The sequence below is a fragment of the Silene latifolia genome, chromosome 3, assembly GCF_048544455.1.
Source record: "Silene latifolia isolate original U9 population chromosome 3, ASM4854445v1, whole genome shotgun sequence".
NCBI classification, from domain to species: domain Eukaryota; kingdom Viridiplantae; phylum Streptophyta; class Magnoliopsida; order Caryophyllales; family Caryophyllaceae; genus Silene; species Silene latifolia.
The window spans coordinates 152,829,224-152,973,402 of NC_133528.1; the positions used below are offsets into that span (position 1 = coordinate 152,829,224).

At 37.1% G+C, this 144,179-nt stretch overlaps 11 protein-coding genes and 1 long non-coding RNA gene across 22 annotated transcripts; 6 read left to right on the plus strand and 6 right to left on the minus strand.

Annotated features, from left to right (window-relative positions):
- Positions 1-10,439: 10,439 nt before the first annotated feature.
- Positions 10,440-11,759, plus strand: LOC141649993 (putative jasmonic acid carboxyl methyltransferase 1). Its single transcript, XM_074458656.1, has 3 exons — positions 10,440-10,893; positions 11,050-11,310; positions 11,415-11,759. The coding sequence occupies exons 1-3, from the start codon at positions 10,570-10,572 to the stop codon at positions 11,757-11,759; spliced, it is 930 nt and encodes a 309-aa protein (XP_074314757.1). The 5' UTR covers positions 10,440-10,569.
- On the minus strand, positions 10,932-19,941 carry LOC141648553 (putative bifunctional dihydrofolate reductase-thymidylate synthase). Of its 3 annotated transcripts, none has more exons than XM_074457279.1 (13): positions 19,738-19,941; positions 18,215-18,727; positions 17,704-18,088; positions 17,570-17,614; positions 17,244-17,309; positions 16,697-16,758; positions 16,533-16,607; positions 15,997-16,162; positions 15,790-15,913; positions 15,158-15,264; positions 13,279-15,050; positions 11,724-11,819; positions 10,932-11,646 (listed from the first exon to the last, which is right to left on the minus strand). In XM_074457279.1, the coding sequence occupies exons 2-11, from the start codon at positions 18,637-18,639 to the stop codon at positions 14,940-14,942; spliced, it is 1,566 nt and encodes a 521-aa protein (XP_074313380.1). In that variant the 5' UTR covers positions 18,640-18,727; positions 19,738-19,941; the 3' UTR covers positions 10,932-11,646; positions 11,724-11,819; positions 13,279-14,939. The 3 variants fall into 3 exon arrangements, with proteins under 3 accessions (XP_074313380.1, XP_074313381.1, XP_074313379.1); XM_074457280.1 differs by having other exon boundaries at positions 11,086-11,819; positions 13,279-13,429; positions 13,518-15,050; XM_074457278.1 differs by having other exon boundaries at positions 11,086-11,819.
- LOC141648554 (putative jasmonic acid carboxyl methyltransferase 2) lies at positions 11,844-15,516 on the plus strand. 2 transcript variants are annotated; one of them, XM_074457282.1, is made up of 4 exons: positions 11,844-12,644; positions 13,217-13,621; positions 13,908-14,168; positions 15,160-15,516. In XM_074457282.1, exons 1-4 carry the CDS (start codon positions 12,570-12,572, stop codon positions 15,169-15,171), a joined length of 753 nt encoding a protein of 250 aa, XP_074313383.1. In that variant the 5' UTR covers positions 11,844-12,569; the 3' UTR covers positions 15,172-15,516. The 2 variants fall into 2 exon arrangements, with proteins under 2 accessions (XP_074313383.1, XP_074313382.1); XM_074457281.1 differs by lacking the exon at positions 15,160-15,516 and adding an exon at positions 14,275-14,847.
- A 24,078-nt stretch (positions 19,942-44,019) lies between the features above and the next one.
- On the plus strand, positions 44,020-47,616 carry LOC141648555 (small ribosomal subunit protein eS25-like). The gene is made up of 4 exons (XM_074457283.1): positions 44,020-44,287; positions 44,486-44,560; positions 45,550-45,684; positions 47,302-47,616. Exons 1-4 carry the CDS (start codon positions 44,285-44,287, stop codon positions 47,431-47,433), a joined length of 345 nt encoding a protein of 114 aa, XP_074313384.1. The 5' UTR covers positions 44,020-44,284; the 3' UTR covers positions 47,434-47,616.
- A 621-nt stretch (positions 47,617-48,237) lies between these two features.
- On the plus strand, positions 48,238-51,034 carry LOC141646489 (SNF1-related protein kinase regulatory subunit gamma-1-like). 2 transcript variants are annotated; one of them, XM_074454364.1, is made up of 7 exons: positions 48,238-48,453; positions 48,789-48,979; positions 49,090-49,197; positions 49,283-49,444; positions 49,517-49,617; positions 49,709-49,900; positions 50,546-51,034. In XM_074454364.1, the coding sequence occupies exons 1-7, from the start codon at positions 48,315-48,317 to the stop codon at positions 50,910-50,912; spliced, it is 1,260 nt and encodes a 419-aa protein (XP_074310465.1). In that variant the 5' UTR covers positions 48,238-48,314; the 3' UTR covers positions 50,913-51,034. The 2 variants fall into 2 exon arrangements, with proteins under 2 accessions (XP_074310465.1, XP_074310466.1); XM_074454365.1 differs by having other exon boundaries at positions 49,517-49,599.
- A 2,018-nt stretch (positions 51,035-53,052) lies between these two features.
- On the plus strand, positions 53,053-69,599 carry LOC141646492 (F-box protein CPR1-like). 3 transcript variants are annotated; one of them, XM_074454366.1, is made up of 3 exons: positions 53,053-53,337; positions 67,305-67,380; positions 68,126-69,599. In XM_074454366.1, the coding sequence occupies exons 2-3, from the start codon at positions 67,310-67,312 to the stop codon at positions 69,483-69,485; spliced, it is 1,431 nt and encodes a 476-aa protein (XP_074310467.1). In that variant the 5' UTR covers positions 53,053-53,337; positions 67,305-67,309; the 3' UTR covers positions 69,486-69,599. The 3 variants fall into 3 exon arrangements, 2 of the variants coding, with proteins under 2 accessions (XP_074310467.1, XP_074310468.1); XR_012545572.1 differs by lacking the exons at positions 67,305-67,380; positions 68,126-69,599 and adding an exon at positions 62,218-63,188 and having other exon boundaries at positions 53,057-53,337; XM_074454367.1 differs by lacking the exon at positions 67,305-67,380 and having other exon boundaries at positions 53,064-53,337.
- On the minus strand, positions 57,771-58,514 carry LOC141649994 (protein synthesis inhibitor PD-S2-like). The gene has a single exon (XM_074458657.1). It carries the CDS (start codon positions 58,512-58,514, stop codon positions 57,771-57,773), a length of 744 nt encoding a protein of 247 aa, XP_074314758.1.
- Positions 69,600-70,211: 612 nt separating the features above from the next.
- Positions 70,212-71,336, minus strand: LOC141646493 (pre-mRNA-splicing factor 38-like). The gene has a single exon (XM_074454369.1). The coding sequence runs from the start codon at positions 71,240-71,242 to the stop codon at positions 70,259-70,261; it is 984 nt and encodes a 327-aa protein (XP_074310470.1). The 5' UTR covers positions 71,243-71,336; the 3' UTR covers positions 70,212-70,258.
- Positions 71,337-73,172: 1,836 nt separating this feature from the next.
- On the minus strand, positions 73,173-76,030 carry LOC141648556 (uncharacterized). Of its 5 annotated transcripts, none has more exons than XR_012546046.1 (7): positions 75,765-76,030; positions 75,439-75,591; positions 74,822-74,878; positions 74,157-74,454; positions 73,785-73,914; positions 73,550-73,618; positions 73,173-73,436 (listed from the first exon to the last, which is right to left on the minus strand). It is a non-coding gene; the product is annotated as an uncharacterized LOC141648556 (long non-coding RNA). The 5 variants fall into 5 exon arrangements; XR_012546044.1 differs by having other exon boundaries at positions 73,785-73,937; positions 75,765-76,012; XR_012546045.1 differs by having other exon boundaries at positions 73,785-73,937; positions 74,822-74,875; positions 75,765-75,975.
- Positions 76,031-96,894: 20,864 nt separating this feature from the next.
- LOC141646494 (F-box protein CPR1-like) lies at positions 96,895-99,433 on the plus strand. Its single transcript, XM_074454370.1, has 3 exons — positions 96,895-97,033; positions 97,494-97,569; positions 97,786-99,433. The coding sequence occupies exons 2-3, from the start codon at positions 97,499-97,501 to the stop codon at positions 99,140-99,142; spliced, it is 1,428 nt and encodes a 475-aa protein (XP_074310471.1). The 5' UTR covers positions 96,895-97,033; positions 97,494-97,498; the 3' UTR covers positions 99,143-99,433.
- Positions 99,434-100,573: 1,140 nt separating this feature from the next.
- LOC141649995 (protein synthesis inhibitor PD-S2-like) lies at positions 100,574-101,675 on the minus strand. Its single transcript, XM_074458658.1, has 2 exons — positions 100,802-101,675; positions 100,574-100,689 (listed from the first exon to the last, which is right to left on the minus strand). The coding sequence occupies exons 1-2, from the start codon at positions 101,673-101,675 to the stop codon at positions 100,574-100,576; spliced, it is 990 nt and encodes a 329-aa protein (XP_074314759.1).
- A 3,494-nt stretch (positions 101,676-105,169) lies between these two features.
- Positions 105,170-107,781, minus strand: LOC141648557 (F-box/kelch-repeat protein At3g23880-like). The gene is made up of 3 exons (XM_074457284.1): positions 107,344-107,781; positions 107,056-107,131; positions 105,170-106,861 (listed from the first exon to the last, which is right to left on the minus strand). Exons 2-3 carry the CDS (start codon positions 107,124-107,126, stop codon positions 105,508-105,510), a joined length of 1,425 nt encoding a protein of 474 aa, XP_074313385.1. The 5' UTR covers positions 107,127-107,131; positions 107,344-107,781; the 3' UTR covers positions 105,170-105,507.
- Between the last annotated feature and the right edge of the window lie 36,398 nt (positions 107,782-144,179).

The following is a 144,179-nucleotide window of genomic DNA, read 5'->3' on the forward strand; positions in this document are numbered from 1 at the left end:
GTCCCTCTCCTACCACCACTGGAACCACCTGCCCCTACCCTCAACCCCACTCAGCCGCTCGCCCCAACCCCTATCTCCCCTGCCTCGACGCCCCCTGATTCGCCACTCCCTGCCTCGCCGACCCCTGCCTCATCTCCATCGCCTGCACCTCCTCCACCTCCACCACCCATTCATCGAACCCGCCTCTCTAACAACATTATCATGCCCAATCCCAAATATTTTAAAACCAATAAACATGCCCAAACTGCCACTCTCTCCCTTACCCACACCACACCCAATACGACCAAACAAGCTCTCCTTAACCCTCAATGGCGTCAAGCCATGACTGATGAATTTGACGCCCTCACCCGAAATCAAACCTGGACTCTCGTCCCACCTCACCAAGCTCCTAATGTTGTTGGTTGCAAATGGGTCTATCGCCTTAAATATAACCCCGATGGTAGTCTCAAGCAACACAAGGCTCGTCTTGTTGCTAAAGGCTTTCATCAACGCCCCGGGATTGACTACTCGGAAACGTTTAGTCCTGTTATCAAACCGACTACGATTCGATTAATTCTCACCCTTGCTGTCACGAAAAAGTGGCATTTACACCAAATTGATATCAATAATGCCTTCTTGCAGGGTCGACTCACTGAATCTGTTTTTATGAGTCAACCGGCTGGCTTCATTGATTCTACTAATCCTTCTTACGTTTGCAGACTTAACAAGGCCATTTACGGCCTCAAACAAGCACCACGCGCATGGTACACCGAGTTAAAGACCTACCTGCTTGCTTCAGGTTTTCGAAATTCTCTATCCGACCCCTCACTGTTTATTCTCAACACCATTTCCACAACCTTATTTGTTTTAATCTACGTTGACGATATAATAGTGACTGGACCAAATAAAACTCACATCACCAATTTTATTACTCAAATTTCACATAAATTCTCCCTCAAAGACTTAGGTCCTCTATCATATTTTTTAGGCATAGAGGTCACCCCAACCAAAACCGGATTGCATTTAAATCAAACCAAATATTTATATGATCTTCTTGTCAAATTTAAAATGGAAAATTCCAAACCCGCGTCAACCCCTATGCTTACCCACCCACCTTTACTTAAAGACACCACCGCCCCAGTCGAAAATGAGTCAGACTATCGCTCCATTGTTGGTAGTTTGCAATACCTTTCTCTCACCCGACCCGATATTGCCTTCTCGGTTAATAAATTAGCTCAATTTTTAACTCATCCCACCGTGACTCATTGGGCCGCTCTAAAGCGACTCCTTCGTTATCTCAATGGAACACTCCATCTTGGCATTCAATTAACCGCCTCGACACCGCTGTGCCTCCATGCGTTTTGCGATGCGGATTGGGGAGGTGATCCTCATGATTATCTTTCTACCACCGGTTACATCATCTACCTAGGTAGTAATCCTATTTCATGGTCCGCTAAGAAACAAAAGGCCGTTTCGTGCTCCTCCACCGAAGCTGAGTTTAGAGCCGTTGCAAGCACATCTGCCGAGCTTATATGGCTCCAAAACCTTCTGCTCGAACTCGGCATTTCAACTACTAATCCGCCGATGATATATTGTGACAATCTAAGCACTACTACCTATTCGGCTAACCCAGTTTTTCACTCACGAATGAAACATGTTGCACTTGCTTTTCATTTTGTCAAAGAACAGATTCGCAACGGTCATATTCGGGTTCAACATATTAACGGGTCTGATCAGCTAGCGGATACTCTCACTAAACCGCTCCATAAGCCACGATTCCTATTGCTTTCTTCCAAGATTGGCCTTCGCTATCGCCCGTCCATCTTGAGCGGGAATGTTAAAGATACAAATCAACCAAGTCCACTATCAAGATTGGAAGCTCTCAATCATACGTAAAATATTAGCTTATTGTTAGCACTGCCACATGTTAGCCAACTAATTATCCACCTTCAAATGTTAGCCAACTAATGATCCACCTTCAATTGTTAGACAACTAATGATCCACCTTCAATTGTTAGACAACTAATTATACACCGTCCATTGTAGTTATGCTTTTCTTGTACTATAAATACCGATGTAATTCCTCTTGTAAATTACAACTTAATCAATACAAATTATTATTATTATTCACATATATTTTATAAGTTCCTCTTTATTCAAATCCTTAATCGAATTCTCAAGAGCCCAAAACCAGTTTTCATCACTTAAAATATTTTGCCATCAAATGATCAAATAATCGCCATGTTAGGCGCACTAAACATGTTAATCGTATGCATTGAATTGAAGTATGTAGAATTTCCATATAAAAATTGATCCATACCATATTATGCCTAAAAGCTTTAAAAGGTGTTGACCAATTCCATATTTTTGAAACCAACAACACGTACTAATCATCATTTATTTTTTTTATTTTTTATTTTATTTTTTTATTTTTTTGACAGCAGTAAAGAAAATGTTCTTACAAAGTAACTACCCGACTCTCGGAGTTGGATCAATTTCCACATTATTAGGAAAAGCAAATAAATTACAGATGGGGTTGACAATCAATATAGGCTTCTTAGCGGGACGATCAGAGCTGGCCAATTGCGCGAACATTTCTTTTCTCTTCTTTAACAACGGAGCCTCAGAAGAGTACCTCCAACAAAACACACTTACGCCACGAGGACGTAGAAATTTATGGGAGAGAGATCTACTTTTTGAGAAACTTTTTGAGAAAGTAGATAAATTGTGTCTTGGAGGTTCATCTCCTTTGCTTTGATTCCTCTTGAACGTGGTGATTCTCCGTCTCTCTTGCACATGATGAGTAGAGGGGTACCTGCAAAACAGAGGAGTAACAGGGGCGCCTGATGGCTTCTCAAATGAGAGAATCTTACACTTCTTAAGACGAGCTGAAAAAACGAAAGGCTGATGGTCATTAGAATCATCCTGAGCTTGGGGGACATGAGTACCGGAAGGAGAAAAATTGTCACAAACTGAAGATGCGCAAGACGTCCCGGCCCCAGTAGAGGACGAGCTCAAACTTACGCTAGGACTATCAGGTTCAACCTTGATAATATCGGAGGGGGTAATGTTTTCCTTCATTGCCCCCATCATCTTAGACTTCCCCTTTTTGGGACCGCTCCTCTTTTTCTTCTTCCTCTTCTTCTTCTGGTGACATCTATAAAATATAATTAAAAGGCTACCATAAAATGACAAATAAACGCCACCTAGACAAAGCCACATAGGATTCAAAAAGCCACCTAGATTAGAATTTAATGTGACATGTCATATTTAAATGTGATGTTGCATATTTTTAATGTGACATGTCGAATTAATGTGACGTGGATTATCAATTATTTATTACATGACATTAATTTAAATCATTTATGTATAAATTAATTTAATTCACTTATATCTATAATATGAAAGGATATTATCATTATTCTTAAATTAATTTTGTATATTAAATATATTGTCTTCCAAAATTTATATAACCCTTACAAATTTACATCAAATTTCATAATTTAAAATTAATATTGACATTTTAATTGAAATTTTTGTAATAAAATATGTTTATAAATTTCATAATTTATAATTAAAATTGAAATTTTAATTGAAATTTTTATAATAAAACATGTTAAGGAATTAATTAAACCACTTCATATTACTAAACACTCACCATTATTAACATTTTCCTATTTAATTCATTGTTTTTAAAATTTTTGTAATTAACCTGTTAATAAATTAATTAAACCTCTTCATATTACTGAACACCCACCATTATTAACATTTTCCTATTTAATTTTTTTTAATTAAACATGGTAATAAATTGATTAAAACTGTTCATAATACTTAACACACACCAAATTAATTAAAAGTTTTTCCTATTTAATTAATTTTTGTAATATAATATGTTAATAATTTTATTAAAAAAACTCCTTATATTACTCAACAGTCAATACTCATAATTTTCATTAACATTTTGTCCTATATAATTCATCTCTTGAGGTTCTCGGCAATCAATTATCTAATTTAATAATATCACAAAATAAATTAAAAATTAAATTAAAATATGAGAATTTAGGGTTGTGTAATGACTATAAAACCTACAATACCTATAATAGTTTCTATTCACTTTATTTATTTAAAATATGCCCATTTGTCATGAGTTTCTAAGTTGTGGATTGTATATTATGGTTTCATTTATTTATTTGATTATATTGAGTATATTGAGTATTATTGTTGTTGTTGTTGTTGTTGTTGTTGTTGTTGTTGTTGTTGTTGTTGTTGTTGTTGTTGTTGTGTCTAGTAAAGTATATTTTAATTTGTTATGTTGTTGGTTTTATGAATCGTTTGCTTTATATTTGAATTCATGTTTTCCAGTTGGTTTAATTTAAGTGACTTACATGTGACAATGTTTTGATTCGTTTGTCAAGTTTTTGTCAGGTTGATGTTTTATCTTTTGGTTAATGTATTTTTTATATAACCTCAAAGTACCATGAAACGTATGTGAATGTAGATAAGGCAAACCATCACGTGGGTAATCTGAAAAGGGAAGAAATACAAAAGGCACGAAACTGAGGTAAAATTAAAGGTAAAAAAACGTAAGGTAGAAACTGATAAGTAATGGATGATTGTTGATCTCAAAATAAAAATCTTATAATATTTCTATTAATTTGTTACTAAACGTATATTGTGGTGTAATTTTACTATTATACTTTCCTGATCAACTTATTTGAATTTGTATTTTTGTATTCACGAGTATAATCATCTCTAACATATATTTTTCTTTTTTATTTTATATGAACTATTATCAAGGCATGTCATAAAAGGAAGCGAAAGTGAACCTTCCGGTAAATATTAAATAGTATGATTTCTAAATTCTACTTCGTATGTTTTTAAGTTTATTGTTTTTTTTTTCAAAACAGGAATAATACATAAAATTTACTCTCATAATTTCCTAAAAAAGAAAAAAAAAACTTACTCTCATAATTAATGGTAAATAAATAAGTAAAAATAATTGAATGAAAAATCTTTAAAATTTCACAATTTACTTTTTACACCATCATGACAATAATTAATCATTTTAATTATGTCATTTCCTCTTCCAATTTAAGTTTTCTCCAACTCCCACCTTTTGATTGTTTTTCTATAAAATTTACTTTACTTTTTTAAGTGGTTTATGCTTTTTTAACCATTATAAGATGATCGTTGATCTCAAAATGAAGATTATAATATTTCTTTAAATTTGTTATTAAGCGTATATTGTTGTGTAATTTTACTATTGTACTTTCCCGATCAACCTATTTGAATTTGTATTTTTGTATTCATGAGTATAATGATCTCTAACATATATTTTTCTTTTTCATTTCATATGAACTATTATCAAGGCATGTAGTAAAAGGAAACGTACTAAAAGGAAGCAAAAGTGAACCTTCAGATAAATATTAAATAGTATGGTTTCTAAATTCTAATCCGTATATTTTTAATTTTATGTGTTTTTTTTTTCAAAACTGGAATAAATTATTTTATAGTCTTTAATACTATTTTTATTTTTATATAGGATCGTGGACATAAATATAACAAGAGATGGATAAAATTCTTAAAATAGTCATAAGGAACTTAAAAAATTTTATGAACCTTTTGGAATTCGAATTTAGGGAATATAGTTTTTTAGATTATTGAGCAATTGAAATGAAAATTTAATTCGTAATACATGGGAGTAGATACCGACCATACCGTTGAATCGTATCTAATATTTTTCTATCGATATAATAAATGTTTTTCGGATTTAAATAATATTTGAAGCATGCACGTGGTGATAAGACTTCAAAAATATTTTTATGGAAGAGTTGATGGAGAGGTCTGGAAATAATTTAGAGATGATTATACTGAGGTATTGAGTTTACATCCTTATAAGGCGTCATTGAAGATTTTTCCATACGGAATTTATTATATACGGATGGTTTCAACTTTTAATATTTTAAAAACTCACTTAATTATATTGCAGAGTAAAACACACGTATATATAATGTGTCGTCTTTGTCATTGCTCCGTTGTCAAGTTTCTCAAAATTAGTTGCTACCACATTGTCACTTGCAGAATTCGATTTTAAAAAATAAACCAAAGTTGTCAAAAAAAAGGTATTAACTAACTAATTTCTATGTATTTCAAGACTGTATATTTTTAAATAGATCAACAACTAATTGCTCGAACAAATATTAACAATATGATAAAAATATCAAAACTAAAACAGATAAAACCGTGAATTTCACGGGTCAGAAACCTAGTTGTTCTTTTATAAAGTCTATCTCCTTATTAGTCTCACCCTTCAGGATTCGAATTGTTAAAGTTGACAAATCACGTTTACGGTAAAAGCTCACCGTTCTCCCTTCCAGCAACTTTTTATAAGCATTTGTTGGGATCCTTAAAGTAGAACTACCACCTCCCTTTTTGGAGAACTCAATAACTGACTTATTAGCACCAATACTTTGAACCTCCGTCTCTTCCATATTCACACTCTGAGTATCCCTTATACTCACCTCACTTTGTTCATCCATCACCCTCGTAACCATGCTTTCACCCCGTCATTTATACTCACATCGATGCCAAAACATGAACAGACTTCTTGTTGTTCTCCTCCACGCAATCTTCATTAGCAACTTCCAGCACTCTTTTTCCATTTCCCTTTATGAGAAGATGACCTTTTACCACCTCTAATTCCCTTAACACATCCTTATTACTTGGTTCCACCATTAAAGCATTAACCAGATCCAATTTAGCTTTCGAAAATCTTTTCAACTTTATATAAGCAACCGCCCTACGAAAAAGTGCCTTAACATTACGAGGGAATGTGTTCAAAATCATGGAGCATAAACCCGAGGCAGCTCTGTATTCCTCAAGTTTCAGGGCACATGCAGCCATATTAGACATAAGAGAAACAGCAAGGTCAGATACCGATTGAATATCTTTACTTCCAATATCTCCCAAACTCAAACTAAGTAATTTACAAGCTTCATCGTAACACTCCGCGGCACTATCAAAATCATTTTGCCTAAAAAGACCGTTCCCCTTATCTTTAAGCTCTTTTACCTCCGCTAAAAATTAACGGAGCTGACCCCTGCAAATTCATAAAGTAGCCTAACATCCTATCCCCATTATTCTCCATAAACCCATCGCTGACATGGGCACTAGCAAAAGTTTCAAGAAACTTTTGATAAATATTAGCGGAAGACATAGCTACACAAATCGGAAGAAGGGATACAACAAACCACAACACCGAAACGACTCAGAAAAACTGAAAAAACGGGAGCAGACTAGTACACCACAGCATCGAACCTACTCAAAAACCGGAAAAGGGAGAAGCCCCTTGACCAAGAACAAAGCCCAGCAAACAGACTAAAAGCAAAGACCCAGAAAAAACAAGGACGAAATAATCAGTCACGAAAAAAACCCCGACTAAATGCAAAAACCCAGACAACGAAACAAACACCAGGACGACGATCGGAGGAGATGGCGTCCCCGGTGACCAAAACAGTCACGAAATAATCAACAATAGCGAGTAAACAGGCGATTACACGAAGGCGAAAACAGAAATAAACCCGAACCCTAAAATGACAAACGCGATTGATTGAAGAAAAAGAACACAAATGATCAGCTAATACGAACAACTCACCGGATGACAGTGAGGGAAGAGAAACAAACGTTAGAAGGAGTCTCGCCGGCGACTCAAAGAGGCGACCGGAGAAGCCGCCGGCGAGGGGGAGGTCGAAGTTTGGAGTTTTTTTAATTTGGGTTTTTTTTTGGGTTTTCTCTCTCTCTTCAATATCCGGTACGTTTACTAATCATCATTATACTATCAATCAACCTTAATAATAATATCAACAAATCAATTCTTAATCCACATGTATTATCATGCATACGGACAAGTGCAGAGAAGCATGGGACATGATATTGGCAAATTAAAAATACAAGGATCTAATTAAAATCCAAAGGTAATACCGTATGATTTCAATTCCCAAATAATTTAATATGAAGGTGACTCTGATACCACTTGTTAGAATTAATTCGAATTGAGACCATAAACTTCATACTAAATTACTCGGTATAAACTATAGAGCGGAAGCGTACCTGATTACATAACAAAAGGTAGGGATGAACCGCCTGAAGGGACGGTCTTCGGGATTAGGTCTTCTAGTAGACACACATACCAATAGGTATCTCTCTACTGATGGGATGCGGGGAGATTAGGTTATTGTGTGCTACCAGGGACCATAACCCAGGTGACTTATATATAGTCTCCTTAATCTAATGCGTCCATCATGCATTAGTAACATAATGGGTATCTACACAATTAAGATATCCGGCCCATACTTTATAAGACGTAATTAATATGCCCGTATTATATTATCCAGATGGATCACTATATTGGGCTAAACTTAAACGATAGCAAACAAATACAATCTGTATAATAGTGTGTCCACATAAATAGTATTGGACCCAATATTCTTACACTATTGTCATTCATAAAAATAATGTTGAGGAATATCAACCAAGTGGTGTTAGTCCAGTGGTAGCTGGGTTAAACCTTGAAGCTTACAGAAATGTAGGAGTTGAGAGGTCCCAGGTTCGACTACCAGCTGGGGCGATGATCACTTGGTCACTGCAGCCCCCGAAGGGGGTGGCTTACATGGTCCATGTGGTGGTGCGGGAATGCATGGGTCCGGGGGGACTCAACCCCCTCGTCATCAAAAAAAAAAATGTTGAGGAATATCGGTATACTAGAATATAACTGAGAGAATTGCATAAGGGAATTGTGTCATTGATCGAGTTGTGATTTCTTATATAAAATAAGTCACAATATTCTAAACCCTAGACGGTAGTTATATCTCGTAACCTAACCCTAATTCCTCTAACAAATATGCATGAAAAAACAAAGAGAAATTGGATATGAACATTACGTAATACACCGTAAATTTAACCAATGTTCTTTTTATAAAATTTATTCCTAATTTGCTAAATTCATATTCTACGTTTAGGTATAATTTGGAAGACATATCACTCGAAATCTTTAAAAAAAGTATTAATCTCCATTCCTTCCTAGCTAAACAATCAAGTACGGTCCTACAGGGCACGATATAATTTAAATGAAATCAATAATTCAATACAAACAAGAAGAAAAACATAATGTAGGGTCTTTTTCTTTGAAAAAAATCTGTAATGTTTTGCTGCATGTTTAAAGAATTTGCAAGGAATAGTAAAGATTGCTCCTATATAATTGAGTCGTTCTTTCTTTGCATTTGGCGTTAATTTCCCAAAATATTAATGAAACTAACGTTGTTATCTTGTACTTTTTCGTTGCAAACATAGGAGAAATGATCGAAAGATACTAAAGAAATGGAAGTTGAAAAGGTTTTTCACATGAAAAAAGGCGTTGGCCATACCAGCTACGCAAGGAACTCTCTATTGCAGGTTTGCCCATCCTCCGACTCCTTTATTATATAACTAGTGTAGATCCCGCCCAAATATGCGCGGTAAATATAGGCCTTTTAATTTTTAGTGTATTAGTTATAGATTTTAGATTTATATCTCATAATTTTTTATAAAAAATAATTAATATTAAAATTAATCAAAAGAATTGAATAATTTCATGAATTATGTTTTTTATGAAAATATTTTAATTACATCAAATTATTTAAAAAAAAAAAAATTTTGTCACGAAGTTAATAATAGGAGATACAGTTTTTATGTATAGATTTTTTTTAAATGGAAAATTAGTTTAATAAATGAAAATCTAATTTATTTATATACATAAGTTTGAGCACTTTGGAAGGAAATTTTTAAAGAATTTGTATTATCTTAGTATATAGGAGTATTTATATACTTTTTAAATTTGCACCTCATTAATATTTATCTGTTCACTTAATTGTATTTTGATATGAAACAAAAAAAAATATAATGGAAAACTAATAAAAAAAAAATTATTTAAGTTGTGAATTTTTTTTAGTGAAAGTTTTTTGTCACGAAGCTAATAGTAAGCATGTGTCAAGTTATTCTCTACAGTAATAATTATTGCATTACTGAAAAATTTAGCAACTTATACTTTATAGTTTAATATCAATTTTATTTTATTTTAATGAAAAAATCATAATTATGAACTTATTTAAAAAATTAGAGTTTATTTATAAGAATATATTTATTGAAAAGATAATAATATAGTGAAAGAAAATTTTATTTATTACATTATTTAGCTAGATGCTTTTTTGAGGGAAAACTAAAAGAATTTGTATTCTCTTAGTAGTAGGGGATGTCTAATTTCATAAAATATTAAGTTCAACGGTTTTACATTGAAATAGTTCGAGAAGGCTGGCGATTTATTTATTTAGAGGTCTATATATTAACAGGAAACATGACAAAGATGCAAGTTTCTTCAACTAGCTATAGTTTTAGCTAACCTTAAACAATGAACAAACATCGTCTCTTTATCAATCGTTTTTCGCTCTAAAATCTCGAGCTTTTGCTTTGTAACAGAGAGCAGTAACAATACAGGCAGGACCAGTAATAGAAGAAGGCATAAGGGAAGTTTATTTAACTTTAAGGCCTAAATGCCTTATGATGGCCGACATGGGTTGTTCTTCAGGGCCAAATGCTTTCCTACTAGTCTCGAAAATCATAGACGTAACTGACGAGGCTAGCCGGAGTATAAACCGCCAATGCCCTCAATTTGGAGTGTTCTTAAACGATCTACCCGGGAATGATTTCAATACCCTGTTTAACTTGATCCCGAATTTCAACCAAGACTTACAAGAAGCTAAAGGAAGCCATTTCGGACCTTGTTTTGTGTCGGGAATTCCTAAATCATTTTATGGACGAGTTTTCCCTGACAATTTTCTTCATTTTGTTCACTCCTCCTATAGTATTCATTGGCTTTCTCAGGTAAACAAATGCCATTTTAATTTGAAGTCACCAATGTATATTAAAGTTCTTTATATTTGGTGTCCATTCTCGAATGATCCAAAAGGTACATAATACATGGGTCGTAATCATTACGCTAAGATTTCTTCGGTGAAGTGTTGACATTTGAGATGACAGGTACCAAGAGAATTGGTGAGCGAAAATGGAGAAGCATTGAACAAGGGAAACATATACATAACAAAAACAAGCCCTCCAGAGATACACAAGGCATATTATGCACAATTTGAAAGGGATTTCACGTTGTTTTTAAGCTCGCGTTCAAGGGAAATGGTCTCTGGTGGTGGCATGGTAATGGTACTCATCGGTAGCATCAATAGTGATGAACCTGACACGATGCTGGAGTTGCTTGGCTCTACCCTCCAGGACATGGTTCTAGAGGTAATTATTAATTAACTTGCATCTACTATTGTAGAAGAATTCTTGATATTCGGAAATCACAATTATTGTTAAATGTCGAAATTTAACCCGCGAGTTGTCAGCAGGATGTGATTGAGCAGGAAAAACTGGACAAGTTCAACATGCCGTTCTATGCTCCAACAGTTGAGGAGGTAAGAAAATTAGTCGAGGCTGAAGGATCGTTTGCTCTTAACAAACTTGAAACGTTTACAATTGACTGGAGCATAGATACCTCTCAAAACCTCGAAACCAGAGCCAAGTTTGTAGCCAAGACCATAAGAGCAGTGACAGAACCTTCGCTTGAGACTACATTTAGCCCTGCAGTCATGGATGATTTGTTTCTATTGTTCGAAATACGTGTTAAAGAACGAATTGCTCGAAAAAAAGGTGAATACCTTAACATTGTGCTATCAGTCACCAAGAAAGAGTGAAACTTCTTTCTTTTAAAGTCGAGGCAAAAGCAGCATCTTATATTCTGTTTGTAATGTAATCTGCACAAGAGATTGTTCAAGTACACATATCATATTCTGTTTCAACATACAGTAGTTATTCATACAAAACAATTATCCAATAAGATTGAAATCAGGTACAGAAGAATCTATGTTCTTCAGAGAGTTGATCTTCAAAATCTTTTTGGAAACAAATGTGATTCAATAGAACTTTCGAACTCCATACAGACGAGACATGGATCTTAAAATGTCGAACTCCGTATCCATTATGTTTTTGCCCAACATTATATCTAGGTTCAATCTCACAGATTTGGATCTTTATCCAACATGATCCAAAAATATCGGGTATGATGTACCAGCAGACACAGATATGAGGTTCAATCTCACAGATTTGGATCTTTATCCAACACGATCCAGAAATATCGGGTCTGATGTACCAGCAGACGCAGATATGAGTCGCAGGCACCCTTTTACATTGTTTCTTACGCTCGTTTTCTCTATTATCGTGCGTACATTTACAATCGTCAATTTAACGAATTATTTTCAAAATATTTCTGCGCAATTTGTGCAGGATAACATTAATTAATGAAACCAGTTCAGATCTACTGCACCTAATGGAAGCCCATGCCATATTGCCCCATCCTGGTCCATGCAAATCATTGGCAGACCAATAATTCCTCATCTCCCCTCCTTTTATATTCCTCAATCCCTCTCCTGATTCGCTATACCGTCTTCATAACCAACGCAACCAAATCGGCGCTAACTTAGGAGAAAGGGAGATACTAAAAAAAAATGTTAGTTGAAAAGGTTCTTTACATGAAAAAAGGCAATGGTCACACCAGCTACGCAACAAACTCGCTGCTTCAGGTCTATACCCTCCTCCCTCTACCTTATCGTGTTTCTCCGACTTTTCATAATCATATTACGGTGTCTAATTGTAGAAAAAGCTCGTCCCTAACCTTGTAGCGGCCATGTACTGATGTACATACCAGGGGTGTCTAAGGCCACGGGCAACCATGGGCGTGGGAACCGGGCCTCCGCTTTTGGTCACCGTATTACAAGCTTTATTAATGAAATTCAATACGAACCTCGAAGTATAATATATGTGTGCATTTATATTTGGGGCCTCATTTTTCCTTGTGGCACTGGGCCTCCAATTATTGTAAGACGCCCCTGGTACATACAATTTACCCCCAGTAAACCTGACACCTAAAAAGTACCTTGAACACCATAATGCTAAACATTTTTATTTTCGACCCAATATGATAAATAATTTTGCTTCTAACAGCATTTATTAAAAAGAAATGAAAAATATCATACAAAATGTGCGAGAATTTTAGAACCATCGTCCTGCATCGAAATTAGGTTCAATTTTTTTTTTTTTGCCAAGTCTCATTTTACAATGAAGCCAGCAATCTCAAGCTTCTGCTTGGAAACAGAGAACAGTAACAGCAAAGGCAGGACCCGTAATAGAAGAAAGCACAAGGGAAGTCTACATTACCTTAAAGCCAGAATGCCTTATGATGGCGGACATGGGTTGTTCTTCAGGGCAAAATGCTTTGCAAGTAGTCTCTAGAATCATTGACGTAGTTGACAAGGCCAGCCGGAATTTGAACAGGCAATGTCCACAATTCGGAGTGTTCTTGAATGATCTACCAGGGAACGATTTCAATACCTTGTTTAACTTGCTCCCGAGTTTCAACCAGGAATTAGAAGAAGCTAAAGGAAGCAGTTTCGGACCTTGTTTTGTGCCAGGAACTCCCAAATCGTTTTATGGACGAGTCTTCCCTGACAAATTTCTTCATTTTGTTCACTCCACATACTGTCTTCATTGGCTTTCTCAGGTAACTCCGCAATGTTCATAATAATATGCCCAATCCAGATTCACATTGGTGAGTTGTGGTCTTCTTTTACAGTACAACGTAACCATACTTCCATACAAAACTTAATACTTCATCGCTCTTTCAAACTTCATCGATTTAGACAACTTTTGAAAGTCATATTCTACCTAAGCATATTAAGAAATTACTTAAACCTTAAATTAAATCACCAAAATGATGGATTAGTCAGATATAGCCATACAGGCTATAGAAGATGCATATGTTAAAGCTATGTTAACGGAGATGGCAGGTACCAAGCGGATTGGTGAACGAAAATGGCGAACCATTGAACAAGGGAAACATATGCGTAGCAAAAACAAGCCCTCTAGGAGTATACAAGGCATACAATGCACAATTTAAGAGGGACTTCACACTGTTTCTAAGGTCACGTTCGAGGGAAATGGTCTTCGGTGGTCACATGGTCTTGATATTCCTGGGCAGTTTCAATAGTGATGACCCAGACTCGTTAGTGGAATTGCTCGGCTCTACCCTTCACGACATGGTTTTAAAGGTAATCAATGGTTAATAACAATGAAACATCTTAGTGAAATGGCGGAAGTATTTATATTGTCGGTTGAATTTTGTTAGTCGAAAAATAACTCCGTAGTTATCACCAGGGTGTGATTGAACAGGAAAACCTAGACAAGTTCAACATTCCTTTCTATAATCCCACAGTTGAAGAGGTAAGACAATTAGTCAAGGCTGAAACATCATTTGCTATCAACAAACTCGAAACATTTGCAATTGATTGGAGCGTCGATAGCTCTCAAGACCTAGAAACCCAAGCCAAATTTGCAGCGAAGAGCTTAAGAGTAGTGACAGAATCTTTACTTGAAACGACATTTACCCATGCAGTCATGGATGATTTGTTTCTATTGTTTGAAACACGTATTAAGGAACGAATAGCTGTGAAAAAAGGCGAGTACCTTAACATTGTGCTATCAGTGACCAAGAAAGAGTAGAACTTTCTTTGAAAAGTCTCGACAGAATCAGCACCCTGTAAAGAGAACATTAAATCGGAATGTAACAGAATTTATATTATTAGCTAAGTAGCTAACAGTGGTAAATCTATGCTCAAATACAATGTCAATGTTGATGCTGATGGAATACCATTATATAATGAAAATAGTCTGTTTCAACATAATTTTTCACACAAGATAATTACTCAATGTAAATGATGGCTTGCAACCTGTTCAGTAGTTGTAATAACCTATCTGACACACGTCTCAACTGATGTAATTCTCAAATAGTTACACCCAAATAACTTGCTAAAGCACAGGCTTCATACTGCCATCTTCATCTCAATCTGCTTGTGTGGATGATATCCGATAAGATTGAAATCAGCTGGTACAAAAGAATCGATGCTCTTCTTCTGAGAATTGATCTTCAAAACCTATGTACAACAAATATGATATATAATCTAACAATTTGAACTGGAAAAAAGAATATTGTGAAATTTCTGATTTTCAATGAACATATCAAGTTATAGAAAATGATTACAGGAAAAGGCTTAGGCATATTCCTTAGCTGCTCTTGAAAAGGCTCAAAATGATTGTGGTCGACATGAGCAACTCCAATGTCATGAATGAGGTCCCCAGGAAGAAGATCTGCCAGAAAGCACGTATATCAGGAACCATGCAGCAACATTATAACTCAACAAACAGGATTTCTTAGGAACCATGCAGTAAAATATAGTGTCGCTGACCCACCGGATACTATGCACATCATTAATTTTAAAAGGGCGAATTGTGTTGAGGCGAGAAGGTGCAAGGTGAAGCACGCCTCATGAAATTAGGCGCACAGCGCACTGTTTTGAAAAACAAATTTGTATTTTCAAATAAAATGTATATTGGGGCAAAGGAGATGGAATAATAAATGAAGTAGAAAATAGTATGCAACTTTTGCCTAGTGGAGCCTTATGCTCAAGCGCAACCGAGAGAGTTTTTTTTGTTTTTTTTTTTTCAGAAATGAGTACACCAATTCAGCAATTAAACCCACTAAACAATCCAAAAAAAGAATTCATAATTGCATAAATAGCCTTAACGATTCTCCCATGACGAATTAGTATGATGTTTATAAATATGGCCAACAAAAGAAAAACATGGCCTCAAGAAAATACATTACAAACTAACCGCAAACATGAGCAATCAAGCATGTCAAGAGAGCATAAGAAGCAATGTCAAAGGGCACTCCGAGGCCCATATCTGCTGACGGTTGGTACATGAGACAGGATAGCTCCCCGTTTGCCACATAAAACTGGCACATTAAGAACCAAATGAGAATAAGTCCTGTTATGGAAGACATAGTAGACACAAGGTCCGTCACACATAGTGCCTAACCTGAGCAAACATGTGGCTTGGAGGAAGTGCCGTCTTTGTAAGGTCTGACGGATTCCAAGATGAAAGGATGATACGCCTGTCATCTGGGCTATTCTTAATCTTGTGAATAACATCTAACAACTGATCAATTCCTTGGCCGGTGTAGTCTGCATGCATACCTATGTATCTGAAGACGTAGAACAGTGAACATCAGAATCCACATTCTCTTCTTTATGCAGTGAAAATGCATGTTAACTACTTCCTCTTTTCCTCTAAAATTGCCCTCTTATTCTCTGAATTGCCTCAACTTCTTTTAATGGCAAGTTCAACGAAATCATCCTGTTTCTAAATTTTGTATATAAAATGTATTTTACCCTAATTTGAACAAAAACTATACTACATCTTATGGTTTACGGAGTATCTAATTAACCCTCGACATTTTTATTCTACTCTTTTTATTATTATTATGCATCTCAATTACTCTCCTTAATACGTATGCCATACACAATAGGGTGATGGCACAGAATAGAAGGAAATATCTTAAATCAAGAGTAGACCTGGCTCCAAAGTGCCGCCACTGGAACCCATGAACAGGTCCTAAGTCACCCTCTTCACGATCTGTCAAGCCAATGCTGCAACAGGAAGTATGTACATCAGATGCATTTATGCTGAATTCTGGTTCACCAGTAGATAAGGCCAGAATGAAACCTTGACGTTGTACCTATCAATATGATTTCTGGATGTAAATCCATCCCATATGTCCATGCCTTTCTCTTGTAGGACCTGAGATTTGGAAATACCCTTTTACATTCCAAATGCAATTGACAGAGGGGAAAGGGATGAACTGAAAATATTCCAGAAACTACCCAGAATATGGAATAATTGCAGACGATAAGTAGAAGCGTGTGTTCCAATCAGAATTTGGTGGTTAAAACATCAGTCAAGGAATTTCTAGACATTCCCAAAGAATACATGTGTACAGCATTATACTCGGATATGGTGAGATTTGAGTCCTCAGCTGTAAACCTTCTTTTGAAGTGCACAGATGTGAGCAAACTCCAAATTATTGACTCTAACACGATATAGGCTAATAATAGAAAGAATTATGTAGATAAAATTTTTCACATTTCGAGTTACATTTAGACCAAAGTCGTTATTCCAAATCGCAGGGATGAATAGATGATATCATCAAAAATCACAAAGATACTTCAGTTCTGGCAGGCGAATCAACAAAAATGCATGATCACATAGGAATAAATTATTCATACCTTAGCATCAGTTGAACCACTGATGAACCACAATAATTCCTCTACGACGCCTTGCCAAAATAATCTCTGTGATGCAAGATTACAAAGATACATATCAGTCAACATAAAAAGCAGCAAATATAGGATGTGAATCTCCAATTCCATGAGTTAAATAGTCAAGTATTAGGAGTATAACAAACTACTAGCAACTGCATTTATATGGATGGTTAGTCAATCTGTAAATTTGATGGACTCGTAAAATCTAAAATCCTCAGACAATCACTTCCAGAAGAAACAAACGGCCTAAGCAACTAAAATCGACAACTGGTTAGTTTGGCATCACATACCTTTGTTGTAAGAAGTGGGAAAGTCTTGCGCAAATTGAATCTCATCTGTAGAGAAAATAATCAACTAAAATGACAAACCAGGATAAGAAAATTAAGGAATCGCCTTCTCAAAACTAATAGTTCGTCAAGATTACCTGGCAACCGAATTTTGACAAGGTGCCAATCCTTGTTCTGTAATTAAAATTGTCACTCGAGAATATATCTTGAACTAGCCCCAGGTACGTGTACTCTTCATGCCTATCACGTATCATTTGAGGCAAGAAGGAGAAGTTCTGTACCTCAAATATACCAGAACATGACTTGCAGCTGTTGTTCGGAGTACCATTTTCAGCTGCATTACTCCTCACACGAACATAAGTAACAAAAGAGTAACGGATATTGTTCTCGATCAAAGGGAATGATGAATACCAAGGATGAAACAAAGACATGTCAATGGATGGAATGAATGCGTCACATTCTATACTGGTCTCCATCTCTGTAATATGGATCGCATCACAAGCAGGAGCATTGAGCGTGTCCCTGGTTAAAAAGAACGACGATAGTTTTCACTTATGAAACGTAAAAGAAAACCAGTTGATGATGCATGAAATTTCACAAATGAAGAATAAAAAATTATACAGGATGCAGCCAAATTCCAAAACCAACCTCAATAAAATGCCACCACCAATGTTAAACACGGTCTCAATCAAGTCATCATAAGGGGGTGAAGCCAAAATTTCCAATGCAGAATCCAAGCTTCCACACACCAAAACATTCTCCAAACCCCCAATATCGAAATTTGGAGAACGAGTCACAATGACATTGAGCCTACCGCAATGAGGGCGTTCCTCAGGAGGGACACTATACCACGACTTCCTGCCCATTATAACAGCATTCATTTTCTCAGGATTTGATGTTTTAGTAGTAACATCGTGAAAGAATTTTGTGTCAGTTGGTATGTCCCATGCCATTCTCCCGTCTATACCAAGTCCCCCTTCTCTTGTTGCAGCAACAACTACTTGATAAGTCCTTCTACTGACAGTTTTCTCACTCGAACATCCATTTGAAACAGTTGGAATCTCGGAACCCATTGAAATACTCCCCTTGTCTTTGAGAATGGCAGAAAAAATCGTACAGGTAACAGTTCAAAGACTGAGACTTCCGTGGTTGTATTTCAGCCTGAAATCAAAATATACCTAATCACATACGCAGTTTTTTTTTCAAATGCACGCTAATAAATTATGAAAGTAAACAGCCTAGAGCTGAAAAGCGCAGTTGCGCACAGATGTCCAATCCTTTATGAAAAATTCTAAGCTACAAAGAGTGTACATGATTATTTACACCCCAACAAATGAGAAGCCGTAATTTTTTATTCTACTAAGATTCTTCATTACTATCTACAGAGAGTATAGTCAATTCTAATATTCTCATTGGTATGGTGTACGATGACATGGTACGCCTAATTTTTCATCATCTAAACCAGTTGCTCGAATAATTTCAGATTATAATTAGACTCAACAAACGACTGAAAACTACAATCGCGCAATAGAAACCATAAAGGCAACTCACTATGGATCCAGCTTGGAGCAAGGATGAGATTGAGACAATGGCACTATGGCAGTCTCGAGAGCGAGGGAAACTGTTTTCTAAGTTACTCTATTGTTACTAATTTGACCTAAAATTTCCGATAAGTGTTTAACCTCCCTAATTTCAAATCCAGACTCCGCCACAGATGAAGGAGGTCAGAAATGTAAGTAATGTCGTACTCTCGCCTCGTCTCTACTAAAATGCAGTATTACTGTATTAGTAGATGGCAAATTCCAAATAATCATAAAAGTACTAATTAATAATTACATCAATCAAGTACTCCGTCTGCCCTAATCATTTATTTACATTCCTCACAAATACGGAGTAATAAAAAAACAAATGATTGAGACGGAGGGTGTATTTCCAACGCTAAAATTTCACTATTCGATTAACGATTACAATGAACTAAATCCGAACAATGCAAACGCACTCGAACTACTACAACTCTACCATTGCTGAATATGATCAATAAATCATGCAAAATTACAATAATTACATCAATTAATCAGCAAAATAGCCTAATTAATCAGCAAAATAGGATTAATTATACAAAAATAGATAAATTAACTGCAAAAATTGAAATGAAATAAGAGTTGACTTACAGATCGGAAAAAGAGGGAAATTATGGAGGTAGTATTTGAAAATCGAGTCATTTTTTAAACTATTAAAGATTGAAATTGTGTGATTGCAATTTACAATTAAAAAAATTAGGTCCGCGATGAAGCATTCAATGCCCAGGATTTTTAATTGTTGAATAGTTGAAGGAAGGAAGCACACAGCGGGAAACTCCCGCGAAACTGTATTTCTGTTTTCTTAGAGAACATGTTCTTAACAACCAAAAAAAAAAAAAAAAAAGAGAAAAGCAACATTGTCTACGTGCTATCCCCGTATTTTTCCGAATTCTAGCATATATCCTCGATTTTGAAAAAACATCTCATATACCCCTAAACTCTCATATTAATTCCTATTATACCCCAAGTATTTAAGGGGTCGTTTAGTTCAAAGTACCGGAATGGATTGGAATGGATTGTGATATCATAGAGGTATGGAATTATAACTCATATTTGCTCACAAGTGTTTGGTTTGATCTTGGAATGGACTGAGTATAGCAATAGGGTAGATTCCAATGGGTTGGAATGGAGTTATAATTCCAAAACCTTACAACCAAAATCTAGAATGGATTGAACTCATTCCAATTCATTCCAAAACCTCCAACCAAACACCCCCTAAATTCCTGTTTTAAAATGGTTATATATTGTCACAAAAATTGTAAATTGATGACTAAATAAGGTTTATATTGATTGTTCTACGTATTCTAGATGATTAATCAACTAAAACCGCCCAAATATAATATTTAAAATTGCAAAATTTAGCATTTTGGGTATTTGTAGAACTATTTACTGAGTTTAGGGGTATTTTGTGTGATTTTGAAAAGGGGAGGGTATAGGATAGAATCCGGAAAAACACAAGGGTACATCGTAGAAAAAACCAAAAAAAAAATACCTCTCGGATGGGTCATTTGTTTACATTTTTTTTTTTAGGGTGTTTTTCATTTTTTTTTTATCTTTCTATATCTAGAGTGTTTTTAATGTATGATTTGGTTATCCATACCCATCATGATCACAGGGGTATAATATGGGGGCGATGCTTTAATAATTGTGCTAAGATCAAAGGTAGGCAAATGATCGGGATGGAGGAAGTATTGAATATCTCACCGCCAACGGCAATGTCTTTTTAGGGTATAATACGAGGGCGAACCCAAAAATAAATAACTACGAGTAATTAGCTACAATGCGTGGAAATGCAACCTTTATAATAAGGTCTTCTCTTAAGATGACTCGGGGATCAGAAGGTGGAGCTTCCAAGATAACATAAGCCGTTGCAAGTCAATCGTTAGCTCGATTTGCACGTCGCTTCGTAAGAGAGCGAAGCCTATTGCTAAATGAGTTGGTCCTCCAGAATTTACTGTTATCATTACTTATCAATTAATGTTCAAAGAGGTAAATGGTTAATTACGAAGTCGTTCGATTTTTATAGATATTGATCAAACCTTTACCAAAAGAACGGAGTTTATTTTGGCAGTACACATTTTACTAACTGCAATACTTTTTGTGTGATATTTTCCATTTGCATACCCTTGGTTAAAAATTAAAAAAACTTTAATCTCAATTCTCTCGATTTCTACCCACACAACCTCTTAAATCAACCAAAATTTGATGTAAAATATATTTGCAATTTGCTAATACCATGCTTATGAATCAAATTTACACTATTTAATTTGTTTTTTTCAATTTAGGTTTGTATTTGTTGAAAAAATTTCTATATATAAAAGCTGAGTTTTTAAAACTCTTCTGATTGGCTCCTTAAAACAAAGAAAAATACATTAATTTTACCCCCTACCCCACCACTAAAAAAACTCCATCAATTTCTCATTTTATTTTAGAAAGTTCACAATATCAATCTCTTATTATATGACTTAAAATTTACATTATGTATATTTTATATATAACCAATTTTATATTTTCGAAAGTTTACAAAACTCATTTGTAATTAATAATAATTAATACTTCTAATATAGCTAATTTCATATGTAAACACATAATATAGATTTTAATAATAATCTGTTTATTTTTATTTATCGTTTTATAATTAACTGAATTTAAATAGTAAACCCGTGCATTTTTTTTTTGCACGGATATAAAACTAGTTGTTGTTATAGGGTGGTTGTCTAGTTGGTTGTTGACAGGGAAATAGCAGTGTAAGGCGTGGTGCGCGGAAAGTTTATCGGGGTTCACTTGTTTTTATTTGATTTTGGCTAAAAAAGCAGGTCTTTTGCCCAAATAGCCATTTAACTCAAACTATTTTCCTCCAAAGTTTTTGTGATTTTCCAAAATGACTATTTCATAAATCTAATTACCTAAGTGACCATTTTATAAATCTAATTACCAAAATGACCATGTAAATTAATAAAGTTGCCATAAAAAGCTAAACTATAAGGTTTTTCAATTTTATTATATTCCCCCAAAATAGTAAAAACATACAAAAACTATGAAAAAAATTCAACAAAATTAAAAAATAGTAATATTTCAATAATATTTTCATAAAATTAAGAAAAATATTTAATCTATTGGCCTATGGATCTATTTTTAACTTTTGAGTGAAGTGATTTTTGTTTAAGTTGCAAATGAACATGTAGATTTATAAATACTTTCATAAAATATTGTGTGGAAAAAAAAGAAAGAACATACAGTTTTTAAAAAATAAAAGAACATGCAATTTTCTTTATCATTGTCAATGCCCTATCAACAATGAAAGCGCATTTTTATTTTTATAGCTTTTAATGAAAATTTTATAGATATTTTGAAATTGTAAAAAGATTATAATCGTTTCCTCCATTTTTCTAACTTAAATTATTCTTATATCATGATAAACTTAAATAATTTTTAAAATTAAGTTTAGATAGTCATTTACAATGTTGTATGGCTATTTTGGGAAATATAATGGACATATGATCATTATGGTAAATAGTTTCGGCCAAATGGTTATTTTGGCAAAAGACCCCAAAAATCATTAGAAAGAGGCCAATTTCTAAAATAGAAAGAGGCCATGGTCATTAGATGATAAATTGACCAACTTGAGTGTAGAGGATCCAATTGCTCATCAAATACATTTTTAAAATAGAAATGCAAACAATTGACTAATACATACCAAAATGGAATAGACAAACAAATGACCGAATCGGGAAGAGTAAATTAGACCAATAGCATATCAACAGATATTTAACTTCATTTCAAATGAAAAGATACTCGGTATAAAATTTGATAGACAATGAGATCGCAAAAATATACGGGAATAAAAATATTTGAGCATAAGACGACTTATTTAATGGCATTGTACTGTGTAAGAATATTTTAGTATTTTAATTTTTAATTTTTAATTTTTTTATATGCTATCCTATGAATATCCCCATCTTAAACGATACGTCACATTATTTTAGGGTTAAATGTCTATTGGTAGACATATTGTCTAAGACTGACCCATTCAAATGTACAATTCTTTATTAACTGATGGACTTCAACTCTTCCATTCAACTATGCAAGGTAAAGTCTTCCATTTGTTTATCCTCCCAGCAATTGAAGATTTAATAAAATTTTCACACTCTCATACTTTATTAGTACTCTATTATCAGACTATTTTTTATATCCCGTCAATTATTTGTTTATCTTTCTATAAATGAATTTAATTTGATTAATATGTTGGGTTACAAATGAGCTTAATTTGATAGAGTGAAAATTTATGAGTGGGGATCCTCTGTCCCATTTGGTGTCCCAATGTATGTACCACTTCAATCATCTTCTAACACATCAACAAATTAACATAATTATTGCAATATTTTATTTTGCAACAAGTAATGTATCAAAAGGTGAGTGGAGTGGCACACACAATGGGATACAAAAGTGGGACAGAGGATCCTTACTGAAAATTTATACAACTCTAAAGCTCACATTCTGCATATAAATATTCTTTTTCATTATAATATACATTTCATGAAATTACTTAATTTTCTTGATTATTTTGTAAATTTATTTTTTTCTTTTCAAAATCAAAATGACCGAATGAGAAATGTAAAACTAATAAGTTGTTAAATTAAAATCTATAAACAATACTCTATAAAAAGTAATAAAACTCTATATACATTTTGCATTCTTTGCACGAGGTCTATATAACACCGTTAGACTCAAAATACGATAACTATTGGTAGGAGTCGAGATACTTCTGACCAACACCAAAAAAATTATACCCCTTTGAGATGGCCGACTTATTCAAATTCAACTCTCTCATGTATTATGTATATACTCCCGGTTATTTGTTTGCCTATTCCATTTTATGGTATTTCAGTCATTTGTTTGTCTTTCTATTTAGGAATGTCTTTAATGGGCAATTGAATCCCCACACTTAATTTGGTTCACTTGTCATATAATAATTGCTCTCATCCTCTTTCTTTGGTCTTTATACAAAAATTAAAGGCAAATAAATGACTCGAATGAAAGGAGTATGTAAGAAAGATGGCAGGTGGCAACATAACAGATTAACAATACCTTATGGTACCAAAATAACCTTGGTATCTATCTATAAATACCGGCATTTGTAACTGTGAGCTCCACAGTAACTTATAACCATCAGATCATTATTACTATTACTATAATTACTACTCCCTCCGTCCCGGTCATTTGTTGTCCTTTTCTATTTTAAGATTGAATTTGATGATTAATTTGATCATTCACACCCAATTTATTCCACTTGTCATTTAGTCATTGGCCCCCTCCCCTTTCCTTGATCTTTGTGCCAAAACCAAAGGACAACAAATGACCGGGACGGAGGGAGTATATAATTGTATTTACAACTTACAAGCTAATAATAAGAGAAGAAAAATATGGCTAAATCTGGCTTCGGCATTCCAAGCGCTTTCATTGTTTTTTTGCTGTCTTTTCTTCTCCTAAGTACCGTACTAGGTAAAGTCATACACTCATACGTTTGCGTGCATGCATGCAGCATGCATGCCGGGACGACGTTCAAATTTTAGCTACCTAGGACCGTAATATCAATCTTATATTTCTAATCGTAGAATTATTGTAAATACTTTTCCAAATTAACGTTTGCATGAGTCATGGTCTGATTGGTCTGTGCTTAGCTTAATCCCTCATGCATATTACTCCGTAGTAAATAACTTTAGATAAGTTGTGTTGATTTTGAAAAATTACAAAATTTATGAATAAATTTATGACCTAAGAGAGTTTACATGATTACAAATTACATTACAAATTATAATATAAATACGGTATTACACAGTGAAACATCCACTTTTGTAAAAATGTTGTTCATTTACTGCTAATAAATGGATCAATTTTTTACAATAAGATGTAGAATTCTAAACAAATGGGAAAACATAAAGTTATTTTAATGAAATAAACTCAAATAGATACTGTATCCAAAAGATCGAGACAAAGGAAGTTTATACATATATAAGAGTATTTCCAATGGTTACCTAAAAGGACTTGCTTGCAAATAAAAAAGATTTCAAGCTACTTGCTTAACCATTGGAGCACTCTACATAAACTAGCTTAAATTGAGCTAGTAGCTCCATGGAGCTAGTAGCTCAAATGGTCCTACAAGAAGAATGTAACCAGTAGAAAAATAGAGGGTGTGTTAAGTGGGTTCAATTAAGCTACTAGTAAATTAGCTTAACCATTGGAGCAAATTATAGTTTGAAATTGTTGTGGCTTTAAAAAGTTGATGTGGCAAAGGTAAGCTAGTAGCAACTAGCTTACCATTGTAGATGCTCTAAGTAGCATAGATTGACCCCGACTTAATCCTTAATTATTTTTAACATTAGACAAAGTAATTTAATTTAATTAATTAATTAATTATGTTTACAGAAAAACCAATAGCAGAAGGAAAATTATGCCAGCAGTATAGCCAAACATGGACTGGATTTTGTGACAATTCCGCAGATTGTAATACGAAATGCGTTGACGATGAAGGTGCAGCTGAGGGTGCTTGCCACTTTGACTTCCCTGGATTTGCTTGTTTCTGCTATTTCGACTGTTAATTAAGAGAGAAAAAAAAAAGAGTTTAAATATTAATAATTGTATTTTACTCCAATTTTCGCGTCTCGTGAATAAATATTATAGTAATATATTTGTTCATGAGGTGTAAAAACAAGAGCGAATACAATGTATTGATATTTCGACTCGTACTACTTCTTAATTTTTATATATTAAATATGAAAATGAAAGGTAATTGTTTTTACGTTTGTAATAAGGTCCGTTTGTATGCCTTATCTAGGTTGCACGGACACTTCTCTTAATCAGCCGTCCCGTGTCCGACACAGTGTCGGACACCGACACTCATCGGACACACGCCTAAACGTGTCGGACACCTATAAAGCCGTGTCTAACTTCCTACTTTTATTTGGGCATGTGTCCGACGCGTGTCCATGGTATTTGGGCACGTGTCCGACGCGTGTCCTTGTTATTTTGACATTATTTGAGGTGAATGATGTTGTTTAGAAGAAAAATGAGATGTCGAAAGAGATTGATTAGAATATAGGTTTGGTTAGAAATGAAAATGAGTTATATAATCAATGCCAAATTTTACCTTAAATATTTAAATTTAATATCAAATTGTTCCGGGTGTAATTCCAGAGCAGTTATTTGTTTCCACCCGTGCTTGTAGAATGACGTCTTTGGTTGGCTTCTCCTTTCGGTCTCCTGAAACAGTGAACAAACTGAGGGCTCGGCTTTGGACCGAGCGAACTCACTCCGACGCTCAAGTCAGTAACTTAGAGAGGTAAATTGTTGTTACTTGGCGAAGTATATATTGTAGAGAGATAAGGAAGATATTACCAGATGAATAGTGATTCTTAGGTTAAATTGTGGATCCTTTCCTCAATGAGGGTTGGGGAGTATTTATAGACTTTCACCTTTTGTCACGTAGTGGCCAAGTGGCTAGCAGGTGGAAAGACTGAGCTACCCTCGGCCGAGGGACCTATGGCAGGCCGGCGGACCCTGTTGACTCGCCGCCGAGGGGTCTTGGATATGAGTTCGCGGATATGTGCCCCGGCTGGCTAGTTGCCCCAGCCGAGGCACAAGAGACAGGCCGACAGGCTGCGTCGGTTTAGGCTGTCTAAGTCGTTGACTTGCTGTGGATATCTTTGACCTCGCTCAATATGTTGACTCGGTCAGAGGGTGCAGAATATGCCCCATCAATTTGCCCCCAGCGTAGTCTATGCCGTGGTATGGGCTCCGATGTATGTTGAGCGTATATTCTGCGTAAGACAAAATTTTTTCCTGCCCCGGCTTCTTCTACCTCGGCGTGGCTCTGATTAGGCCGTACCATATCCCCCCTCCACATGGATGTGTAATGGACATCAGATGTGGAAAAGAAAGTGGTGCTGGCCGAGACCGAGGTTGTGAGCGCCGTGTGCTTTTGATTGCTTCCAGCCGGTGTTGACAAGCTTGGTTGATCATGTGGCCGGCGGAGAACAGATACTTAGGAATTTGTTGAGGAAGATGAATAGGCAGAGAGATTTGAAGGGGCGTGTTGAAGACGTTTGGTCACTGTTGCATTGATTGACGTTCAACTGTTGCAACGATTGACATTCCGTGGTTGCATGTCTGACACGTGTCTGTTCGCTGATTGGCTGACGTTTCATGGGCTGCGCCCTGATTGGTCCTTCTTCATGGGCTTTCCCTTATAAATAGGGCAGTTAGTCCCTGAAATTGGCCACCAATTTCATTTTCTCTAAAATTTTCTTCTTTCTAGCCCTTTTTGACGAAACTTCTCTCTAGCTTTCAGAATTGTTTCTCCGGCGTAGCACTTTTCTTCGAGGTAAACAAACCAATTTTCCAACTTTTTAACTTTTTAAGTTTTGTTGTAAACATGTCTTCCGCTGATGCCAGTCCTAGTAACCGTGCGCCGGGGGGTTCCCCGTCGCGTCTTGATGAAGAGGAGGCACTGGCCGCCGTCCCGCTAAGGTCCGGGGGTCCTAGGTCTCCTTCTCCCGAAGTTGACCCGAAAGCTTTGGAGGGTTGGGAGGATAACGCCGAAACTGATGAGGACTTTGATGATGTCGGCGAGGGTGTTGGAAGGACTCGTCCCAATGAGGGGAGGCAGTTCATCATGGATCATGGTGACACCTGTAAGGTCGGTCCTGACCGTGCTTGGACCCACAAATTCGCCAGTTGTTCCGGCGAAACATTCTTCGAAGGCCATTTCTACTTCGGCAGGGGATACAAAATTGTTGTCCCTGAGGAGGGTCAGGCCGTCTGTTGCCCTCCACCGGGTTGCATCGGCGTTTACATCCGGCACTTGGAGTACGGGCTCCGGTTTCCGCTGAACGAATATGTTATGGCCATCATTAGGGCCATGAACGTCGCTGTGGCCCAACTGCACCCCTTGGCTATTAGGACCATAGTCGGCTTTGTCTGGCTCTGTCTCTTCAAGGGGGAGGTGCCGACGATTAATTTATTCCGTCGGCTTCACCACCTTCGGCCGTCGTTTCCTGGTCGCGTCGGATGGTACAGCGTGCAAATGGAGCCGGGTTACGTCTCCGTTGATAAACTTACTTCCTGCAAAGACTAGAAAGACCGGTGGGTGTACGTTGAGGTGCCGGATGACTATCCCACGCCTTGGTCCTTTCAAAGACCAAGTTAATTTGCGGTGCGAGACCAAGGCGGAGCATGACAAATGGGTCACCCGGAATAAGCTTAAGATGGACGCCAAAGAAGGTCCCTCTTAATGCGGATGAGAGGTGGCGATGAGGCTTTTGAGGCGGACAAGAGTGGGGTGCCGAAGAGATGGATTCCCCCAACGCAGATCATTCTTCGGGATGAGCCGTCTTCGCCATGTCGGCCTCATACCGGCCCTAGCACGGGGTGAGTGGGGTCGGTGTGAGGCCCATCTCTGCTCTCAATGTTTTGTTTCTTTGAATTTTGATTTAGTTCGTATACTTAACTCTTCTTTGTGTTTCCTTTGCGAGACCACTTTGGACCGGACTGCTCGAGGATATCCTCCGGAGAATGGGGCCGCACAAGGATAAGATCAATGTCGATTTGCACCCTAAGGCTCTGGCCCGTGATCGCAGGACGTCGCTGAATGATCTCATGGATCAGCAGCTGAAAAGCCTGAATGTGGAGGCGGCCCAGGCAAAGGTTGCTAGTAACATGCCGCGCCGAACGCGGAAAACAAAGTCTTCGGCGGCGACGGCGTCGACATCAGTTCCACCTCCCATCCCTTCAGTCCAGAAGGAGACGGTGGTGATCGTTGATATCAGCAATGGGAGGGACTCCGATGCGGAGGGATCTCCCCTTGTCCTTAAGAGGAAAAAGTCTACCCCTGCTGCTGCTGCTGCTACCGAGGGCGGCAAGGAAATGGGCCCTCCGACCAAGAAGTCCAAGCCTGGTATTACTGATCTATCCTATGACTCAGACTTAGCCGGTTCATTGGGCGTTCCTGATGACAGGCTCTCTGGTTTGTCCATGAATGTTGACATGGATGATTTGATTGAATTTTTTGTAGATCAACCGCTGCCGTCCACCGGACACAATGTTGAACGGCGTGCCGAGGGGAAAGCTGCGCAAGCAAGTGGTCAAGATGCCACCGTTGTCACCTCCTTCCCGAAGCCTACCCCCCTCCAGATTAAGTCGGAGGGCCTAAGTTTGATCAGGTTACTAGCGAAGTGGGCTGATACGGCCGGTGCTCTTATTATGGAGCAAGAGAAGACCATGGCTGAAGCTGCCCCACAGCTCGAGCGGCTAAGGCTTGAACTCGACGCGGCCAACAAGGAGGCTAAGAGGGCCAAGGCTGAGGCCGAGGAGGCAGTCCGTGCCGAGAGAAAACTCAGGGAGGACGCTGAAAAGGAGGTCCTTGCTGAGAGAGCCAAGACCGAGGCTGCGGCGGCTGAAATTGCTAAGCTGCTGGAGGGGCGTGACCTCGTTCAGAAGCACGCCGACCTTTACCGTACGCAGAGGGACGAATTTAAGGGCATGTTTCAGGCCCAGGGGAAGGTGGTCCGGAACAAAGATGCTATCATCGCCCAAAGGGAGGAGGACATTGAGACGCTCCAAACCGTTCTCCTCCCTAACATGTGCGCCCAATACCGGGACCTGGCCGAAGAAGCTGCCAGGGAAGTGATTGGGGAGCTCTTCCCCCTTGATGGTTCCTTTCCGTGGGACAAATTTGACGAGCTATTTGAGGACAAGCTCGAAGCTAAAAAAAAAGCCGCGGAGGAGAAAGCCAAGGAGGAGGTAAGGGTGAAGAAGGAGGAGGAGGTGGCCGCGGAGAAGGCAGCTCTTGCTGAGAAGACTAGGGCGGCCAAGGAGGAAGCCGAGAGGCAAGGGGCACCGAGGTCGCCGAGGCCGAGGCCGCCAAGAAAGCCGAGGCCGAGGGCCGCCGAGAAAGCCGAGACCGCCAAGACAGTTTCGGGTCGCCCATTAAGGACGATCGCTAACGCCGCCGATGGCAAGCAAAGAACAGGCATAGGGAGACGGGCGGTCGTCACCAGGCTCACCCGGCGTCTCGGATAGCTTCAGCTGTTCGGGGGCCAATTATTAAGCCTTCCTCCCTGCCATCTTTTGGCGCTTAAATGATATGTTTGTAACCTTTTGCTTTTCTTTTCCTTGTATTTTGTACAACTTTGGTAGGTTGTGTCTTGGCTTATCCTTATGGGGACAACCGTCGTCTGTATTTTCCTTACTTGTAACCTGTTATCATTTTTATTAAGAGTTTGCTTATTTTGCCTCTGGCTTGGCCGAGGTCTTTTCTTGTCTTCGTCTGAGTTGTCTTCTTACGTTATTAATTGAGCGCTTCTTTTTGTTTCCGCCTCGGCTTGGCCGAGGCAGTCTAGAGTGCGTATCTCAACTGTGTTTAACGTTTCTAAGGCATGTTGATCGCTTTCGTGAGTATCAACAGCTCTGGTAGTGACTGCCGCGACGCCTGCTTCCTTATAGTGACTGCCGTGGCGTCTACCTCTTGGAGTGACTGCTGCGGCGTCTACCTCTTGGGGTGACTGCCGTAGCGTCTACTTCTTGGGGTGACTGCCGTGGCGCCTATTTCTTGATGGTGACTGCCGTGGCGTCTACCTCTTGGAGTGACTGCTACGGTGTCTACCTCTTGGGGTGACTGCCGTAGCGTCTACTTCTTGGGGTGACTGCCTTGGCGCCTATTTCTTGATGGTGACTGCCGTGGCGTCTACCTCTTGGAGTGACTGCTGCGGCGTCTACCTCTTGGGGTGACTGCCGTAGCGTCTACTTCTTGGGGTGACTGCCGTGTCGTCTGCTTCTTGATAGTGACTATGGGGGGAAATGAACACTTTGATGGAAACTTGGATGATTCTTCATTAGATACAAACATGCGTCGGGGTGCCCACAGTTGTCTCGGGCACCTCCGCCGCTATACAAAATTTTTCCCGAGATTGTCCGTCCCAATGGCTTATCAAAGGCGCACCCTCCATGTCTGTCAGCCGGTGTGTCTTGAGAGAGCGTCGGACCTGGGAATGTACTGTATCTGGAAAAATTTCAATTTGGCGGTGTCGGCTTTTATCCTTTCCAGGTATCTTACCATCCCGTCGTCTCGAGCCTCATACTCTCCCCTGATTCGGTTGGCCACCAATAGTGAGCATGTTTTTACCACGACGTGCTCCGCCCCGGCAGCCCTAGCTAACTCGACTCCCTTTATCACCGCCTCGTATTCGGATCCGTTGTTTGAGGCCGAGAAGGTAAATTTCAAGGCGTGCTTAAACACGTCCCCGTTTGGGCTGGTGATAAGGATGCCGGCTCCTGAGCTGTTCGCCGTAGGGGACCCGTCAGTAGTTATTTCCCATATGCCGGGATGCGGTTCTTCTTGGTCGGTCAGGGTTCCTTCAACCATGCCGACGTTGGTATTCATCGGATCGCCCTCCTGCTGCAAGGATGGGCTCTTCCCCTTCTCTGACTTCTTTGCAACTTTGAGGGATTGCATGTTGCACCCTCTGGCGGATATCTGGGTGTTGACCACCTCGTCCTTCTCGTCCTTGGAGACGAGCTTACGCGCTTCCCCCCGGTCCGAGACATACATCAGTGTCAGGGCCCAGATGGACATCACTACGTCGGCCTCGCTCAGAGTGACTCGGCCTATGAGAACGTTGTAGGCGGACGAGCCGTCGATGACCACGAATTCAGCTAGGATATTCTTAGCCGCATCCCCCTCGCCGAACATCACTGGCAATCTGATCAACCCCAGGGGTACCAGGCCGGCCCCGGAAAAACTGTACAACGGATTGGTGTAGGGGCTCAAGTATTCAACCTTCAGACCGAGGTTGAGAAAGCACTCCCTGAACATGATGTTCGTGTAGACGCCTGTGTCAATCAGGCACCTCTTGACCAGGTGGTTGGATATGTCCAAGTGGACTACAAGTGGGTCGCTGTGAGGGGCGATGACTCCCTCGTAGTCCTTCTTCCCAATAGTCATGTCGGGGACGTTGGAAGCGGGGACCGCTGTTTTGGGCACAAAGTTGATGGCCCGATATGCTCGTTCAGTGCCGTTTGTGCCCATGAGCGGACTCCACCGTTCTCGTTGCCCCCGATGACAACATGGATCACTCCTATCCGTTCGAAGACGGATTTCATATTTGAGCCGCCGGCATCAGTCTTTTGGCCTTTGGCAACATACTTGCCGAGGCTCCCCTTCCGGATCAGCTCTTCAATGGCATTCTTCAGATGACGGCAGTTGTCAGTAAGGTGACCGGTGTGGCCGTGGTACTCACAAGATCGGCTCGTGTCACCGTCTCCCTTCGGCTTGGGGGCCTTTCCCACTTCTGGCCCTCGCCCTTGCTCAGGGCGAAGACCTCGGGCAGACAGATACAACCGGGGGGTGTGATCATTGTACCGCCTTTGGTGGTACGTTCCCGAACTCCCCCGGCGCCCGCCGAGCTCGCGCTCCGCGGCAGATCGTCGGACCGTGACCTATTATTGTCACGGCGTCTTTCATCCGGGTTGTCCTCCCGACGGCTTTTTCTTTTCGAGTGCTCGGCCTCGGCTGGGCCTACCAGGTTTTGTGGTAGTCCTCCACTTTTATGGCTTGATCGGCCATCTTCCTGGCGGACTCCAGGTTCAGGCCGCCGCACTTGATGAGCTCATTCTTTAGGTCCCCCCTTGGGAGGCCTTTCATCAGCGCGAAGGCCGCCAGTTCATTGTTCACTCACGAATCTGCCGAACCTTGGCGTCGAACCTCTTCACATAACTCCGGAGAGACTCGCCTCCCTCTGTCGATAGTCGGGAGGTCCGAGGTCTCCACGACCCTCCTCTTGTTGCAAGAATATTGGGCTAGGAATGTGTCCTTTAGGTCGGCGAATAAAGATATCCGACCCGTCGGGTAGCCCCTTGTACCAACTTTGTGCCATCCCATGCAGTGTCGTTGGGAAGACTCGGCACCAAACCTCATCGGGTTGCTCCCATACCGACATGTGAGACTCGTAAGCCTCAACGTGGTCGGTTGGGTCGCCTTCTCCTTTGTATGTTATGGGTGGCAACTTTAGCTTAGTCGGCACCGGGGTCTCTAAGACGTAGGTGCTGAGGGGCTGTCTGACCACGTGTCGAACGACACGCGGCGATCGACTCCTCGCACCCCTAGTCCGGCTCCTCTCCCCGTGGCGGGAAGGGCTTCTTCTCCAACTCTGGTGAGTCGGGCTTCTTCCCCGACTCTGGTAAGTCGGACTTCTTTCACTCCTCTGGGGGGTGCCTCGTCGGCGCTGCGGCGACGCTGTCCTCCCGCGAGTGCGGGAAGGACTAAGGTTTACCACTAGCGCTCTGGGCTCCCCCGGCGTCTTGACAGGGCCAGCTTCCTCCAGTGCTCCGTTCAAGTCTCTTGGAGTCATATTCTGGGCCCTGGTCTCCTAGACGGGTTCCGCCGCTCTTGTCGGTGTGACAGTGTGAGCCGGCGTACTACCAATTATATCCAGGAGTAGCTTCAGTTTCGCTGCATCAACCACATGTCCCATGATGGTGACCTGGTTGGCAGGCAGCGGCGTATCTGGTATTATTGGCATCCCGTACTCGGGCTGAGTTACCCGGCCGGTGGAGGGCTGCGCAACCCCAGAATTGTGGACGGTATCATCTTGGCAGAATTCGGTTTCGTCAGTTACGAATACCTCTTGTTGTTTCGACATTTTCTTAGCTTTTTGGGTGGGTTTTTGTTTGGGAATGAATGTGACTAGCTTCTAGTATCTTTTTTCCCACAGACGGCGCCAATTGTTCCGGGTGTAATTCCAGAGCAGTTATTTGTTTCCACCCGTGCTTGTAGAATGACGTCTTTGGTTGGCTTCTCCTTTCGGTCTCCTGAAACAGTGAACAAACTGAGGGCTCGGCTTTGGACCGAGCGAACTCACTCCGACGCTCAAGTCAGTAACTTAGAGAGGTAAATTGTTGTTACTTGGCGAAGTATGTATTGTAGAGAGATAAGGAAGATATTATCAGATGAATAGTGATTCTTAGGTTAAATTGTGGATCCTTTCCTCAATGAGGGTTGAGGAGTATTTATAGACTTTCACCTTTTGTCACGTAGTGGCCAAGTGGCCAAGTGGCTAGCAGGTGGAAAGACTGAACTACCCTCGGCCGAGGGACCTATGGCAGGCCGGCGGACCCTGTTGACTCGCCGCCGAGGGGTCTTGGATATGAGTTCGCGGATATGTGCCCCGGCTGGCTAGTTGCCCCAGCCGAGGCACAAGAGACAGGCCGACAGGCTGCGTCGGTTTAGGCTGTCTAAGTCGTTGACTTGCTGTGGATATCTTTGACCTCGCTCAATATGTTGACTCGGTCAGAGGGTGCAGAATATGCCCCATCACATTTATTTTACAAAAATAAAATCAAACGCTTATAACTAAAAAATATATATTTTATTAAATTTAAATAACGTGTCCCGTGTCCTAAATTTCATGGGATGCCGTGTCACGTGTCCGTGTCGTGTCCGTATCCGTGTCCGTGTCCGTTTTGGTGCTACCTAGTGCCTTATTGCCTTGTGTATTCCTTGTATACGTGTGTTGGTAAAATAATAATGTTATGGAGTATTGTATTATTTGGAAATGATGTTAATTGTACGTGTGCTTGGATTTAATTTGTATATGCATGCTAAATATATATTGAAATCGAAATGCCGTGAATTAATGTTATGGTAAAATATATAGCTCCATCCTCTGAGCATTTCACATATTCTTAAATGACTAAAAGCTCAGAAGGATGACCTATTTAGAATGAGGTAGTCTAATGTAAAATCGTTTTAAATTTACAAAAGATTTGATACCGTGAATAAAAATGTTTGAGTGTAGGAATTGAAATGGTTAAAATTCATCGGTTTGGATTCTCTCCATTACTCTCTTTCTTCCATTACCTTTCAACGGTTCAGATTTTATTCGAAGCGATCAAACAGTCAAGTATTTTGATGAGGTGAATAGATTATAATAATTTTATAATAGTATATTATGAGTAATTGACCATCAATTATTTTTAAGGTAATGGAGATGATTCTTACTCAAAATACGTAACGTTAAAGATAGGCTAACAATTAACATTAATCACAACTAAGATATGGAAAATCCTTATTCCACGAGTTCCGATGTACCACGTGTTTATGCGAGGTACTGAGGTACATGTGCAATAGGGTCGGAGAGTAGAGACTACCCCGATATATATAGATTAAGGGTTTTTTGTCAAACACAACCTTTAAATTTTTTTTTTCCACACACCACCTTTAAAAAAAAGTTTGTAAAACACAACCTTTAATAATTTTTTTTTGGTGATACACGACATTTTGGCCAAAGTTTAACCACTTGCAATAGGGTGACTTTAAGTTGATATTTGAGATAGCAAACGAGGTCGATTTGAGATGTTCTTAGACTCTTTGGAAAGCTGGGAGTACAAACTTTTTAGGGGTTACCAATATAGTGGTGATAGGTGGCCTTATATGGAGTCTATTGTTGTGTAAAGTAAGTCTAGTCAAGGAGTGAATTAGAGGAAAAAACAAATCAGAAAAACACCAATTCACTCCTTAACCAACCTAACTTTACACACTAATAGACCCCACATAAGTCCACCTATCACCACCATATAATCCGAATATATGGATATCATTTAAATTGGATATCTGAAATATTTTTTCCGAATAAACTAGATCGGATGTGGATTGTGATTTTCTTAAAACCGGATATCAGAATCTGATCCGAATTTCAAAAAGTTATACTCCGTATAAAAAGAGGGAAAACTTTATGTTTAGTTTATGCGGTGTTAGACTAGTTTTGAAATTTGTAATAAAGACTTATAATTTATGCAATTAAGACTTGTAATTTATACGATCAAGACTTGTAATTTATGGGATCAAGACTTGTAATTTATGTGATCGAAGACGTTACATTTTTTAGTGGGTCTCAAAATGCGAAATGGACCGAAATTGCCAGTATACCAATAGCACGATACCACCGGCCTCGGTGGGATTTTCTGTACATTTAAATCCGGATCAAATCGGGTTTTCGAAATCTGGATTTCCGAAATTTCGTATTCCAGATTTTTGGATATCCGAATTATTCGGATCAGATGTGGATCAAGAAAAATGATAACTTTAAATTCGGATACCCGACCCGGTTTTAAAATCCGGATCGGATATCCGGTTTTACTCAGCCGTAGTTATAAGTAGTCAAGTTCGATTCTTGACTCTTGCGAATGAAAAAGTCAAATTTGGGAGGGGTCAATCCATTAAATTGCTTTCAATACCTGAAAGAGATCAGATTGCTCCAGCTATCAATAAAGGATATTTCTAATCAACACCAAAACAAAACGAAAAAACAAAAAAAATACCCCTCGGTCCGGTCATTTGTTTACATTTTTTATTCTAGGGTGTTTTACATTTTTTATCTTTCTATATCTAGAGTGTTTTTAATGTATGATTTGATTATCCATATCCATCATGATCATAGAGGTATAATATAAGGGCGATGCTTTAATAATTGTGCTAAGATTAAAGGTAGACAAATAACCGAGATGGAGGAAGTATTGAATATCTCAATGCCAATGGCAATGTTTTTTAGGGTATAATACAGGGTCGGACCGAAGAACGAACCCGAAGCTACAATGCGTGGAAATGCAACCTTAAGTCCTTAATAAGGTCTTCTCTTAAGATGACTCGGAGATCAGAAGGCGGAGCTTCCAAGATAACATAAGTCGTGTATACTAATACCTTGATTTGCAAGTTAATCGCTAGCTCGATTTGCTTCCCTCTAGACATGTCCATGATCTATTCTAAGTTCTAACAACCCATCCCTCTTCTTGGGGAGAAGCCCATTGCTAATGAGTTAGTCCTCCTGAATTAACTAACATCGACAATGTTCAAAGAGGTAAATGGCCGGTTAGCTTCGAAATTTGTTCGATTTTTATGGATATTGATCAAAGCTTGACCAAAAAAACGAGTTTATTTTCGCAGTACACATTTTACTCACTACAATACTTTATGTGTGATATTTTTCATTTGCATACTCTTAATTAAAAATTAAAATAACTTTAATCTAATTCTCTCGATTTCTACCCACACAACCTCTTAAATCAACCAAGTTTGGATGTAAAATATATTTTCAATTTGCTATACCATGCTTATGAATCAAATTTTCGCTATTTAATTTTTTTTTTCAATTTAGGGTTTGTATTTGCTGAAAAATTATTGTTATAGGCTGGTTGTCTAGTTGGTTGTTGACAAGGGAATAACAGTGTAGGGCGTGGTCCGCGGAAAGTTTATCGGATTCACTTGTTTTTATTTGATTTTGGCTCAAAAATCAATGTAATAGAAAGAGGCCAATTATGAGATGATAAATTGACCAACTTGAATGGAGAGGATTAAATTGCTCATCAAATACATTTCTAAAATAAAAATGCAAATGCAAATAATTGACTAATACACACCAAAATGAAATAGGCAAACAAATAATTGGATCAAATAGAGTAAATTAGACCAATAGCATATCAACAGATATTTGACTTCATTTCAAATGAAAAGATACTCCATATAAAATTTGATAGACAATGAGATCGCAAAAATAACAGAAATAAAAATATTTGAGCGATAAGACGGCTTATTTAATGTCATTGTACTGTATAAGAATATTCTAGTATTTTAATTATAATTTTTTACTTCATGTTAACCTATGAATATCCCATCTTAAACGATGCATCACATTATTTTAGGGTTAAAAGTAGTTAAAAAGTCTCTTGGTAGACAAATTGTCTAAGACTGACCCATTCAAATGTATAATTCTTTATCCACAAATTCTTAATGAAGACGGACATTATCTATCACAAGCTAAAGACAGACAATATCTCTCTCACAAAATGCAAATGAATAGTACAAGTGGGGAGAAATGGATAACGTCACTTACCCACCCACTTGCATTGTACTCTCTTGCTTTATTAGTACTCCATTATTAGACTATTTTTTATGTCTCATTAATCATTTATTTATCTTTTTATAAATGAGTTTAATTTGATTGATACCTTAGGTTACAAATGAGCTCAATTTTTTGATAGATTGAAAATTTATACAACTCTAAAGCTCACAATCTGCATACAAAAATTATTTTTCATTAAAATATACATTTCATGAAATTACTTAATTAATTTTCTTGATTATTTTGCAAATTTATTTTTTCTTTTCAAAAACAAAATGACCGGATGAGAAATATGAAACTAATACTCCGTAAGTTGTTAAATTAAAATCTATAAACAATACTCTATAAAAAGTAATAAAACTCTATATACATCCGACATTCTTTGCACGAGGTCTATACTAATATAATAAAATTTGTATTTAATTGTTCTTTAATTTTTATACATTAATATACAACAGTTAGACTCAAAATAAGATAACTATTGATAGGGGCCGAGATATTTCTAACCAACACCAAAAAAAAAAATTATACCCCTTTGAGATGGCCGACTTATTCAAATTCAAGTCTCTCATGTATGATGTATATACTTTCTCCCGGTTATTTGTTTGCATATTTCATTTCATGGTATCTACTATCTAGTCATTTGTTTGTCTTTTTATTTTAGGAATGTCTTTAATGGACAACTGAATTCCCACACTTAATTTGGTTCACTCGTCATCTAATAATTGCTCTCATCCTCTTTTCTTGGTGTTTATGCCAAAATCAAAGACAAATAAATAACTGGAATGAAAGGAGTATGTAAGAAAGATGGCAGGTGGCAACATAACAGATTAACAATACCTTATGGTACCAAAATAACCTTGGTAACTATCTATAAATACCGGCATTTGTAACTGTGAGCTCCACAATAACTTAAAACCATCAAATCATTATTACTATTACTATATAATTGTATTTACAAGCTAATAATAAGAGAAGAAAAATATGGCTAAATCTGGCTTCGGCATTCCAAGCGCTTTCATTGTTTTTTTGCTGTCTTTTCTTCTCCTAAGTACCGTACTAGGTAAGGTCTTTCACTCTTCCATAGTTCCATTATTAGTGTCATACACTCATACGTGTGCGTGCATGCATGCATGCCCGGACGACGTTCGTATTCTAGCTACCTAGGGTCGTAATATCAATCTTGTATTTCTAATCGTAGAATTATTGTAAATACTTTTTCAAAAATAATGTTTGCATGAGTCATGGTCTGATTGGTTTGTACTTAGCTTTATAGCTTAATCCGTGATACATACATATATTATGTTGATGACTAAATAACTACTTTAGATAAGTATATTAAGGGTAAACTTGTTGATAAAATATGTGTGGTTGACCATGGAGAGTGAGAGGACAGTTTTGTTGATCTTGAAAAATTACAAATTTAAGAATAAATTTATGATCTTGGACTCTCAGAGGCTAAGAGAGTTTACATGATTACAAATTATAAATTACTCCCTCTGTCCCGGTCATTTGTTGTCCTTTTCCATTTTTGGGTGTCTCAGTCATTTGTTGTCCTTTCTATTTTAAGAATGAACTTGATGAGTAATTTGATCATTCTCATTCAATTTATTCCACTTGTCATTTAGTTATTGGTCATTTCCTCTTTCCTTGGTTTTTGTGCCAAAACAAAAGGACAACAATTGACCGGGACGGAGGGAGTATAATATAAGATGGTCTTACACCGTGAGACATTCACTTTTGTAAAAAAATAGTTGTTCTGTCAATAAATCATCTCAAGTTCTCAACCAAAAATAGGGGTCTTTGATAAACAGTAGATTAGTGAATTTTCAGCATATCCAAGCCTTTTAGCATGTTTGACTCACCAATCTACTCATTTACGTGTTTGGTAAATGGCATATTGAAACAGTAGAATCTATTGTTTCCCAATATGCTGCTCCACCCAACATATTCATATTAGTAGATTGGGAAAATTGAATATGTCAACCATTTACGTATATAGATACAACAATCTATTAACCTAAATACGCTAATTACCAAACACTTTTATTAAATCTGCAAATTGAAACATAACATGTCAATTCAATCTGTCATTTATAATCTGTTTGACCAATCTGCTTCTGCTATTATTAATCTGCCGAGTACCAAACAGGGCCTAAACTGATTGTTGGAGTCCATGATCGATTTTATATTCTTACAATTTATACAATAAGATGTAGAATTCTAAACAAATGGGAAAACATAAAAGTATTTTAATGAAATAAACTCAAATAAATAACTGAATTCAAATGATTGAGACAAATAAGTTTTAATATCAGTAGTGCATCAATCGACCCTGACTTGGTCCTTGATTATTTTTAACATTAGACAAAGTAATTTAATTTAATTAATTAAATATGTTTACAGAACAACCAATAGCAGAAGGAAAATTATGTGGAAGTTATAGCCATACATGGACTGGATTTTGTGACAATTCCGCAGATTGCAATACGAAATGCGTGGACGATGAAGGTGCAGCTGAGGGTGCTTGCCACTTTGACTTCCCTGGATTTGCTTGTTTCTGCTATGTCGAATGTTAATTAAGAGAAAAATAAGAGATTAAATATTAATAATTGTATTTTACTCCAATTTTCGCGTCTCGTGAATAAATATTATAGTAATATATTTATTTGTTCACGAGGTGTAAAAAAATGAGTGAATACAATGTATTGATATTTCGACTCGTACTACTACTTAATTTTTATATACTGTATTAAATATGAAAATAAAAGGTAATTATTTTTACGTTTGTAATAAGGTTTGTATGCCTTGTGTATTCCTTGTATACGTGTGTTGGTAAAATAATATACATGTGCTGGTAAAATAATAATGTTATGGAGTACTGTATTATATGGAAATGATATTAATTGTACGTGTGCTTGGATTTAATTTGTAAATATATATTGAAATCAAAATACCGTGAATTATTGTCATGGTAAAATATATAGCTCCATTCTGTGAGCATTTCACATATTCTTAAATGACTATATGCTCAGAAGGATGACCTATTTAGAATGAGGTAGTCTAATGTAGAACTGTTTTAAATTTACCAAAAATTTACTACCGTGAATAAAAATGTTTGAGTGTAGGAATTGAAATGGTTAAAATTCATTGGTTTGGATTCTCTTCATTACTCTCGTTCTTCCATTATCTTTCAACGGTTCAAATTTTGTTCAAAACGATCAAACAGTCAAGTATTCTGATGAGGTGAATAGATTATAATAATTTTATAATAGTATATTACTAATTTAGATCCCGCGCAATGAATGCGCGGTATTTATAGAATTTTTATTTTTGTATTATTTAATCATACTAAATTAACATCTCATTAAATTTTCATATTTCACGTCATTATATTTTGTTATGAGAAAAAAAAAATTGAATTGTAAAATTAAAACTGAGTAAATTTGAACTATAAAATAATAGCGGTATCATTGTTCACTTTTCTCGTTATTGTGTTTTGTTTCGAGCAAAAAATAAATTAAAACTGAAAGTTAATCCAAGAGAATTGAGTAATGTGCTGAAATATTTTTTTAAATTTTTTTTTATACCACAAAACTAATGATTACAATTTATAAATTCTCCCAATTTTTTTTTTGTCATGAAAGTAATCAAAACGATTTCTATTTTTTTATACATAGTATGAGTCAACTCATTCTTAAATAATGGTATTAATAAAAGATTTAATATTTTATAGTTTTGTATTATTTATATTTTAATTAAAATATTATATTTTAGTGTTTAGTGAAAATTATATAATTTGATGAAAAGATTAATTTTAATGAAAAGAATTATATAATGAAATACATTATAATTATTAACTTCCTTATTTTTTTAGTGAATACAATTATTATTAATAGTTTCCTTATTTAAAAAGATGCTTTTTGGAGGGAAAATTTGTGAGTTCACCTATTCATTTAGTAGATAGGGGATGAGTAATTGACCATCCATTACTTTTAAGGTAATGGAGAGGATTCTTAGGGGTCGTTTGGTTGCCACTTAGAAAACATAGGCATTGGAAAATCCCATGATTTTGAAAAACATGGGTTGTTTGGTTGTCATTGTAGGAAGTTGTTTACCTACTCCCCCCCTTGGTCATTGGAAGTTCCTGTGAAATTTAATTCCTACATGAGCAACCAAACACTTTTCCGAAATTCACCCGAATTTGATGAGGGAATTTAATTCCCATGAATTGTATTTTTCTAGGAAAATTAAGTTCCTTGATCAACCAAACAACCCCTTACTCAAAATTCGTAACTTAAACGTAGGCTAACAATTAACATTAATCAACAACTAAGATATGAAAAATCCTTAGATCAGTGGACACCTTAGTTAGGTAGGAGGAGGGTTAAGCCCTCCTAAAAAAGTTTAAGTTTATGTATATTTCAATGAGTAAATTACTAGTTGAGATCTCATGCTATAACACGGCATTTGAGAGCTAAAGCGAGTATTTGTGAGCTTGGCTTCTATAGTGAGAATTTAAGATATTTAAATAAAAGAGTTGTACTTATAATTTCTAATGTACTGGTTATAATGTTACTAATATTTTCAAAAAAAAGTGTACTATTTAAAGGACTTTTAGATTAAATTATTTTTGTGCGAACCTTTTTTTATTATTAAAAATAATGAAAACCGACTATTATTCAAAAACATAATCTAATATAAGGTCACTACTTATTAGGGGATATGAGCATTGAGTTAAAAACGAAATGTAAGTAAATCGCATATTAACTTTATAACGGAAACATATATGAAAATAATACGACACGTCTAAACGGACGATTCATAAACAATTAAAAATACTATTTTCTCCATATTCTTACAAACAATAGAAAGTGGTATTTTTCTTCGTTGTAGTTTAATGGTGTATAGTCGTATGTATATATATAGCAATAGAAAGGTATTTTGGGAGAGAATAAAATTTCAGCAAAAAATATTCATAAATAAGTATAATAAGTATCTAGCAATAGAAAGGTATTTTGTACGACATGTTTAGTGGGGATTATGTGGAGAAAAATAAGGAAATTATGTAACATAATTTTAATTGGCCAATAATAGGAAGATTGTTACCACCTCAATATATTTTGCACAAGATCTCAGTATAATATTTTGTAATGCAATTGGACTTCAGTATAGGCCCACTTATAGGCCTAAGCATTTAGGCGGAAAACAATTGTGTTTTCTTATTCTTATTCTTTTAGTTTTAGGGGGATTACTCGCCTCATCATGATTCGTTGGTTGACTATGAGTATTCTTCTATGAGAGTACATTTTCAAGTCTTGGCCCTCCTTATTTATTTCAAGAACCGCAATTTAACATAAGTACATAACATATCCATTAGGTGGGGCCATAAATTGGACCCAAAACTTTCGGTCATGGATAGAATCGATCCGAAATATACGCTTCGGTGAGGTCATAAAACCGAAATATAAGCTCGGTGAAGTCTTAAAACTAAAATGGATCTAAAACTATAATGAATCCTTTGAAGATAAAATGTTAATGCACCTCATAGAATAATTTGACTCAGTTCATTCTGCCTAGACTTAAAATAAACGATCTTGGACCAGCCGCATCCATGATCAATGCGCGGATTTTTAGATAGAAATATTAAAGAAAATACATATGAAGTTTGAGATATAATTGTATTAATCGGTGAAAAAGGGAACGTTCAGTATAATCCACTTGTAGATATAATATAATGAAAGCTCAATTACAGATATGATATAATAAAAGCCCAATGACATATATGATATAAAGAAAGCCCAATTATAGCCAAATTCATTTAAGCGGGAAAATTTAGAGATTTCTTATTCTTTTTTAGTATAAGGGGATGAGGGTGAAGAACCGCACCTAAAATAAATTCAATATCTGGGTTCGATCCGGACCTAAATTTGCTCGCTCCTAGACGAAATGGGTCCATTGGGCCATGATCTATTCTTTCCACAACCTACACCCATAAAAATAAACCCAACTCAACTATGATGAAGCCCAACCCAGTAATCTACATTCACCCACAACCAAAAAAAACCCTAGAAACAATATAGAGTGATTTTCCGCAGCTTCATCATACTCTTCTCTACTCTCTCAAAGTTTACATTTTACACAACACACATCTCTCTCTAGTCTCCACCCTTCTTCATTCCTAATTTCCAATGGTAATCTCTCCTATACTTTGTATTTTATTTTACTTACCTCTTGTATGAGACGGTCTCACATATGAAATCAAACTAAATCAGTATTATTACTAGGTTGATGTTACGTATAAGACCGTCTTATACAAGTATTTATTTTATTTTATTTATTTGTGTATCGATTGTTTGATCTGATTAATCAATTTTTATGTGAAAATGTAGGCTCCGAAGAAAGAGAAGGCCCCACCACCGTCATCCAAGCCTGCCAAATCTGGTGGCGGCAAGCAAAAGAAGAAGGTCATCCCATTTTTACTAGTTTATTAATTTTTACTGTTTTTTTTTTCACATTTTTTAAAGTATATATGAGACGGTCTCACGATAATCTTAATGGTGTCACCCACTTGTAATATTGTTATCATGAGACCGGCTTATATAAAATGTAGATAAATGATTGGAACGGAGGGAGTAATTATTACGGAATACTACTGTATATTGGTAAAAGTTGGTATGAGACGGTTTCTCAATAAACTTGTTTTACTGTTGTTTTCCTCGCAAATTTCGTAATGGAGCAAATGAGACGGTGTTGAGATATTCTTATAATACAATACGGACTAATTAGTAATGTATTTTTAGTAATAATTGGTGTGAGACGGTTTTCTAGATGGTTTTTTCACTAATTTTGTACGGGATATATGAGATGGTGTTGGGGTAATCTTATTGTGAGACCGACTCATATAATAAAATGCGGACTAGTTATTAATGTATTTTAGTAATAGTTGGTGTGAGACGGTTTCTCAAAAGATGTTTTGTTCCCCACAAATTTTGGACGGGGTAGACAAGATGGTGTTGGGATAGTCTTATAGTGAGACTGACTCATACAATAAATTACATACTCTTTACTAGTTATTAATGTACTGAGTATTTCCGTAAAGTTGGTATGAGACGGTTTCTCAAGACTTACTGTTGGTGTGAGACGGTTTTCTAGATGCTTTTTTTCACTCATTTTTATGGGGTATATGAGATGGTGTTTGGAAAATCTTATCGTGAGTCTGACTTATACTATAATAAAATACGGATTAGTTATTAATGTATTTTTAGTATTGTTGGTGTGAGACGGTTTCTCTAAAGATGTTTTTTTCCCCACAAATTTTGGATGGGGTATACAAGATGGTAATGAGACTGACTCGTACAATAAATTACATACTCTGTACTAGTTATTGATGTACAGAGTATTTGAGTAAAGTTGGTATGAGACGGTTTCTCAAGATGTGTTTTTGGTAATGCAGAAGTGGAGCAAGGGAAAGCAAAAGGAGAAGGTGAACAACTTGGTGTTGTTTGACAATGCCACCTTTGATAAGCTTCTAGTTGAGGCTGGCAAGCAGAAGGTTATCACTGCTGCCACTCTTTCTGAACGTTTCCGCGTATGTTTTTCCTCCTCTCTCTTTCTTTTCCTCGTTATAGATTGTTTTGTTTTAGTTTAGTGTGGTACTATAGCTTGTATGCTTTTTTTATTGTGTTTTACTTATGTGAAATGTGATACCTTTTTTAAATTAAGGCACTTACATGGTCTTAAATATTGGCCTCGACCCCCAAACACAACAAATTCATCAAGGTCTCCATTGGATGTTGCCACGACCAAAAACCTAGATTCAATACGTTGGCACTTGTATCCATTTTATAACTTACCGTAGTTGCTAAAACTGTTTTCTATAGGTGTATTTGGCTCAATTTGGATGTTGTTTTACCATAGTTATTTTTGAATTAAATGACAATGGAAACGAGCATTTTACTCTTTGATTGTTTTTACTCTGTCTTCAATAATCACCGAAGGTTTTTTGGTTTCTGAGTACACTGAACACAGTCGATTCGTTTACTCGTCAGTTTAGCTAGGCCGTTATAGTTTGTGGAACTATTGATTTCCCTGGAGGGGGGTGTTTGGTTTGCACAATTGCGTTGGAAAGGTAATAAGAAAGGGATACTCAATACCCTTTGATTACCTTGTTTGGTTCACACATGGGTCGGGGGTGGTCAGGAAGGGAGGGCTTGTTTGCGGTTGGCCTGTCAGGCTGTTTTTGTGGTAGGGTGGCAGTCTAAGGGGTGTTTTCTGGTGATGGGGTCAGCCGGTGATTATGGTCGCCGGGGTGGGAAGTTGAGGTAGTAGTGATGGTTGTCGCTCAGGGTGGGAATGAGTTTATTCCCATTCCCTTTCCTTTCCTTTATTGAGAGACCGTTTAACCAAACGCCCCACCCCCTAAGAGATAAGATGAGGGAATGTCCTTAGACAAGAGTCAAAGAAGGGCGATTAATAAGGATTGTTAGTAACGGAAGAATATAATCTGGATAACTGATAAGTAGGATGTAGTAGTGGTGGCAGATGCGGGAGGAAGTTAAAGGTAGTCTTATCTCTAGCTATTTATGAAATTCATGCATTACCCTCGTACCATTGTAATATTGTATGGATGTTTAGTTTCCGCTCTATTATTTTAACCCCTCACCGCCCCTTCTTCCTCACTATACCACCATAATTTTCTCTATTTTCCTCTTTGTTTTGAGCACCACCGCTTTTCCTTGTCTTGATCTTCTGTTGGTTTATCCATCGGATCTGAATGTTTGTCACATGAGTGTCTTAAATTCTGATTGAATGTGTGCATCTGAACCCTGTTTGAGTGAAAAGATGTCGTATTTTTTCATAGAAAATGATATTTTTCATGCTTAATCGCCATCTTCATAAAATATACAGTTTTTTTAATCCCCATATAACCGTCATCTTATAATCATATTTTTTTTAGGTTTCTCTAATGAAATTTTATTTTTCTCCTTTCCCATATCATCTAATACTAGTTCTAGTGTATTGTATTTCCGACGCATGTCATTTGGTTCTAGGCAGTTCTGCAATTTCACCAATATGTTGGCTGTTGACTGTTAATATGATTTCGATCTGGTATCCTTTCGTTAATAGTCAAACCAATCACTTGCGGCTTTCTTTTTCCCTTTATTATAACATCAATTAATGAGCCACATTTCTTGTTTCCGTACAGATTAATGGATCCCTAGCAAGGAGGGCCATCAGCGACCTTTTGGCCAGAGGCACCATCAAGATGGTCGCACATCATTCAAGCTTGCAGATTTACACTCGTGCTACCAACGAGAAGGTCCCTGCTGCTGCCTAGATGTTCTTTTCTGGTTGTAGACATTAGTTTGAGTACTCGGACTAAAAGTTTTATTTCTTTTTGTGCTGAAACAATGTACTTTGTAGTCTTTAAACACTGTTTTGTCGGTCTCTAAATCGCCTTACAATGTTAAATCTTGAACTATTAAGTCAATGTAAGATCACTTTTGTGGCATTTTGGTTACCGATTGAGCTGTACGAATTTTTCAACCTTTCCTACTTCTATCACGAGAGAGATTAATGACTGCCTCTTGCCATAGGATCAGTTTTGAGGTGTTCAAATTTGGGCTTGGGCCGGACATAGGCTGGGCTTATGTTTAATTTTTGGCCCACGGACAAGCGAGTTTGGGACTGGTTAGTGGGCTAGGCCTTTGTATTTTCCTTAAAATGCCTTGTCCTTACCCGCTTTTTTAGCGGGCGGAATGGGGCAGGTTCAATGGACGGGATGACTCGTGAACAGCGCTAGATCAGTTGTAGAGCCTTCGACAATGTAAATTTTGCAACGATAGGAGCTTCCAGAAAACTTGATTCGATTAGGTGGTTTTATTGTTATTAGCATCTCTGTAAGATAGAATGTCCGACCATGGTTTGGTCGATAAGGATATTTGTTGCAAACTTGATTCGATTAGGGCGTTGTGTCCTACAGGCTGTTTATGCCGAAACATTTTACAAATTAGGATCTTGTATCTTCTGGTATACTGTCCGGTACTGCAATGTACATCCAACAAAATAGGGCGGTTGGATCTAACCTATGGTTTAGTTCTCGATGCAATTTTCATCAAATATCGTATTCTATATATTCACAACAAATGAGAAATTTTTACATCCAACTCCTTCACAACAACTAAATATAAATACATTTCCAATACCAATCTGTTTTCGATGGAGGCGATACTGGAAGAGATCCCAAAACAAGGAACAGAAACTGTAAAAAATGGTACAGTTGATTCAGCTTCTGCCCTTCAAGCTTATCTTAACAGCATTCCCATTTCAGCATTCCCTAATATCAGAAATACTCCTGGTTAGTCCGTTAAAACTCTTTTCCGATGATTTTGCCATTTGGGTCATCATCACTGAGATCATGCGTGGTTTCAAATGATGATTCATGTTAGCTGATCCCAATTCATTTTCGAGTTAAAGCTTTATTGTGTCATCAAGGGTGATCATGATTCTGGAATAGGATAACACGATTACATTTTCTCGCGTCTTAGCTAGAATGCTAGATTATACGGAGTACATCTTATGCTTCGTGCCATTCTTTCCCGTTCCCCATTTTTCTCATTCATTTTTCATTTTGAAATGTTCCGAGATCATCTAATCTCTTGTTTCTTGTCATATATACGCGGCTGGTTTAAGTATTGGAAGTACAAGCTGTGGATTTATTGAGAGATGCAATGCTTAAGCTGTATCAGAAGAATGTATCAGTAGCACTCATCAGAGACCCATCTGCTGTCAATTCCGACACCAGTGTTACCGCCACTGCAAAATTCTCTGATCGTTACATTGGAGTCATTAGTTTCACCTCAATGGTCCTTTGGTGCATTCAGGTAAAATCTTGTACTGCTGATACAAATCAGTTTTTTTTTTTTTTTTTTTTTTTGTAATACAAATCAGTTGAATAATACTGATCATGTCTATTTACATGGAAATTATGCAGCATCTTCAAACGAACAATTCCGGTTACAACAAAACTGACGTGAAAAAACAATCATTTGACGGTTTCTTTTCAAGGCTAGATCAAGATCCTCAAGTTAAGCAAACTAAGGTAACATCATCATTGAACAAGTACTCGAGCTTCGTTAGCATTACTAAATTTTCGATCTTTTGAAACACTTATATATATGTAACAGGTTGCAGAGTTGGCAAAACTGTTTCTATGGGATTCATTCTTTCCTGTGCATTTGGAAAACGACACACTCTTTCATGTTTTGTTGCTGCTATCGAAACATAGACTCAAAGTCGTGCCTGTTATAGAACGATTCAATAGTCGAGTCATTAGTTTCATCACTCAGGTTATTTCCGCTTGAAACTGTCATTTTCTGTTAAATTCTCCGTAATACTGAGCAGGCCTTCTTCTATTGCAGAATGATATAATCAAGTTGCTTCTAAAATCACAAGGACTACAATGGTTTGACGACATTGCTAATTCACGCTTATCAGAATTCCAGTACGATACTAATTATCAGTCTGTAAGGAGTATTTTAATAAAATGTAAAGAATCTGTTGAGTCGGAGGAAGTATCTATTACATCAGAGTTTTTGTTAACTCCTTGACAGTTTTGAAAGGGAAGATGCTGCTTATCAAGTATACGAAGACCAGACTGTTTCAGAAGCATTATCAGTTTTGTCCGAAAAAAGAGTTGTTGCTGTGGCCGTGGTTCGTAGGAATAACAAAGAATTAGTTGGCAGTGTAAGAGATACCGACATCAGTCTACTTCTAGACAATGATGATCTATTAACAGCTACCAAGTGAGTTGTACCTCTGTTTAAACATTAATAAATCACACTGTATACTCGTCTTGCAACATTGAACCAAGACGATTTGGGTAAGACCGTGTTATGGTAGGACATGGCGCGCTTTTAAGCTTTTGCGATGAGTTTTCAGCTTCTAAGCTCACTTTAAACTCGTAAATAGTCACCTGTCTGTTGTAAGATAGTCTTACCCAAGTAATTCCTTGGGAAATGTCGTCTTTTGACATAGACGGGATTGGTAGTAGTGTAGTACGAAGTACTTATGTTACCTGTACTCGGGTCGGGCCCGACCTTGGCCGAGGTGGCCAGGGGGCGGGTGGGCTCTCCTGGTCAGACCCGGGCCAGGCTAGTGGGGAAGGGCGGGCTTGACCGGGCCGGGCTGAGATATGCTTAACCCGAGCTAGGGCCCGAGGCGGGCCGGGCTGGCGAGCCTTACCAATTTATTTATTTTTGCTAAAATGGCGAGCCAAGAGCGGGCCGGGAAACGACGGGCCAAGTTGCATAGAATAACGGGCCAAGGCAGACCGGGTCCGGGCCGGGCTGGGCCGGGTCAGGCCGTGCTGATTGCCGGCTCTAGTTATGAGTATCACCGTCTATGACTTTACTAGCTTAATTGACATGTTTCCTTTTTTGTCGATACAGAAAAATTACATTGGAGGAATTCATCAAAATGAACAATGAGAATGATGATAACTCTACTGATTCCGAAACTGATAAACCTCTTCGCATAAACATCAGCTCTATTCCGAGAATGGACTCACCCATCGTTCACAGAGAAACCGATATCCTTCAGAATGTCATGACGAAAATGGCAGAGACTAACACTGAATCCAGCTTCCTAGTCGATGGGTCATGTCGAGTTGTAGGAATGATCACTCTAAGAGACATTATAGTAGAATTCGCACCACCTTGTGTAGACTCGAGGATCGATGGAGGTGGCTTCTTCGAGTCAGCTTTGCAGCAAACTGGATGTCATGTAAACAATGGGACCATAGTTTGTGATCATTAAGCTCCTCTATAGTGAAGGGCCAATATGTAATGCTAACCAAACTTAACAATTACTCTCTTTTAAGACGGATTTATCTGTCTCAAAGTTAAAATGGGCTAAATCGTACTCATTTAATGTTGAAACAAGTTTTCTACTAATCGATAGGCATTCTTCTTCCTGCCTGCTAAAGGTCGTCGACAATTTACTAATTATCGTCGACAATTTTAATGAACTTCCAAAACTACCCCTCCCTCACACTCCCCCTTATATTTTTTCCGTCTTGTTTTGTTTTCGTAAAAAAATAATTAATAATTACTAATAAACCCCGTTCGGGGATAGTTCGTTTTATTTTAATTTTTTAATTTATTGAAACTTATTTTAATTAGCGATTATCGATCCACGCACCCAAAACTAATTTAAGACGGAAAATAATAATTTTTTTTTAAAAAAAAAATTGTTGAAAAAGAGTCTGGATGAAGAAATTTTTCGTCCAGACCAAGGTCCGGACAAAGAAATTTTTCGTCCAGACCATGATCCAGACAAAAATATTTTTCGTCCAGACCCAGGTCCAGACAGAAAATATTTTCGTCCAGACCCAGGTCCAGACGAAAAATATTTTCGTCCGGAAAAAAAAAAAAATTAATTTTTTTTTTTTTTTAAAAAAAAAAAAAAAAAAAAAAAATCGGACGAAAATATTTTTCGTCTGGACCTGGGTTTGGACGAAAATATTTTTGTCTGGACCATGGTCTGGACGAAAATTTTCTTTGTCCGGACCTTGGTCTGGACGAAAATGTTTTTCGTCCGGAAATTTTTTTTCATTTTTTTTTTTTTTTTGAAAAAAAAATCATTTTCTGACTTAGATTAATTTTTGGTGCGGTAATCGATAGTCGTTAAGTTCTCGTTCATGTTGTTAATTACAAATCCCGCTTTTTTTTTTTTTGAAAAACCGTCTTTTTTTTTTGTTTGAAAGATTTTAGTGAGACGGAAATTGACTTGTGTTTTAGTGAGACGGAAATTGCATTTTAGTGAGACGGAAATGGAGTTATGTTATGGAGGGCAAACTTGGAAATTTACATTAATTGTCGACGACAATTAGTAAATTGTCGACGACGTATAGCAGGACCCTTCTTCTTTAGTCTATCTATGTATTTGATCCGTTTCAAGTCTTGGGACGGATATAATGATGCGGCCATTTTAAATAAGAACTAGTTTTGTGACCCGTGCAATGCACGGGGTTTATCAAGACGCTTTCTTAAAACTTTGTTCTGATACGAAAATTTAATGAAGGGGAAGGAAAATGGAGACCAATTTTTTTTTTTCAACTATAAATAAAAGATTTTAAGATAAAATGTAAAATGATTGACACATGTTGTGGTAAGATTTAAAATAGGGAAGAATTTAGTTTGAGAAATGGGTAGTTAATACCGAGTATAATCTTTTTTAAAACTTATTCATGCATATGTTTGTTTAAGGCGGGTTGTAAAGTCCAAAATGTATTTTTTTGTTAGTAAGTCGACGTGTACTTATTGTGATGACATTATAAACAAAGAAGGAACGCATAGTTTTATTTACGTGAAAATTCTTATGTTAATGACAAGGTATGCAAAGTTAAATTCATTTTGGTGGTGTGAATTTGAGTTGTACTAGAGTTATAATTTACGTTACATTCTAAACATGATGATGTAACTTGTTGTCTCAAGTCATATGCATAATCATTTTTCATTGTGATATGATTAACAACGGACAAATCGAACTAGGATAGAAAAATCGACAAGCTAGACCTATAGCCTGACAATTACGAGTAGCAAGTCAAGACCTATTGACTCGAAACTCAAGACACAAAGCTAGGAACTCGTCTAAGCAATGTATTGAACCGGAAATTGTACTCGACAATTTGCAAGATTTGTGAAATGTTCTTTGTGAATTCTTATGTATTTCTCCTTCCAAACTAATGACTATAAATAGCCCAAAGAAGACAAATGAAAAGTCTTTTACAGGCAACAATAACTAGCTAATTCAAGACAATTAAACTAGCTAATTGAAAGCCCCTAATTACAAGCAAATAAAGACCAAGTAAATAGCAAAAATAAAGTCATAAACTAAATATGGTAATTAAGTTTCCTTAATCCCTTTATTAACGAAAATAAAACACGAGCTTGCTGCTTGCACTTCGTGGAACTAACCGGTTTCTAAACGAACCCAACCCATGACAACATACACACGAAACAAGCCATTGAACCCGAGTCCATTATAAGCACCGAACCAGGTTGTTGCCCTTCCTCATTACTCCTTAAGACCGTACCATCCAAGCCCGTATCAAATTGTATTTAATTACTTTGTAGGGTAACAACCGAATATTCTACATAATGTTTCAAACCAAACAATTGTTGTGACTAATCACATACTGCAAATCTGTCGGAATCTAGGACGAATTTGTCTTAGCAAGGTATCAAACTACTTAATAAATGCACAACATCTTCCATATTGGTTTGTTCAATTACATAATCTATACATACTACCTGCATGTCAACAAAAAAAATATATGTAAGCAAGTTAATCTCCTTATAAGCAGATTACAAATACAAATCACGTGATTTAGAGATTAGCAAGGAATGAACCAAAGTTGGTTATTTGACTTCATAACTATGAAGTTGAACTTTTTTTTATCTTACGCAGAGCTTATATATTAGTTTTTTAAATTCATAGTTTTATAATATGAAAACTATGAACAATCAGGAGAAATCAACATGCAAACAAACTAAAAAGTTTAAACTTAATGTAGCGCATTTGAGATCCAAAATTTATATGAAATTGAACCATTATTTTTCAAAGCACAATAAAACTAGGGCAGATGAAATGTTTGTCTTCAATGTACATTTCACATGACCCATGAAGAATTAATGATGAATGATATAGGAATGTGTTCTACTTTAGAGAGTTACAATATTGATTTTGTATTTGTCTGGTTCTCTTATTTCTCTATGAGGAGGTATTTATACAAACTCAGTGAGCAATTGAAAAGTCACCACTAATACACTTATAATTATGCAATTTTATTGTATCATAATTTCACTAATAAACTTAATTATGATAATTCATTGTGTCATAATTTATACATACTAACTCAGAGTCTCATACTATTCCAAATAAAATGTAAAGAAAAATAACATAAAATGTGGCACTTAAAAATTAAAATTGCTTAACATGGCACACGTCAAATAATAAACTACTTATCTTGCCTTTTTATTATATTGTGTAGATACTGATAGTTAAGTCATTTATCAAACTAAATTTCGAAAAAATAATTAATTTGGAATAAATTTTAAAGGATAATTAAACAATAAAAGTTGAATGGAAAATGTCTCATTTAAATTCACCATGAACACAAAATTATAAATATAATTATTTTAGTTTTACTTACTAAATATATTGCAAAACAATGCAATTTTTTTTTTACAAAACCTTATCCTTTACGTGAAATCTTATTCAATACACGGTATTACTACCCTTTTAAAGTTTTATTATTAGTGTTTAATTTCACTTAATTATTTACAGAATTTATTTGTAAATTACTTAAATTAAATAAATATTTTCTTTTCCATATATTTTATATTTTTCAAAACCTTATCTTTATGTGAAATAATTTCATGAACTAAATACACGGTATTAATACCTCTTTAAAATTCTATTATTAGTGTTTAATTCCACTTAAGTATTTACAGAATTTGTTTGTAAATTACTTAAATTAAATAAATATTTTCTTTTCCATATATTTTATATTTTTCTAAGAAAATATTTTATATGATCTTTAATACTCATTTGTCGATTAATTAGTTATGTAAAACATCTTCTATATACAACAAAGTTATAATATACATTTTTGTATAGTAACAACAATAGTGAATTAGTGCCTTTAAAAAAAAGTAGTAAATTAGTGACGCTACAAATTTTTTTTGTTTTTAACTTCATTTATTTTTCTTCGTTCTTAATTTCTTACGTATTCAATTTTTTTATTTCGAATACATATAATACTACTCCATTTGAAATATCTTGAAATTATTAACTTATAGTTAATGCGTATTTTTTATTGTATTTTTTTTAGCTAATTAAGTTTAAAGCTAATGGAATATGAAGAGATTTTTAAAGAAAATAAGTGAATTAAATTAATGCAATATAATAATAAATTGATAATCCATGTCATATTAGTTTGCCAAGTCCAATTGTTGTTGTGTACGTGACTTTTTTTGATCACATGTGGCATTACCTACGTGACATTTTTAGGCTAGCCTTTTAATAATAGTTTATAGATTTGTGTAAACTATTGTTATTAGGACTTTTTGATATTATAATCTCATCCAGATAAACTACTTTCACTGTTCGATTATAGATTTTCATTTTACAGTTTTGAACTAAACAAAAGACCAATTTTGGTAAGATTACAAAATGCAGTGGTAGAGCTAAGGAGATAATATAGGTCAATTTTACCGTTGAAAAAATGAATTTGCAAAATGTAGTTTAAATTCTCGATTTTTTTCCCTAGATTACCTTATTCTATAAGTAACTAGTCACCCCCTCTCTGGAAATTCTCCATCTCTCTGACATCAAATCCTAACTCCACTACCGTCTATGCATCTACCTATGAAGTGTCTATGCATCTACCTATGAAGTGTTACGAAGTATTATTGGTTTCGTGACCCAAAACTTCTTTAAAATAATTTGTAAAATTTATAAAATGTAATCATTAGATTGAGTACATATTCTCATTAAATTACATATTTCTTGACACTACTCAATTTTATTGATTAGTTTTGCAATCAATTTTTTTTATCTAAACAAAATATAAGGAGGTGAATATGAATATTAATGACTAGCCAATTTAAACTATATAAGTAATACACTTAAATGTAAAATTCTATACAAACCGCATGCATTATTGCGCGGGATCTATATACTAGTTTTGGACTAAATTCGATAATGTAAATTAGATACGTTTGACTAAAGCCAGAGCAACCATTTCAAGTCTCAATCCATGCAAAACAACACCTAAAATCTTCTTCAACTCATCTCAAACATTAACTTTATTAAGTTTATCAGAACACCGTTTTGCATAAGAGATCGATAGCAGACATCATAGATGCTATAATTTATTATTTTACAGCATATTTAGTAGCTTCATTTACTTACTTGGTTTCATAGTGAACAAATAATGTTTTACTTGGGTAGCACAACATTATTTGTCAATTAAACCTAAACATTATTTATTAACATATATACATTATTTATTAGTTCGTGATTGCTAAGAACCATCAACCAGACCTGGGTAGATCATGGGGCTCATGCCACATATAGTAGAATGCCCATATATATATGGTTTGATCTCATCCACGCTTTTAACTTCCAACCTAGAGCCATTGCGATGTAGGCAATATGATAGAGGGCTCCAACTTCTTTTTGATGCGTTCTTAACACCACTGTTAATAGGATACCATGCATTCTCCAATGACGGAACTTTATAGTTCGGAGGATCTTCAGTGCGGTAAACTTTTCTTGCACGTACTGGAAGCGTGCCGCCTCGAAAAATGCTTGAGCAACGTATAAAAGAAATTTTGCTTGATTTTCACGAAAATTTGGTCGTCGGGCGGCAGCGGCACCATGTACAGCAAGCATAGAGAATCTCAACAACTCTCTCTAACAACCCTCATCCAAACTAAGAATCATATGAATTGTAAGTACAATTGGTAGTGGAAAGGGCGGTGAACTAATTCACATCAATTTTTTCAACATTTGATGCATTTTTCGTTGGAGTTCATTCCATTGTTTCTTGCTCCGTCGAATCTTCAATTGAGTTTCTTGTGATTGTTGTATAGAACATTAGAATATAAGTTATGCAATGTAATCGAAATTATAATTGCAAGTATTCATGAACTGGACGTTGTCTTTTGTCTAGTCACAATTGTATTTGTTAATTTTATATAATATAATTAATAAAATTAAAAATTAGAATTATTACTTGATCAATACGAGAATTGGCATCCATAATTGTGTAGTTTGACGGATTTTCTAATGATTTTGTGGATTTGATAAATTTTGTGAGGAAGAGAATTAGAGAGAGTTTTTTTTTTGTCCATTTCTAGGCAAGTGGTATATAATGAAAAAAAGTTCATGAATGAATAAAACTCGTATATGAATGAGCAACTACGTTATATTATATTATATTATATTATATTATATTATATTATATTATATTATATTATATTATATTATATTATATTATATTATATTATATTATATTATATTGGTTTGAAGAATCATTTTAAAAAGATCCATAACTAACTTCATCTAATTAAGGTTAATAAATATGTTTGCCCGAAATTCTAATTTCTCTTGATTTACCTGAAAATATTGTTACCATATTTACCAAATTCCAAAACTTTCCCCTTAAAATAATATGGAAATTAAATACAATTACCAATTTTTCCTCATAAAATTTTTACTCCTTTTCTATTGCAGAATTATATTGGTATGCTTATAGGACCAAAGGCTACTGTAATTAGTACTCGAATACACCTTGATTACCTATATACCATAGTTTTTAGTTCATCATTACTGTGACTCCCAATGATAGTAAATGACACAAATATTTCCGACGTTTTCATCATGCTTAACTTTTGATGTTTTCATATGAATTATGTATAAATAATCAACAGATATTATGGCTCTTACCTAATGCACTAGAAAATGCAACTCTTGGCTATGCTAACTGAATTTTATTATATAGTTGAATTTCTTTGTATTATTCCACTTTTATTTACATGAATGATATGGTACTTAATATTTTCATTAATAGCCATCTTACTTACGACTGGGTACTTGGGTAGCTCACGACACATACAATAGAATGCCCATTTCCGGCTTAATTTCATTAACTGTGGTAGCTACCCAAATCGAACCTTTATCATGCACTAAGATGATAGAGGGCACTAGTTTCCTATTAACAACAATTTTCACCATTTTGCTTATAGTTATCCAGACATGCTCTAGAACCGGAACTTTGTAGTCTGGCCTTGGAGGGGTTTTGGTGGGGGTGAAGAATTTTTTTGGCACGTACTTGAAACGTGCCGCCTTAGAGAATGCCTGAATGGCATAGATAAGAAATGTTGTTTGATCTTGAATAAAACTTTGTTTCGTGCCATCTTCAGCATGTAGAGTCAACATCGAAAATTTTAACTTATCCAACGACAATATCAGAGTTTGTCTTTTTGTATTCGACTTTCCTTCCAAATCACCATAACCACTACTACCAAAATGAAGTATTTCCTTGACCAATTGCATACCAGAAAAGATAGATGGTTCCGCATGGTTTGAGTCCGAAAAGAAAAAGGCCTTCCTTGTACTCTCGTCAGCATATCCAAGAACGTATAATTTTGTCTTGTTGATGGCAACAAACAAACTTATATCTGTTGTCCCTCTCTTTGCTAGTAGCTTAACAATAATGTAGGTAGGAGGTACATAAGGCGGATCCATCATTGGGATACCATCATACTCTGCTTTGCCTTCTACGAATTGGCGAATTTCGTTTATCAGTTTGTTATAGGCAACCTTGTTAGGAGTACGGTGTACCATTCAAGTCGAGAGTTAGAGTTTGTGTAGAAACACAAACCTGGGTGAAGGGTAAGAGCAATATAATTACATAGATTAGTGTAAGTTGTTTGTTTCCCATTTTATGTTGTTTGTTTGGTAGGAGTTTATGAATATCAGTTGCAAGCTAAGAGAGTAAAAGTAAGAGTGTATATTTTCTGTGTTTTCCCCTGATCTCTTATTTATAGGCTAAATGTATAAGTGAGACAAATAGACCCGGCAAAACCTAGTTCGACTAGAGCCGATCCGATTTGCCCACACTCGAAATCGACCCAAATGGCGCCCCCTTAGATCAGAACCCGGCCCGAATGACCGAATAAGACTGATAATTGATCTACAACCGAATAATTATGCGTTTGAGCATAAAAAGCATTGACATTGAGGATACCGACGTTTTCTAGGCGAGTGGTAATTTATGTAACTTAAACTCTCTAATATTGTTGAAGATACCGACGTTTTCCAGGCGAGTGGCACACGTTCGTTTCACATCTACTAAAATATCATTACGTGATACCGTGTTACTATTGTCACTCGAGGAGCATATATAGGGTATCGAAAATTTCAAGTATCCTACTTGAAAGAGATTATTTTTTTACAACAGTTGAATATTTAAAATGAACTGACGGAGTAAATCTTTATTTCCTTGAATTTAATTATAAGATACATTATCCTAAAAAAGATAAATGAATAATTCTTTTATAAAACGGATTTACGATAACACATTATACATGTAACATAACAAATAGACTATGACATTATTAGAATCATAACAAATATAGTATATAGTATATAGGTCAATTTTACCGTTGAAAAAATGAATTTGCAAAATGTAGTTTAAATTCTCGATTTTTTTCCCTAGATTCTATAAGTAACTAGTCCCCCCGGAAATTCTCCATCTTTCTGACATCAAATCCTAACTCCACTACCGTCTATGCATCTACCTATGAAGTGTGTAACTATGTTATTAAACTTTTGCGACACGGTTACCACTTACCACCTGATAACAGGCTATTGTTATGAATAAAAGATTTAATATGAGCCACGATCAATAATAAAATGATTACAAAAACTCATAACTCTTAACATGAGAGTTAATTAATGTCTGTTTTATAGTCCAATAGAATATCTTATTTAGGGGCGGAATTCGGAAATATAAAATTTGTTTTCATACTTAACCCGTTTTACTGTTAAAATGAATATCTCTGTCTTACGGAATACTAACTAATCCTCCAAGCTAAGCCACTCGTTTTTCTGTAGTGTACTACAGAGCCCTTTTTGTTCCATAAAGCACTGAAATGGACACTATCACCAGTGAATTGAATTCACGCACAATCAATCCTCGTATTTTTTTGGAAGAATAACGATCGTAATACGCTTTCTATGCCTTAAATAGTGCCTTCTAAATCTAAATTAGTGAAAAAAAATAAAGATCGTAATACGCTTTCTATGCCTTAAATAACGCCTTCTAAATCTAAATTAGTGTAAATGGAGACAACATGAAGTACGTTGTTACTTTGTTACTTCACACATGGCCTTTGTAATATAAATAAGACTATCATCACTCATCAAAGTCACATACACTCAAATTATCACTCAAATATCTATTCTCACTACGCACAAGCTAAAACAAAATAACATGGCATACAAAGTATTTTGCTTTCTCATACTCTCGTTGTACCAATTAAGTAAACAATACATTTCCGCTACAAGAATAATCCTCGATTTAGAGCAAAATCCCATCAAAAGTTCCCACAACGGTGTGATAGAACTTACAAGAGATTTAGTCCGAAGCAAGGTTACATACGTGGCTACAATGAATTACAAAGAAAGGCGAATCTACGCAGGGAAAATATGAAACTGTCATTGGAGAATTTGAGATTCTCTATGCTTGCTGTTCATGGTGCCATTCTCATTTATTTCCCTTCTTCCTCTTTGAATGCATCTTGCTTTCCTATCACCTCCTTTCACAATATTTTATGAGGATTATGGGGGAAAGTTTTGGAATTTGGTAAATATTGTAACAATATTTTTAGATAAATCAAGAAAAGTTAGAAATTCGAGCAAGGATATTTACTAACCTCAATTAGATGAAGTCAACTATGGATATTTTTTAAAATGATTTTAAAATAATTAATCACTAATAATTAACAATATAATATAATATAATATAATATAATATAATACAATATCTTAATACAAAGTGTTTCTCATGGCTATGCCACGTGGCGGTCAAAGGGGTAGACGGCTTCAACTTTAATATAATATATGATATATGATGATATGAAGTTGAAATATAGTACTCCCTCCAATTTCATTTATTGTTCCCCTTTCCCTTTCCATCCATTTTCCTTATTGTTTCCTCTTTTCTTTTTTGGACAACTTTGTGTGGTCCAAAATTAATTTGATGTGGGATCATGTGTATTGTGTGGTTCAAATTGATTCCCTTATTTCTTATGTAAAAAACAAAGGGGAACAATAAATGAAATTGGAGGGAGTATTTTTTTTTTCGTAGTGTTTTGATATATCTCTATAATTATAGTGTTTCGTTATAGTGCTTTAAAGCTCAGTTATAAGAACAAGCTAGAAGAGGAAGAATATGAGTCGTTTGGACAAAGATAGAATAGAGCGATGTGATTCATGACACTATTTTCCATTTTGTGTGCTAAATATAGGAAAACTGTTTATCAGACTCTCTTATTGACATGCTATTTTCTATTGATTATTGACACGTAACTGATTCAAGAGTAACCTTCCATACTAGCAAAAGACTATAACCCCAAATTAGACCTCTCTAATTAGATTATCAAAATCTTTATTTTATAAATTATTGGATCTATGTAATATGCATGTAATATTTAAACTATTTTAAATATAAAAGATAGAACACCTCCTTTCTCTTAAGCACCCAAGAACTTACCCCTAAATCTTACTAATATTAACTAGATATTATGTAAGATTGCCCTTGAAAAATCTACAAATCTATTACTAACACTCTTAGTAATTTTGTTTTGAATTATTAACAATTAATAATTTTCTTTTGATTTTTAGAGAGAATAAATCTAGAATTTTCCACATGTAAAAGTTTAGTGGAAAAATACACAACACAAGTGTTGTCATAAAGAAGGGAGGGCGGTTGGAGGAGGGAGTGTGGAGTACTTTTGTTTTCTTATTTTATTCCACCCAATACACATGGGTATGGATAAGAACAAAAGCACAATGAGAAGTGCACCCAATCAAAATGGTATGTGCATAATCACTGTGTTTTATGCACAATTATCCATAATACACACGGTCCAATGTGACCGAGTCGGGTCCATTACAGTTATTATATTCATCGCACAAATACGTGTAATGATTATTTCAAACATCGTTTTATGTTTAAATAATTCCCGACTAATTTTAACTAAAATACTCCGTAAATATACGTGTACAGATGCACATATATTTTACGTTCCAATACTAATCACATTAGTCAATTAGTACTAATTTAACAATTAACTGCTTAGTCATTAATTCCCGTCTCAAATAATTTATTATTTAATTATCGCATAATTAAATAACAATTTCCGCGCCTCGAGTTCACAACTCGATATCTCTCTAAATCAATTTAATCGACTAACTTTTAGTCAATTTATCAAGGGACTAATTTAAACCTGTATCTCATACAATTAATTAGATTTCATGTCAGGGCTTGTTTCTTTAGGTGTGACAGAAAGGGATCAACTGAACACCGCCGTCTCATGACAGTAACGTCAAACCCTAGTTGGCCAACCGTTACCGATATACGTTGATCAACTGACTCGTATTGCCAATGAATATCCCATGCATGTTCCTTAATGAGATTTAATAATATTATCATGCACTATATATAGTGAAGGATAAATACTCCAACAACCAGAGCATTTCAATTCATGCACAATTAATGTTTGCATTTTTCGGAAAAAGATCGTGAAGTGGACAAGGTATAATCAAGATATAGAGGGCTAACAAATTCACTCTCTATGTGTTTTAATACATACTATTTGTTACAAGGAGAGGTATATTGCAATGGAATTGGAAGCACACACTAGCTTGAAATTGCACGGTTTTGGAGCCTCGACAAAATTGGGCTCTAAATCAAAATATGTCTAAAAGTGGTGCCAAAAACTGGTCATACTCTCATCTAGGATGATTTTAGAGCATTTTTGTCTGGGACTTTTGTCTTGGAAGGACACATATCAAGAGGTAAAGAGCAAACCAAAACCGAGGTCCACAATGCACGGTTTTACAAGGGTAACTCACAAGTCGTTTTCAAGTTTCTTAAATTGTCCAAACCAACTCAAAGGATCCTTTTTGCTGCTCTATGTCTCTTATACCGCTCATGGTCGGTCCCCTTGAATATCCCAATAAGTCTCACCTATCGTTAAATAAGGAGTCAAAGATGATTGTCTCATTAGTTTAATTTGTTTTGCTTTATGCTTTATGTCCTTTTCATTTCAGTTTGTGTAAGGCTTTGTAAGGCTTTATTTTTGTCGTTTTTCATATCTCAAACCTGCCATTTTGTGTCCCTTAGATATAATATTGGATGTATGGCTAAGATTAGATTGAAGCCTCTATATAAAGAGCTCTAAACTTATGTAAAAGTCAGATTATGTTGAGTTAAAATTGTGAGTTTGAAAACTGAGTTTTCTACTTCTTTTTTTCTTATTTAGTGCGGAAAACCCCTCATTACTTAGTGTTTGAGGAGGAATTTATTTTATACCTAGTGATCTTGAATGAGATTCCAAGTCTTGAGCCTACTTCATGATCTAGCTCAATTCATATTCTTGGTTACTTTCATTGTTCTTGTCACAATTAGTTGGTTTTGAGTCCTTGTTATGTTCCAAATCAAGCTTGCTTAATTTGTGTTTCAAAACATCCCTTAAAGCCTTGTTTTTTCCCTGTCCATTTCAGTCACAAATATATCCTATTTTCGAGTCAAATTCTGTCCAAAATCGAGTCATTTGAGTTTTACTCCAAATTGGTTATCAGAGCAAGGTTATAACACAATTCCATCTTGTGTTAGTCTTGGGAAAAGCTTTTGTTTGTGAGTTCATTATCCTTGTTTGCATTTCAACCAAATTACAATCTATTTTTTCTGTCTTTTCGTCCTAAAGTTGTGTCCGTTATATATCCTATCAACAACAAAAACACAAAAAAATAACCATGAGTGAAGAGAGGCTCACCGGAATTGAAAACCAAATGACACAACTTTCTGAAAAATGCGACCTAATGTTGAATTCTTTCAATGCTATCATGGCTAACATTCCAACACAAACATGAGATGGAAGACCACCACCACGAGGCAGGGGTATAGGCGGTGGCCTCATGTGAAAAGGAAGAGTTCAAGGCGTTCAAGAAGAGGAGCAATTTTTAGATTGGGAGGACTCCATGGCCGAGGCATTTCGAAGAGATACCAACAAAGACTAAAAGGTAGAAATTCCTAATATTTATGGTAGCTTAAACCCGAGGATTTGTTAGATTGTTTTAGGACCATTAAAAGAGTCCTTGAGTTTAAAGGTTATTCGGATAACAAAGCTTTTAAAGTTGCAATCTTGAAACTCAAAGGCTATGCTTCCCTTCGGTATAAGAACCTAAAAAATCAGAGAAGAAGGGATGGTAAAGAATGTATTAATTCTTGGTTAAAACTGAAAAAGAAGTTGAAGGAAAAGTTTGTGCCTAGAGACTACACTAAATACATGTTTATTAGGCTCACTTAAGTTAAACAAGAGAAACAAATGATTGAGTCTTACCTTAGAGATTTTGAGCAATTAACCTTGCTATGTGAAGTAAATGAAAAGCTCAAACAAAAGATTGCCAGGTTTATTGAAGGTTTGGACTAGAAGGTTGCTAACTTGCTAGTAGAGTGCGAATGTATCAAGTGTTGTCCTTTGAGGAGGCCGTGAACTTAGCATTGAGGGTTGAAAAATGGGGGACGGGGAAGGCTACAACCACAAAACAACCGTCCAAACCAGCCCTTCACCAAGACCAAACCGAGCCCATGGTTATTGAACCAACACCTCAAAACAAAACCTATACTCTTGACAAAGGCAAAGTACCCATGATCCCACCCAAAAACACCACGGCCTTGAGGAAATGCTATAAATGTCAAGGCTTTGGCCACTTTTCTAAAGGTTGTCCAACCAAGAGAGCTCTTAGTAGCTTTGAGATAGTACATTGGGGTGAGGATGAAATTCTTGTTTGTGATGATGGTAAGGAAGAAACGAAGCAAGAGGAGGATGCCATGGTTGTGGAACCGGATTCAGGATTGAACTTAGTCCTATGGAGAGCTTTGAGTGCCCAATCCTTGGAAATAGACCAAAGACAACAACTCTTTAGGCCTAGATGCACTATTAAGGAGAGAGTTTACAATCTAATCATTGATGGTGGGATTGACTATTGGCTCCCTTTGGGACCACTAAGAAGTGTTATCCATGGGTTGCTTAATGCCACTTTGATTGGCGCTAAACTTAACTTCATCATTTTTAATGGCATTTGGGCTCTTGACACTCTTGATTTTGTCCTTCCCAGCGATATTATTACCTTCATGCTAGCCACCCCACTTTCTAGCACCATTCATTATGACGTCCTTACCACCTCCTTTGCCCCAAAAAATAAATTCTCGATTGGCGCTGCTTATTCGTCCTTGTTTGAGCAGTCTGCCCGCCGTTCTTCTTTTACTGATGATTTGTTATGGTTGTGGAATCTGCCCACTATGCCCAAAATCAAAGTCTTTCTTTGGCTTGTGTGGTGGAAGAAACTGCCGCACAACCTCACCCTTTTAAAAAAATCTATTCTTTCCTCCCCTTCATGCCCCTTTGTTTAAGCCCTCCTCTTGAGGAATATGCAATCCATTTTCTCTGTGCACTGTAGTCTTGCCACTTGTGTCTGGACCCACGTCCAAGTCGACACCTCCTTCTTCTCCCCTGATCTCCAACCATGGATTCATGAGAATTGCACCTCTTTGAACCCCATGTGGCCTACTCTATCCACTTTCATACTGTGGCGTCTTTGGACAAGACGGTGTGACACTATCTTCATGACTTCTTTGCCCCGCCCTTGTCCTCGCTTTTGTGACTCTATCTCTACCCAAGCATCGTCTTGGGTGGCTGCCAAATGCTGCCCCCCCCTCTTATATGTGTCCACTCCTATGCCTCTTGCTATCCAAGTAGATAGGCCATTCTTCCACTTAGTTGGGTGAAGGTCAATGTTGATGCGACCTTCTTTCCCTCCTCCTCCTTGGCTAGTATCGGGTGTGTTGTTAGAAATGACATTGGGTCTTGGATTTGGAGTTGGTCAACCCAATTGTTTGGCTCTAATCCCTTTATTTGTGAGGTCCTTGCTATTAGAGAAGGGTTTCGGTTTTGTGTTGAATTTGGGGACAAGTTTTTTATTGCCTCCGATTGCCTTAATGCGGCCATTTCCATTTTGGGCAAGTACCCTCCTTGTGGTCCTTATGCTAATATTATCCTTGAGTGTAGGGAACTTTTGGGGGGCTCACACCATTTGAAGATAATGTTTGAGAAAAGTTCGGCTAATGGAGTTGCGGGCGCTCTTGCGAAATTTTCCTTGGTTGACACTAGTTCTTGTAATAGTCGTTTTAATTGAGACTTTGCTCCTTCCTTTGTAGTTCATTTGTGTACTATTGACTTTATGTCTGCTGTTGAGCCGTTCTCCCCCGCTCCGCTCCCGTGATGTATATGAATCTTATTTTTATTTAATCTTACGTACTTTAATGCGATTACCACTATTTTGAGCAAGGCTCCGCCTTGCGGTCAATTTGCTAATATTATCCTTGAGTGTAAGGATATTTTGGAGAGCTCTCCCCGGTTGAAGATCATGTTTGAGAAGAAATCGGCTAATGGTGTGGCGGATGCACTCGCCAAGGCCGCTTTAGAAGATACAAGCCCTAGTAATGGTTGTTTTAATTGGGACTTTGCTCCACCTTTTATTCTTCGATTATATACTAATGATTTTTTGACGACTATTGAGCCGCTCCCCCCTCCCTTGATGTATCCGTACATTTCTTCTTTTTAATTTTATGCACTCCATTTCCATAAAAAATAGAGAGAGAGAGAGAGTTTGGGGCTAATTTGCTCGTTTTAAAAGTAATGGGTTAATTTGCACGAAGGAACAAACGTTTGGGGACAATTTGTCACTATTCCCAAAAAAATTCGTCTCAACAATAAAAAAAAATAGAAAATCCAAAACAAATTACCGCTAGCATCGATAAGAAGGCGCTTGTTAATATAATCAAAAGTCATCGCTTATCATCGTTGGTGGATCAACCATGAACACCTCTAAAACGGATCAAACTGCAAACACAATCTAACATAATTTAAAAGACCAAACTTAACAAGATTAGGATCAAATAAGATAACCAAAATATAAAAAAAAAAGTTGTTTAGAATCTAGAAGTGCCTAATTCCTCTGATTACTCCGGTAATTATCTCCCAAAACTAATAATTTACTACTCGTAATTGTTTTAATTGATTATTAGTATGAATTTTATTAATTGGATTATAATAGACGATTCCTTTATTTATTGTTTTGTTTGATTGATTTGATTATGTTGATGTATGTAATTAACTTGTGAATTACTCACTCCGTCCCATTTCATTCATTTATATGCATTTTATATTTGCTATGATGAATATTTTAATTAAAGGTAAAGAAATGATTGAGACGAAGCGAGTAATTAAATTGCACGGAGTATCTTAATAACCCATTATTTTAAAAAAAAAATTGTAATTTCAGCAACAATGGCCCTCTCTTTCCAACGTTACATGCAGCCTGATCGTAACAGCCAACTGATTCAGTTCTTGAAGGAAAGGTCTAACTTTTCATATCTTTTTCCTTTATTATTTTATCATATACGAGTATTTTTAATCATGTCGGGTCCAAGTCCGATTCTTGAATATGTACCCGTACCCGACAATTGTACCAAAATCATAGTATCATAGCTGGGATAAGGCTGAGCAATAAATCCATTTATCCGAACCGATCCGACATCCAATCCGATTTTTTGGATTTCCGATCCGAAAATTAAGTTTGGATCGGATATCCAATCCGAAATCTTTAGTTTTGGTTTGGATATGAATATAAAAATTAAAACATTTGAATTTCCGTTTCGATCCGAAACCATAGTTTTCGAAAATATGCAATTTTATTTGATACAACAACTTAATTAAAGTTTAAAATATTAGTGAAATATGTATGTGGTACTTAATTTTTATGTCGAGAACATTGTATTAAGAATATTAAAGAAAATAATCATGTAAGACGATGAATATAATCATGTTTCAAACTTAATTTTAAATTAAATTCCAAAACATGGATATCCGCATCTGATCCGATTGTTTTGGATATCTGAAACATTTGGTTTGGATATGGATATCTAAGATCATGAATTTCTAATATGGACGTCCGATCTGAACTAGTACTTTGGATCGGATATCCGATCCGTGCTGTGCCCTTGCTGGGGGGGTTGCCAACTTGCCATTGAGTCACTAGGTAATGGTGTTGTAGCTTTTGATATGCCATTTTAATGATTGCTGATTTCGACTGTGATCCCTTAGAAGCGAAAAAGAACGTGGTTGCCGGTCCATGGGAATTGTGAATGCGAGTAGATATTGTCCGGACGAAGGGCTGATTATCGAGATATTATCGTGGTTGCCGGTGAAATGTCTTTTGCAATACAAGAGTGTCTGCAAATCATGGCATGCTATCATTTCAAGTCCTGATTTCATTTCCAAGCATCTCAATAACTACTATAGGAGGAACAACGACGACGACCACGGTGGTGGTGTTTTCCTTGCCCAATATAATTTGGATACGTATTACCTTCAGTCATTTGTTATGGTAGTGGATGAAACTCCCCGGGTTTTAGCACACGAAGATATGGTTGATATGCCCATGTATTCATCCCATATTTGTGGCCCTTGTGACGGGTTGTATTATCTATACCACTACTTTGATGGTAAACGTGGTTTGTGGAACCCTGCTATCAACGAGCTTAGAGTTTTACCTCCATTAGTTACAAAGTCTGATTCTCTTATAAACCCAGACAATAGAGCGGGCGAAGTCTATGGTTTTGGATTTGATTCACTAAGTACAGATTACAAAGTGGTGGTTATTAAAAGATATTGGAGTCGTACTATTGAACGCCGCTCTAACGAGATTCCTCAATCAGTGAATGTTTACTCGTTGAAAAATGATTGTTGGAAATATTGTGGTGATTTAGGTCGATATTATGAGTTGTGTTATAGTGAGACGAATAGGTGGTATAATTTTGTCAGTGGATGTGGATGTTGTTACTGGATGGAATCAGATTATGAATACGACTATAATAAAACGTGTGATGCGATCATTTGTTTTAATCTGGCTACTGATGGTTTTGAAGAGATAAATTTACCAAATTACGAGCAGCCAGCTTCTTCTAAGTGTCTTGGGATTTATGATGATTCTCTTGGTTTTCTAAGCGTTCATCGGGAAACCAATCGTTTTGAAGTTTGGACGTTGAAAGAGAGTACATGGAGCTTGAAATTCAGAATAAGACCTTTTCCGACTGGTTTGAGCCCCGTTGGTCACTGGAAGGATAATAAGTTAATTCTAGAATTAGATTATTGGAAGTTAGCCTTGTTTGATGCTGAATCACAAGATATTAAGGATCTTTCATTTGAATATTCAAAACCGTGTTGTGGGATTTTCGAATGTAGGGAAAGTTTGGTTTCAGTCAAGGGCGACAGAAATTGGGACCAAGGTGATGAGGAGGACTACACTGCTGCAGAAAGCACCTTGGAAATGATTATTGAATCGGATTCTGAATATGGAATCCGCGAATTATTTTGCTGCGAGATGAGCGATGAATCTGATTCAGAATTTGGAATCCAAGACTTATTTCGCTGTGAAACGAGCGAGTCCAACTCAGAATATTAGCTACTGTTTTTTCTATGCTGTTGAGTGCCGAGAATCAACCTTGAATTGTAATTCATTTTCTGATGCATTAAACCTTAAGACTCGCATTTTTATGAAGAATTTATATGTTGCGGATTACAAGGCTATATTTTTCGACTTTACACAGTTTTATGTTCGATAATGCAAAGGTGTCTCGACCTGATACTTTTCTCTGACCCGTACCCTTATTTGTAATTGAATAGACAGACGAACCAGAGAATGACCTGTAATTTGTATTGACTGCAATTTTGATTGCCTTAAACCGACCCTATCCCAAAACGACTCTACAATAGCACACTGAAAACATGCTTCTATCTATCTATCCCGGCCATAATGAAACATACTCGATTTGACTCGACTCGTATCCCACTGGATCCTGTTCAGTAAACTGGTTAAGATACTCTCGTCCACAGTGGTGTACCTGACGTCAGGATAAAGCTCAGAAGCCTCGACTCCAAACGAAGGGTGTATGTCGAAGTTGGTCATATTTCCCTTCACATAAGCAGACTGAAGGGATGATAGACAGTAACAAAACATGGTAATTCGTAACCCGTCTAAATTTGTAATATTCTGAATCAATACTTCCATACATCACGAAAATTTGTAATATTCTGAATCAATACTTTCATACATCACGAAAACAGCAGATGTTCAGAATTTTACAACCAACAGAGGCAGAAAAAAAAAAAAAAAAAAAAAAAAAAAAAAAAAAAAACAGAGGCATAAACAAATGCACTTCCAAGAAGTGTATCTATCTATAATCTCAAAGGTTTTAACCCGAGTTTCGCCCGCAACTTATTAGCCTCTGCAATTTCAGGATCAGGGTGGTCAGTTCCATCATCATAATCATCTCCATGCCTTCTAGGGCTTCTTCTTCGGGCATAATTCCTCTTACGATAACGATCCCGGTCCCTATCTCTGTAGTCCCTGTCTCTATCTCGACCTCTTCCACGATCACTATCATAGTCACTGTCACAATCCCTATCTCTGTAGTCCCTGTCTCTATCTCGGCCTCTGTAGTCCCTGTCTCTATCTCTATCTCGGCCTCTGTAGTCCCTGTCTCTATCTCTATCTCGGCCTCTGTAGTCCCTGTCTCTATCTCTAATCGGACTTCTACCACGATAATCGTTTTCACGTTCATCATCTACATCCATCTCATCCTCCTCCTCTTCGTCAATTTCATCCTCTAAGGCACTTATTCTCGGCACCAGAATCCCAATATTTTCAAGATTCCATCTTTTCTTTATTCGCGGCATTGCAATATCACACAAATAATCTTTATTAATCAAATCATCAATAAACTCATCAACATGGATCAAACAAAACCGTCCATCTTGATTCATCATTCGCAATTTTCGATAATCATTATACAAAGGTTCGAGATATAAATACACATCGGTATCCGTTCCGGTCAAGCGTAAATAGAAAGCTCCAAGTATCCTCACATACTTATAATCTTCATTCTTGATAAACTCGACAACGATGTCTTTTTCAGGTTGAATTTGAAGCATCTTCAATACAAGGCATAAGAAAGGCGTAGGTTTACGATTACCACCGTAAGTACCACCGATATGATTAAGCTCTATAGCTTTATCGACTAGGGTTTCGGCGGTGAGACCGAAACAATGTTCTTTCCAGTATGTGTGCTCGTGCACCTTCGAACGGATTATCTTATCAATTAAGTTCTGTGGATCTGTCCCTCTTATGTTCTTAGCTAATGGATCTGTTCGATTCGCCATTGTTGCGTTTCGATTAATAGATTCGTAGATAAACCCTAAACCCTAACCCTAATTTTTGGTATGGGACGAAGGGAGAGTTTGTATGGGAATTGGGAAAGAATTGATTGAATTGTGTATTATTTAATAGAATACATAGGTATTTATACAATAACGCCGGTAGATAAAAGGAAAGATACAATCTTACCTAAACTAATTTTGTCGGAAAGAGTAATTGACCAATTACTAAATGACAAGTGGAACAAATTGAGTGTTAATGATAAAATTGCTCGCCAAATTTATTCTTAAAATAGAAAGGATAACAATTGACTAAACACCCCAATATAGAAAAGGATAATAAATGACCGGGACAGAAGGAGTATATGCAAATGTTCTAAACTCGGAATAAGGAAAATATAAATTGTTCAGTGACAATGAAACTATGTTACTATACTCCAAGTAATGGGCGGGTTATGTGTTGAGTGAAACATGGGTCGGGCAAATATGGGTTTTGAGACTGGTTCAAGTAAAAAACAGGTGGATCAACGATTATTTAGTGGCGGAGTAAGAAATTGATCCCAGCAATCGATAATGCAATGATATGTTACTCTAACTGAATTACAAGTGCAAGATACGATAAAATGTCTGGGAGTCGGATACAGTTATTTCCAAGTGTTAGACACGCGAACACAGTGAAGTGTGAATGAGTAATATTTGTTACTCTTAACATATTCAAATTGAACCCTCTTAAATTAGAAAATAAATGACATTTACTTTTTTTAAACTATATCGCTTCATTAAAACATATACTTTTCCATCTGATAATAATTTTTTCATTAAACTTTAAAGTATAACCTTTTAAATAAAAAATATACAAAGTTGATATAAAATTATAAACTACAAAATGCTATATTTTCATTGGTCTATTTGTTAGATAATTGACTTGACACATGCTTATCCCGTATAAAACAAAATTATAAAGTGTTACGAAGTATTATTGGTTTCGTGACCCAAAACTTCTTTAAAATAATTTGTAAAATTTATAAACTGTAATCATTAGATTGAGTACATATTCTCATTAAATTACATATTTCTTGACACTACTCAATTTTATTGATTAGTTTTGCAATCAATTTTTTTTTATCTAAACAAAATATAAGGAGGTGAATATGAATATTAATGAGTAGTCAATTTAAACTATATAAGTAATACACTTAAATGTAAAATTCTATACAAACCGCATGCATTATATACGTTTGACTAAAGCCAGAGCAACCATTTCAAGTCTCAATCCAAGCAAAACAACACCTAAAATCTTCTTCAACTCATCTCAAACATTAACTTTATTAAGTTTATCAGAACACCGTTTTGCATAAGAGATAGATAGCAGACATCATAGATGCTATAATTTCTTATTTTACAGCATATTTAGTAGCTTCGTTTACTTACTTACTTGGTTTCATAATGAATGCAACAAATAATGTTTTACTTGGGTAGCACAACATTCACTACTACAAAACTTGTGATGGACATCGGACTTTTCACTATATGGACATCGGATACACAACCGATGTAGAGTTTGGTCATGTCCATTATGGAGTAATGGACATCGGATTTTAAACCGATGTCCATTAAAATTTGCACATCGGATTTTTAGGAAAACCGATGTCTATTTGATCAATGGACATCGGATTTTTAGGAAAACCGATGTCTATTTGATCAATGGACATCAGATTTTTAGGAAAACCGATGTCTATTTGATCAACGGACATCGACCTTTTTGGAAGTCGATGTCCATTACTTGCCATAGGCATCAGATATCTAAATAGTCTGATGTCTATTGTAAAATATAGACATCGGTTTTTTATAAAAATCCGATGTTTATAATTATTAATTTTTATAAAAAAAAAAATATATATTACTAAATTATTACCCAATACATTACTACTACACATGATCACAAATGCAAAAGATGATTCAATAATCAACAAATATGTTTATACAATCAATCGATTATCTGAAGTCAATTACGAAAAGATCCAAATTTATTAAGACAACTAACCTATCAACAAAAATAGAAACCAAGTTATAACATAACTCGATGTAAAAAAAAGGTCCTCGACCAAATGGCGGCAATTAGTACTCTTGATTTTGCATAGTAGATCCTCATTAGCAATAAATCGGCATAGCCCCTCCCCATAAGCCTTACTGCCTTAACCTGTCCAAATTATGAAGGTAATTAGAATTCTCGAGACACTAATAGGAAATATGACTAGATGTACAAAAGTATAAAATTTATCGACACATTTAGGATTAGGATCAAGAGCGTACAGTTCAGTTACAATACGGATGAACCGTCTATTAAAAGCTCAAACATGTCATCTAATTCAACATCACGTCCTGCGTTTCAATTCCACAATATTAGAGAAATGAAAAAAATTGGGCCTAAGATAGAACACAGAAGACAAAAGAACAATAATTAGACCTAATGTTATGGTAATGGCAGAATAACATTTTTAGTCTTTAATGAAGCTACGTCGCCAGACATCCGTTATAAGCAGCTCACCTGCGATGGAGCCATGAGCTTCAACAGCTTCAATTGGCCAAAATAATTACCATGTACCCTTACAGCGGCACATACTGCAACATCATCACGATCCTTATATGCAACCGCTCTCATCTCAGGCTTCAATTCCCTAATGAAAAATTCATTAAAAGTCTGTAAAAAAGAATCTGTCAGCTGAGTAATTGGCACAGGTTTGACTAGATGGGTTTGACTAGATGCTGCAGAATGTTAATTGCGAAAAATGTCAACAACACTAGTAGAAGTGAACCCAGATATATATCTCATCCCCAGTAATAGCTAAATCCAAGATTGTTAGATATTGCTGAATAATGCAACAAGATTGAAGTTTAAACGTCTACTTGAACTACATACCTTAAAAATGATCCAATGGGTATTTGACTTCAGATAAGTTGATCTGATCCTGTAGAGTCATAGAGATAAAATTGATTTACCTAATGCTTATAAATATAAACATTTTCAAAATGTGGTATAAAGAATTGTGACAAACACTTCCCCATATGAAGCCTGCTTATCTGTTAAGAAACCCCCAATCATGACATTGTTCCAAGTCCCTTCGTTGAAACACAAGGTCATATGAACCATACTGCCTACCCAATTGCAGCTATCAAGAACCTCGCTACAAACGGGACAGGTGTTTATGAGCGGCTCTCTGCAGGTAAGAATAAACGATAAGAAACGTATAATTGATTCCAAGTATAAACTATTGAAGGATACCATACTAGAATTACTCTAGTCGCTGTTCAAGTTGTAGTCCCTAAGATTGCATGATTTAAAATATTGAAGGATACCATACTAAAATATTGAAGTATAAAATTGCATGAAACGAATAAAGAAAGGTCTAAAATTGCATGATTTAAAATCTCTAGTCGCTGTTCAAGTTGTAGTCCCTAACAATCTAACTAGAATTACTCAAACAGTTTTTGCTGCAAGATAAACACAAAAACTTGTTCTATAAAGAGAAAGGTCTAAAATTGCATGAAACAATAGCCGAATTAGAGAAATAGATAGTTCATTACCTCATAAGTTCAACCCATACTCAAATTTTATTACTTCTCCAATTTTCGTATGGCCTACTAAGAAAAAATCACACAACTCACCATCATGCGTAAGAGATATCAGAATATGAAGAGCAACAGTTTTGGCAAAATAGTGAACAACTATACTATTTTAGCAATCCTTTTGTCCATTGCATCTAACCTATTTCAATTTCCGAGTTATTCAACTTCTCGTTAGATCATACTAGCACTCAAATATGAAATGAACCCAAAGAAAATGACAATGCAATCCATTAAGCAAAGTTCATTATCAGTCATCTAACCCAACTCCCCTTACCACATGATGTGAATGAGCGATTCAAGGTAGTGGGGAAATGTCACTGCCATTGTTACAATCAATGCACTTTCCAAGAATTTTCTCTCGCCCACAATCCTCAAGCCATTCAAGGCAGTGGGGAAATTAGGAAGTTAAGAGGTAAACGCTAAATCTCAAGCTACAAAATTGGGATGCTGTTGAATAGACAATGTACTCAATACTCCCAATACTCATCCAAACTAAACCAATTTGCCTCACAAAAAAACTTAATACAAAAAAAAAAATGGCGATTAACCAAAGTTGGAGAAGAAATTAATCAAACCTAAAAGAGGGGCGAGGAGCAATAGTGTCGAGTAGTACTCCGGTGGTCGCCCTTAATTCACGCAAGACATATGGGATGAATAGTCCCCCTTCTTTCATATGGAGTCTATCCCTTCCCTTGACTCTGTATGTGTAGCAACATATACGGTTCACCCTAATAAAAACCCAATTTCATCAAAATTAGGGTTTTACTTTCCAGCAAATTAAACAATTTCATCAAAACAAAATCAAACAATTAATCAAGAGATAAGATTAATGTAAGAATAAATCAGGTTAATAATGAAATCAACAAAGAAATTGGAAAAAAAGGATGGAGAAGAAAGAAACCGTTGGAAATCGAGAACATCGACGAAATGGAAGGGGTGGACGTGGGGAATGAACGACTGCGGTTGCCGTTGATGTCGATGAAGAAGTCACTGGTGGACTAGTACCGGTCATAGTGAGTAGCAGTAGTCGAGAATGTTCGGGTTGGGACTTGGGAGTGCGAGAGTGCTGGAGTTAGGAGAAGAAGTCGTAGTGAATAAGCGAGTAGTGTGATAGTTGGGTACGGAGTTGTTTTAAGTCTTATTTTGGGTGAATCAAATGGACATCTGATATAATAATATACCATGTCTATTTATGGCCAGTTTTGATGGACATCAGTTTTATTAAAAGGCTGATGCATATTAAATCACATATACATCGGTTTTTTCTAAAACTCTGATGTCTATTATTTATACATCAGTTTTTTTAGATATTCGATGTCCATTAAGTGATGTCCATAGGGAGTTTTGTAGTAGTGATTATTTGTCAATTAAACCTAAACATTATTTATTAACATATATACATTATTTATTAGTTCGTGATTGCTAAGAACCATCAACCAGACCTGGGTAGATCATGGGGCTCATGCCACATATAGTAGAATGCCCATATATATATGGTTTGATCTCATCCACGCTTTTAACTTCCAACCTAGAGCCATTGCGATGTAGGCAATATGATAGAGGGCTCCAACTTCTTTTTGATGCGTTCTTAACACCACTGTTAATAGGATACCATGCATTCTCCAATGACGGAAGTTTCTAGTTCGGAGGATCTTTAGTGCGGTAAACTTTTCTTGCACGTACTGGAAGCGTGCCTCGAAAAATGCTTGAGCAACGTATAAGAGAAATTTTGCTTGATTTTCACGAAAATTTGGTCGTCGGGCGGCAGCGGCATCATGAACAGCAAGCATAGAGAATCTCAACAACTCTCTCTAACAACCCTCATTCAAATTAAGAATCATATGAATTGTAAGTACAATTGGTAGTGGAAAGGACGGTGAACTAATTCACATCAATTTTTTCAACATTTGATGCATCTTTCGTTGGAATTCACTCCATTGTTTCTTGCTCCGTCGAATCTTCAATTGAGTTTCTTGTGATTGTTGTATAGAACATTAGAATATAAGTTATGCAATGTAATCGAAATTATAATTGCAAGTATTCATGAACTGGACGTTGTCTTTTGTCTAGTCACAATTGTATTTGTTTATCATTTGTGTTTAAACAAACCCTAATTTAACTAGTGTAAATTAGTTCCTTAATTTTATATAATATAATTAATAAAATTAAAATTAGAATTATTACTTGATCAATACGAGAATTGGCATCCATAATTGTGTAGTTTGACAGATTTTCGAATAATTTTGTGGATTTGATTAATTTTGTGAGGAAGAGAATTAGAGAGAGTATTTTTTTTGTCCATTTCTAGGCAAAGGGGTATATAATGAAAAAAATTTCATGAATGAGTAAAACTCGTACATAAATGAGCAACTACGTTATATTATATTATATTATATTATATTATATTATATTATATTATATTATATTATATTATATTATATTATATTATATTATATTAGTTTGAGGAATCATTTTAAAAAGATCCATAAGTGACTTCATCTAATTAAGGTTAGTAAATATGTTTGCCCGAAATTCTAATTTCTCTTGATTTACCTGAAAATATTGTTACCATATTTACCAAATTCCAAAACTTTCCCCTTAAAATAATATGGAAATTAAATACAATTACCAATTTTTCCTCATAAAATTTTTACTCCTTTTCTATTTCAGAAATTATATTGGTATGCTTATAGGACCAAAGGCTACTGTAATTAGTACTCGAACACCTTGATTACCTATATACCATAGTTTTTAGTTCATCATTACTGTGACTCCCTATGATAGTAAATTACACAAATGTTTCCGACGTTTTCATCATGCTTAGCTTTTGATGTTTTCATATGAATTATGTATAAAAAATCAACAGATATTATGGCTCTTACCTAATGCACTAGAAAATGCAACTCTTGGCTATGCTAACTGAATTTTATTATATAGTTGAATTTCTTTGTATTATTCCACTTTTATTTACATGAATGATATGGTACTTAATATTTTCATTAATAGCCATCTTACTTACGACTGGGTAGCTCACGACACATACAATATAATGCCCATTTTTGGCTTAATTTCATTAACTGTGGTAGCTACCCAAATGGAACCATTATCATGCACTAAGATGATAGAGGGCACTAGTTTCCTATTAACAACAGTTTTCACCATTTTGCTTATAGTTATCCAGGTATTCTCTAGAACCGAAACTTTGTAGTCCGGCCCTGGAAGGGTTTTGGTGGGGGTGAAGAATTTTTTTTGCACGTACTTGAAACGTGCCGCCTTAGAGAATGCCTGAATGGCATAGATAATAAATGTTGCTTGATCGTGAATAAAACTTTATTTCGTGCCATCTTCAGCATGTAGAGTCAACATAGAAAATTTTAACTTATCCAACGACAATATCAAAGTTTGTCTTTTTGTATTCGACTTTCCTTCCAAATCACAATAACCACTACCAAAATGAAGTATTTCCTTGACCAACTGCATACCAGGAAAGATAGATGGTTCCATTTAAGTCCGAAAAGAAAAAGGCCTTCCTCGTACTCTCGTCAGCATATCCAAGAACGTATAATTTTGTCTTGTTGATGGCAACAAACAAACTTATATCCGTTGTCCCTCTCTTTGCTAGTAGCTTAACAATAATGTAGGTAGGATGTACATATAAGGCGGATCCATCATTGGGATACCATCATACTCTGCTTTGCCTTTTACGAATTGGCGAATTTCGTTTATCAGTTTGTTATAGGGAACCTTGTTAGGTGTACGGTGTACCATTCAAGTCGAGAGTTAGAGTTTGTGTAGAAACACAAACCTGTGTGAAGGGTAAGAGCAATATAATTACATAGATTAGTGTAAGTTATTTGTTTCCCATTTTATGTTGTTTGTTTGGTAGGAGTTTATGAATATCAGTTGCAATTAGGCTAAGAGAGTAAAAGTAAGAGTGTATATTTTATGTGTTTTCCCCTGATCTCTTATTTATAGGCTAAATGTATAAGAGAGACAAATAGACCCGGCAAAACCTAGTCCGACTAGAGCCGATCCGATTTACCCCACACTCGAAATCGACCCAAATGACGCCCCCTTAGATCAGAACCCGGCCCGAATGACCGAATAAGACTGATAACTGATCTACAACCGAATAATTATGCGTTTGAGCATAAAAAGCATTGACATTGAGGATACCGACGTTTTCTAGGCGAGTGGTAATTTATGTAACTTAAACTCTCTAATATTGTTGAAGATACCGATGTTTTCCAGGCGAGTGGCACACGTTCGTTTCACATCTACTAAAATATCATTACGTGATACCGTGTTACTATTGTCACTCGAGGAGCATATATAGGGTATCGAAAATTTCAAGTATCCTAATTGAAGGAGGTTATTTTTTTTACAACAATTGAATATTTAAAATGAACTGACGGAGTAAATCTTTATTTCCTTGATTTTAATTATAAGATATATTATCCTAAAAAAGATAAATGAATAATTCTTTATAAAACGGATTTACGATAACACATTATACATGTAACATAACAAATAGACTATGACATTATTAGAATCATAACAAATATAGTATATAGTATATAGTATATATGTGAGACGAATAACATATTTTAAGTACACCATATTTATTAACCTAATTCGACATCCAACCCGATTTAATAATAAGCAAATACTATATTATCTATTAATTTCATACGTTTTTTTTATCATAATTAAAATATGTGCAAATGATATGAACATATACTCTAATGATAGAGTTTTTTTAACACAATTCTAATTATATTATTTATATGTAGTATATTTACCACACCTAAATTATTTTTCAATGTGGGGCATATAAAATCTATAGGTAGAAAATATAATAATATAAACTTTTAAGAGCTCTCCAAGACAATAATTAAGAGACTCAAAAGATTTTGGGTTGATGCCTAATTTCCAAGAATACCTCCAATTTATAATCATAGAATAACCCACCTTATGTTATAATTAGATGTGGGAAAATTTTATTTTTTATATGTAGTATATTTGTCACACCTATATTATTTTTCAACATGAGACATATAACATACTATGAAATACACCATCTTTAATATGTGCAAATTATATGAAATCTATATATATACTCTAATGATAGCATTTCTTACCATGAATCTAATAATATTATTTTCATAATTTTTTTACCAACATTATTTTGCCAAATGAAATGTACAATTTTTTATATAAAAATTAGAAACATCACTTGAATATAAAATAAGAAATACAGAGTATATATATTATAATAACTAAAAGATTTTCCAAAGATTAACTTAGGTTAGAAATCATTATTGTAGAGACAGTAGTAATACAAACTCTTTTAAGAGCTCTCTCTGACAATACTTAAGAGAATCAAAAGAGTTTGGGTTATGACTTCTATTTATAATCATAAGATCACCCTACCTTATGGTAATCTTTCGATGTGGAACAATTCTAATATTTATACATAATATATTCACCACATTTACATTACTTTTCAATGTAGGATAAATAACATACTAAGTACACCATTTTTTTCAAAAAGAACGTCTTTAAGTGTAAAATTGTCACTTAACGTCACTCTGCCATGCTCTTCCGTCACAATTTGTGACCCATCAGACAGGCTTACAGTAGATTTTGTGCCATGCCAAATGTCATCTAGCAAATCTCGTCTACCTGTCATATGGTGCGAGCATCCGCAATCGAGTAACCAATGACCATATCTTTCATTATTCATACCTGATTTTGGCTGACTATCTTCTACCTTATTGTTTAATACCATTCGCAATTGAACCATTTCATCAGGTGTGAACCCCTGTTTTCCTTCTTCACTGGTTGTCGCGGCATGTGCTTGTTGGCTGGAACCTCCACGGCCTCTCCCGCCTCTTCCACGGCCACCATAGTGACCACGACCTCGACCTCTTCCTGTGATGGCTTCAAGATTCTCTACCTCGCCTTCCACAACCACCGGCCTTTTCACGGTACCCTCGATGAAACTTAATTTGTTTTTAGCATCGAGACCGTTCCGTATCGCATCCGCCTACAACTGATAATTATCTCCATCAAAAATTATTTGAGGTAGAGATAGATTGGGGCTCTCACTTGGATGTAAATATAAAGGTGAGGAAGGGGGTATGTGCTCTGGTTTTTGATCGGATTTGATTAAAGTTCCGTCTCCCTGTGTCATTTCGAAGGATTTGTTTTTTTTTTTTTTTTTTTTTTTTTTTTTTTTGTGAAAAAAGCAAAGAGCCAGGATCAGTGCTCTGATGCCATGAAGAACTAAATGACGGAGGAAGTGGAAAAAGATTAATCGTAAGTTGATTGATTAACAGAAGGTACAAGTCATGGTTTATATACGCAAGACGTAATATACACTTCCCTAAGTTAAGCCCATAAACATGGTAACTAATTATACGATTAACTAAATAAGCTAGGATATGTTTGACTCAATAATATCCAAATATATAGATATTATTCTCCAATATTATCCAATAGGGATCCCATCATATTCCAATTTCCCTTTTGCAAATTGGCGGATTTCGTTTATGAGTTTGTTATAAGCAACCTTGGTCGGTGTACCATTTAGGTCGAGAGTTAAAGTTTGTGTCGATACACATACTTGGGTGAAGGCAAAGAGCAGTATAGTTACAAAAAATAGTGTAATAAGTTGTTTGTTTCCCATTTTTTTGTTGTTTGGTACGAGTTTATGAATATGAGTTGCAAATTGCAATTAGGCTAATAGAGTAAGAGTAAGAGAGTAAGAGGGGATATTTTTTGTGTTTTCCATGATCTCTTATTTATAGGCTAGACTAGATGTGTAAGAGAGACAAATAGACCCGACAAAACCTGGTCTGACTCGAGAAAACGGATCCGATTTACCCTACACTCGAAATCGGCAAAACCCGGCCCGAATAGCCGAATAAGACGGATAATCGATCTAAACCCGAATAATTATGCATTTGAGCATAAAAAGCATTGACCTTGAGCAAATCTCCACATAATCTATAATTTTGGTATAAATGGTACTATGCTTTTTTTTTAGTTGTGTAAGTTGAATTGAAGGTCCATCGTTGAAAAATTGTTTTACGCGTATACTCTATTTGTTATGTTTCTAATAATGCCCTAGCCTAATGTTGTGTAATCCTCAACCTCTTCCGTGTATAATGTATCGTAAATCAATATATATATATAAAAGAGACTTTTTTCAGGCAATTCTAGAGACTCCAACTATTTTAAAACACGATTTTTATTTTTAATAATAAACTGAGCTGAAGATAATCTATCTATATATACCAATCGTAGAAGCACTCAAATACATATATAATCTATTAATACATTCCTAACAATACTAAAATTTCAAATTTAAAGGATTAGCAGTATTTAAAATTAGCCAAACTTGACAGCTAATGTCACGAGTCATTATCCAGCCGCATAGAAGGTGTATATAAACCGTCTGACCATTAAACTTTAAACGTCCCCCATCCCTAAAACTTGAGCATAACCCTAATTTTTAATGTAATGCATCAAGTTAATTTCTGTGCACAGATCATATTGTACTATGAGATCTTATTTTTGTAATTTTTCTGATTTTTCAGGAAATAATGAAGGTAATCAATTTTGCAAGCCACGGACGGCGGATAGGAGCATCGGTCAACTATTCGGGAGTTATCATCAGTATAGGATTTGCTTTTATAATTTAAATAACTATGGAGTTTATTTGTTACTAACTCCGTAAAATATTTTTATTTTTTACTTTTCAGGAACTAAATGTGAAGTCCAGCGTACTATATAAACATTACGAGTGCAAATCAACCTTTTTTGTCCTTATAAACAAGTATCTTACTTTTTTTATTTGTTTTTATGTGCAAGTTTTTTTTCCACCTCCTTTTTCTTGCTTCTATTATGTTTTATATATTATGTCTCGCTTTATGCTAATGTAAGACAGTCTTTCGTGAAGCTATCTTTTCGTATATATTGCGACATGGTGTTTATTAAAATTTCTTTTTATAAAAGCCTGTAGCATTACATGATAAATTTTATATTAAGTGTCATATGTATCAATTAATAGTCTTTGGGTGAAATTTCAGGTACAGATAAAGTCAAGCATATAGAGTGAGTTGTTGACTTCATGTATGGAGAATCTTATTCGTAAAGGTATGGTTGATATACTGCATAGTTTATTTGGTCTTGATATGTACATAATTATCTTTGAAGCATCTTTCAGTTGCAAAGCCCACATTTTGGATCGATATGCATGTACTCCCCATATATGCCATCACACCACGGCGTTGTTTGATAAATTGTCTTGGTCTCTGTATTAGCGCATTTTTTCATTATTTTATTTTCACTTCTTGATTGATTAATTTCGATTCGATTCGATTCATTCCATTCGATTCGATTCGATTGATTCGGCTCATTCGATTCGATTGATTCAAGCTCATTTCAGCTCCATTGATTGATTGATTCGATTCATTCCATTAAGTTTATTTCATTTACCTTTACTCATCTTAAATTTAATAGTTATTATTAATTTTGTTATCAATAATACTATTTTTTAATATTATTCTTTATTATTATTATTATTATTATTATTATATTTAATAATAATGTTATTAATAATTTATTTATTATTATTATTATTATGAATATTATTATTAAAATGAATAATAATGTTGTTGTTGTTGTTGTTGTTGTTGTTAAAATGAATAATAATGTTATTAATGTTAATAATAATATTATTTATTATTATTATTGTTATTATTATTATTATTAGTATTGTTGTTGTTGTGGTTGTTATAATTATTGGTATTATTATTAAAATTAATAACATTTATTATTAATATTATTGATGGGGCACGCCCAACCGACTTGACCCAATAGCCAATACGGGGTCATACAAGTCAACACGCTTGCCAACATGGTTACGGATTCGCTTGATACTCTACGAATCACGAATTGTTAAAAGCGAATTCTATCAACTGATTACTGAAAATACATATAACACATTTTCTATAAGCGAATCGCGAATCGATAAGGCGTATTCATAGCGAATATCATTATTAATATTGACATTATTATTTATTATTGTTATTAAGAATATTATTAGTAAAAAATTACTATTTTTTCATTATTATAATTTATGATTATTCATATACTCCTCCCTCTATCCCGGTCAATTGTTGTCCTTTGGTTTTTGGCACAAAGACCAAGGAAAGAGGAGGGGCCAATTATAAATGACAAGCGGACCAAATTGAGTGTGAATGATCAAATTGCTCATCAAGTTCATTCTTAAAATAGAAAGGACAATAATTGAATGAGACACCCCAAAATGAAATAGGACAACAAATTACCGGGACAGAGGGAGTATAATATTATAATTTTTTTTCTTAAAAATATTAATTTTAGTATAAATAGTATTATACTATGAATATTATTATTAGTACAGTTGATAATAACAATAATATTAAATATTATTATTATTAATATTAATATGATTATTTCAGTTCAGTTCAGCTCAATTCAGCTTTATTCAGTTCAGTTCAGTTCAGCTCAGCTCTATTCAGTTCAGTTCAGTCCAGCTCAGCTCCATTCAGTTCAGTTCAGTTCAGCTCCATTCAGTTCAGTTCAGCTCAGTTCAGTTCAGTTCAGCTCCATTCAGTTCAATTCAGCTCTAAAAAGCCAGAAAGAACAGGGCCTTAGTTGACAAATTGCATACTTGATTATTGCTATAACAAGATAAGAGTTTGACTATAAATAAATATATAGTCTATATTTTACTCCAAATAGAAGACTACTATAATGAAGTGTAGTATATATATAAGTCATTATAATATAATCAACGTATCAAATCGGAAAAGAAGATAGAAACTTGAGTAGGAACTTTTTGAAACTACAACACTAATCAAATTATTATTCTCTAATTAAAATAATAATATTAGTCGTAGAAAAAAACAGAATTTGTAAATATTAATCTTAATCTAAAAAGATAAGTACCATATTAATAAATACCAAAAATAAATCTTAATCTTAAAAGATAGAATAAAAGATAATATATTAACGTATATATTAAGTTAGCCGTATATCCATAGTAGTCAAAACCTATGTTAATGCAAACACTACAATTTTATTGTGTGTATATATATATACATGCATCTTAGAGATTAAAACACCTAGAACTTTTTTCTTGCGTCTCTTCTCTATTATTTGCTTTCAAGTCTTTTGTTTGTTTCTTGCGCTGTTATTGATCTCACAAAAAATTGTATAAATAAATTAAGGAATATAAGATAGACTTTATAATAAATTTTATAATAATCGAGTAGTTTTCAGTTGTATTTTTTTTTTAATCTACAAAAATATTGTTTCAGATACTAATCAGTTCATTACTTTCGTCAATGATTTCTGCTCTTTTGATTACCGTGTTAAGCATAACTAAACTAACAATAATAATAAACTTGGTGTCATGCAATGTTACGTCCACCAAATCATTGGACCCGGTAAAAACAAATTTATCAGACGTAGTATATGGGCTTCTAAAACCACTTGATTATGATGCTTTTGTAGTATTTTGATTTTTGAGTCCATTCTCTTGGTTGAAATAGCGCATGTCTTTCAGCCAACTATTCCATCTCTTGGTTATTTGAGAATCAATTTAGAAGAGGAAGCAAGACTATGGAAGCGGCGGTGTGTGCCACATAATTGTATAAGTTCTTCACTAATTGCAGTTTTTTTACACGGGTGAAGTTTGTCATATATGAATCCTTATCATATTATAATTCACATATTCTCATTTATAACGGGTATATCCATCACAAACTTACGACGGGTCAAAACATCGTCACAATTGAGACTTGCTGATTATAATTAGGGCAGACAAACACGATCATACATATCTAAGATGACAATAAAGATTTCATAATATGCCAATGAAGACCGTATAATACGGAGCAGTATATAACACAACAATCGTACAAAAGACTAATTGAAATTAGAGAGACTAACTTAAATTAATTCACAACGTCGACTACACTTATTTTCAAAGTCATTAGTTACTTTACGATAGCAAATTTACCGTTCTCACATTCAAGAACTTACATATTCTACCACTTTAGTTAAAAATAAAACATTATTTAGAAACCGTGCAACGCACGGGCACAAAATCTAGTTTATTTTATAAACTACCATAATTTCATAATAATTGAATCTAAAATAGTATGTAATTAAGATGGAGTTGATGATGACGATGATAATGATGAATGAAATAATCATGGAATTTGATGTGACACACAAAGATATGTGGAAAGTACCATGAATTCATCTCGTCCTCGTATGACTCATGCCACTCAAATTCAAAGTTTTACGTAGATTTGTATCCATGAGTACTTAATATTAGAAATTTGTATATTTTTTTTCGTAATAAATTATTAATTAAGATAAGAGACAACTAATTAGAATTGCTAAAAGAAAAAAAAAAGTGTTCCAATGTAAATGAGAAATAAAGAGTATTTGTAAATGAAAAAACGAAGTTGTATTTTAATACAAATTTTTCGTGAAAGACCATTTGTGTAAAATGAGTTTTTGATAGTTGTTTGTCAGATTTATTATTTTATTTAGACTAATATAAATTCGGTTAGTTTTGAATTTATTTAATATAATATTATTAAAGTTTATTAGAAGATCAATTCATGTTTTAATTAATCTATATAATATAGATGGAAGGTTAATAAAAAACTGTATGTGAAAAAAGTTCCATAAAAAAGACACTATATACTTCTATGATTTCATCTTCTTTTTTTTTTTTACATTTATTTTGCTCAAGAGTTTCATTTATTGCTTACAATTGTTTCTTGAAAAATAAAAAATATAAAGCGGAAGGTCGACACGGCGGAAAATAGTTCTCTAAGCTCCTTTTCGAGAAGCTTAAAAGATGATGTATGGTCTATATACTTGTAGTATGGACCATAGACTAATGGAGTAACTAAGTAACCGCCAACCGGTAAAAAGCATTGGCGTGAAGGAAATCTCCACAAAGTCTTTAGTTTTGGTATAATGCAAAATATTTTCAACAAATATAAACATTCTTTATCTCAATTTTTTTTTTTTTTTTTTTTTTTTTTTTTTGGTAGCTGTAAAGAAAAGGTTTTACATCCGCAGGGCTCGCTTAGCCAGCCCATGCGCTAAACTATTGAGACGTCGCGGAATAAAATTAAGACAAAGACAATGGAAGAAACTAAGTCGTTCACGAATATCCTCCAGAATTCCAGCAATTTTGTGATCTTCCTTGTCAACTCCTGCAATCTGGTTGATAAGCTGCAAACAATCAGACGATACGTTAACGTGTAGGATCCTCTGTGCCTGTGCCCATACCAGAACCTCTCTAACCCCGAGTGCTTCTGCTTGTAGAGCCGATTCAGCGTTGAGGCGCACCCGTCTTCTCTCTATATCCTTCCCCGTATGATCGAAAACCACCCAGCCGACCGCCGCTCTATAGTTTCGTACCCAGCTAGCGTCCACTTTGACTCATACCACGGTACAACTATTGTATTGTCCTATAAGGTTGACGGGGTGACCATTACGGATGGCCTCTCTGTCCTCATGATTCGATCCTTCCTCAGAGCTTCTCAGCATCAAATGGGGTTGCTTAGTTTGTGAAGAGTTACATAGTAACTGCACCTTCTCCCTGACTGAATTATAGAAGCACCCCATAATCGTATGTGGGTTCAAGACCAACTCTTGAAAGATGACATTGTTTCGTAGCGTCCATAATCCCCACAAAAGAGCCACAAAAGTGATTGTTTTGCATTCGCCCCCTTCACTATTGGACAAGTACCTAATCCAATCATAAATCCATTCCGATATAGAAAACCCCCCTGCATTTTCCACCCTGATTCCTAACATCGAACCTGCCCAGAGCCTGCTAGCAAGACCACAATCCCGAAAAAGATGTTCCGGGGTTTCAACACTCTTATTATCGCCTCCGCACATACCGCAGAACGGATCAACATCAATTTGACGTTTATGAAGTTCGCTAGCGGTAGGCAAAGCATTGATAATAATCTTCCAGATAAGAATTTTCCATACCATAGGGACAGGTAAGGTCCATAACGTCCTCCGACAGAATTCTCACCCTCGATCATTGATCCTTGTTCTGTCCTTCCTGGTTCCTCTTTTAGCCATGAACCTGTCAAAAAGTAGACCATATCCACTCTTTACCGTGTAGGTTCCATCCTTTGTAAGTGGCCAAAAAACCGTATCTCTCGATCTGATTTCGCATGGTGGGATGGCAAGGATTCGAGTTGTCCACTCATCCTTGAAAACAGTGCTAATGAACTCAGTATTCCACATCCCATCCGAATGAACAAGCTGCCTTACTTGCAAGCTTGCCATATGACTATGGTTCAGATCTAACCACACATCTTTCGGTTCCGGTTTCTCCCCCCACCTACCTAGAAGTCCATACATTCAGACTCGAGTTCTTTCCGAACTTCCAACCAATGTTCTCCAGAACAATAGACAGCCCATGCAATATGCTTCTAGTGCCCCACGAAGACCCAATACAACGGTTGGGTTGCATGTCATGATGGTAAACCTGAGTACCAAACAACTTACGCCTGAAAATCCTGCAAAACAAAGAATTCTCCCCAGAGACAATTCTCCATCCGTGCTTAGCCAATAAGGCTTGGTTGAGGCATTCAACATTTCTGATTCCTAGTCCGCCCGCACTCTTAGGAAGACTCAGGAAATTTTTGCTACACCAGTGAATGTTATTCCCCATCTTACATCCCGTCCACCAAAATTGTGCCAAAATAGAATTGATCTTTTTTGCCACACTTACCGGAATTTTGAAAACCGATAGAAAGTAATTTGAGAGATTGGATAGAACTGATGAAATTAGGGTAAGACGTCCCGCTGGTGATAGAAAAATCCCATTCCATGACGAGATACGTTTGGTGACATGCTCGATGAGTGCATAAAAAATACCTTTCTTTGATTCTGTAAACTCTGCCGGAATTCCCAGGTATTTTCCTATGCCCTTGTTCTTTCTGATCATAAATGCCTTTAGAAGCCGTTGCGCCTTAATCAGCGTAGTATTTGGACTAAAAAGAATACCAGATTTATCCAAGTTTAATTTCTGTCCCGATGCCTCGCAATAGTCAAGAATGAGCCTCATGAGATGCGGAACAGTGTCACCCCTGTCCTTAAAGAAGAACACCGAGTCATTCGCGAAAAACAAATGAGTAACAGGCCGAGATTCTCGAACAAGTTGTATTCCCTGGATTTTCTTCAAATCGTGCGCATGGTCAATATTCCTGGATAGTACCTCCATACACAGAATAAACAGGTAAGGTGACAGAGGGTCACCTTGTCTAAGACCACATTTAGGACGGAATTGGGGAAGAGGAAGGCCATTAACAAGGATTTCATAGCTCACTGACGTGACGCAGTTCATAATCAAAGTTCTCAAATGCTGGGGGAAGCCGAATTTTTCCAAAACCGCCTCCAAAAAATCCCATCGAACTCTATCATATGCCTTGCTCATATCCGCCTTAAAAACGCCTATTCCTTGACGCCCGTGCTTATGATTTGATATTTTATGGATTGCCTCATGTGCTATCAGGATATTATCACTAATGCTCCTCCCTGGGAGAAAAGCATTTTGCGTTTCACTGACCAAAGAGCTCATGATTTTGGCCATCCGATTTGCTATGCATTTTGTCACAATCCTCATCATGACATTACAAAGGCTTATAGGACGGTAATCCGAAACTCCCTCCGGGCTCTCCTTTTTTTGGAATAAGAGTAATAAAAGTTCGATTTACCTCCTTAAGGACTCGTCCTGAATTTAGAATGGAAAGCACAGCGTTTGTAAAATCCCTTTTAACCATTGACCAACAACGTTGATAGAAAACCGCTGGAATGCCATCAGGTCCCGGGGCTTTAAGGGCCCCCATCTGAAAGACCGCCGCACGGACCTCTTTAGCCGTAAAAGGCCGGTTGAGGCGGTCCGCTTCATCAGGAGAAATCATACTCTCCAGGTTCATGAGGGTATGCTGGAAAGCAGAGCGATCCCTCCACTCAACACCATCACCGGAAGATAAGAAGAGTTCCGTATAAGCTTTCTGAAATTCCCCCCTCACTTGGCTCTCATCATAATACCATTCCCCATCAGCGCCTTTCACCCCATGAATGTGATTACGTCCCGCACGCCCTTTGACCCAATTGAAAAAAAAATTCGTACAAGTGTCCCCATCCACCATCCATTTTAACTTTGCACGTTGTTTCCAGAAAGCCGCCGCTGCTCTTGCAAAATCTGTTACCTCCTCATTTACCTTGGAATACTCCTCCTCTCCACCCCCTGTAGTAGCCAACGTCATGCCATGTTCCAAACGTTGATCAAAATCATCCCATTTCCTTCTCCATTCAGCTCTTTTGTCTAAAGTCCACTTTTTGACGCTTGTCCTAATTTGGGATAACTTCCTAGACACCCGGAAGGCCGGTGAACCCGTATCCTCCATGTTCCAAACACTTTGAATACGCTCCAGACATGCCTCATGATCTAAAACCCAAGCATCCAATTTAAAAGGTTTACTGCCAGAAGTTCCCACAAGGTTTAAATCCACGTCAATGGGCGCATGATCCGATATTTATCTCAAATTTTGAAAGAATACATATTCAATAACATTGCTTATTTTGAGGAATATATGGTGTGTTAACCCGACAGGTTCATAACCGTGACAAAGGACAGGGATTGCCTCAATGACGAGTTTAACGGGTTTATAACTCATAAGCTAAGTCATACCTTAGCGACTATTAGTAACTAATAATACTTAAATAGTTGCTAATTAGAAACTAATTTCAGCGTTTAATTGATTATTAGTTACTAGTTTGCATCTAAGATATTCTTAGTTGCTAATTAACTAGCAACCAATTTACTGCTAGTCGTATATGTTGGTTGTTAACGGGTATTTTTCTTGTACTGAATGCCAAAAAGTATTTTTAAAATGTTATGTCGTCTTCATTTATGGGGCGCTCATGTTGAGCGAGATCATCCTTGCTACCTTGCTGGCTTTGATAACGGTTATATATATGGTGATTGTCAAATTGGTGTGAACAATGTTATCAAGACGGTCCTTTGCCTGGTGAGCTAGAGGACTAAACTAAAGTTGCGGTTAACCCGATGTAAAAATTCTACTCAAATGCAATAACGATTAACGAGGTTCGAGCCTTGGCCAATAATATGATATGATTTTGACCTTATTACTATTATGCTTAGACGTACGTACCAAAAAAAATCTATTACGCTTAAATACGTTATTATTTTTTACTCCGTATTTGATAAAATATTGTAATTATTATGACATTATATGTACCCAAAACTATTCGAACTAATATACGGAGTAGTTTGCTATGTAATAACAACAATTTTCTATACATTTCCTTCAAAAAAAAAAACAATAGTTTTCTATACAAGAATGAAATGATATTAGAAAATGTCTAGAGAAAGCATTGTTTTGCACATTTAAAGTTCGTATAATTTTGAACATGTTGTTATATTGAAGACGCAAAATCAAAATTAAAATCAAAATAGACTTCCTACAAAAATAAACATAGCTTACTAAAAAAAAACTAAAATTGTGCGCTCCCAAATTTCAATAACATAATCATGTGTCCGTCATACGTTAAATTGACGCGATTATCGTGTAGCATCATAGATTTAGAGCATAACAAATGTGCACGTAAATACTTTACTAATGATAATGGAAACTAATAAAGCATGATACCAAAACTAAAACTGTGCGCTCTCAAATTCAAAGCTTTTTTTATTCCTCAATCGTCATCATCAACTTCATCTTAGTTACATACTATTTCAGATTCAATTATTATGAAATTGTAGTAGTTTCTATATCTTAAAACTCCCTAATATTGTTGAAGATGCTTAGATGCCAATGTTTTCTACTCGCGTTCGTTTCACATCTTCTGAGAGACCAATATTTCGTACCCTTTTATTTGTATTTCGTATCCCTTTTGTTGTTGATCGTAACATAGTAATTTTGTACCTATTTACATAATAAATGTTCCCATTTTATCATTAATCATGATTTGTACATATTTTATTACCTTTAGTACCACTTTTTCTTAAAATTGTACAATGGTCTCTCAATAAAACTTATTAAGAGACCGTCTCTCAGGAGACCTACTCTTTTCTTTATTACAACATACAATTGAAAATTTAAAATGAAACATCTACATAGTATAAAAGATGGATTTTTTTCTTGGCTTTTTATTGGTTCCTATTTTCTAGGAGGGACTTTTTTTTTTTTTTTTTTTTGCTTAAGAAACCCACGTTCTATAGGGGATTTATTTACCCTCTTTGGTTGTGCATTGTGCATACAGCTTGAGCATGATAACACCAATTATTAAGAACCATGTATCATACATTATATTATAATTGTAATACAATATAAAAAATTACAAAAATAACATATTTGTGACTGGAAAAAGAATGACTACATAATCAATTAAAACTAAAATCAGTAAAATAATTAAAAAGTAGACTACATGCAGAATCAATTTGATGAGGGTAAAAATATTATGCAAAAAAAAAACAAAAGTATCATTTAATTAAAAATAAAAATTAATTTAAATATGTAATTTTAATGTAAAAATATTAGGATATTGGGCCTGTAATAGGTCCGGCTAGGCCTTATGAAATATTTTCCCCTCTATAATCTTATCAAAAAATAATCTACCTTTTAAAAAAAATTCTACTGCATTTCCATTAAATTAACCGGATTTTTTTGGCACAAACATAGTTTATTCTCAAAAAATTATACCTTTAAAAAAGGTGTATGATATAAAATACTCTGTAAGATCCAAATCACAAAGAATTTTCAAATAAAAATCCATAATTTCTGAAATAAAATGTTTTCTAACATTTAAACCCAAATAAATCGATCATTTTTTGCCAGAAATTATCTTCTATTTTGATAATTGTATAATAGAAAAAAAATGAAAAAAAAAAACATGCACTGAAATCTTATCAAATTTAACACTTAGAAAGAGTAAAGATTGACTAAAAAGCAACTAAACAAAAGATTGGATCCAAACTGAAAATATTCTAAATTAAACATACCAACCCTGAACCAAATCATATCAACCTTTAAAATAAAAGGCTCGATTAGCAATAATTTTTCCACCATGTGCTTGAATTTGTCGTATTTTTTTTTTTTTAAAACAAAAAAAAAAATTAGGTAAATTTCGAAAGAGTAAAAGAAAGGGCAATATATATAAACATCATCAGGTTTATCAACTAATGGGTTTGGTAAATTTGGGGTTGATTATATATTTTAGGTTTGGTAAATTTGGGGGAGTGACGGTAGTGATGAGGTTAATTGACTATGATAATTGTGTATTTGTTTGGTTATTAATAAGCTGGGCTTAGGCCCTGTTCTTTTGGACTTAAAGTCACTTAATTTAAGTTCGCTTCAGATCTTATAAGTTCAGTTCAGTTCAGATCCTATAAGTTCGGTTCAGTTCAAATCCTATAAGTTCAGTTCAGTTAAGATCCTATAAGTTCAGTTCAGATCCTATAAGTTCAGTTCAGTTCAGATCCAATAAGTTAAGTTCGGATCCTATACGTCATTTAATTTAAGTTCACTTCAGATCCTATAAGTTAAGTTCAGTTAAGTTCTGATCCTCTAAGTTCAGTTCAGATCCTATAAGTTCAGTTCAGTTCAGTTCAGATCCTATAAGTTCAGTTCAGTTCAGATCAGATCCGTTTCAGTCCAAAAGAACAGGGCAGGGTTTATAATGGGTAAATGGCTGGTAAATTTGGCCCACACTTGAATCTTTAATGATCATTGTTTTGAGTTACCATTTTACTTCTTAGCCCATTCTATATACACATAGAGGTGGCAATCGGGTCAGTCGGGTCGGGATTGAGTCGGGTTAAGTCGGGTTCGGATCATATCGGGTCATCATACCCTTTCGGATCGGGTCGGGTTCGGGTCATTTCGGGTCAACTGATGTGTCGGGTTGGGTTGGGTTTGGGTCGGGTCACTATCGGGTCTAGCAATTTTATCGCATTACTTCAATTTTTTACCATTAAAATTATTTTTTCGCCCATTATTTGGTTTAATTAGTTCATAATTAAGACAAAGGTATCAAACTAAACACTAAATGGCTTTCAATTTGATCAATATTAAGCTTAATAATTACCAGATTATCATTTTACTCGGGTCGATATCGGGTCGGGTCTGGGTCGGGTTCAGGTCACAGATCATCGGGTCGTGTCAGGTAACGGGTCGTCATTGGGTCGGGCGGGTCGGTTTCGGGTCGCAATATTTTCAGGTCCTGGTGGGTCGGATTTGCTCGGGTTCGAGTCGGGTCAGACTTGCCAACTCTATATACACCTATTCCTATTTTAAACAACATTTAAACAAGTCTTAAGTTTAAAAATAATATTGTAAAAAGTCTCTTTTAGAGGATATAATCGTCTTAAAATTAAAAAGGGTCAAAATATATGTCAATAAAGAAAATTCTTTTGCTAATATCTAGGCATTTTATTTTGTCTTATCTTTGAAAATGTTAGTTATTTAACCCCTTCTTAAATTTTAGACGGATAGTGCCGTCTTAAAAGAGAATTTGTACTTCATTTGATACGTCAAAAACTTTATATAACATTTTATTTTTATCGGATAAGCTTTAATAATAGAAACTAATAATAACCTTTATCGTAACTTTACATTGTCCATCTTTTTAAACGATATGATATGGAATACAAATGTGTTATCTCTAAGATCCGATGTGGTTTCGAATATTAAAAAATCGTTCGGACAAATTTTAAACGGTTTTTACTGATAGTTTATAAATTACAATATACTATTTCTCCGTATTTTATTAAAATTTTGTGGCATTTTATTTTCAATTTAGATGCATTTAGCGAAATTGTTTAGTTTTCAATCCAGTGCTTCATATTATAATGGAATTTAAATTTAAATGACCACTCATATATGTGTGATCTTGATAAATGAGTATTTTTTTCATTATATGTGAGTCCATGTTAATTACTTCCACCACCACAAGTTCATAAAAAATCATAAATAAAATATTTAGCATATTGAGTACACTTTTTAAATTCTAAACAATTTAATTTGTGTTTCCAATGACAACGTTTGCTACTAAAACAATACACCCGTGCATTTTTTGCACGGGTTTAAAATTAGTACGGGAGTATATCTTTATGTCCTTCATTTTAATTTTTTTAACGTTACGTAAGAGTAGATATTATCCTAATTAAAGATAAATGAATAATTCTTTTATATAACAGATCTACGATAAAACATCATACAATACACGTAACATAACAAATAGTCTATGGCATTAGAGGAACTGAGGAATTAGGCAGTCTTAAAAATTGTATGCAAATGAGTTAAAAGGGAGAAGTCGAATGAAAATTGTGTAGTTGGTGAAATGGTTTTTGCACGGCTTGCCCGTTTGGTAGGTAGGATAGCAAGTGGGCAAATGGGCCGTAAGGCTACCAAATCCCAACACGGTACACGGCCCATTTTAGCCCGACATCGGATTGGCAAGGCCCAGCATGACACGACATGTTATGGGCCTTATCGTGTTTGAGGTGTGCAAATCCCCATTAAACCGTCTTATGCAATTCTGGATAAGGTAAAATCATCTATCTCATATTCCAAGCTCTTTGACTAAAATGACTCGACCTAAATTTCCTAATAATTCTTTTTCGAATAAGGAAAATATGAGGCCAACAAGAAACACAATTCTTCTTTACACGGCTTTTCTGGCACCCCGAAGAGGTGACGGTGGTCCCCATTATTCATCACCCGCAACACATCACAGTCGAAATTTCGAGGGTTGGTGAATTGCCGTGGTTTTACACGGTTATTTACACAAGCCCAGATACGACTAAAAATGAGGAACTTTGGAAGGACCTTGAGATTTTTGCGGTTTCCCATAATCGTCCATGGATGGCAATGGGAGATTTCAATGACGCACACGCTTTCTTCACGAAAGGAATGGCGGCGATGGGGAGACCATGAGAAGGAAAGAGTAACTTAATAGTTGGATTGCTATAGTAATGAAACTCTAATAGAGCGGAATAGGCAATGTTGTCAAACTTCTGGGGTTTCTACAAGACAATTAACCAAAAGGCTGTTATTTTAAGGCAGGTACATTACATTAGTCAAATCAATTCTTGTTAAGGAACAAGCAACAATTTTTTTACCTGGTGCATTAGTCAATGGAAGCACATGAGGTATATCATTGTTGATTAGAGTATCGACATTAGCAGCAGCTATACAGTCCGCACAGGAAATGAGACACAGTAGAATACACATTATGTTCCAGTACTAAAAGGGGCAGAAAAATACTCCATAGCCACCATAGGTACACATTACTATGATATTAGATACACTAGTTAATGTCTTTAGATACATGCTCAAGCTTCATTTTTTGTACCTGGTGCATCAGTCAAGGGAAGTACAACCAGTATATTTGAAGCATGGACATTAGTAGCAGGTATACTATCTGCACAGGTACACATCTCATTCAAATTAGATACACTAATTCATATGTCACGATACATGTGTTTTTAGATTCAGATCTTTTGCAAGCTAGATACACTGTTTTAGTTAGCCAGATATACTTCTTTTTAGTTAGATGGAATCGTGTATCTAACAGCTTGAAGAGATGTATCTTGGCTAAGAAATTTATTCTGACATGCCCCCATTAAACCAAAAAAAAAAATGACAGAGACGAAGGGTGTATTTGGAAATTTACGTCGAGTCGGTGGTCAAAGAGCTTGGAATATGAGGTAGATCATTTATTTACCTTAATCTAGGATTGCATAAGACGGTTTAATTGGGATTTGCACAACTCAAACACGATAAGGCCCATAACATGCCGTGTCATGCTGGGCCTTGCCAATTCGATGTTGGGCTAAAATGGACCGTGTACCGGGTCGGGATTTGGTAGTCTTGCCAATCCTACCAAACGGGCAAGCCAGGCAAAAACCATTTCACCAATTCAGGATACAAATTACTGAAATTACAGAATTTTCATTCGACTTTTCCCTTTAACTCTCATCTGCATACAATTTTAAGAGTGCGTAATTCCTCAACTCCTCTTATATTTCCGGTAATTTATCTCCCCAATTTTTACTATTCGTAATTGTTTTATTTGATTATTAGTTTGAATTTCATTAGTTAGTTTATTATACATGATTGCATATGGGTTCTCCTTTAATCTGATTTGATTTTATTTGATGATTTGATTTAATTAAATTTGTTTTGATTTAATTATATGTAATTAACTTGTTAATTAATTAAATTATCTAATACGGAGTAGATGATTTGACTTGAGTAGTCAAACAATTGTAAATTTGATTTAATTATATGTAATTTACTTGTTAATTAATTAAATTTTGTAATTTCAGCAAAACTTTTATCTTTTAATTTGTAATTTCAGCAAAGAACCCATTGGCGAATTCACGGAATCGGCCGTGACTATTTGTAACTTAATTTGATTTTATTTTATTTAATTATATGTAATTAACTTATTAATTAATTAAATTTTATCTTTTAATTTGTAATTTCAGCAAAAATGGCAGTCTCTTTTCAACGTTACATGCAGACTGATTGTAACAGTCAACTGATTCAGTTGTTCAAGGAAAGGTCTCATCTTTTCATTTCTTTTTCCTTTATTATTTTATCATTTTTCCTTTATTATTAATTATTAATCATGTCAGTCTGAGTCCGACATTTGAATATGTACCCGTGTCTGACATCTGAATATGTACCCGTGTCCGACAGTCGTACAAACTCACCAAAGTAGCTTTTGATGTGCTGATTATGTTTATGTCTATTGTTTTGCGAAATGTGATCCCATAGAAGCGAAAAGGAACGTGAGAGGTCGATAGGAATTGTGATTGGGAATGGATATTGTTTGGATGAAGGTGTGATTGTCGAGATATTATCGTGGTTGCCGGTAAAATGGCTTTTGCAGTACAAGAGTGTTTGCAAATCATGGCATGCTATCATTTCAAGTTCCGATTTCATTTCCAAGCATCTCAATAACTATTATAGGAGGAACAATGACGACCATAGTGGTGTTCTACTTGCCCAATACCATTTGGATGCGTATTTCCTTCAGTCGTTTGTTATGGTTATAGATGAAACTCCTCGCGTTTTAGCACGTGAAAATATGCTTGATATGCCCATGTATGTTTCCGAAATATGTGGTCCTTGTGATGGTTTATATTATCTATACCACTATTTTGATGGTAAACGTGCTTTGTGGAACCCTGCAATCAACGAGCTTAGAGTTTTGCCTCCATTACTTACAAAGAACGATCCTCTTTTAAACCCAACCAAAGCCGCGGGTGAAGTCTATGGTTTGGGATTTGATTCAGTAAGTGGAGATTACAAAGTGGTTGTTATTAAAAGATATTGGAGTACCATAAGTGATCGCCTTGACATTCCTCAATCAGTGATTGTTTACTCGCTAAAAAATGATTGTTGGAAGTATTGTGGTGATTTACGTCGATATTACCAGTTGGATGACAATAAGTGCTATAATTTTGTTAATGGATGTTATTACTGGTTGGAATCAGATTACGTCTATGAGTATGATAAAAAGTGTGATGCAATCATTTGTTTTAATATGGTGACGAATGCTTTTGGAGAGATAAGTTTACCAAGTTACGAGCAGCCAGCTTCTAAGTGTCTTGGGATTTATGATGATTCTCTTGCTTTTCTAAGCGTCCATCGGGATACCAATTGTTTTGAAATTTGGACATTGACAGAGAGTACATGGAGCTTGAAATTCAGAATTGGACTTTTTCCGAATGCTTGGAGACCTGTTGGTCACTGGAAGGATAATAAATTAATTCTAGAATCAGATTGTTTTAAGTTGGCCTTATTTGATGCTGAATCACAAGATATTAAGGATCTTTCATTTAAAGAATGGAAACCGTGCCAGGGAATATTTGCCTGTAGGGAAAGCTTGGTTTCAATCAAGGGCGAGAGAAATTGTGACCAAGGCGAGAAGGACTACACTGCTGCAGAAAGTGGTAGTTTCCCCGTGGAAATGATTGAATCGGATTCAGAATATGGAATTCACGTATTATTTGGCTACGAGACGAGCGAATCTGATTCAGAATTAGGAATCCAGGATTTATTTTGTTGTAGAACGAGCGAGTCCGATTCAGAATATGGAATTCAAGATTTGTTTTGTCATGAAGGGTAGGACATTTTGTTTTCCAACTCGGATTGTATATACAAGAATTAATTTTGTTTTCCGGCCCTTGAAATATTTGCAGAGGCGCCCGCCTGCCAAGCTGGTTCATTTGATTAATGAATCTTCACTGGTACAATACACCAGACAAATATCATCGTCATCGCTAGAAGAAGACTTGATGAATATTCTAGGTTTATGAACCGTGTATTATTATTATTATTATTATGAACCTTTAGATTAATGTTGTTGTTTGTGTTATGTGAACCTTTTTTACGTCTCGCCGCCAGAACATATACAGTTTACGGCTTTACGCGTTTTACACATTTTACAGAGTTTCAGTTCTTCATTTTTAGTCGTATCTGGGCTTGTGTAAACAGCCGTGTAAAACCACGGCAATTCACCAACCCTCGAAATTTTGACTGTGATGTGTTGCGGGTGATGAATAATGGGGACCACCGTCACCTCTTCGGGGTGCCAGAAAAGCCGTGTAAAGACGAATCGTGTTTCTTGTTGGCATCATATTTTCCTTATTCGAAAAAGAATTATTAGAAAATTTAGGTCGAGTCATTTTAGTCAAAAAGCTTGGAATATGAGGTAGATGATTTTACCTTATCCAGGATAGCATAAGACGGTTTAATTGGGATTTGCACAACTCAAACACGATAAGGCCCATAACATGCCGTGTCATGCTGTGCCTTGCCAATCCGATGTTGAGCGAATCTGATTCAGAATATGGAATTCAAGACTTATTCTCCTGTGAAACGATTGAGTTCGATTCAGACTATGGAATTAGCGACTTGTTTTGTCATGAAGGGTAGGAAAATTTGTTCCTACTTGAGCTTGTATATACACTATACAGGCTATGTGTCACTGCCATTGACGAGAGAACATCTCGAATAGTAAAAGTCAGCCAGAGCCCGTCTTCAAAAGAGGACGACTTGATGTAATATTCTAGGTTATTGTAATGAGCTGTGTATTTTGAACCTTTGATTAATGACGATGTTTTTGTTTTGTGAACCTTTTTACGTCGCGCTGCCAAAACATATAAAGTTTTAAAAGTATTTTGTGAACCTTTAAGAAAATGTCACCCTCGTAGCATTTTCATACCATATCATTACTCCTCCGCACTTATCATTACAGAATTAACAGGGTACAGAGCTCGCTAAATTGTTATTTCCTGTGTTTTCATGCCTCGTTGCTCTTGTAAAACCATAGACTAAAAGTTGTGCCAGTTACATAGCGATCCAAAACTCGAGTGTTGATTTCAGCACTTGGGGTTATTATTTCTGTCTACAACTGTCATTTTTTTTTTCTATTGCAGAATTATATCAGTATGCTTGGTAAAAGTGATGAATCAATCTGAATATCACTTTCTTGCCAAAATCTTTAGAAATTAGTACTCGAGCACACGACCTATGTACCATAGTTTTTAGTTCCTCATTACGGTGACTCCCTATGATAGTGAATGTCGCAAATGTTTCTGACGTTTTCATCATTCTTATTAGCTTTTAGTGTTTTCATCTGAATTATGTATAAATAATTATTATGGCTCTTACCTAATGCACAAATAGAACTAGTAAATGCAATATGCTTACTGAATTTTATTATATAGTTTAATTTATTTGTATTCCACTCTTATTTACATAAATAATATGGTACTTAATGTACCTTTATTAATAGCCATCTTACTTACGACTGGGTAGCTCACGGTCGACACGTACAACAGGATGCCCATGTCGGGCTTAATCTCATCGACTGTGTTAACTACCCAAGTGGAACCATCGGCATGCGCTAAGATCAGAGGGGGAACAAATTTCCTCTTAACAACAGCAATCTTCACGGCTTTGCTTATAGTCTCCCAGGCATTCTCTAGCTTCGGAACTTTGTGGTCCGGCTCTGGAGGGGTTTTGGTGGGGGTGAAGAATTTTTTTTGCACGTACTTAAAACGTGCCGCCTCGGAGAATGCCTGTATGGCATAGATAAGAAAGGTTGCTTGATCGTGAATGAAACTTGGTTTCTTGGCATCTTCACCGTGCAATGTCAACATAGAAAATTTTAACTTGTCCAACGAAAATATAAGATTTTCTCTATCCAAGCCAGATATTTTTCCAAGAGCGCCATAACCGCTTCCGAATGAAAGGATCTCCTTGACCAATTGGCCCGGAAATATAGATGGTTCAGCCTCTCCTGATTCCGAAAAGAAAAATGCCTTTTTCAGACTCTCATCAGCATATCCAACAACGTATAAGTTTGTCTTGTTGATGGCAACAGACAAACTTACATCTGTTGCTCCTCTCTTTGCTAGTAGCTTAACAACAATGTAAGCAGGAGGTACGGATGGCGCTTGCATCATTGGGATCCCATCATATTCCAATTTCCCTTTTGCAAATTGGCGGATTTCGTTTATAAGTTTGTTATAAGCAACCTTGGTCGGTGTACCATTTAGGTTGAGAGTTAAAGTTTGTGTCGATACACATAATTGGGTGAAGGCAAAGAGCAGTACAGTTACAAAAAATAGTGTAATAAGTTGTTTGATTCCCATTTTCCTTTTATGAATATGAGTTGCAAATTGCAATTAGGCTAATAGAGTAAGAGTAAGAGAGTAAGAGTAAGAGTAAGAGGGGATATTTGTTGTGTTTTCCATGATCTCTTATTTATAGGCTAGACTATGCTTTATTTTTAGTTGTGTAAGTTGAATTGAAGGTCCATCGTTGAAAAATTGTTTTATGAGTATACTCTATTTGTTATGTTTCTAATAATGCCCTAGCCTAATGTTGTGTAAACCTCAACCTCTTCCATGTATAATGTTGTATAGTAAATTTATTTTATAAACTACCATAATTTCATAATAATTGAATCTAAAATAGTATGCAATTAAGATGAAGTTGATGATGACGATGGACGAATGAAATAATCATGGAATTTGACGTGACACACAAAGATATGTGGAAAGTACCATGAATCCATCTCGTCCTCACTCATGCCACTCAAATTCAAAGTTTTACGTAGATTTGTATCCATGAGTACTTAATATTAGAAATTAATTAAGATAAGAGACAACTAATTAGAATTGCTAAAAGAAAAAAAAAAAGAGTTCCAATGTAAATGAGAAATAGAGAGTATATGTAAATGAAAAAACGAAGTTGTATTTTAATACAAATTTTTTGTGATAGACCATTTGTGTAAAATGAGTTTTTGATAGTTGTTTGTCAGATTTATTATTTTATTTAGACTAATATAAATTCGGTTAGTTTTGGATTTTTTTAATATAATATTATTAAAGTTTATTAGAAGATCAATTCATGTTTTAATTAATCTATATAATATAGATGGAAAGTTAATAAAAAACTGTATGTGAAAAAAGTTCCATAAAAAAAGACACTATATACTTCTATGATTTCATCTTCTTTTTTTTTTTTACATTTATTTTGCTCAAGAGTTTCATTTATTGCTTACAATTGTTTCTTGAAAAATAAAAAATATAAAGTGGAACGTCTATACGGCGGAAAATAGTTCTCTAAGCTCCTTTTGGAGAAGCTTAAAGATGATGCATGTGGTCTATATACTTGTAGTATGGACTATAGACTAATGGTCTAACTAAGTAACCGCCAACCGGTAAAAAGCATTGGCGTGAAGGAAATCTCCACAAAGTCTCTAGTTTTGGTATAATGCAAAATATTTTCAACAAATATAAACATTCTTTATCTCAAATTTTGAAAGAATACATATTCAATAACATTGCTTATTTTGAGGAATATATGGTGTGTTAACCCGACAGGTTCATAACCGTGACAAAGGACAGGGATTGCCTCAATGACGAGTTTAACGGGTTTATAACTCATAAGCTAAGTCATACCTTAGCGACTATTAGTAACTAATAATACTTAAATAGTTGCTAATTAGAAACTAATTTCAGCGTTTAATTGATTATTAGTTACTAGTTTGCATCTAAGATATTCTTAGTTGCTAATTAACTAGCAACCAATTTACTGCTAGTCGTATATGTTGGTTGTTAACGGGTATTTTTCTTGTACTGAATGCCAAAAAGTATTTTTAAAATGTTATGTCGTCTTCATTTATGGGGCGCTCATGTTGAGCGAGATCATCCTTGCTACCTTGCTGGCTTTGATAACGGTCATATATATGGTGATTGTCAAATTGGTGTGAACAATGTTATCAAGACGGTCCTTTGCCTGGTGAGCTAGAGGACTAAACTAAAGTTGCGGTTAACCCGATGTAAAAATTCTACTCAAATGCAATAACGATTAACGAGGTTCGAGCCTCGGCCAATAATATGATATGATTTTGACCTTATTACTATTATGCTTAGACGTACGTACCAAAAAAAATCTATTACGCTTAAATACGTTATTATTTTTTACTCCGTATTTGATAAAATATTGTAATTATTATGACATTATATGTACCAAAACTATTCGAACTAATATACGGAGTAGTTTGCTATGTAATAACAACAATTTTCTATACATTTCCTTCAAAAAAAAAAAACAATAGTTTTCTATACAAGAATGAAATGATATTAGAAAATGTCTAGAGAAAGCATTGTTTTGCACATTTAAAGTTCGTATAATTTTCAACATGTTGTTATATTGAAGACGCAAAATCAAAATTAAAATCAAAATAGACTTCCTACAAAAATAAACATAGCTTACTAAAAAAAAACTAAAATTGTGCGCTCCCAAATTTCAATAACATAATCATGTGTCCGTCATACGTTAAATTGACGCGATTATCGTGTAGCATCATAGATTTAGAGCATAACAAATGTGCACGTAAATACTTTACTAATGATAATGGAAACTAATAAAGCATGATACCAAAACTAACATTGTGCGCTCTCAAATTCAAAGCTTTTTTTATTCCTCAATCGTCATCATCAACTTCATCTTAGTTACATACTATTTCAGATTCAATTATTATGAAATTGTGGTAATTTAGGTAAAACTCCCTAATACTGTTGAAGATGCCAACGCTCGTTTCACATCTACTAAAATATCATGACGTGGTATCATGTTACTATTGTCACTCGAGGAGCATATATAGTGTATCGAAAAGTTCAAGTATCCTACTTGAAAGGAGATTATTTTTTTACAACAATTGAAAATGTAAAGAAACTGACGGAGTACATCTTTATTTCCTTCATTTTAATTATAAGAGATATTATCCTAATAAAGATAAATAAATAATTCTTTTATAAAATGAATTTACGATAAAATATTATACATGTAAGTATGTAAGACAATAAATAGACTATGACATTATTAGAAGCATAACAAATAGAGTATAGAGTAGAGACGTAAAACAATTTTCCAACTCCCACTTACGCAACTAAATAAAGCATAGTACCATTTATACCAAAATTAAAGAATATGTGGAGATTTCCTCAACGTCATTACGTCAATGCTTTTTATGCTTAGTTGTGCGGTTACTAGCCTGTGGAGACCTCTTCCCATATGTGTGAGGAGTTAAGTAGCACTAAAACGGACACGAACACGAACACAGACGCGATACGGATACGTAGCACGACATCCCATACAATTTAGGACACGGGACACGCTATTTAAATCTAATAAATATATATTTTATGGTTATAAATAACATATGATTTTAATTTTGTAATGTGTTTGATATTAAATTTAAATAAGTGAAGCTCAAATTTGACCTTTGACCATAAGTAATTCTTATTTCCCACCCAAACCCTCTAATCAATCTCTTTTGACATTTTGATCCTCATCTAAACTATAACATGTTTAGGCGTGTGTTCGACGAGTGTCTGGTGTTCGAGTGTCTGACACAACGTCGGACACGAGAAGGCTAATTAGGAGGAGTGTCCGTGCTAACTAGGTGAGGGGCATTGTCCCACATCGGTAGAATAATAGTGAAGGGATTAGCTTATAAGTAAGTGGGCTACTCTTCCTATCACCAATTGATTTTAGTATGAAACCTCACTTGCTTATAGTGATTTTAGTATGAAACCTCACTTGCTTGTGGGCCGGTATCGTACAGTGACTTTTTGATCGCAGGTTTTTCTATTAAAGGTTCACAAAAGACTTCATCTGTACATGCTTTGGCGGGGCGACCAAAAAAGGTTCACAAAACACAAACAATTCATTAACCTAGAGTATTACATCAAGTCTTCTTCTAGCGAAAAATTGATACTAGTGAGGTGTATTGTACCAGTGAAAATTCATTAATCAAACAGACCAGCTTGGTGGGCGCCTCTGCTCTGCCACAGGTCTTAGAAGATTCTTAGCCGGAACTGTTAGCAAATATTTGCGCTCCATCTTCATTCCTCGCCAATGATACACATACATAACTTTGTATATACAACCTCAGTTGGGGAACAAAATTTCCTACCCTTCATGACAAAACAAATCTTGAATTCCATATTCTGAATCGGATTCGCTCGTTACATAGCAAAATAAGTCTTCGATTCCATATTCTGAATCAGATTCGCTCGTCTCGCAGCTAAATAATTCACGAATTCCAAATTCCGAATCCGATTCTTTCATTTCAATGGGGGAACTACCGCTGTCTATAGCAGTGTTATCTTCTCCTTGCTCCCAATTTCTCTCGCCCTTGACTGAAACCAAGCTTTCCCTACAATCGAAAATGCCACGACACGGTTTCCATTCTTTAAATGAAAGATCCTTAATATCTTGTGATTCAGCATCAAATAAGGCTAACTTAAAATAATCTGATTCTAGAATTAACTTATTATCCTTCCAGTGACCAACGGGTCTCAAACCAGTCGAAAAAGGTCCAATTCTGAATTTCAAGCTCCATGTACTCTCTGTCAATGTCCAAATTTCAAAACAATTGGTATCCCGATGGACGCTTAGAAAAGCAAGAGAATCATCATAAATCCCAAGACACTTGGAAGCTGGCCGCTGGTATTCGGGTAGATTGATCTCTTCACAGCCATCCGTTACAAAATTAAAACAAATGATCGCATCACAGGTTTTGTTATCCTCATAGACATAATCTGATTCCATCCAGTAATAACACCCATTAATGAAATTGTAACACTTATTTCTATCCAACTCATAATATCTACGTAAATCACCACAATACCTCCAACAATCATTTTTTACCGAGTAAACAATCACTGATTGAGGGATGTTCCACCAATCAGTTACATTACTCAGATATCCTTTAATAACAACCACTTTGTAATCTCCACTTACTGAATCAAATCCCAAACCATAGACTTCACCCGGGGCTTCGGTTGGGTTTAAAAGAGGATCGTTCTTTGTAAGTAATGGAGGCAAAACTCTAAGCTCGTTGATTGCAGGGTTCCACAAAGCACGTTTATCATCAAAATAGTAGTATAGATAATATAAACCGTCACAAGGACCACATATTTCGGAAACATACATGGGCATATCAAGCATATTTTCACGTGCTAAAACGCGAGGAGTTTCATCTATAACCATAACAAACGACTGAAGGAAATATGCATCCAAATGATATTGGGCAAGGAGAACACCACTATGGTCGTCATTGTTCCTCCTATAATAATTATTGAGATGCTTGGAAATGAAATCGGAACTTGAAATGATAGCATGCCATGATTTGCAAACACTCTTGTACTGCAAAAGCCATTTTACCGGCAACCACGATAATATCTCGACAATCACACCTTCATCCAAACAATATCCATTCCCAATCACAATTCCTATCGACCTCTCACGTTCCTTTTCGCTTCTATGGGATCACATTTCGCAAAACAATAAACATAAAAACAACATAATCAAAATCAGCAATTAATTAAATGGCAACCCTCAGCTATGTTACTATGACTTTGGTACGATTGTCGGATACGGGTACATATCCGATTGTCGGACTCCACATGATTAAAAACAAAAATAATAAAGGAAAAAGAAATGAAAAGATGAGACCTTTCTTTGAACAACTGAATCAGTTGGCTGTTACCATCAGTCTGCATGTAACGTTGAAAAGAGACTGCCATTTTTGCTGAAAATTACAAATTAATAATTAATCATAAGATCAAATTTAATTAATTCACAAGTTAATTACATATAATTAAATCAAATGAAATCAAATAAAATTAAATCAGATTAAAGGAGAACCCATATGCAATCATGTATAATAAACTAACTAATGAAATTCAAACTAATAATCAAATAAAATAATTACGAATAGTAAAAATTGGGGAGATAAATTACCGGAAATATTAGAGGAATTGAGGAATTAGGCACTCTGAAAATTGTTTGCAGATAGAAGGCGCCCGACAAAATCCGTGATTTCAGGCCGATTAGTTTATGTAATGTGGTGTATAAGTTGATTTCGAAAATCCTAGCTAACCGGCTCAAATTATTTTTAAATGATATTGTGTCGGAGAATCAAAGTGCCTTTACACCCGGAAGGCTAATTACGGATAATGTGCTCATTGCGTTTGAGATGTTTCATTTTATGAAGAATTCGAGGCATAAGGAGGGGCATATGGCAGTTAAGTTAGACATGGCGAAGGCTTATGATCGGGTCGAATGAGACTTTTTGGAGCAGCTGCTGCTGGTCATGGGATTCCATGGAGGATGGGTGGAGAGAGTTATGACGTGTGTTACAACGGTCTCTTCAGCTGTTCTTATAAATGGTAATGTGAAGGAGGTTTTCCGGCCAGCTCGTGGGTTGAGAGAAGGTGATCCACTATCCTCATACTTATTTATCTTATGTGCGGAGGTCTTGTCTAATTTGATGCGTAGGGCGGTTGTGGCGGGCTCACTTCATGGGCTGCGGGTTGTGGCACAGGCCCCGGTTATCTCGCATTTATTATTTGCCGATGATAGCATTTTCTTCGTAAAGGCGAGTGAGGAGGAGGCAGCCGAGGTAATGAATATTCTTGGGCGCTATGAATTGGCTTCGGGGCAAAAGGTCAATTTGGATAAGACGACGGTGTCGTTTAGCCGTGGGGTGTCGGAGGAGAGGAAGAATCGCATTGCTGGAAGATTGGGTGTCCATGTTGTGGAGGAGCAAGAACGTTACCTTGGTTTACCAACTGTTGTGGGACGGTCGAAGAAGCCAATCACGGATATTGTACGCAATAAGCTCTATAAACGTTTGCAAGGGTGGCGTGGGAAAATATTGTCTAGGGCGGGTAAGGAGGTTCTTATAAAGGCGGTTGCCAATTCACTCCCTACCTATGTGATGAGTGTGTTTAAACTCCCTGCTTCTTTTTGTGATGAACTTAGAGCGATTGTGTCGAGGTTTTGGTGGGGCCAAGAGGAGGGTAAGAAGAAGAAAATCTCATGGGTGTCGTGGAAACGTATGTGTACTCCGAAATGTATGGGGGGTATGGGTTTTCGGGATTTCGATGCTTCGAACCGGGCTCTTTTGGGTAAGCAAGCTTGGCGTTTGTTGATGGAACCAGAGTGCTTGTGGGCTCGTATTATGCGTGGTAAGTATTACGGGAGGGTGATTTTTTAGCTGCGGGGTGTGGCAATAACCCGAGCTATACTTGGCGTGGGATTTTAGGAGCTCGGGATGTGGTGATTCGAGGCTTGCGACGGTGTATTGGAAATGGGCTAGGAACTATGGTGTGGCGGGATGCGTGGATAGGGGGTACTCAGACTGGAAAGGTTTTATCACCGCGGGTTGAAGGAAGGGAGGAGATGAGGGTGGCGGAGCTGATGACGGGTGATGGGAGTGCTTGGGATATGGAAAAATTGGAGGAGTGTTTGTTGCCTTTTGAACAGGAGCGAGTTTCTAATATCCGTTTGGGTCGTCAGGGGTACGAGGACTCGTGGTACTGGAGCTTGGAACGGGATGGCGAATACACTGTACGGTCAGCATATAAGCTGCTTGCAGGGGAGGATGTTGAGACTATGGAGACTTCGAATTGGGAGAAGAGCAAATGGCTATGGAATAATTTGTGGAAGGTCCAAGTGTGGCCCCGGATCAAGCTATTCTTTTGGCAATTGTGCAACGACGCTCTGGCTACAAAGGTAAATTTACATAATCGAGTCGGTCATGATGATGTCTTGTGTCCGTTGTGTCAGTGTCATGTCGAGTCGGGTCTTCATTTGTTTCGGGATTGTGGGGTAACAAGGAGTGTGTGGGAGGAGGTTGAGTTGCTGGGCGAAGAGGGAGGGGGAGCTAGCTCGGTGCCTGATTGGGTGGAGGGGTGTTGGCGTGAATTGGGGAAGAGGGAGTACGGGTTAATGATGGTAGTTTGCTAGGCGGTATGGGAGGCGAGAAACATGGTTGTTTTTGAGGGAGGACGGGTTGAGGTGGCTGAGGTGGTGAAAAGAATACAGCGGGTTGTGGAGGAGATGGAAGGGGAGTCGATGGTGCGGGCTATGAGGGGTGGCGGGCATCAGCTGTCTGATGGAATGCCGGGGGATGGTTGGAAAGTTCCTGACACGGGATGGGTGAAGCTAAATGTTGACGCGGGGGTGAAGGATGGCGTGGGTGTGGGCATTGGAGCCGTATGCCGAGACAGTGGGGGGAAGGTGCTTTGGGGCATGGCGCATAGTCGGAGGGAAGTTTGGGAGGTACATGTGGCGGAAGCAGCTGCGATTTTTGAAGGACTCGAGCTCGCGGTGGAGAAGGGTCATGACCGAATCGTGGTGGAAAGTGACTGCTCGCAAGTGATTGAAGCTTTGAGGCAACGCAAGACGGGTCGTAGTTTGTTTTCTTTTATTATTGACGATATTTTACGGTTGTGTAATTCTTTCATTTCTGTTTCTTGGTCCTTTACGAGTAGGCGGAACAATTCGGTGGCTCATGAGTTAGCACATGTAGCGCCGGTAGGGTCTGGTAAAATTGTTTGGTTCGATAAGCTATCTGAGCTTGTTGATCGGCTTATTACTTCGAATTAATGCATGTACCCAGTTGGGTTTCAAAAAAAAAAAATTGTTTGCAGATGAGAGTTAAAAGGGAAAAGTCGAATGAAAATTTTAAGTGATTTGTACCCTAAATTGGTGAAATGGTTTTTGCCCGGCTTGCCCGTTTGGTAGGATAGGATAGGAAGTGGGTAAATGGGTCGTAAGACTACCAAATCCCGACCCGGTACACGACCCATCTTAGCCCAACATCGGATTGGCAAGGCCCAGCATGGCACGGCATGTTATGGGCCTTGTCGTGTTTGAGTTGTGCAAATCCCAATTAAACCGTCTTATGTAGATCTGGCAAACTGATCAGGTCGTGTCGTGTTCGTGTCCATGTCAACTTTAAACGGGTCATCACTACCCCAACCCTAACCCGACCCAATTACATAAATGGGTCATTTGACTCAACCCTAACCCAAACCATTTAATTTTTCTATAACCCAACCCGACTTGTTTAACCATTTATCTTGTACCAGGTCATTTTTAACCCGTTTAACCCAATAAATTAACAAATAATCTAAAATTTTTTAGCATTATTATCCAAAAAATGATGAATGAGAATGATTATTTTTAATTTGTTTGGTTGTATTATTGATTGAACCCACCTATATTATGACACTTTTAATTAAATGGGTTATTCGTGTCGGGTTCATGTCAAAAGAGATCAACCCTAACTCGGCTCATTTACGTTTCGTGTCAACCCAATTACTTAAATGGGTCACAACCTCTCAACCCTAATCCGCTAACTTCTTGTCGGGTTCGTGTCGTGTTTTCGGATCAGGTCAATTATTGCCACATCTAGTCTTATGCAATCCTGGATTAAGACAAATAAATGATCTACCTCATATTCCAAACTTTTTGACCACCGACTCGACCTAAATTTCCAAATACTCCCTCCGTCCCGGTAATTTTTTTGTTTAATGGGGGGGCATGTCAGAATAAATTTCTTAGCCAAGATACATCTCTTCAAGCTGTTAGATACATGATTCTAGCTAACTAAAAAGAAGTGTATATGGCTAGCTAAAACAGTGTATCTAGCTTGCAAAAGATCTGAATCTAAAAACACATGTATCGTGACATATGAATTAGTGTATCTAATTTGAATGAGATGTGTACCTGTGCAGATAGTATACCTGCTACTAATGTCCATGCTTCAGATATACTGGTTGTACTTCCCTTGACTGATGCACCAGGTACAAAAAATGAAACTTGAGCATGTATCTAAATACATTAACTAGTGTATCTAATATCATAGTAATGTGTACCTATGGTGGCTATATGGAGTATTTTTCTGCCCCTTTTAGTACTGAAACATAATGCGTATTCTACTATGTCTCATTTCCTATGCAGACAGTATAGCTGCTGCTAATGTCGATGCTCTAATCAACAATGATATACCTCATGTGCTTCCATTGACTAATGCACCAGGTAAAAAAATTGTTGCTTGTTCCTTACCAAGAATTGATTTGACTAATGTAACGTACCTGCCTTAAAATAACAACCTTTTGTTTAATTGTCTTGTAGAAACCCCAGAAGTTTGACAACATTGCCTATTCCGCTCTATTAGAGTTTCAGTACTATAGCAATCCAACTATTATAGTTACTCTTTCCTTCTCATGGTCTCCCCATCGCCGTCAATCCTTTCGTGAAGAAAGCGTGCGTCATTGAAATCTCCCATTGCCATCCATGGACGATTATGACAAACCGCAAAAATCTCGAGGTCCTTCCAAAGTTTCTCATTTTTAGTCATATCTGGGCTTGTGTAAATAACCGTGTTAAACCACGGCAATTCACCAACCCTCGAAATTTCGACTGTGATGTGTTGCGGGTGATGAATAATGGGGACCACCGTCACCTCTTCGGGGTGCCAGAAAAGCCGTGTAAAGACGAATTGTGTTTCTTGTTGGCCTCATATTTTCCTTATTCGAAAAAGAATTATTAGGAAATTTAGGTCGAGTCATTTTAGTTAAAGAGCTTGGAATATGAGATAGATGATTTTACCTTATCCAGGATTGCATAAGACGGTTTAATGGGGATTTGTACACCTCAAACACGATAAGGCCCATAACATGTCGTGTCATGCTGCCTTGCCAATCCAATGTCGGGCTAAAATGGGCCGTGTACCGTGTTGGGATTTGGTAGCCTTACAGCCCATTTGCCCACTTGCTATCCTACCTACCAAACGGGCAAGCCGTGCAAAAACCATTTCACCAACTACGCAATTTTCATTCGACTAAACTCATTTGCATACAATTTTTAAGATTGCCTAATTCCTCAATTCCTCTAATGCCATAGTCTATTTGTTATATTACGTGTATTATATGATGTTTTATCGTAGATCTGTTTTATAAAAGAATTATTCATTTATCTTTAATTAGGATAATATTTACTCTTACGTAACGTTAAAAAAAATTAAAATGAAGGACATAAAGATATACTCCCGTATGTTTCATTTTAAATTTTCAATTGTACTCCCTCTGTCCCGGTCACTTGTTGTCCTTTTTCATTTTGGGGTGTCTCAGTCATTTTTTGTCCTTTCTATTTTAAGAATGAATTTGATGGTAATTTGATCATTTTCATTCAATTTGGTCCACTTGTCATTTAGTTATTGACCTTTTTCTCTTTCCTTGGTCTTTGTACCAAAACAAAAAAACAACAATTAACCGGAACAGAGGGAGTAGGTTTGTAATAAAGAAAATCTCCTTTCAAGTAGGATACTTGAAATTTTTGATATACTAGTCTACATGCTATCCTCGAGTGACAATAGTAACACGGTATCATGTCCTGATCTTTTGGAAGATGTGAAACGAACGCGAGTAGAAAACGTTGGCATCTAAGCATCTTCAACAATATTAGGGAGTTTTAAGATATAGAAACTACTACAATTTCATAATAATTGAATCTGAAATAGTATGTAACTAAGATGAAGTTGATGATGACGATTGAGGAATGGAAAAAGCTTTGAATTTGAGAGCGCACAATTTTAGATTTGGTATCATGCTTTATTAGTTTCCATTATCATTAGTAAATTATTTACGTGCACATTTGTTATGCTCTAAATCTATGATGCTACACGATAATAGCGTCAATTTAACGTATGACGGACACATTTTCCGATGGGTAATGAAGACATATTATTGCGGTTTCCTTAGCAGATGTGGGATCAGAGCCAGGATCATTAGTCAAGGCGTTTGATTTTTCTTGTTATTGCGGTCTCAATTTTAATTACAGATAATAGTTATTACTATTACTATTATTTTTGATCTGCCACAAAACATAGCAATTTTTGTGGGTAATGAAGACATAATATTCACAAAAACTTCAGAAAGACGGTCTCTCAATAACAATATTCAGAGACCACTCTCATGATGGGGTAAGGGACCCACATAATACTCGTTATCCGATACTGAAATCGAATAGGTTAACTCCTAAAATAACCTCGAACGCGTGATAAAAAATTCGGGAGAAAAAGGAACAGGGTCCGGTACGACCTCCCGAACGGCTCAAATTGAAGTGTATAATACACGGTTTTTCGGGATTCCAGGGTATCAGAACAAAATTCTTTGGAAATCGCGCAGAAAGCCAGAAAGTTCCTCATGTCAGATAAAGCGGCCGTTCAAAATTTGAGTAGCAACGGAAGACATTTGGGGGTGCCGTTATGCCATAAACCAGTATTCGTCAAACCTCGGATAATCGTGAAAAATGTATTAATACTCGCTATCTGAGACTGAAATCGAATAGAGTAACTCCTGAAATGAACTGAGACGCGTCATAAAAAAAACCGGGTGAAAAAGGAACAGGGTCCGGTACGACCTCCCGAACGGCTCAAATTGAAGTGTATATAATACACGGTTTTCAGGATTCCAGGGTACCGGAAAAAACTTCTTCGGAAATCGAGCAGAAAGTTCCTCGGGTCAGATAAAGCGGCCACGCAAAATTTGAGTAGCAACGGAAGACATTTGGGGGTGTCGTTATGCCATAAACCAGCATTCGTCGAACTCGGATAATCGTGAAAAATGTATTAATATTCGTTATCTGAGGCTGAAATTGAATAGGCTAACTCCTGAAATAACCTCGGACGTGTGATAAAAAAAACCGGGTGAAAAAGGAACAGGGTCCGGTACGACCTCCCGAACGGCTCAAATTGAAGTGTGTATAATACACAGTTTTTCGGGATTCCAGGATACCGGAACAAAATTCTCCGGAAATCGCGTAGAAAGTTCCTCGGGTCAGATAAAGCAGCCACGCAAAATTTGAGTAGAAACGGAAGACATTTGGGGGTGCCGTTATAGGATAAACCAACATTCGTCGAACCTCGGATAATCGTGAAAAATGTAGTAATACTCGTTATCTGAGGCTGAAATCGAATAGGGAAACTCCTGAAATGACCTCGGACGCGTGATAAAAAAACCGGGTGAAAAAGGAACAGGGTCCGGTACGACCTCCCGAACGGTTCAAATTGAAGTGTATAATACACAGTTATTCGAGATTCTAGGGTACCGGAATAAAATTCTCCGAAAATCGCGCAGAAAGTTACTCGGGTCAGATAAAGCGGCCACGCAAAATTTGAGTACCAAAGGAATACATTTTGGGGTGCCGGTATGTCATAAACCTGCATTCGTCAATCCTCGGATAATCGTAAAAAATGTATTAATACTCGTTATCCGATGCTGAAATCAAATAGGTTAACTCCAGAAATGACCTCGAACGTGTGATAAAAGACTGGGTGAAAAAGGAAGAGGGTCCGAAACAAAATTCTCCGGAAATCGCACAAAACGTTCCTCGGGGCAAATAAAGCGGCCACGCAAATATTAAGTAGCAACGGAAGACATTTGGGGTGCCGTTATGCAATAAACCAGCATTCGTCGAACCTCGGATAATCGTGAAAAATGTATGAATACTCGTTATTTGTGGCTGAAATCGAATAGGGTAACTCCAGAAATGACCTCGAACGTGTGATAAAAGACTGGGTGAAAAAGGAACAGGGTCCGGTACGACCTCCCGAACGGTTCAAATTGAAGTCTATAGTTCACAGTTTTTTGGGATTCCAGGGTACTGGAACAAAATTCTCCGGAAATCGCACAAAACGTTCCTCAGGGCAGATAAAGCGACCACGCAAAATTTGAGTAGCAACGGAAGACATTTGGGGTGCCGTTATGCGGTAAACCAGCATTCATCGAACCTCGGATAATCGTGAAAAATGTATGAATACTCGTTATTTGAGGCTGAAATCGAATAGGGTAACTCCAGAAATGACCTCGAACGTGTGATAAAAGACTGGGTGAAAAAGGAACAGGGTCCAGTACGACCTCCCGAACGGTTCAAATTGAAGTCTATAGTACATAGTTTTTCGGGATTCCAGGGTACCGGAACAAAATTCTCCGGAAATCGCGCAGAAAGTTTCTCGGGTCAGATAAAGCGGCCACGATAAATTTGAGTAGCAACGGAAGACATTTGGGGTGCCGTTATACGATAAACCAACATTCGTCGAACCTCGGATAATCGTGAAAAATGTATGAATACTCGTTATTTGAGGCTGAAATCGAATAGGGTAACTCCAGAAATGACCTCGAACGAGTGATAAAAGACTGGGTGAAAAAGGAACAGGGTCCGGTACGACCTCCCGAACGGCTCTATAATACAAGGTTTTTCGGGATTCCAGGGTACCGGAACAAAATTCTCCGGAAATCGCACAAAACGTTCCTTAGGGCAGATAAAGCGGCCACGCAAAATTTGAGTAGCAACGGAAGACATTTGGGGTGCCGTTATGCGATAAACCAGCATTCGTCGAACCTCGGATAATCGTGAAAAATGTATGAATACTCGTTATTTGAGGCTAAAATCGAACAGGGTAACTCCAGAAATGACCTCGAACGCGTGATAAAACACTGGGTAAAAAAGGAACAGGGTCCGGTACGACCTCCCGAACGGCTCTATAATACAAGGTTTTTCGGGATTCCAGGGTACCGGAACAAAATTCTCCGGAAATCGCACAAAACGTTCCTTAGGGCAGATAAAGCGGCCACGCAAAATTTGAGTAGCAACGGAAGACATTTGGGGTGCCGTTATGCGATAAACCAGCATTCGTCGAACCTCGGATAATCGTGAAAAATGTATGAATACTCGTTATTTGAGGCTAAAATCGAATAGGGTAACTCCAGAAATGACCTCGAACGCGTGATAAAACACTGGGTGAAAAAGGAACAGGGTCCGGTACGACCTCCCGAACGGTTCAAATTGAAGTCTATAGTACACAGTTTTTCGGGATTCCTGGGTACCGGAACAAAATTCTCCGGAAATCGCGCAGAAAGCTTCTCGGGTCAGATAAAGCGGCCACGTAAAATTTGAGTACCAAATGAAGACATTTTGGGGTGCCGGTATGTCATAAACCAGCATTCGTCGATCATCGGATAATCGTAAAAAATGTATTAATACTCGTTATCCGATGCAGGTTAACTCCTGAAATAACCTCGGACGCGTGATAAAAAAATAGGGAGAAAAACAGACAGGGTCCGGTACGACCTCCCGAACGGCTCAAATTGAAGTGTATAATACACGATTTTTCGGGATTCCAGGGTTCTGGAACAAAATTCTCCGTAAATCGCGCAGAAAGTTTATCGGGTCAGATAAAGCGGCCACGCAAAATTTGAGTAGCAACGGAAGACATTTGAGGGTGCCGTTATGCCATAAACCAAGATTCGTCGAACCTCGGATAATCGTGAAAATGTATTAATACTCGTTATCTGAGGCTGAAATTGAATAGGGTAACTCCTGAAATGACCTCGGACGCGTGATAAAAAAAAAAAGGAGAAAAAGAAACAGGGTCCGGTACGACCTTCCGAACGGCTCAAATTGAAGTGTATAATACACAGTTTTTCGGGATATTAGGGTACCGGAACAAAATTCTCCGGAAATCGCGCAGAAAGTTTCTCGGGGCAGATAAAGTGTGTGGACAGCGGGGGCCCACGGTGGCGCTTGGGAGAGAAGAGAAACAAGCGTTTGCATTTTTGTTGGAGTCGCCACCAATTTTTATGGGAAACTGGAACCGTTCGAATACCTCATGCCATGTCAAGACATAAAGTAGAGACATGAACACTAAGCAATCGTTACCCTTAGCATTCTATGTCTAGAATGACTCTCGTGGATGCCAATGAACACGGGTGTTCACAGATATCTGGAGTAAGGGGTGAGGGTACGTATTAGGAAGCTCTTTTGATCGAACACCTAATCCCGCCCGTCTCGATAGCGGCCTCTACTAATGATTAGGGAAGTTATTCGTACTTGATATATCATCGACTATATGCATGCAATGCAACATCCAAGTTTTAATCCTAACATGTGAGAATTAGGCTAAGTCGGTGAACAATTAATTAGCAAACAATTAATGTCAAAGTTGAATTTAATGTTCAATTACATGTGAAGGCATTCAAGCAATAAAAGAAATATTATAAATGCAATAAATAAAAATACAATAATTGAAATTACAATGATTACAATGGGATTAGGCGATTTATGTCGAAAATACCTTTAAAACGGATAATTTGAGAAAAAAGAATAAAAGAATAAATTAACGAACAAATCAGTAGGCGATAAAACGATTAATAGTAATTAATTATGTAAACTAATTAAACTACGTCACGGCAAAAAGGAATTCAGGGACAGAATTCAACCCGGAACAGGCGCAACAGAGCTGCGTCCTTTGGAATAGGCGCAGCAGTTGCTGCGTCTGTTCGTGACCTGAATTCTGGCTGTGAAGCCGGAATTGCGTGTTGTTAATACTCGTTGGTAAATTTAATGATTGATTAAATTATTTACTCGGATGAAAGTGGTTAGCAGGTTATTTACATGTGATTAATGGTCATAAAAGCAATAAAACATGGATGAGACGGAAATTAAACGAATTATTTACGAGATTAATGAGAATTAGTGACATGGGTGAATGAAATAAACTAAACATGATTAATAACAACTTAATGACGAATATAACAATAAACAGATGGAAATATATCAAAGAATGAATTCCAGAAACTCAATATGAACGAATCGAATTTCTACAACCCGGATTGAATTTAATGACGAAAACCCGCAAATATTGATTACTTGGGATTTAAGTCGGATTTAAATGATGAATTATACATGTTAATGAATGATAATAATATACATGTGAATTATTATGCTATTGCGGAGAATTAAAGAACAAATAAAAACGAATAAAAGCAAACAAATTAACAGAGGACGAAGGAAGAAGAAAGGAAGCAGGAACTGCGGCAGCCTCACGAAGAGGCACAGCAGGAACTGCGCTCCTTCGAAGAGGCGCAACAGTTGCTGCGTCCTTTCTCGACGGTTTGTCTACTGAAAATCCGTAAAAAGAGATTTTAAAGCACGGTTTTAGAAATCGGTTTTAATTGGTATTTTCAACATAAACCTTACATTAATGGTACAATAAGATAAAATACAATAAATAAATAAGGAATTACACCCTTAGACTTACATGTTTGACGAAACGAGAAGGACTAAGATATCGATTAGTGATGCTCGACGCGAATGTAAAGAAAGTGCCCTCGTAAGAGGAAAACGATTAGATTAATTAAGTTGATTGATGTGGAGTTGGTCAAGTTGGTCGGTCATGCAAACGAGGCTGGTACTCAGAAGGATCCGAGCTTACGTGGTCGAATGTTCAAGCACGTAGACGCCAAAAAGTAAGAACAAAGGTCTAGAATGCAAAGGGAGAAGAGAAGGGCGGACACTCGCGTGAGAAATATGAGGAGCGAAGGCTCCTATTTATACTAATCACGTGAATGATTTAGGGTTTCGGAGACTCTTTGGAAGTGAATCTCGGAAAGATATGAAAAAGATACGAAAATTACGCAGAAAAGGACCTGGGAAGAGGCGCAGCAGCCACTGCGTCTCTTGGAAGAGGCGCAGCACCTGCTGCGTCTGTTCCCAAGTGGTTTCCTCCTGCGGAAGAAAGATTTCCGTGTTTTAGTTATGGTAGGACGGAATAATTTGGTTTTCCTTAATATTTTATGTGAATATTACGGGAAATTGTTTACCAAAGGATAAAGATTATGAAATATTTATAAAATATGGAATAGAAATATCCGGAACATTCCAGAACATTCTGACTCAGGATTTAACGGTTATCAGAAAATGAAGACGGTTTTAGGCCCGGACTCCAAATGTACTCTAATTACTGTCAAAATGACCGTATCGGCACATAGATGACAACTAAGAGGTAGATATTAGTGTTTGAGCAATCACTTGACGATAAACTTACGAACTGTCACAAATCGTTCCGCGTAGGAAACACGCGGCCCAATCATCACCGGGTGGTTTGCGAGAGGTGAAGAAATGAGGTATCTACAAAGTGGCCACGCAAAATTTGAGTACCAAAGGAAGACATTTTGGGGTGCCGGTATGTTTTAGACCAGCATTCGTCGATCTTCAGATAATTGTAAAAAATGTATTAATACTCGTTATCCGATGCTGAAATCAAATAGGTTAACTCCTGAAATAAACTCGGACGCGTGATAAAAAAAATAGGGAGAAAAAGAAACAGGGTCCGGTACGACCTTTCGAACGGCTCAAATTGAAGTGTATAATACACAGTATTTCGGGATATTAGGGTACCGGAACAAAATTTTCCGGAAATCGCGCAGAAAGTTTCTCGGGGCAGATAAAGTGGCCACGCAAAATTTGAGTACCAAAGGAAGACATTTTGGGGTGCCGGTATGTCATAAACCAGCATTCGTCGATCCTCGGATAATCGTAAAAATGTATTAAACTCGTTATCCGATGTTGAAATCGAAATAGGTTAACTCCTGAAATGACCTCGGACGCGTGATAAAAAAATATGGAGAAAAACAAACAGGGTTCGGTACGACCTCCCGAACGGCTCAAATTGAAGTGTATAATATACGGTTTTTCGAGATTCAAGGGTACCGGAACAAAATTCTCCAGAAATCGCACAGAACGTTCCTCGCGTTAGATAAAGCGGTAACGTAAAATTTTAGTAGCAACGGAAGACATTTGGGGTGCCGGTATGCGATAAACCAGCATTCGTCGAACCTCGGATAATCGTGAAAAATGTGTTAATACTCATTATCCGATGCTGAAATCAAATAGGTTAACTCCTGAAATAACCTCGGACGCGTGATAAAAAAAATAGGGAGAAAAAGAAACAGGGTCCGGTACGACCTTCCGAACGGCTCAAATTGAAGTGTATAATACACAGTTTTTCGGGATATTAGGGTACCGGAACAAAATTCTCCGGAAATCGCGCAGAAAGTTTCTCGGGGCAGATAAAGTGGCCACGCAAAATTTGAGTACCAAAGGAAGACATTTTGGGGTGCCGGTATGTCATAAACCAGCATTCGTCGATCCTCGGATAATCGTAAAAAATGTATTAAACTCGTTATCCGATGTTGAAATCGAATAGGTTAACTCCTGAAATGACCTTGGACGCGTGACAAAAAAATATGGAGAAAAACAAACAGGGTCCGGTACGACCTCCCGAACGGCTCAAATTGAAGTGTATAATACATGGTTTTTCGGGATTTCAGGGTACCGGAGCAAAATTCCCCGGAAATCGTACAGAACGTTTCTCGGGTCAGATAAGTCGGCCACGCAAAATTTGAGTAGCGACGGAAGACATTTGGGGGTGCCGGTATGCCATAAACCAACATTCGTCGAATCTCGGATAATCGTAAAAAATTATTAATACTAGTTATCCGATGCTGAAATCGAATAGGTTAACTCCTGAAATGACCTTGGACGCGTGATTAAAAAATCGGGAGAAAAAGGAATAGGGTCCGGTACGACCTCCCGAACGGCTCAAATTGAAGTGTATAATACACGGTTTTTCGGGATTCGAGGGTATCAGAACAAAATTCTTCGGAAATCGCCCAGAAAGTTCCTCGGGTCAAATAAACAGCCGTTCAAAATTTGATTAGCTATGGAAGACATTTAAGGGTGCCGTTATGCCATAAACCAATATTCGTCGAACCTCGGATAATCGTGAAAAATGTATTACTACTCGTTATCCGATGCTGAAATCGAGTAGGTTAACTCCTGAAATGACCTCAGACGCGTGATAAAAAAAAGGGAGAAAAGGAAACAGGGTCTGGTACGACCTTCCGAACGGCTCAAATTGAAGTGTATAATACACGGTTTTCCGGGATTCCAGGTTACCGGAACAAAATTCCCCGGAAATCGCGCACAAAGTTCCTCGGGTCAGATAAAGCGGCCACACAAAATATGAGTAGCAACAGAAGACATTTGGGGGTGCCGTTATGCCATAAACCACCATTCGTCGAACCTCGGATAATCGTGAAAAATGTATTAATACTCGTTATCTGAGGCTGAAATCGAATAGGGTAACTCCTGAAATAACCTCGGATGCGTGATAAAAAAAATTGGGTGAAAAAGGAACAGGGTCTGGTACGATTTCCCGAACGGCTCAAATTGAAGTGTATAATACACGATTTTTTGGGATTCCAGGGTACCGGAACAAAATTCATCGGAAATCGCGCAGAAAGTTCCTCGGGTTAGATAAAGCGGCCACGCAAAATTTGAGTAGCAACGGAAGACATTTGGGGGTTCCGCTATGCTATAAACTAGCATTCGTCGAACCTCGGATAATCGTGAAAATGTATTAATACTCATTATCTGAGATTGAAATAGTATAGGGTAACTCCTGAAATGACTTCGGACGCGTGATAAAAAAACCGGGTGAAAAAGGAACAGGGTCTAGTACGACCTCCCGAACGGCTCAAATTGAAGTGTATAATACACAGTTTTTCGAGATATTAGTGTACCGGAACAAAATTCTCCGGAAATCGCGCAGAAAGTTTCTCGGGTCAGATAAAGCGGCCATGCAAAATTTGAGTACCAAAGGAAGACATTTTTGGGTGCCGGTATGTCATAAACCAGCATTCGTCGATCCTCGGATAATCGTAAAAAAATTATTAATACTCGTTATCCGATGCTGAAATCAAATAGGTTAACTCCTGAAAAGGCCTCGGACGCGTGATTAAAAAAGAGGGAGAAAAAGAAACAGGGTCCGGTACGACCTTCCGAACGGCTCAAATTGAAGTGTATAATACACAGTTATTCGGGATATTAGGGTACCGGAACAAAATTCTAAGGAAATCGCGCACAAAGTTTCTCAGGTCGGATAAAGAAGCCACGCAAAATTTGAGGACCAAAGGAAGACATTTTGGGGTACCGGTATGTCATAAACCAGCATTCATCGATCCTCGGATAATCGTAAAAAATGTATTAATACTCGTTATCCGATGCTGAAATCGAATAGGTTAACTCTTGAAATGACCTCGGGCGCGTGATAAAAAAATAGGGAGAAAAACAAACAGGGTCCGGTACGACCTCCCGAACGGCTCAACCTAAGGTGTAAAATACACGATTTTTCAGGAATCCAAGGTACCAAAAAAAAATTCTCCGGAAATCGCGCAGAAAGTTCCTGGGGTCAGATAAAGCGGCCACGCAAAATTTCAGTAGCAACGGAAGACATTTGGCGGTGCCGTTATGCCATAAACCAGCATTCGCCGAACCTCGGATAATCGTGAAAATGTATTAATACTCGTTATCCGATGCTGAAATTGAATAAGGTAACTCCTGAAATGACTTCGGACGTGTGATAATAAAACCGGGTGAAAAAGGAACAGCGTCCGGTACGACCTCCCGAACGGCTGAAATTGAAGTGTATAATACACGGTTTTTCGGGATTCCAGGGTACCGGAACAAAATTCTCCAAAAATCGCACAGAAAGTTCCTCGGGTCAGATAAAGCGGCCACGCTAAATTTGAGTAACAACGGAAGACATTTGGGGGTGTCGTTATGCGATGAACCAGTATTCGTCGAATCTCGGATAATCGTAAAAAATGTATTAATACTCGTTATGCAATGCTGAAATCGAATAGGTTAACTCCTGAAATGACCTTGGACGCGTGATAAAAAAATCGGGAGAAAAAGGAACATGGCCCGGTACAACCTCTTGAACGGCTCAAATTGAAGTGTATAATACACGGTTTTTCGGGATTCCAGGGTACCAGAACAAAATTCTTGGAAATCGCGCAGAGACTTCCTCGGGTCAAATAAACAGCCGTTCAAAATTTGAGTAGCAACGGAAGACATTTAGGGGTGCCGATATGCCATAAACCAGCATTCGTTGAACCTCGGATAATCGTGAAAAAAGTATTAATACTCGTTATCTGAAGCTGAAATCGAATAAGGTAACTCCTGAAATGACCTTAGACGCGTGATAAAAAAACCGGGTGAAAAGGGAGCAGGGTCCGGTACGACCTCCCGAACGGCTCAAATTGAAGTGTATAATACACGGTTTTCGGGATTCTAGGGTACCGGAACAAAATTCTTCGGAAATCGTGCAGAATGTTCCTAGGGTCAGATAAAGCAGCCACGCAAAATTTGAGTAGCAAAGGAAGATATTTGGGGGTGCCGTTATGCCATAAACCAAGATTCGTCGAACCTCGGATAATCGTGAAAATATATTAATACACGTTATCTGAGATTGAAATTGAATAGGGTAACTCCTGAAATGACTTAAAACGCGTGATAAAAAAACCGGGTGAAAAAGGAACAGGGTCCGGTACGACCTCCCGAACGGCTCAAATTGAAATGTATAATACATAGTTTTTCGGAATATTAGGGAACCGGAACAAAATTCGCCAGAAATCGCGCAGAAAGTTTCTCATGTCAGATAAATCTGCCACGCAAAATTTGAGTACCAAAGGAACACATTTTGGGGTGCCGGTATGTCATAAACCAGCATTCGTCGATCCTCGTATAATCGTAAAAAATGTATTAATACTCGTTATCCGATGCTGAAATCGAATAGGTTAACTCCTGAAATAACCTCGGACGCGTGATAAAAAAACAGGGAGAAAAACAAACAGGGTACGGTACGACCTCCCGAACGGCTGAAATTGAAGTGTATATAATACACGGTTTTTCGGGATTCCAGGGTACCGGAACAAAATTCTACGGAAATCGCACAGAACGTTCCTCGGGTCAGATAAAGCGGCCACGCAAAATTTGAGTAGCGACGTAAGACATTTGGGGGTGAAGGTATGCCATAAACCAGCATTCGACGAATCTCGGATAATCGTAAAAAATGTATTAATACTCGTTATGCAATGCTGAAATCGAATAGGTTAACTCCTGAAATGACCTTGGACGCGTGATAAAAAAATCGGGAGAAAAAGGAACAGGGCCCGGTACAACCTCTTGAACGGCTCAAATTGAAGTGTATAATACACGGTTTTTCGGGATTCCAGGGTACCAGAACAAAATTCTTTGGAAATCGCGCAGAGAGTTGCTCGGGTCAAATAAACAGCCGTTCAAAATTTGAGTAGCAACGGAAGACATTTATGGGTGCCGATATGCCATAAACCAGCATTCGTCGAACCTCGGATAATCGTGAAAAAAGTATTAATACTCGTTATCTGAAGCTGAAATCGAATAGGGTAACTCCTGAAATGACCTTAGACGCGTGATAAAAAAACCGGGTGAAAAGGGAACAGGGTCCGGTACGACCTCCCGAACGGCTCAAATTGAAGTGTATAATACACGGTTTTCGGGATTCTAGGGTACCGGAACAAAATTCTCCAAAAATCGCACAGAAAGTTACTCGGGTCAGATAAAGCGGCCATGCTAAATTTGAGTAACAACGGAAGACATTTGGGGGTGTCGTTATGCGATGAACCAGTATTCGTCGAATCTCGGATAATCGTGAAAAATGTATTAATACTCGTTATCTGAGGCTAAAATCGAATAGGGTAACTCCTGAAATAACGTCGGACGCGTGATAAAAAAAATTGGGTGAAAAAGGAACAGGGTCTGGTACGACCTCCCGAACGGCTCAAATTGAAGTGTATAATACACGATTTTTCGGGATTCCAGGGTACCGGAACAAAATTCATCGGAAATCGCGCAGAAAGTTCCTCGGGTCAGATAAAGCGGCCACGCAAAATTTGAGTAGCAACGGAAGACATTTGGGGGTTCCGCTATGCCATAAACCAGCATTCGTCGAACCTCGGATAATCGTGAAAATGTATTAATACTCATTATCTGAGATTGAAATTGTATAAGGTAACTCCTGAAATGACTTCGGACGCGTGATAAAAAAAATCGGGTGAAAAAGGAACAGGGTCTAGTACGACCTCCCGAACGGCTCAAATTGAAGTGTATAATACACAGTTTTTCGAGATATTAGTGTACCGGAACAAAATTCTCCGGAAATCGCGCAGAAAGTTTCTCGGGTCAGATAAAGCGGCCATGCAAAATTTGAGTACCAAAGGAAGATATTTTTGGGTGCCGGTATGTCATAAACCATCATTCGTCGATCCTCGGATAATCGTAAAATTTTTATTAATACTCGTTATCCGATGCTGAAATCAAATAGGTTAACTCCTGAAATGGCCTCGGACGCGTGATAAAAAAACAGGGAGAAAAAGAAACAGGGTCCGGTACGACCATCCGAACGGCTCAAATTGAAGTGTATAATACACAGTTATTCGGGATATTAGGGTACCGAAACAAAATTCAACGGAAATCGCGCACAAAGTTTCTCGGGTCGGATAAAGCGGCCAAGCAAAATTTGAGGACCAAAGGAAGACATTTTGGGGTGCCGGTATGTCATAAACCAGCATTCGTCGATCCTCGGATAATCGCAAAAAATGTATTAATACCCGTTATCCGATGCTGAAATCGAATAGGTTAACTCTTGAAATGACCTCGGACGCGTGATAAAAAAAATAGGGAGAAAAACAAACAGGGTCCGGTACGACCTCCCGAACGGCTCAAATTGAAGTGTAAAATACACGGTTTTTCGGGAATCCAGGGTACCAGAAAAAAATTCTCCGGAAATCGCGCAGAAATTTCCTCGGGTCAGATAAAGCGGCCACGCAAAATTTGAGTAGCAACGGAAGACATTTGGCGGTGCCGTTATGCCATAAACCAGCATTCGCCGAACCTCGGATAATCGTGAAAATGTATTAATACTCGTTATCCGATGCTGAAATTGAATAAGGTAACTCCTGAAATGACTTCGGATGCGTGATAAAAAAAACCGGGTGACAAAGGAACAGGGTCCGATACGACCTCCCGAACGGCTCAAATTGAAGTGTATAGTACACGGTTTTTCGGGATTCCAGGGTACCGGAACAAAATTCTTCGGAAATCGCGCAGAATGTTCCTAGGGTCAGATAAAGCGGCCGCGCAAAATTTGAGTAGCAACGGAAGATATTTGGGGGTGCCGTTATGCCATAAACCAAAATTCGTCGAACCTCGGATAATCGTGAAAATATATTAATACTCGTTATCTGAGATTGAAATTGAATAGGGTAACTCCTGAAATAACTTCGGACGCGTGATAAAAAAACCGGGTGAAAAAGGGACAGGGCCCGGTACGACCTCCCGAACGGCTCAAATTGAAGTGCATAATACACGGTTTTTCGGGATTCCAGGGTACCGGAACAAAATTCTCCGGAAATCGCACAGAACGTTCCTCGGGTCAGATAAAGCGGCCACGCAAAATTTGAGTAGCGATGGAACACATTTGGGGGTGCCGGTATGCCATAAACCAGCATTCGTCGAATCTCAGATAATCTTAAAAAATTTATTAATACTCGTTATTCGATGCTGAAATAGAATAGGTTAACTCCTGAAATAACCTTGGACGCGTGATAAAAAAATCGGGAGAAAAAGGAACAGGGCCCGGTACAACCTCTTGAACGGCTCAAATTGAAGTGTATAATACACGGTTTTTCGGGATTCCAGGGTACCAGAAAAAAATTCTCTGAAAATCGCGCAGAAAGTTACTCGAGTCAGATAAAGCGGCCACGCAAAATTTGAGTAGCAACGGAAGACAATTGGGGGTGCCGTTATGCGATGAACCAGCATTCGTCGAACCTCGGATAATCGTGAAAAATGTATTAATACTCGTTATCTGAGGCTGAAATCGAATAGGGTAACTCCTGAAATGACCTCGGACGCGTGATAAAAAAATTGGGTGAAAAAGGAACAGGGTCTGGTACAACCTCCCGAACGGCTCAAATTGAAGTGTATAATACATTATTTTTCGGGATTCCAAGGTTCCGGAACTAAATTCTCCGGAAATTGCGCAGAAATTTTCTCGGGTCAGATAAAGCGGCCACGCAAAATTTGAGTACCAACGGAAGACATTTTGGGGTGCCGGTATGTCATAAACCACCATTCGTCGATCCTCGGATAATCGTAAAAAATGTATTAATACTCGTTATCCGATGCTGAAATCGAATAGGTTAACTCCTGAAATGACCTCGGACGCGTGATAAAAAAATAGGGAGAAAAACAAACAGGGTACGGTACGACCTCCCGAACGGCTCAAATTGAAGTGTATATAATACACGGTTTTTCGGGATTCCAGGGTACCGGAATAAAATTCTTCGGAAATCGCGCAGAATGTTCCTCGGGTCAGATAATACGGCCACGCAAAATTTGAGTAGCAACGGAAGACATTTGGGGGTGCCGTTATGCCATAAACCAAGATTCGTCGAACCTCGGATAATCGTGAAAATATATTAATACTCGTTATCTGAGGCTGAAATTGAATAGGGTAACTCAGGAAATGACTTCGGACGCGTGATAAAAAAACCGGATGAAAAAGGAACAGGGTCCGGTACGTCCTCCCGAACGGCTCATATTGAAGTGTATAATACATAGTTTTTCTGGATATTAGGGTACCAGAACAAAATTCTCCAGAAATCGCGCAGAAAGTTTCTCAGGTCAGATAAAGCGGCCACGCAAAATTTGAGTAGCAACGGAAGACATTTTGGGGTGCCGGTATGTCATAAACCACCATTCGTCGATCCTCGGATAATCGTAAAAAATGTATTAATACTCGTTATATGATGCTGAAATCGAATAGGTTAACTCCTGAAATGACCTCGTACGCGTGATAAAAAAATAGGGAGAAAAACAAACAGGGTACGGTACGACCTCCCGAACGGCTCAAATTGAAGTGTATATAATACACGGTTTTTTGGGATTCCAGGGTACCTGAACAAAATTCTCCGGAAATCGCGCAGAAAGTTCCTCGGGTCAGATAAAGCGGCCACGCAAAATTTGAGTAGCAACGGAACACATTTGGGGGTGCCGTTATGCGATGAACCAGCATTCATCGAACCTCGGATAATCGTGAAAAATGTATTAATACTCGTTATCTGAGGCTGAAATCGAATAGGGTAACTTTTTTTTTTTTTGGTAAAAGGTAAATATATATTAATAGAACAAAATTATTAGTTACAGCTCAACAAAAACTACAAAGAATACATATCATGAAAAGAATGGACTAGCCTATACAAAATTATATAGCAAGGTAAGCTAACCATTCTAAATCAAGTTGACAGACTCTACCAGTATTACGAGCCCAAAATCTAGTAAGAACATCCTTCAATACCCGCTTGACCAATATTTCAGGCCTCATAGCAACCAGATCAACTCGAGCTTTGTTCCTAACATTCCAGATAGCATAAACAACTCCAACAGAAAGAGCACAAGTGATTTTCCTTTGGAGCTTACTCCTACCATTTCCACGCTTAAATCAACCAGCCAAATCAGATATAGGAAAAGAGAATTTCAGGGATTGCTGGAGACTTATAGCACACTTATTGCTATAGCAACAGTCAAAGAAAAGGTGATCATGAGATTCAGGTACCATTCCACAAAGAAAACAAGTAGGGTCAACCTGTATACCCATCCTAATCATTCTGTCCTTGGTCAAGAGACGTTTGTGCATAGAGGCCCAATAGATGAAAGAAGTTTTAGGTATGTTGATGTCATTCCAGCAGACATATCTCCAGGGGACAGGAGCCACTGAAGGTCTGAGCCAGGCATAGCCATCTTTCACTTTGTAGCCTTTATCATCACCTAGCCACTTACCAGCCATATATCCAGGAGCAAAAATTTTCATAGTATGGGCAATTTTCTTCCAAGACCAGCTGCAATCAGGGGGAGGATCATAGCAAGTCCAATCTATGCCTTTCATATAAACATGATTTACCCATTTCACCCATAAATGGTCCTTTTTAGAGGCTATCCACCAAATGTATTTACCCAAAAGAGCCTTATTCCAGATCTTAGAGGCGTTAATATTAAGGCCTCCTTCTTCTTTGGGGGTGCAGCAGGTGTCCCATTTCACACTGGGGTTTTTCAGATAAGTGTCTTGCCCACCCCAAAGAAAATTACGACAAAGAGCATCCACCTTGTTGATAATACCATTAGGAATAAGGAAAACAGAGGCCCAATAAGAGTGCATATTGGTTAAAACAGAACTGACCAAAGTCAGCCTACCAGAATAGGATAAATGTCTTGCCCCCCAAGCTCTAATCTTAGAAGTAATTTTGTCAATCAACTTCATACCATCATTCTTTGTCATTTTTTTGGAAGAAATAGGAATACCCAGGTACTTGAAAAGGAGAGCACCCCTCTTAAATCTAGAGACTAGAAGAATCTCATCAATAACATTGTGAGGCACTCCACTAAAATAAATATCAGACTTATCATTATTAAGAGTCAGCCCAGAAGCCTTAGAAAAGATGGCAAAAGCCCTCAACAGCCACATAATAGAACCAACATCTCCTTTGGAAAACATCAATAAATCATCAGCAAAAAGAAGATGATTCAATTTCAAGGGTTTACACCTTGGGTGGAAGTTGAAAGTAGGCTGCTGACCAATCACATTTAAAATATGAGACAAGTAATCCATACAAAGAGTAAAAAGAAGGGGGGATAATGGATCACCCTGTCTAAGACCTCTACTGCCTTTGAAAAACCCAAAAGTATTGCCATTTAAAGAAAGAGAATATGAAGGGGATGTGACACATTCCATAATTAAGGCAATGAACTGAGTAGGAAAATTAAGACCATGAAGCATACTAGACAAGAAATCCCACTCCACACTATCATAAGCTTTCCTTAGATCAATTTTGATAAGACAACGAGGGGAGGAAGATTTTCTATTGTATTGTCTCACAAGATCTTGACAAATAAGTACATTTTCAACAATATTCCTTCCTTTAATGAAGCCCCCTTGATTAGGGCAGATCAAATCAGGAAGGACATCCCCAAGTCTAGCACACAGAATTTTAGCTATACACTTGTAAATAGTGTTACAGCAGGCAATAGGTCTAAACTCCATGACAGAAGAAGGGTTTGAAGTTTTTGGAATGAGGGTTATATTTGTGGCATTAAGTTGCTTGAGGAGTTTGCCATTTTGAAAAAACTTACAAACAGCAGTAGTAACATCCACCCCAATGATATCCCATGAGTCTTTAAAAAATTGGCTAGAATAGCCATCAGGGCCAGGAGACTTGTTAGGGGGGATAGAGAAAAAACAGTCTCTCACCTCCTCATGACTAACAAGTTTAAGTAACAGGGAAATATGTTGGTCAGTAATGAGCTTACCTGTCCTCACTGTAGGATAATGGACCTTCTGGACAGGTTTGGAAGTCCCCAATAAAGAGAGATAATAATCAAGGAAAGCTTTCTCAATAGAAGAAGGATCAGAATGAGTAATACCATTCATATCTTTAATCTGCAGTACCTTGTTTTGGGTAATCCTAGCTTTGATCTTCCTATGGTAGAAGGCAGTGTTAGCATCCCCTTCCTTAAGCCAGTCAGTCTTTGCTTTTTGTTGAAGGAAGCTAAACCTAGCAGCATGGAGTTCAGAATAGAGCTTAGCAGCCTCCTTTTCAGCTAGAAGCATGGATAAGTCTTCAGGATGTTTATGCATAAGAGTCTGAATGTGATCAAGCTGTTGTCTAGCCACCTCAGTAGATTTCTCAATATCAGAATACTTATTCTTGTTCAAGTTCTTCAAAGGATATTTCAGTTTTTGTAATTTCTGGACCACCTGAAACATAGGAATACCAGTAACACCTTTATCGCAAATAGATCTAACAATACTCTGAAAATTAGCATCCTTTCCCCACATATTGAAGTATCTGAAAGATGTTTTCCTGAGTTGAGGAGCCTTCCTTCTATAACAAATCATGGGAGAATGATCAAATAGACCCTAATTCATAAAATAAGAGTAACTATCTGGATATAAAACCATCCATTCATTGTTGACAAGACATCTATCAATACGAGAGAAGACTCTAGTGACAGGATCTTGTTTATTGTTCCAAGTGAAGAAGGAGCCCTGGGCATTAATATCCACAACATCACAGTAGTCTACACATTGTCTGAAGTCAGAGATTTCACTCTAGAGAACAGTCCTTCCAATCCTTTCATTGTAATGAAGCATGGAGTTAAAGTCTTCACAGATACACCAAGGAAGAGAATTAGTATCCTTAATCAGTCTCAACTCCTCCCAAAGACCTTTCCTACCATCCTCATCCTTGAATCCATAAAAAGTAGTAAATAAGAAGAGATCACCAGTAGAATTTTCAGTAACCTTCACAGTAATTTGTTGAGCTGAAGCTATTAAGAAAGAGATGTTGAAAACCTGAGGATCCCAGATGATCCACACTCTTCCTTTAGGATGATGCAGATTATTATTCATACCAGACCAAGAAGAACCCAAATTATTAAGAACACTAGAGAAATCTTGAGTTTTAATCTTAGTCTCCACTAAACCAAAAAGACCCACTTTATTCTGATGCAAAAACCACTTCACATCAGCTTGTTTATTAGGTTTATTAATACCTCTTACATTCCAGCAACCAATATTATCCATTATTGATAAAAGGTGAAGCAACTATACCACCAGACTTTTCTGGACTACCCTTAGGTGACACCACATCTGTAACACCCGCGAATTTTCCATTTTGACATTTATAATTTAATTAACCATCTACTGTCTTATTTATATTTTAAATTAATTAATTTAATTGATTTCATTATTAAACATGATTTTTATAAATATTACATTTTTAAAGCTTATCTTATACAAAAATAAATATTTTGGGTCGGATAATAATAATAATAATAATATTCTCCGTCTTGAGTTATGGTAGGCTTGAGACGAAAATTCTAGTGGAAACCGACTCAATTTGAGTTGTTGGGCTTTTTATAACTCATGGGCTTTTCCCTCCACAAAACCCCCAACTAAACCCTCACAACTACATCTCCCTCACTCCTAAATTCTGAAATTTCCCAACAAACACACAACTACAACACCATTGTTACACAACTTCCACCTTCTTCACTAAATTGGCCATAAAACCTTCATTTCTCATCGGTTTTCAACGATTTTCGCGTCTATCTCTTCCTCTCATCGCCCTCCATCTTTCTAGGAGAAAGTTTAGTTGACCCAGAAGTGGATTCTTGAAAGGTAGACGAGTCTATTGTGGATTTAAGTGCAAAAAGGTAACGGTGATGGGTTACTCGACTTACATGTCAAAATTGTGTGTTTTATGTGTGGTTGGATGCATATAGATGTTAAAGTTGGTAACTTTCATGTTTCATCCCATTGTTGTGTTGAATGAAGTAGTTTATGAGGATTTTCATATGTTTGAGTAGAATGCTATCTTATTTTAAGGTTCATGATTGATGTCATATGTTTAAATTACCCTAACATGCCAAATTTGCTGAGTATTCATGATATTAGAAAAAGTATGAAATGATTAAATGAAAGATTGTTGAATTTGGAGGACTTTGGATGTTGTTTGATGGAGTTTTCGTGTTCTGTGTGTCCCTGCCGGTGGGCCGGCAGCCGGCCTACCAACCGGCAGCGAGACCTTGCATCCCTAAGTTGAATAAAATGAAGAATTAAGCCTTTGTATGTCTCTGCCGGTGGACCGGCAGCCGGTCCACCAACCGGCAGAGAGCCTCTTGTGTTTTGTCAAGTTCACATGCTAGAGTGTATGTCCCTGCCGGTGGTGGGCCGGTCTGGCCTACCAACCGCACCGAGAACAATGCAATTTTGGTACCTTTTATATTAGGGTGTGTTCCCCGGTGGGCGGCAGCTCGGTCAACCGGCAGAGAACACACAATGTGCCTTTTTGAACTAAATGGACTATAGCGGTGTTCCCGCCGGTGGGTGCGGCGGTCAACCGGCAGAGAACACATTTCAAAAGCATTTTTACCTTGTTTCATCTTCAAGATGTATCTTCGCGTGTGGGCGGACAGTGCCCACACCGGCAGAGAGCACCTGATATTTGTTATACTCTTATACTTATACATGCTTCACATGAATTGTTTACGTTACGTTTGTGCAATCATTGTTACTCGTATTTGTGACCGGAGTGTGACGGTTTACATTGTGTGACTACTCGACATTACTTATTTATTTGCCCTCGGACATTGGGTCACGATTAGGTGCCATTGTTTCCGAGTTGGGCTATCTTCCTTCCGCCTCTTCGGACCTTGGGGTACGGCTAGGTACCATTGTTCCGATTTGGGGTTACTCGACCTTGGGGCACGGCTAGGTGTCATGGATCGAGTCTTGGATACGATTTGGGATTGTATGTCGAATCGGGTGTCGTCCATCCCGAGAGTCTGGCCAGATTTAGACTAGGACCGTATTATGATCGTCGTCCTACCAGGAGGTTGGAGTCTAGGGGTTTGTCTTGTTTGAGTCAAAGCCTTTGTAAATGTCTTGCTTGTTACGGTCATTGGCGTGTTCTTATATACGAGAGTTCACGTCTCCTACTGTTTGTGAGAGTCTTGGTCCTATCGGATACTAGTGGTGAGATGCAAGCCCCTAGTTACGATATGATCGCCGGGATTGATGTTCCCATCCGTTCTTATGGTGAGATGCAAGCCATAAGTATGAATGTGACATTAGTAGCCACGTCCCGTGCTATGGTTGTTAAGAAGTTTTCAAAGTAATGGCTATGGTTTCTATCCATGTATTTTCTATTCAATTGATCCGTTACTTACCTTCTTCATATGATTCGATGCCTATCTCATTAAGAATGCAATATGCCTATCTCGTTATGATTATCGTTATATTCCCTTGTTCGTTATTATTCAAGTATGATGTATGATCAATATGTTTAATTAAGTTCTTGCTTATGTGTATCTTGACATATTGTGGCTGGGAGAACCCTGAGTTACTCCCCACTGACTGTCGCGTTCATGTTTACATGAATGACAGGTTTGTGAAGCAGATTATGGGGAAGACGTGTGAGCTAGCGAGAACGTTGACCCTTGGACCTTAGCTATCGTTTTCTTAGACTCACCTATCGTTATACCTGTGCTTATTCGTGGGATATCTTTTCCCCAACGAACTTTGTTTTTAATTGTAAAACTTAATTATCTTATTTTTCATTTTCGTTTGATAACTTATGGTGGATTTCACACTTTAAGCTTTTAAAGGTTTTGAAAATCTCGTATTTTCCGCTTTAATTTTGATGCCCTATCGAGGGGTGTCACAGTTGGTATCAGAGCATATGTTGCTCCCGACGCACACACGTGTACCCCAAATTTAACCTTGAACTTGACCTTGAATAATGAATGAGAGATGGGTAGAACTAAGGACCTAAGTTGGTAGTCTCTTTGTGCATGCTATTTGTTAGGTGCTAACATGGTTGACTCTTTTGGTGTCTTGAGAAGATGGTACGACCAACCAAGGTGGAGAATACTATCATGGAAGCTCTTACTCTAATTCTTCGGAATCAACGAAACGCCAATGCTCAAGTTAATCATCACCCTATCCGTCGTGGCTAGAGACCCTTAGTGCCCTCATCTTCGTCATCTTCTAACAAGAAGAGGTTGGTGCCGAGAGCCCAAGGACAAAGAGTACAAGACCATGGAGGACAAGAGCCAATAGTGCAAGAGCCGATAGGACAAGTCCCTACATCTACTAATAGGCTTAAGGAGAACCGCAAGTGCTTCAAGTGTGGGCAAGCTTATCACCCCGGGATTGGATGTTATGATATGCCCTTGAAGTGTTACCATTGCAAGAAGCCCGGACATCTCTTCAAGAGTTGCCCCGAGAAGAAGACTACCCCTCCTCCTCTACCTCATGCTCCGGAAGCCGAGCCAAGAAGAGTCACTCTTGTCGAGAATCAAGTCGGAACTGCCGTTCCTCCCGACACCGTTATGGGTGTGTTTTCTATCCTTGATCCGCCTTTCCTTACTTTTATCCCGTGATGCTCATCCTTCCTTTCTAAACTCTCTTTTGTTCAACCTTGGAAACTAGTTTGGTACCCACCCGACCTACCCTTCATTTTTGTTTCTCCTTACATAACATCTTGCATGGGGATCTCCTTCTCTTGAAGGGTGTTTTTACCGTCTCGAAGATGCCTTTCTCTCTTTGGGTGCTTTGTCATATTCCCTTGTCTTTGCGCTTCTATACCTTTTGCAACTCTTATCACATATCTTGGGGGTTGTCTTTGTACCTTTTCTCCTTATAATGCCCCTTATGTACACCTTCATCTTTGCCTTATGGAATGTTAACTTTGGTCGAATAATTTAACTTTTGTGGAGTTTGTTTGTGTTAGACCCTTGACCCTAGTTTTGAGAGGTTGTGACGTTAGAAAGGCTTAGGTAGTGTGATGAGACATGCTTAGTGATTCTTATAACTAGTTCCTTGATAAAGTGAGTATATTTGATTGGTGGAATTCCTTTTGTAAGTGTGAGTTGTATATGTTACTTAGGCTATGGAACTTGGCTTTGTTGTCTACGCTTGGGATTTGAAAGCCTAGTAGGTTGAGCGTTGTTACCTTAGGAGTAATCATGGAGTAAGGCTCACGATATGATCTTGGAAGAAAACACATTTTTTTTTATTTTAACGATCCCGTATAGAATGGTGATGTGATTGGATGTTGTTGTCCCTTGAGAATTTGGTTGAGAAGTCTTTGTTAATTCGTTCTTTGGTTTTTAAAATATCGAAGTTGTGTCGAGAACTTGAGATAAAGAGATGTTGTTATACTTGAGTGGTAGACTTACTTTAGGGAAATCCTAATATGTGGTAGGATAGTTGAACAATGAATCTAACCAATTTACCAACCCTTAAGCGAGCGTTTATTTTTACCTTGATCAGTCATAGAGGTGTAATCCTTTAAGAGAGACTTGCATATAAGGAATGAGATGAATTGCCTTGACCCTCGTTTTGGAATTTGGTCATTTTGTTATGATGGTACAATATCCTAATAGGCGTGACCTTGTTAGAGAGAACCTTAAGTCTTAGAAAGCGTATGGTTTAAGCCTTAAAATTCCCCTTTGTACCTTTAATCATCTTCCTTCCCTTCGTTCATACCTTGATTAGATTTATTTCTTAAGTATAAAAGTTTACTTGTCATTTCCTTGCCTTGAATACCTCTCTAATTCGAATGTCTCTTACTGGTGTTAACTAGTTACCTTTACTATTGACTCCTTTAATCTCACACCTCGTCATGTTCATGTATCCCCTTGAAATTTCCTATCATTTCTTGACCTAGTTATTACTCTTTGTTTCTTTAGTGGAGTGATGGCGATGTTGGCTACGTTGTAGAGTGAGTGAGATGCTCTTTGAGGATTCTTTGTGAACCTTGATTTCGTCAAAATTGGATTAGTGGAACTTGAGTTGAGTTGGGTAGGAAAAATTGTATGACAATCTATTTACTTTTGGTTGGTGGTCTTTAAGATTTGGGAAATGTGATCATCTAGGCTTGTGAATTCGGGTGTGAATAAGATTTTGGTTTGGAATGTTAGAAAGTATAAAGACCTTGAGATTTTGACCTTTGATTTAGGAATTTACCATAGTGAGAACTCCTAGTAGTCGATAGTTGGTTATGTGTGTAACTCTTTTAGTAGTTTTGATCTTTCGTGGAAATCGTTTATAGATGATTTATATTTGAGAGTTATGGAATCACGATTGTGGTGGAGTGACTTGACCGACGAGGTATCATAGGAGTAAAGTGCGAGTATTTTGAGGAAATTATTGGAAGTTATGTGGTTATGAGTTTCGTGGTTAGGAAGTTTTCGAAATCGTTCAGGATGACTTTGTTGTTCGAGAATTAAGTATCTAGCGTTTCCTTGTTGCCTAATTTCCCGCCCTCTTTGACCATAAGTGTTACCGTTCATACCTCTCTTCCTCGTTTATGCTTGCTCCTCCTTTATAGTTTGATGTTAACCTATGAAATTCAATCTTTGATATCCTTGTGGATTCGATTTCAACTCTTCTCCTAGGAAGTTCATCATAGCTCTTTTGTTGGTTAAGTTGAACCCTCTTAGCGTACCTTGTTTTCATGATATCTAAGTTCTCTTCATTTCGTACTATTTCTAAACATTTCAAGCTACCACTTTTGATCCATTATTAAAAGTTTATGTTACTCTTACAAAACCCTACCTGTTTTAAAGGTTTGAAAATGAGAATTCGATTTAGTTCTCCTTTTGTTCTACGAGTATAACTTCTTTTATTGATTTTTAATTGCTAAACCCGAGTTACTTTTAACTTTGCTCAATTTCTAACTAACTTTGATCTACTTATGATTCGTTGTCAAGAGTTTAATATTATATTTTCGGAAATTTGACTCCCTTTTGAATTTAAAAGTGAAACCTTTATCTCTAATTTGGCTTTGACAAAAGAAAATTTGAGTGAATTACCTTTTTATTTCGATTTTAACGTTGATCGGATGTTAGAACTCGTTATTTGAAACGTTTAATAACTTGTTCTACGCTTGTCGACGAGTGACTTTTGTCTCGAATTCGTCTTCGACTTGGAAAGTTAGCGTTCTTGTGTGCACGACAAGAGCACTTTCGTTTCATGAATGAGACTTATACTTTTGAAAACTCTTCATTAATGTTTTTGAAAGTATTTTGATTTTCGATTTATACAAATGATTTGCTTTTGACCATATCTTCGATTTGGAATGTGATGTTCTTGAATGCGCAACGAGAGCATTTTCGTTCCTTTGATGAGAATCTGGTTCTGTCGGAAAATTTTATTTGAGACTTTTGAAAGGATTCCGATTCTTACGGTAAGTAAGCTTTTAATGTTTTGGTTACCGATTTTAAAAGTTCAGTTTTACTTTTTTTAACCTTTCTTTTCTACTTTCAAGTTTCGAGGACGAAACTTTTTAAAAGATGGGGTGATTGTAACACCCGCGAATTTTCCATTTTGACATTTATAATTTAATTAACCATCTACTGTCTTATTTATATTTTAAATTAATTAATTTAATTGATTTCATTATTAAACATGATTTTTATAAATATTACATTTCTAAAGCATATCTTATACAAAAATAAATATTTTGGGTCGGATAATAATAATAATAATAATATTCTCCGTCTTGAGTTATGGTAGGCTTGAGACGAAAATTCTAGTGGAAACCGACTCAATTTGAGTTGTTGGGCTTTTTATAACTCATGGGCTTTTCCCTCCACAAAACCCCCAACTAAACCCTCACAACTACATCTCCCTCACTCCTAAATTCTGAAATTTCCCAACAAACACACAACTACAACACCATTGTTACACAACTTCCACCTTCTTCACTAAATTGGCCATAAAACCTTCATTTCTCATCGGTTTTCAATGATTTTCGCGTCTATCTCTTCCTCTCATCGCCCTCCATCTTTCTAGGAGAAAGTTTAGTTGACCCAGAAGTGGATTCTTGAAAGGTAGACGAGTCTATTGTGGATTTAAGTGCAAAAAGGTAACGGTGATGGGTTACTCGACTTACATGTCAAAATTGTGTGTTTTATGTGTGGTTGGATGCATATAGATGTTAAAGTTGGTAACTTTCATGTTTCATCCCATTGTTGTGTTGAATGAAGTAGTTTATGAGGATTTTCATATGTTTGAGTAGAATGCTATCTTATTTTAAGGTTCATGATTGATGTCATATGTTTAAATTACCCTAACATGCCAAATTTGCTGAGTATTCATGATATTAGAAAAAGTATGAAATGATTAAATGAAAGATTGTTGAATTTGGAGGACTTTGGATGTTGTTTGATGGAGTTTTCGTGTTCTGTGTGTCCCTGCCGGTGGGCCGGCAGCCGGCCTACCAACCGGCAGCGAGACCTTGCATCCCTAAGTTGAATAAAATGAAGAATTAAGCCTTTGTATGTCTCTGCCGGTGGACCGGCAGCCGGTCCACCAACCGGCAGAGAGCCTCTTGTGTTTTGTCAAGTTCACATGCTAGAGTGTATGTCCCTGCCGGTGGACCGGCAGCCGGTCTACCAACCGGCACCGAGAACAATGCAATTTTGGTACCTTTTATATTAGGGTGTGTTCCCTGCCGGTGGGCCGGCAGCCGGTCAACCGGCAGAGAACACACAATGTGCCTTTTTGAACTAAATGGACTATAGCAGGTGTTCCCTGCCGGTGGGCCGGCAGCCGGTCAACCGGCAGAGAACACATTTCAGCATTTTTACCTTGTTTCATCTTCAGCATGTATCTTCTGCCGGTGGGCCGGCAGCCGGTGCCCACACCGGCAGAGAGCACCTGATATTTGTTATACTCTTATACTTATACATGCTTCACATGAATTGTTTACGTTACGTTTGTGCAATCATTGTTACTCGTATTTGTGACCGGAGTGTGTCGGTTTACATTGTGTGACTACTCGACATTACTTATTTATTTGCCCTCGGACATTGGGTCACGATTAGGTGCCATTGTTTCCGAGTTGGGCTATCTTCCTTCCGCCTCTTCGGACCTTGGGGTACGGCTAGGTACCATTGTTCCGATTTGGGGTTACTCGACCTTGGGGCACGGCTAGGTGTCATGGATCGAGTCTTGGATACGATTTGGGATTGTATGTCGAATCGGGTGTCGTCCTTCCCGAGAGTCTGGCCAGATTTAGACTAGGACCGTATTATGATCGTCGTCCTACCAGGAGGTTGGAGTCTAGGGGTTTGTCTTGTTTGAGTCAAAGCCTTTGTAAATGTCTTGCTTGTTACGGTCATTGGCGTGTTCTTATATACGAGAGTTCACGTCTCCTACTGTTTGCGAGAGTCTTGGTCCTATCGGATACTAGTGGTGAGATGCAAGCCCCTAGTTACGATATGATCGCCGGGATTGATGTTCCCATCCGTTCTTATGGTGAGATGCAAGCCATAAGTATGAATGTGACATTAGTAGCCACGTCCCGTGCTATGGTTGTTAAGAAGTTTTCAAAGTAATGGCTATGGTTTCTATCCATGTATTTTCTATTCAATTGATCCGTTACTTACCTTCTTCATATGATTCGATGCCTATCTCATTAAGAATGCAATATGCCTATCTCGTTATGATTATCGTTATATTCCCTTGTTCGTTATTATTCAAGTATGATGTATGATCAATATGTTTAATTAAGTTCTTGCTTACGTGTATCTTGAGATATTGTGGCTGGGAGAACCCTGCGTTACTTATATTTACCCCAGAGACGCTGAATAAAACCAGATAGCAGTGACCATGGGGGATTCCCTCCTAACACATAACATATGACCGCAGTAGACCAATACTCAAACTCAGGTTGGACATCTTCATGAGTGACTTGTAAAAGAGGACTAGGAGAAGGAGAGGGGGAACTTACTGCAGAACGAGAACGTTTCCTACCAGAGCCCTGGGTCCATTCTTCTTCAGCAGCATCCACCGTCTCAGACTCATCAGGATTTTCTACTGTCTCTTCTTCCTCTTCAACAACAACGGTCTCCTGAACAGACGTAACAGGACTAGGACGACGATCCACAATTCCATCCAAATCAATTAAAGGGATTTCCGTCATATCATTGACGGATTTGGTATTCTTCGCATCGGAGGATTGTGGCATATCTTTCACTGCAGATTGAGAAGGCTCCATGGAATCGTCTAAATTGATACAAGAAAGAGTACTAAAAGAGAGACGAAGCTTTGCTTTTGATCAGATTTTTTGTTTAATTTGGGGAAGTCGTGATTTAGGTTTAGATTTCCTAGCCATATTGCAGAGAAACCCTAATTAAACTAGAGAGAAGCCAGAGCTTTCTCTCACTAATTTTCCCATAATATATGTTTGTCTTAATATAGGGTAACTCTTGAAATGACCTCGGACGCGTGATAAAAAAATTGGGTGAAAAAGGAACAGGGTCCCGTACGACCTCCCGAACGGCTCAAATTGAAGTGTGTAATAAATGATTTTTCGGGATTCCAGGGTACCAGAACAAAATTCTCCAGAAATCACGCAGAAAGTTTCTCAGGTCAGATGAAGCGGCCACGCAAAATTTGAGTACCAAAGGAAGATATTTTGGGGTGCCGGTATATCATAAACCAGCATTCGTCGATCCTCGGATAATCGTAAAAAATGTATTAATACTCGTTATACGATGCTGAAATCGAATAGGTTAACTCCTGAAATGACCTCGGACGCGTGATAAAAAAATAGGGAGAAAAACAAACAGGGTCCCGCACGACCTCCCAAACGGCTCAAATTGAAGTGTATAATACACGGTTTTTCGGGATTCCAGGGTACCGAAACAAAATTCTCCGGAAATCGCACAAAACGTTTCTCGGGTCAGATAAAGCGGCCACGCAAAATTTGAGTAGCGACGGAAGACATTTGGGGATGCCGGTATGCCATAAACCAGCATTCGCCGAATCTCGGATAATCGTAAAAAATGTATTAATACTCGTTATCCAATGCTGAAATCGAATAGGTTAACTTCTGAAATGACCAATTGGACGCGTGATAAAAAAATCGGGAGAAAAAGGAACATGGTCTGATACGACCTCCCGAACGGCTCAAATTGAAGTGTATAATACACGGTTTTTCGGGATTCCAGGGTACCAGCACAAATATCTTGGGAAATGGCACAGAAAGTTCCTCGGGTCAAATAAACAGGCGTTCAAAATTTGAGTAGCAACGGAAGACATTTGGGGGTGCCGTTATGCGATGAACCAGCATTCGTCGAACCTCGAATAATCGTGAAAAATGTATTAATACTCGTTATCTGAGGCTGAAATCGAATAGGGTAACTCCTGAAATGACCTCGGACGCGTGATAAAAGATCGGGTGAAAAAGGAAGGGGTCCAGATCGACCTCCCGAACGGCTCAAATTGAAGTGTATAGTACACAGTTTTTCGGGATTCCATGGTACCGGAACAAAATTCTCCGGAAATCGCGCAGAAAGTTCCTCGGGTCAGATAAAGCGGCCACGCAAAATTTGGATAACAACGGAACACATTTGGGGGTGCCGTTATGCGATGAACCAGCATTCGTCGAACCTCGGATAATCGTGAAAAATGTATTAATACTCGTTATCTGAGGCTGAAATCGAATAGGGTAACTCCTGAAATGACCTCGGACGCGTGATAAAAAAATTGGGTGAAAAAGGAACAGGGTCCGTTACGACCTCCCGAACGGCTCAAATTGAAGTCTGTAATACACGATTTTTCGGGATTCCAGGGTTCCGGATCAAAATTCTCCGGAAATCGCGCAGAAAGTTTCTCGGTTCAGAAAAAGCGGCCACGCAAAATTTGAGTAGCAACGGAAGACATTTTGGGGTGCCGGTATGTCATAAACCACCATTCGTCGATCCTCGGATAATCGTAAAAAATGTATTAATACTTGTTATCCGATGCTGAAATCGAATAGGTTAACTCCTGAAATGACCTCGGACGCGTGATAAAAAAATAGGGAGAAAAAAAAACAGGGTCCCGTACTACCTCCCGAACGGCTCAAATTGAAGTGTATAATACACGGTTTTTCGGGATTCCAGGGTACCGGAACAAAATTCTTCGGAAATCGCGCAGAATGTTCCTCGGGTCAGATAAAGCGGCCACGCAAAATTTGAGTAGCAACGGAAGACATTTGGGGGTACCGTTATGCCATAAACCAAGATTCGTCGAACCTAGGATAATCGTGAAAATGTATTAATACTCGTTATCTGAGGCTGAAATTGAATAGGGTAACTCCTGAAATGACCTCGGACGCGTGATAAAAAAACCGGCTGAAAAAGGAACAGGGTCCGGTACGACCTCCCGCACGGCTCAAATTGAAGTGTATAATACACGGTTTTTCGGGATTCCAGGGTACCGGAACAAAATTTTCCGGAAATCGCACAGAACGTTACTCGGGTTAGATAAAGCGGCCACGCAAAATTTGAGTAGCGACGGAAGACATTTGGGGGTGCCGGTATGCCATAAACCAGCATTCGTCGAATCTTGGATAATCGTAAAAAATGTATTAATACTCGTTATCCAATGCTGAAATCGAATAGGTTAACTCCTGAAATGACCTTGGACGCGTGATAAAAAAATGGAAGAAAAAGGAACAGGGTCCGGTACGACCTCCCGAACGGCTCAAATTGAAGTGTATAATTCACGGTTTTTCGGGATCCCAGGGTACCAGAACAAAATTCTTCGGAAATCGCGCAAAAAGTTCCTCGAGTCAAATAAACAGCCGTTCAAAATTTGAGTAACAACGGAAAACATTTAGGGGTGCCGTTATGCCATAAACCAGCATTCGTCGAACCTCGGATAATCGTGAAAAATGTATTAATACTCGTTATCTGAGGCTGAAATCGATTAGGGTAACTCCTGAAATGACCTTAGACGCGTGATAAAAAAACCGGGTGAAAAGGGAACAGGGTCCGGTACGACCTCCCGAACGGCTCAAATTGAAGTGTATAATACACAGTTTTTCGGGATATTAAGGTACCGGAACAAAATTCTCCAGAAATCGCGCAGAAAGTTTATCAGGTCAGATAAAGCGGCTACGCAAAATTTGAGTACTAAAGGAAGACATTTTGGGGTGCCGGTATGTCATAAACCAGCGCTCGTCGATCCTCGGATAATCGTAAAAAATGTATTAATACTCGTTATCCGATGCTGAAATCGAATAGGTTAACTCCTGAAATAACCTCGGACGCGTGATAAAAATATAGGGAGAAAAACAAACAGGGTCCGGTACGACCTCCCGAACGGCTCAAATTGAAGTGTATAATACACGGTTTTTCGGGAGTCCGGGGTACCAGAACAAAATTCTCCGGAAATCGTACAGAACGTTCCTCGAATCAGATAAGGCGGCCACGCAAAATTTGAGTAGCGACGGAAGACATTTGGGGGTGCCGGTATGCCATAAACCAGCATTCGTCGAATCTCGGATAATCGTAAAAAATGTATTAATACTCGTTATCCAATGCTGAAATCGAATAGGTTAACTCCTGAAATAACCTTGGACGCGTGATAAAAAAATCGGGAGAAAAATGAACAGGGTCCGGTACGACCTCCCGAACGGCTCAAATTGAAGTGTATA

Bases quoted from the DNA above. Each gene is read 5' to 3' on its own strand.
- LOC141646493 (XM_074454369.1), bottom strand. From the start codon at position 71,242: ATGGCGAATCGAACAGATCCATTAGCTAAGAACATAAGAGGGACAGAT.
- LOC141648557 (XM_074457284.1), bottom strand. From the start codon at position 107,126: ATGGCAGTCTCTTTTCAACGTTACATGCAGACTGATGGTAACAGCCAA. The intron at 106,862-107,055 runs GTCTCATCTTTT...GTGATCCCATAG, and splicing joins ATTCAGTTGTTCAAAGAAAG to AAGCGAAAAGGAACGTGAGA.
- LOC141646489 (XM_074454364.1), top strand. From the start codon at position 48,315: ATGGAGGCGATACTGGAAGAGATCCCAAAACAAGGAACAGAAACTGTA. The intron at 48,454-48,788 runs GTTAGTCCGTTA...GGCTGGTTTAAG, and splicing joins TAATATCAGAAATACTCCTG to TATTGGAAGTACAAGCTGTG. The intron at 48,980-49,089 runs GTAAAATCTTGT...GAAATTATGCAG, and splicing joins TGGTCCTTTGGTGCATTCAG to CATCTTCAAACGAACAATTC.
- LOC141648555 (XM_074457283.1), top strand. The intron at 44,561-45,549 runs GTCATCCCATTT...TTGGTAATGCAG, and splicing joins GCGGCAAGCAAAAGAAGAAG to AAGTGGAGCAAGGGAAAGCA. The intron at 45,685-47,301 runs GTATGTTTTTCC...GTTTCCGTACAG, and splicing joins CTCTTTCTGAACGTTTCCGC to ATTAATGGATCCCTAGCAAG.
- LOC141649995 (XM_074458658.1), bottom strand. From the start codon at position 101,675: ATGGGAATCAAACAACTTATTACACTATTTTTTGTAACTGTACTGCTC. The intron at 100,690-100,801 runs GTACATTAAGTA...TTTGTGCATTAG, and splicing joins TAAGATGGCTATTAATAAAG to GTAAGAGCCATAATAATTAT.
- LOC141648554 (XM_074457281.1), top strand. From the start codon at position 12,570: ATGTTAGTTGAAAAGGTTCTTTACATGAAAAAAGGCAATGGTCACACC. The intron at 12,645-13,216 runs GTCTATACCCTC...GCTTGGAAACAG, and splicing joins CAACAAACTCGCTGCTTCAG to AGAACAGTAACAGCAAAGGC. The intron at 14,169-14,274 runs GTAATCAATGGT...AGTTATCACCAG, and splicing joins TTCACGACATGGTTTTAAAG to GGTGTGATTGAACAGGAAAA.
- LOC141646494 (XM_074454370.1), top strand. From the start codon at position 97,499: ATGGCAGTCTCTTTTCAACGTTACATGCAGACTGATTGTAACAGTCAA. The intron at 97,570-97,785 runs GTCTCATCTTTT...GTGATCCCATAG, and splicing joins ATTCAGTTGTTCAAGGAAAG to AAGCGAAAAGGAACGTGAGA.
- LOC141649994 (XM_074458657.1), bottom strand. From the start codon at position 58,514: ATGGTACACCGTACTCCTAACAAGGTTGCCTATAACAAACTGATAAAC.
- LOC141649993 (XM_074458656.1), top strand. From the start codon at position 10,570: ATGATGGCCGACATGGGTTGTTCTTCAGGGCCAAATGCTTTCCTACTA. The intron at 10,894-11,049 runs GTAAACAAATGC...TTGAGATGACAG, and splicing joins GTATTCATTGGCTTTCTCAG to GTACCAAGAGAATTGGTGAG. The intron at 11,311-11,414 runs GTAATTATTAAT...AGTTGTCAGCAG, and splicing joins TCCAGGACATGGTTCTAGAG to GATGTGATTGAGCAGGAAAA.
- LOC141646492 (XM_074454366.1), top strand. From the start codon at position 67,310: ATGGCCCTCTCTTTCCAACGTTACATGCAGCCTGATCGTAACAGCCAA. The intron at 67,381-68,125 runs GTCTAACTTTTC...GTGATCCCTTAG, and splicing joins ATTCAGTTCTTGAAGGAAAG to AAGCGAAAAAGAACGTGGTT.
- LOC141648553 (XM_074457279.1), bottom strand. From the start codon at position 18,639: ATGGGTTCCGAGATTCCAACTGTTTCAAATGGATGTTCGAGTGAGAAA. The intron at 18,089-18,214 runs GTTGGTTTTGGA...CTTTTTAACCAG, and splicing joins GGTGGTGGCATTTTATTGAG to GGACACGCTCAATGCTCCTG. The intron at 15,914-15,996 runs GTTAGGCACTAT...TTAATGTGCCAG, and splicing joins CAAGCCACATGTTTGCTCAG to TTTTATGTGGCAAACGGGGA.